Source organism: Leuresthes tenuis, unplaced genomic scaffold (genome assembly GCF_036924035.1).
Source record: "Leuresthes tenuis unplaced genomic scaffold, fLeuTen1.0.hap1 SCAF_22, whole genome shotgun sequence".
Taxonomy (NCBI): domain Eukaryota; kingdom Metazoa; phylum Chordata; class Actinopteri; order Atheriniformes; family Atherinopsidae; genus Leuresthes; species Leuresthes tenuis.
In genome coordinates, this window is record NW_027325376.1 from 27,876,600 (window position 1) to 27,995,861 (window position 119,262).

The 119,262-nt window shown below is 42.0% G+C and overlaps 1 protein-coding gene and 1 long non-coding RNA gene across 2 annotated transcripts; one reads left to right on the top strand and one right to left on the bottom strand.

Annotated features, from left to right (window-relative positions):
* Positions 1-36,194: 36,194 nt before the first annotated feature.
* On the bottom strand, positions 36,195-110,870 carry LOC140282386 (serine protease HTRA3-like). Its single transcript, XM_072376966.1, has 10 exons — positions 110,204-110,870; positions 69,998-70,097; positions 62,685-62,817; positions 57,300-57,389; positions 46,817-47,011; positions 46,621-46,653; positions 45,504-45,618; positions 45,360-45,417; positions 36,969-37,064; positions 36,195-36,863 (listed from the first exon to the last, which is right to left on the bottom strand). The coding sequence occupies exons 1-10, from the start codon at positions 110,622-110,624 to the stop codon at positions 36,695-36,697; spliced, it is 1,410 nt and encodes a 469-aa protein (XP_072233067.1). The 5' UTR covers positions 110,625-110,870; the 3' UTR covers positions 36,195-36,694.
* On the top strand, positions 75,071-108,335 carry LOC140282388 (uncharacterized). Its single transcript, XR_011909846.1, has 3 exons — positions 75,071-75,228; positions 76,362-76,404; positions 108,326-108,335. It is a non-coding gene; the product is annotated as an uncharacterized lncRNA (long non-coding RNA).
* Positions 110,871-119,262: the final 8,392 nt, after the last annotated feature.

The following is a 119,262-nucleotide window of genomic DNA, read 5'->3' on the forward strand; positions in this document are numbered from 1 at the left end:
ACATGTTCAAAAGCGGGAGAAGAGCTGTTCGACTGCAAGTAGGTGTGAATGTCAGATCATAATTTGCAAACAGCTGATGAGAAAGGGTGAGAATGCCCGACTATACACCATTAAATGCGGGAGCAGAGGTGTTCGTCTGTGAGTAGGTGTGAATGTCCGACCATAATTGTTGAAAAATGTGTTCGAAAAGGTGAGAATGCCGGACCATACATCATCAAAAGCGGGACAGGTGGTGTTCGGCTGCAAGAAGGTGTGAATGTCAGATCATAATTTGTAAAAAGCGAGTAAGAAAAGGTAAGAATGCCCAACCATAAATTATCAAAAGCGGCAGCAGAGATGTTCGGCTGGTATTTATCAATGTCTAGAAAGATTTCAACAAAAAACAACGTTGTACTTTGCAGTAAAAGAAAGAGCAAATCTAAAGTTTCAGGAATCCGAGTATAAGCTTGCTTTCATGAGTTCTGCACGATTTCGGATTTTGCTATAAAATGAATTACTTCACTCAAACTAAGTTTGTCCTTCCATATTTATCAATGTCGAGATAGATTTAAACAAAAAAAAAACACGTTGTACTTTGCAATATAAGAAAGAGCAACACTGAAGGATCAGGAATCCGAGAATAAGCTTTTCATGAGTTCTGCATGTGTTGGGATTTTGTTTTAAAATGAATTCCTTCACTCAAACTGTGTTAAAACTGCTTTGTCCTTCATATGTACCCATTTCTACATATATTTCAAGCATAAACTTCCTCATATTACCCTGAATGAGAAAGAACCACACTTGTGATTAAGCCATACGCCCCTTTTGAGGAGTTCTGCATGATTTGGGATTTTATCTATAAAATGAATTCCTTCACTCAAACCAGGTTAAAACTGCTTTGTCCTTCATATTCATCAATGTCTAGATCGACTTCAACAAAGAACAACATTGGATTTTGCAGTAGAAGAAAGAGCAACACTGAAGGATCAGGAACCTGAGAATAAGCTTATTTTCATACGTTCTGCATGATTTGGGATTTTATCTATAAAATGAATACCTTCACTCAAACCAAGTGAAAACTGCTTTGTCCTTCATATTTATCAATGTCTAGATCGACTTCAACAAAGAACATTGTATTTTGTAGTAGAAGAAAGAGCAATACTGAAGGATCAGGAATCCGAGAATAAGCTTCTTTTTATACGTTCTGCATGATTTGGGATTTTCCTATAAAATGAATTCCTTCACTCAAACTATGTTAAAACGGCTTTTACCTTCATATTTATCAATGCCTAGATAGATTTAAACAAAAAAAACAACATTGTATTTTGCAGTAGAAGAAAGAGCAACACTGAAGGATCAGGAATCCGAGAATAAGCTTATTTTCATACGTTCTGCATGATTTGGGATTTTAGGTATAAAATGAATTCCTTCACTCAAACCAAGTGAAAAATGCTTTGTCCTTCATATTTATCAATGTCTAGATCGACTTCAACAAAGAACAACATTGGATTTTGCAGTAGAAGAAAGAGCAACACTGAAGGATCAGGAATCCGAGAATAATCTTATTTTCATACGTTCTGCATGATTTGGGATTTTGCTATAAAATGAATTCCTTCACTCAAACTATGTTAAAACTGCTTTTAACTTAATATTTATCAATGTCTAGATCGACTTCAACAAAGAACAACAATGGATTTTGCAGTAGAAGAAAGAGCAACACTGAAGGATCAGGAATCCGAGAATAAGCTTCTTTTCATACGTTCTGCATGATTTGGGATTTCAGTCTCTAAACAGAACAGCAAAGGGCTTCATCGAACATTTAAAAAAGATTCAGATTGTTAGAATATCCAGAATTTATAGGAATGGTGGTGATTACTCTTATTTTCTAGAATGGAAATAACTGCACCAAGTCTGTTTTATGAATTTAAGGGGCTAAAAACTTTTGTTCTCGTTTTTCTATGATTAACCGAATGTATGTGAGAGTCCAAACAGACAGAAGGGTTACGGCCGAGTGCTGGACCTTCCAAAAAAGATGAGACAGGCTGGACCCGTGCCATACTAGTTAAGACCTGCCTGTGGATAACAGGTTCTTTAAACTCTCACACACACAAATTCACACACATAAAATTGGGAATACTATAATAAGAGTAATGATTAATAATACACAGCTGGTTCCTCTTAACCCACAAAATCCTGGTAATCTGAATGGATGTCACGGCCTTTGTCCATCCATTTTCCCTGTCTTGTTTTAGTCACACCCTATGTTCTCATGTTAGCCGTTGTTTTCTTCACTGAGGTTGAGATGAACTCCCTCCTGTACAGAGAATTCCCCTTTGTAGTCAGACTTTTGCCTCAGAAAACAGTGGTGGGTAACTAATCTTTCCCTCCTTCTGAAGGTCGTGGTACAATGTGATAAGTGAATCCAAGAAGTCCTTCAGCTGCTGTGGGTGATGTAAGTAGTACCTGAAATGGACCTTCCCCCCTTGGGCTGGACCAGTTCTTTTTCTTTATCACTTTGATGATGATCCAGTCCCCAGGTTTTACTGTCTTCAGAGATTCCTTCACCGGTTCACCTGGAACAGACTAAACAGAAGAGATCTCTCTACTTGTTAATATGTGTATTCTGCTAAGGTTTCTTCTCTTTTTCTTTTTTTCTTCATTATGTCAGTTGATGACTGTGTTTTGACTGTGGGAGTACAAATGGTCTTCCATACCTTTTCTCAAATGGAGTTCATCTTGTGCTAGTTGGAGGATGCATTTTTAGGATGGTAAACAGTAAACCCAATATTTCCCATTTCTTCCATGATTTTTTTCAGTCTTGACTTAATTATTCCATTGTGTCTCTCCACGAAACCTGCTGATTGTGGATGATATGCACAGTGGTTTCTAAGGTCTATTTTAAGTTCTTTGCTATCAGTGAGATGACATTGTTTACAAAGTGTGTCAAATTATCACTGAAGATCTTTTCAGGAATTTCAAATCTAGAAATGATTTATTTTACCCGTGCTTTTGCTACTGAGAGTGCATCTGCTTGTGCACATGGAAATATTTCGGTCCATTTGGTAAAAACCTCTGTTGTCACTGAGCAGAATCGTTTCCCTTAACATTAATTTAGTTCAATGAAATCTATACAATAATGAAATAATGAAATCCAAACAAATCTGTTGAAAAAGATATACTGGCTTTGGGAATTATCTTCGTTTTGGTCTTAGATTGCCTTGTGGATTGTATTTTGCACATATTTGACCTGCTAGACAAAACTTTATTAATTTATTTATTCTAAAAAATTTTTTTCAATAATTAGTAAAACCATATGCTGTAAAAACCTTGTTCATTATTGCTTCCATCCCTCCTGTTGAGACATGACATGGTCCATGGCTCAATACTGCAGCATATTTATACAAATTCTTTGGCAGTATGGTTTTCCTTCCGGTCATTCATACGAGTCTATTGTAGATGACAATTGAATAATCTCTAATAATGCTAAAATATATGTAGTATATACATTTAGCTGTGGATGTCAACATACCTGTTTTTCCAATGCTGTGTTAACACATGTACAGTTGAGAAGGCATACTGACTGTCAGTGTAAACGTTAACAACCTTTTTGTTATTTATTTATCTTTTTTTTTTTTTCCCCTTGTCCTGTTCAGCATTATGGCAGCAGTAATCTGAATACCTTTGATGCCAAACACATTTGCTTTGCCAAGGGAAGTTTTATAAATGTAAAGCTCCCCTTAATACCCATTTATTTATTTCTGTTGACAATATATGACATGTAATAGAACTGAACCGGACCGGGGGACAAGGAAAGAAGAAGAGGAAAGAAGAGGAAACAGAACAAAAATAGAAACAAAAACCAGACAACCGGCTGTAAGAAGGTCTGAATGGCGGGTAAGAAAAGGTTCGAATGCCCGAACATACACCATCAAAAGAGGGAGCGGAGGTGTTCCGCTGTAAGAAGGTGTGAATGTCCAACCATAGTTGGTAAAAAGCGGGTAAGAAAAGGTTAAAATACCCGACTGTACACAATCAAAAGAGGGAGCGGAGGTTTTCGGCTGCAAGAAGGTCTGAATGTCCAACCATAATTTGTAAAAACCGGGGAAGAAAAGGATCGAAAGCCAGACTATGTATGATCAAAAGAGGGAGCGGAGGTTTTCGGCTTCAAGAAGGTCTGAATGTCAAACCATAATTTGTAAAAACCGGGGAAGAAAAGGCTCGAAAGCCTGACTATACACCATCAAAAGCGGGAGCGGAGGTGTTCAGCTGCAAGAAGGTCTGAATGTCCATTAATAATTGCTAGAAAACATGAAAGAAAATTTTCAAATATCAAACCGCACATGATCAATAGCGGGAGAGGATGTGTTCAGCTGCAAGAAGGTGTGAATGTCCACCCATAATTACTGAAAAATGGGTAAGAAAAGGTGCGAATGCCCAACCATACATCATCAAAAGAGGGAGCGGAGGTGTTCTGCTGTAAGACGGTGTGAATGTCCGACCATAGTTGGTAAAAAGCGGGTAAGAAAAGGTTAAAATACCCGACTGTACACAATCAATAGCGGGAGCGGAGTTGTTCGGCTACAAGAAGGTGTGAAAGTCCGACCATGGTTTGTAAAAACCGGGTAAGAAAAGGTTCGAAAGCCAGAATATATACCATCAAAAGCGGAAGCGGAGGTGTTCGGCTGCAAGAAGGTGTGAACGTCCGATCAAAGTTAGTAAAAAGCAGTTAAGAAAAGGTTCGAATATCCAACCAAGCATAATCAAAAGCGGGAGCAGAGCTGTTCGACTGCAAGCAGGTGTGAATGTCAGATCATAATTTGCAAAAAGCTGATGAGAAAGGGTGAGAATGCCCGACTATACACCATCAAATGCGGGAGCGGAAGTGTTCGGCTGTGAGTAGGTGTGAATGTCCGACCATAATTGCTGAAAAATGTGTTAGAAAAGACTAGAATGCCGGACCATACATCATCAAAAGCGGGAGAAGTGGTGTTCGGCTGCAAGTAGGTGTGAATGTCCAGCCATAATTACTCACAAATGGGTAAGAAAAGGTAGTATTGCCAGACCATACATGATCAAAACAGGGAGTGCAGGTGGTTCAGCTGCAAGGTGTGAATTTCTGACTAAAGTTTGTAAAAAGCGGGTAAGACAAGGTGCGAATGCCCGACAATGTATGATCAAAACAGGGAGCGGAGGTTTTCAGCTACAAGAAGGTGTGAAAGTCCGACCATGGTTTGTAAAAAGCGGGTAAGAAAAGGTTCGAATGCCCGAATATATACCATCAAAAGCGGAAGCGGAGGTGTACGGCTGCAAGAAGGTGTGAACGTCCGACCATAGTTTGTAAAAGGCGGGTAAGAAAAGTTTCGAATGCCCGAACATACACCATCAAAAGAGGGAGCGGAGGTGTTCCGCTGTAAGAAGGTGTGAATGTCCAACCATAGTTGGTAAAAAGCGGGTAAGAAAAGGTTAAAATACCCGACTGTACACAATCAAAAGAGGGAGCGGAGGTTTTCGGCTGCAAGAAGGTCTGAATGTCCAACCATAATTTGTAAAAACCGGGGAAGAAAAGGATCGAAAGCCAGACTATACACCATCAAAAGCGGCAGCGGAGATGTTCGGCTGTAAGAAGGTCTGAATGGCGGGTAAGAAAAGGTTCGAATGCCCGAACATACACCATCAAAAGAGGGAGCGGAGGTGTTCCGCTGTAAGAAGGTGTGAATGTCCAACCATAGTTGGTAAAAAGCGGTTAAGAAAAGGTTAAAATACCCGACTGTACACAATCAAAAGAGGGAGCGGAGGTTTTCGGCTGCAAGAAGGTCTGAATGTCCAACCATAATTTGTAAAAACCGGGGAAGAAAAGGCTCGAAAGCCAGACTATACACCATCAAAAGCGGCAGCGGAGATGTTCGGCTGTAAGAAGGTCTGAATGTCCACCCATAATTACTGAAAAACAGGTAAGAAAAGGTAAGAATGCCCAACCATACATCATCAAAAGCAGGAGTGGATGTGTTCGGCTACAAGAAGGTGTGAATGTCCGACTATAGTTTGTAAAAAGCGGGTAAGGAAAGGTTTGAATGCCCGAACATACACCATCAAAAAAGGGAGCGGAGTAGCTCCGCTGTAAGACGGTCTGAATGTCAATCAATAATTGCTGGAAAACATGAAAGAAAATTTTCGAATATCAAACCGCACACGATCAGGTGTTTGACTGCAAGTAGGTGTGAATGTCAAATTATAATTTGTAAAAAGCGGGTAAGAAAAGGTAAGAGTGCCCAACCATAAATTATCAAAAGCGGCAGCAGAGATGTTCAGCTGGTATTCATCAATGTCTAGATAGATTTCAACAAAAAACAACGTTGTACTTTGCAGTAAAAGAAAGAGCAAATCTAAAGTTTCAGGAATCCAAGTATAAGCTTGCTTTCATGAGTTCACTCAAACTATGTTAAAACTGCTTTTAACTTCATATTTATCAATGTCTAGATCGACTTCAACAAAGAACAACATTGGATTTTGCAGTAGAACAAAGAGCAACACTGAAGGATCAGGAATCCGAGCATAAGCTTATTTTCATATGTTCTGCATGATTTGGGATTTTAATATAAAATGAATTCCTTCACTCAAACCAAGTTAAAACTGCTTTGTCCTTCATATTTATCAATGTCTAGATCGACTTCAAAAAAGAACATTGTATTTTGCAGTAGAAGAAAGAGCAACACTGAAGGATCAGGAATCCGAGAATAAGCTGATTTTCATACGTTCTGCATGATTTTGGATTTTGCTATAAAATGAATTCCTTCACTCAAACCACAAATTAATTGAATTCCAATTGGCTTGAATTGTACTATATTATTTAAGTGCCTTGAGATGACAATTGTTGTAATTTGGCGCTATATAAATAAAACTGAATTGAATTGAATGAATCCAGTCCTGCTGGAACTGTGCGCAGAGCTGCGGCCGGCGTTGGAGCGCAACACAGGGAGGAGCCATGCGCTGCTTGTGCCACAAGTGATGTGCACGCTGGGGTTTAAGCAACCGGGGCATTCCAGAGGGAGCTGGCCAACCGATTGGGACTGTGCCAGTCGACCCTGAGCGGAGTCATGCCAGCTGAGTGAGACGGAATTACCAGCATCTCAGGAGGTATATCAAATTCCCACAATGCAGTTGAACAGGCCAACATTGAAGCGCAATTTGAAGCGAGAGCCGGTTTTCCTAACGTAATCGGAGCTATCGACTGCACATATAGTGCTATAAAAGCCCATCACATGATGAATTTGTATATCAACAGGAAACATTTTCATTCCATCAATGCACAGATCGTATGTGATGCGCAAATGCTTTGTGGGGGTGGCCTGGTTCAACGCACGATTCATACATTCAGTAACAGAATTATTGGGAACAGACTACAAACTGGCACTGTGCGTGATGGGTGGCTTCTTGGTGAGTAACTTTATTCGTGTAATTGTCCTAATATTATTCCCCGTGACGTGCATTGAGCATGTGCCCCCCCCCCACAATTTCTATCCCGTCTTCACAGCATCATATTTGGTGGATAAAGTTAGTAACTTGCTGTTTTTTTGCTGGTTAAACAACATCTTAAGATCTTTCTAACAAGCCCCTGATCGTCTCTGTGTGCAAATGTTAATAACCCCGTACGTAAAGTGTGAAATGTCTTAATCAGCCTCACCTTTTCCCCGGCGCACTTCTGCTCTGGTTACTGTATGAACATGTTTGTTGTGAGTTATACAAATATAGGTATTTACCTTTAATCAGAGTCACCCACACTCCCACACCCAAACCCCTGACAGAGCAGTGTCACCCATAGTTGTGCCGACTCTCTGTTCAACACCCCCCCCCCCCCCCCCCCCACCCCCCCCCACCCCCCCCCCCCCCGCCTGCGTACGCCATGTTTCAGTAGGAAATCCACGCAAGTCTTTGTACATGAGGCCCCTGGTCAGTTACCGGACTTTGAGTCCTGTAGTGGTTCTGCTGCTGATGCAGTTAATTTAACCTGTGGACGAATGTTAGCAGGAAAAAGCAACATATCATCTTTACAATGCTCTACATTCAGGAATTGCCTTTTAATAGGTCCAATTCCCATGTTCATTGGTCTTTCATATGATCGCAAAAATAATCAGAAACAATTCATTGAGAATTCACTCGGGGTCATTCAAAGTTCTTTGAACTTTAAACGTTATCTGTATCATCGTCTACATCATCCACGTGTAGCTTGTTGTCATCATCCTCTACCTGTTGATACATTATGCGGGTAAGGGTGGTTTCAATCAGTCTTTGGGACAGTCCTCTCAAGCATGTGATACAACATCAAGCACAGGTGACTATTATGGCTGTTACAATAGACAGAGACCAAACCATTCTCCATTATGTCAGTGAAGGGGTCGTTGATCCCGGAGTTTTCTATCAGCTCTGCAGAGAGTGATGCGAGTCCCTCTTGATGATGCTGCCATCTGTGGAAGTATTGTTAGGAATAAAGGAACAGGAAAAAGTTCCATACATTTCAATTGTTCAGCAATGCCTTGCAGATGTAATTTATCCAGTAAACATTTTTATTTATTGTTGCCCACCTGAAAAGAAAAGATTCAAAGTCTGAAGTTACTTGATTTCTAGCTTTAAATTCATCTGGGACTCAGAACCCCAATGCTATCCAGGTACACTCTGTTGTCAAATGAACCTCCAGACACAGTTGAACGCTTGAGACGTTGCAGCTTCTCACCCAAGGCCTTAAAGTCCCCCACAGGGAACAGATAGAAAGGCATCAGTAGTTGGGCTATTGCGCAGCTGCCCTCCAGTTAGGTGGAAGGACGGACCTCAGTTTCATCTCCCCACACAACCACCAGAGTTCTGCTCTCATGGAAGTCTGGTTCCGAAACCAAGATGCTGAGTAGTTACCTGTGTCCTGAGTGATATTGATGGATTCTTGACAATTATCTGACATGAGTGTACCCACATTCTTACCTGTACCCCTGAGGATGAAACATATAATTACCCTTATAAGCCAACGCTGAGGGCGGTACATCTCTTTTCTTAACTGCTGGGAACAACAAAGAGAGAGTTTTACATTGCTTTGTGTTAGGTACAAAAGATTAATTATACAACTGTAATGCACATTGGAAACCAGTTGGGTCAGATTGATTGCTTAATTTCTAGATTTATATTCTGGCTTTAGCACATTCAATACAATTAGATTGGTTATTTTGTCATGTTGTATACATTCCAGCCATTTATTCCGATCACTATAACCTGTTATGGACTACTATTCGTTATAACAAAATTCCAACTGATACACCGGCGATTCTTCAGAAATCTTGTATTAACATACATTTCACATATGTAATTTTCAGAATACAAATGGGCTTTTTGGTTGTCTTTACATAAAATAATTGAGCATAAGTCAATGTCAATGTCAGTATTCCTGCAACAAAAAATAGGTTGACAAGTTGTCTGTTGGACCTGAGGGACCTCCTATCTCTGTGGTCAGTCTGAGTCAAGGGTCTGAGGGTGATTCATTGTAATGCATTATCTTTTAGTTTTTTATTAATCTGTGCTTAATCCCATAGAATTAGGAATACGATATAAGATAAGAATACGATAATAAGAATAATGATTAACAATACACAGCTGGTTCCTTTTAACCCACAAAATCCTGGTATTCTAAATGGATGTCACGGCTGCTGTCTGTCTGTCTTATTTTAGCCACATCCTATGTTCTCGTTTAGCCGTTGTTTTCTTCACTGAGGTTAAGACGAACCCCCTCCTGCTGAGAGAATTCCCCTTTGTAGTCAGACTCATGCCTCAGAGAACGGTGGTGGGTAACTAATCTTTCCCTACTTCCGCAGGTCGTGGCCTTACTAGTTTACAGTGTGATAAGTGAATCCAGGATATATTATTTTAGCTGCTGTGGGTGCTGTAAACAGTACCTGCTGTGAACCTTCCCACCTTGGGCTGGACCAGTTCTCTTTCTTTATCACTTTGATGAGGAGCCAGTCTCCGGGTATTAGAGATTCCTCCACAGAGTCACCTGGAACAGACTAGATAGAAGAGGTCTCTCTACTTGTTAACATTTTAACCATGGATCCATGTATTCTCTTTCTTAATCATGTCCAGTGAATAGTTCTGTGGTAGTAAAAATTGTTTATATAATACATTATCTCAAATTAAGTTAATCCTGTGCTCGTTAGAGTAATATGCATGTTTAGGACTACTAGTGGTAAACAGTAAACCCAATTCTTCCCAGTTTCTTCAGTCTTGACCTAATTATTCCATTGTGTCTCTCCACCCATCCTGTTGACTGTGGATGATATGCACAGTGGTCTCTAAGGTCTATTCTTAAGTTCTTTGCCATCAGGAAGATAATATTGTTTACAAAGTGCGTCTCATTATCACTGTAGATTTTTTCAGGAATTCCAAATCTAGGAAATATTTAATTCACCAGTGTTTAGAGTGCATCTGCCTGTGCATATGGAAATACTTCAACTCATTTGGTAAAACATCACTTATCACCGGGGAGACCCCTTTATTTAATCAAATGAAATCCATACAAACGTGTTGAAAAGGGTCCGGCCCCGGGAACTGTCCTTGCCCCGGTCCTAGGCCATATGTATGGATCATATTTTGCACATATTTGACATGTTGGACAAAAATGATTTATTCTCATATTATGATTATATCATTAATAAAACCATACACTGCAAAAACCTTGTTCATTGTTTCTACCATCCCTCCTGTAGAGACATGACGTGCTCCATGGCTCAATACTGCAGCATATTTAAACAAACTCTTGGCAGTATAAGTTCAACAGTTCATAGTAAATGGCACCTTTATTCTTCCAGATCTGTCCTTGTAAGTGTACATTTGGTTTTGAATGCGTGGTCCAATTTAATGGACTAGTATATGCATCCAGTTTCTCAGAATACTCTAGTCCTGGCTCCACCTTCTCCCAATCTGAGGCTTCTTCACATGCAGTCACAAACACCCCTAAACGCCTCCAGTGGTCCTCTGTGGGTTTGGAGAGTGACACATGAGGTGCATTACATGATCTTAAAAACTTTCTCATGCTGTGGGAGAGTGAGCAGCTGACTGCACAACAACCCTCTTTATTCCAGTATAGGTGTTCTAACTTTAACATGGTCTGTTAAGGTTTTTTTAAACATTTCATTTGTTTAAAAAAATTAAATATGTTGAGTATATTTGTAAGACATAGTGCAGTGTAATTCATGTGGTGACCTGAAGGTGAGCTCTCCTGAGACGTGTTCTTTTGCCTTCTTAAGGAGAGGAATGTCACAGCCACAGCTGTGACACCTGGTTCGTAACTCACCTGTGTTTCATCTTCCCTTGATTGCCCCGTTAGTTTAAATACCTGGTCTTCTCCGCCTTTCTTTGCTCGTGTGTTAATGTATTTGTTATGCCTGTTTGGTTCACGACCTGGATCCTGACCCTTGATGTTTTGTGGATTATTTTCAGTTCTTGGATTACCTTGGTTTTTTGTTCCGGTTCTGCAGGCCGACTTCCCTGCTCACCAGGCCAGGTTTTTCCTCTGTGTGAGATTTTCTGTTAACTAATAAACTTTTGTTTGAACTAAGAGTTCTTGTCCTCCTGACTCTGTGACCGCACCGGGGCCCGCACTTCATTACGGTGTGACAGAACACACGAGCCAAATGGACCCCGCGGATCCAGAGTCGGTTCACCAGGCGCTGACAGCCCAGGGCTCTTTATTGGGACAGCATGCCCAGGACCTCAAGGACATTATGGAGGCGTTGGGGTCCTTGACTTCTAGCGTCGCCTCCCTCTCTCAGAGACTGGAACTGTGTGCTGCTTATCCGCCACCTGTCGCGGTTCTGCCATCAACGCCCCCTCTTCCTGAGCCCCATCTCCCGACGCCGGAGCGTTATGGTGGGGACGTGGGAGCCTGTGGACGTTTCCTCCTCCAGTGCGCTCTGGTGTTTGAGTTGCAGCCTCGGATGTACCGGGAGGACCGCGCCAAGGTGGCGTATATCACCAGCCTCCTCTCCGGACGGGCTGCACAGTGGGCGCTGGCTACGTGGGAGGGCAACCCCCAGCTCTGCTCCTCCTACCGGCGGTTCGTGGCGGAGATGAGAGGGGTCTTCGACCATCCTGTTCGTGGTAAAGAGGCGGGCAACCGACTGCTCTCACTGCGCCAAGGCTCCAGGTCAGTAGCCGACCACGCGATTGAGTTCTCCACACTGGCGACGGAGAGCGGCTGGGATAAGGCTGCGTTGATGGGAATATTTCTTCGCTCCCTGAATGACAATTTGAGGGATGAGCTGGCGGCTCGGGATGAGTCGGAATCCTTGGCCGATTTAATAGACCTTGCGAGGCGGTTGGACAACCGCGTGCGAGAGAGACGCCGGGAGCGTGACCGGAGCTGCATCGCTTCCGCCTGTACCCCGTTGTTTGGCCCTGCCTCTGGCCAACAGGTGGAGGTGTCCACTCCAGCAGGTGCTCACACTCCTGTTGTCCTGCCCCCTCCTGAACCCATGCAGCTTGGACGGGCCAGATTGACTCCGACGGAGCGTCAACGGAGACTTCAGGCGAGGCTTTGTTTTTATTGCGGCGAACCCGGCCACGTTCGAGAGAACTGCCCCAATCTGCCAAAAGCCTAGGCTCACCTGAGGAGGGGGGGACCCAGGTGAGCCAAGATTCAAGTTGTTTGCCTTCCACACGTATTCAGTTGTCTGCCGTTTTTTTTTGTGACTCTAAGGAGGTGGCTATGAATCCGTTTGTGGATTCTGGGGCAGATGAGAATTTTATTTCCGCAGATTTTGTTAAACTACATAATATTCCTGTTGTGTCACTTACAGCACCTCGTAAGGTAAATGCTCTAGACGGTAGGTTGTTGTCGGTAATTACTCACCAGACTGTACCTTTATCTCTACTTATCTCTGGTAACCACCATGAGCTTATCAGTTTTTTTGTTATGCCTGCTCCTCATACTCCTGTGGTTTTAGGTCTCCCCTGGCTTAGGCTGCACAATCCCAACATTGACTGGACACAGAGCACAATCATTAGCTGGAGTGTAGCATGCCACAATAATTGTCTTAGATCTGCTGTTCCAGCCTTGAGTCCTCCTGCCATAGTTCCTTCCGTCTCTCCTGGTCTTTCTGGGGTTCCTCCTTGTTATCATAACTTGGCTGAGGTATTTAGCAAACATCAAGCTCTCTCTCTCCCACCACACCGTCCCTATGACTGCCACATAGACTTACTGCCTGGGTCTCCTCTCCCCTCCAGCCGCCTTTACAACCTCTCCCGTCCCGAGAGAGAGACCATGGAGAGGTACATACAGGAGTCATTGGCAGCAGGTATCATTCGCCCCTCTTCCTCCCCTGTAGGTGCTGGGGTTTTTTTTGTGTCTAAGAAAGACAAGACCTTGCGCCCCTGCATTGACTATCGTGGTCTGAACGCTATCACTGTCAAAAATAAATATCCCCTGCCACTATTGGATTCAGCTTTTCACTCCCTTCATCAAGCCACTGTCTTCTCCAAACTAGATCTTCGGAATGGATACCATCTTGTCCGTATTCGTGAGGGGGATGAGTGGAAAACGGCGTTCAACACACCTCTTGGCCATTTTGAGTACTTGGTCATGCCTTTTGGGTTAACTAATGCACCGGCAGTTTTTCAATCCTTAGTTAATGATGTACTCCGTGACATGCTCAACCGTTTTGTTTTTGTTTATCTGGACGACATTTTAGTTTTTTCTAGCACACTGGAGGAACATAGCAAGCACGTCAGATTAGTTCTCCAAAGATTGCTTGAGAACAGATTATTTGTCAAGGCTGAGAAATGCGAGTTTCATGTCCAGTCAGTCTCTTTTTTGGGCTTTTTCATTGAAAGAGGTCAGATTCGCTCTGATCCAGCCAAGGTAAGGGCGGTGGTTGAGTGGCCAGCACCTGAGAACCGCAAGCAACTTCAGCGTTTCCTTGGTTTTGCTAATTTTTACCGGCGCTTTATTAGGAATTTTAGTAAGGTGGCTGCACCACTCACCCAACTTACCTCCACCTCCAGCCCTTTTACCTGGACCTCTGAAGCTGCCCAGGCATTCTCAAGACTTAAAGAGCTGTTTTCCTCTGCGCCTGTTCTCATCCACCCTGATGCCTCTAAGCAGTTTGTAGTGGAGGTGGATGCCTCTGACAGTGGTGTGGGAGCCGTGCTTTCGCAGGTCTCACAACAGAAGTTGCATCCGTGTGCGTATTTTTCTCGCCGGCTGTCTCCGGCTGAGCGCAACTATGACGTGGGTAACCGGGAGCTTTTAGCAGTCGTTCTGGCATTAGAGGAGTGGAGACACTGGCTGGAGGGAGCAGAAATTCCATTTGTGGTTTGGACGGACCATAAGAACTTGGCCTACCTTCAGCAAGCCAAACGTCTCAATTCTCGACAGGCCAGATGGGCACTTTTTTTAGGCAGATTTAATTTTACACTCTCTTATAGACCTGGTTCCCGTAATTTAAAGCCTGATGCCCTTTCCCGTCAGACAGAGAGACAACCATTGACTGATCCTTCTGAGCCTGTGCTCCCTCCAAGCTGTTTTGTGGGAGCGGTCCATTGGGAGGTTGAGCAGCAGGTTAAGAGGGCCCTTTCCCGTTGTCCCCGTCCAGAGATCGGACCACCTAACTCTTTGTTCGTTCCCGAGAACGTTAGGTCTCAGGTGCTGCAGTGGGGGCACTCCTCCAGATTGGCCTGCCATCCTGGGGCTGCACGCACACTTGAGCTCATTCGACAGCGGTTCTGGTGGCCCACGCTGGTCCGTGACACCAATCAGTTTGTGGCAGCGTGCTCTGTCTGTGCCCGAGGGAAGGCCTCGCACCAACGGCCCGCTGGCTTGCTGAACCCTCTCCCCATTCCCTCAAGGCCGTTGTCTCACATCGCGGTGGATTTTGTCTCTGGTCTGCCTCCTTCTGCAGGTAACTCTGTCATCCTTACTATTGTCGATCGTTTTTCTAAGGCTGTGCATTTTGTACCACTGTCGAAGCTCCCTTCTGCTCTGGAGACTGCTGAGCTCTTGGTTCATCATGTTTTTCGTCTCCATGGTATCCCCATGGACATCGTTTCTGATCGGGGACCCCAGTTTGCTTCCCAGGTTTGGCGAGCGTTCTGTGGCGCATTGGGGGCGAGGGTTAGTCTATCGTCTGGGTACCATCCTCAGTCGAACGGCCAGACAGAACGGGCCAACCAGGACCTGGAGGCCGCTTTAAGATGTGTGTGTGCACGTAACCCATCCTCCTGGAGTGTTCAGCTACCGTGGGTGGAGTACGCTCATAACAGTCTCTCCACATCTGCTACTGGTATGTCGCCATTCATGGTAATGTATGGTTTTCAACCCCCTTTGTTCCCTTCCCAGGAGGATGATGTGTCCGTCCCTTCTGTTCAGGAACACTTGCGACGATTTCGCAGAGTGTGGCTGGAGGCTCGGGCTGCGTTAGTTAGGTCCGCTGCCCGGAACCGACTGTTGGCGGACCGTCGGCGTTCGCCCGCTCCTAATTATCAGCCTGGGCAGATGGTGTGGTTATCCACCAGGGACCTGCCTTTGCAGGTAGATTCCCGTAAGCTGGCCCCTCGTTTCATTGGTCCTTTTCCAGTGGTCAGAATCATTAATCCCTCGGCTGTGCGCCTTAAGCTCCCAGACTCCCTTAAGGTACACCCCACGTTTCATGTGTCCCTCTTAAAGCCAGTCACCTCTTGTGCACTTGGTCCTCCAGCTGAACCTCCTCCTCCCCCCCTGGTCGTGGATGGCCATCCTGCTTTCTCAGTTGATCGGATTCTGGATGTCAGACGTCGTGGCAGGGGTTTCCAGTATTTGGTTGACTGGGAGGGTTATGGGCCGGAGGAGCGTTCTTGGGTTCCACGTCGGTTTATTCTGGACCATGCCCTCATCACCGACTTCTACAGAACCCACCCTAACAAGCCTGGTGGGCCGCCTAAAGGCGGTCGTCGGAGGAGGGGTACTGTCACAGCCACAGCTGTGACACCTGGTTCGTAACTCACCTGTGTTCCATCTTCCCTTGATTGCCCCGTTAGTTTAAATACCTGGTCTTCTCCGCCTTTCTTTGCTCGTGTGTTAATGTATTTGTTATGCCTGTTTGGTTCACGACCTGGATCCTGACCCTTGATGTTTTGTGGATTATTTTCAGTTCTTGGATTACCTTGGTTTTTTGTTCCGGTTCTGCAGGCCGACTTCCCTGCTCACCAGGCCAGGTTTTTCCTCTGTGTGAGATTTTCTGTTAACTAATAAACTTTTGTTTGAACTAAGAGTTCTTGTCCTCCTGACTCTGTGACCGCACCGGGGCCCGCACTTCATTACGGTGTGACAAGGAAGCGTGATAGAGCTGGGGCCTGTAGACACAAAATCCAAACTATACCTGTATGAAGGTGGTCTCACGTCATGTTGAATCATTGTTTGAGCGGACTTCATTCGAACTACAGTTAACCCTTTTTCTTCTGGAACTATTCTTAGCTTCGATAAATGGAGGAAATCTCTTCCCAGTAAGTTACACTGACACAAAGTGGACAAGACAACTTGACAATCAGCACTCACTCCAGTCCGTGTATCTGTTACTGTCAAGAGTTTTGATAAATGCTCAGGATGGCTCTTACCATTTGCTGATTTGACCCAAATAATTTCTTTGGATTCCTCAACTCCAGGAATGTCATCAGGATGGATTACAGTTCGTGTTGCACATGTGTCGCATAGAAAAGTTACCTCTGTCCCGGAAACATTCAATGTAATGTCAGGTTTGATGTCATACTGTAAGATAAGTTCAATTCCCTCCAAGTTTAACACTTTTTCTGGCTTTTCTGCTTCTATCCTGGTTACAGCTCCTGTTTTTTTTCCTTATCTAGTCATAACTGACTCCCAAACTCTTCCTCTGTCTTACTCTTGCTCCTGCAGTCCCTCGCACAATAACCCCTCCTTCCACACAGCCGACATGTATCTCCTCCTGCTCTGTCTCTCCTTCTACGTCCTCTGTCTCTGCTCCTGTTTTGATCTGTGTTTTCGCTTTCCCTCATCACCTAAATAGTTGCTTCTCTCCCTTCCAACAAAAAGTTTAGTCCTTTCTTGCTTTTCTTTTTGTTGTTAAAGTGCTCCTCTGCATGCCCTCTTTATTCCATTGCTGTGCAAACACATTAAGATTACTGTTTATTGTCATGTTACAAGTTAAACAAAATTACTCTGCCTTTGACCCATCCAGTTTGGCACCTGTTGAACACACATGCACAACCTTTCTGTTTAATTTAATTAATATTTATCTGCAGACTTAGAAACTGCTAATAGTATTAATATATTACTCTATATATTACGCTGATTTATTGCTGCTGTCTTTAAATTTCTCTTAAATATATATATCCTAATACTCACTTTAACCCGTTCTGTAAGGCATTTTACAGACTTTGCTGCTGATAAGATATGAGATAAATGCTTTAATCTCTGATGAATATGATGTCAGTTCCTAAGTTCCTAAGTTCAGGGAAGTTTAGGGAAGTTAGTCAATCAGAAGTAATGAAGCATTACAATAGCATTACATAGCATTACTTAACTTAACATTAATATGTTAAATTCTCCATTTCCGGCTTATGTTTCTCATAAACTTGTGATATTGTTGCAGAAGAGCTAATCTCAAATTTAGAAAATGTTTCTGTTTGGCTTGAAAACCATCTGCACCTGAAAGGTTTGACTGTCTGGTCTCAGACCTGCTTCAGGTGGAAATTATTTCATTTTTAATGCCTTGAACTTTGTCATTAAAGAATATTGCAAACTCATTACACTTAGATGTAGAAATAAGTTCTAAATGCAGTGAAACTGGAGGGTTTGTTAATCTGTTTACTGTAGCAAACAGAACATGAGTTGTTACTGCAGTTTTTTTATGATTTCAGAAAAATAACTCTCCCCTGTTCTATGCAAAGTCCAGTTGAACACACATAGCTTTTCTCTGTAAATCTCATCATGAACCTGGAGCTTTGACTTGCACCATTTCCGTTCATTTCTCTGGCACTCTCTTTTCTGTGCCCTGACCGACTCTTCTCTTCTCCATGGCGCCTTTTGCCCACTTTTTTAACCATTCTAACCTTGGCAGGGGCAATGGTATCCAAACCATTTAAAAGACTTGATGTGTAAGAGCTCAACAGATCATCATCATTAGAACACAGAGTATTTTCAAAGCTGATCATTTGCATAAACTCTGTACCTGTTCTGTCATTTATCAGTGAATACCCAACTGCTGGTTTGGGTTTAACAAAGAGGTCAAAGAGAACACAAAAATGATCAGATACAGCAACATCAAATGACTTCCATATTTAAAATAACAACACCCATTGAAATGAGCACATCTGGAGTGTGCTCTCTGCTGTGGGGGGGCTCAGTCACACGCTGAGTTAGACCAAACATTTCAAGGAAAGCAGTGAGTTCTTTAGCTTGCTTATTATGGGCTACATCTATGTGCACCTTCAAGTCCCCTGTTATGACTAAACAGTCAACAGCAGTGCACACAATTTAAAGAAATTCAATAAAATCATCAATAAAATCATTCTGCGTTGATACAAAGTATTTAAGATCGTTTTATCTCCATTTTAAATGACACATGCTCGAATTAAGGAAAAAACTCAATGTTTTATCTTGTGAGTGGGTATATGGCACAAAGACCCCCCATTTTTGGTCTTGTTGTTTCATCTCTCAGTTAAACACATAAAATCAAGACTGTGAGAGGAAAGTATCAAAAGCATTGTTAGACAGGAAAAAGTCAGAAAGCTGTTAGTATACAACTTTTTCTAGGACTTTGCCTAAGAATGGCAGGTTTGATATGGAAATGATAAAAATCTCAGCTTGTAAAACATCTTTTGCTCAGACAGTTTTTCCTGTGAAAGGAGTAAAGATTTGAAACGCTCTGTTTGTTTGTCTGAGATCTGCTGAACTTTAACTTATTAAGAAAGCTGTTAAATCTTAATACACAAACTTGTACTAATGTCTAGCTTTAAACCTTGTGTTTTTAACTAGATTTACTTTGTACATTACTTTTGTCTTCCTTCTCTAGGATTGGGCAATGTTACCATGTTCCCTCAAAACCAAATTTCTTTTCTCATCTGTCTAAGTATTTAATATTATCGGGGTCTTTTTGAAACATGATTTCAGCACTCCCACTTAACTCCCGGTTAGCTTTAACACAGGTATTTCCCATACTGTCCTCTTGCAGCTAATCAATTTTCAGTGGAGTTATTCGGAGTACTATTGAATGAGACACTACTTCTGTCGTTATGTCACCAGCAACAACCAGATTCAAATGTTCACTTCAACTCCATTAGTCAGTAATACATTACTTCTGTCGTCACCATCAGCAACATCACACACCAGCAGCAGCTGTTTCACCCTCATACATACATCACACCAGCAGCTGTTTCACTCTCATACATACACAGCAAATAAAACAACACTGAAACAAACAATTTAACAAACAAACAATTTAACAAACAAACAAACAATTCAACAACCAGGCCCTTTACCATCAGCAACATCCCACACCAGCAGCTGTTTCACTCTCATACATACACAGCAAATAAAACAACACTGAAACAAACAATTTAACAAACAAACAAAGATGGATTTAATTCTTGCGATCTCCCATCGCAAACTCTCTTAAGAAAGATTCTGTTTCTAACGCGCGGCGCAGAGTTATTTATTCCTGTAGTCTTCTCACACAGACTATGGACCTTCACCTTTCCTGACTGCTTCTATTATGTTTTCCTGGGTTAATCCAACACACAGTTACCAGTTAAAAGGCTACTACCTGATAGTCTTCACACAGACTATGAACCTTCACCTTTCCTGACTGCTTCATTTTTTAATTAATCCAACACAATCTCTACACAGTTCCCAGTTAAAGGCTTTCCTGATACTAAGTTTCACTCGAAATAGTAACTTTTTCTTATTGGAAAATAGCAACGCCCCTATTTAGTTAAAGGCCTGTTGTTTCTAACAATTGTTAGTTAAATTATCACAATTTATCCCCAATAATCACACTATTTCTCGCCAACAATAGTAACACAAAGGGTTCCTTACCATAAATCCACTGGTAAGTTCAACAACGAAGAATCCAGCGAGTTCAAAAATAGATTCTGTCACCTTTCCTCCAGCCAGTGGAAGCCGGCCTCTATCAGAAACTCTGCTGAGAGGACTTCAGTTAGGAGTCCTGGACTCCCCCGTGCACGGTTTCAGCTCCGATCCTGGAAAGTGGAAAGGATTTTAGGATCCGGCTCGAAGGACCATTATGTCAGAAAAATTCTCTCAAAATTAAGCTCAGAGTCGCTGGATACGATTAACACAAAACATTTATTTCTTGCAAGAAAGAGACAAGTCCGCACAATCTGTCAGGAAGCTGGCTCAGAGTTGTCTGACGAACAAAATGGTGCTATTGCTATTTATATTGTTTATGCTTGCTGGCCACACAATGTTATGGGAAAGGGACATTCAATATTATGGGAAAAGGCATTACTAGCCATTTAATGTTATGGGAAGACGTGTTCAGACAGTCAAAATACTTTTGCTTGCAACATAGTATTATGAGAACCAAAAGACAGGAGGAGGCCTCCCCCCAACAAAGAAACTCTTATTCTTGCAGCTTTTCTCATAGTATAACTATATCATTTTTCTAACAAGGGGCTTATCCTTCTATGAGCTTCCTATTCCCCATCTCCTTCATTGGGTTTCAGCTGCTTGAGGAATTCATTTGGCTGTTTGTCACAGGGGGCCATCTCCCTGATGTATTCCTGGATGTTTGTTGGATATTTGTTGTTTCACTCTGGATTTCAGCTCTTTTTAAAAAAAATGTTTTTATAATATTTTTGTTGAGACAATATGACATACAAGAGAGACACTCTCACACAGAAGAAAATAATGTCCACTTAACGACAAGAATCACAACCAAAACAAACATAATAGTGTCCAAACAGCAAAATCGAAGATTTGTGTATCTCAACAGAGCAAACCAAAAGGCAACAGGACGTGTTTCCTGACTTTGTGTTTCCACTTTTTTTTTAAATAATTTTTTAGGAAATAACACATCAAAAGAAAATGACAAGAAGAAAAAGGAAAATAAATAATTGAAATAAAATATAAGAGATAGACGGATACGATAAAATGGGGAGAGACATTTAAAGTAATCGAAAGTATTTTTGACATAGTGTTAAAATAGTTCTGCCAAAAGTTAAGCAATAAATGACAGGAGTAAAACATATGTGTTAGATTGCAAGATGACGCATGACATCAGTCACAGCTGTCAGTGACAGTGGGATAGATTTGTGAGAACTGGGCTTTGGAAAAGTGAATCCTGAACAGTACCTTAAATTGTATGAGTGTGAGGTGAGCACAGGTTGAGCTTGTGTATATTTTGTTAAGAGCAACGTCCCACCAGTTGTCCTCCAGATTCAGCCCTAGTTCACATTCCCAATTAACCTTGATTTTGATGGCTGGTGAACTGTCATAGGACAGGAGTTTGTCATAAACCTTAGAGATAAATGGCTTCTGGAGGGAATTAAGATTGAGAAACTCATCCTATAGTTGCATTGGTGGTAAAGAGGGAAAAGCTGGAAACAGAGTTCTAACACAGTGTCTAATTTGAAGGTATCGAAAGAAATGCAACGGTGGAAGCTGAAATTTATTTGATAGTTCTGCAAAGCTACAAAAAGTCCCGTCCTTATACAAGTCTTTAAACATTGTCAAGCCTTTGTTATGCCATATTGAAAATGTGGAGTCTGATATTGCAGGCTGAAATAGATGATTACTAAGTAGAGGGGCTAAGGTAGATGCAGAATTAAATTTAAAATGTCTTCTAAACTGGTACCAGATTTTGAGAGTGGAACATACCACTAGGTTTTTTGTAAAGCCAGAGGGGTTGGTTGGAATAGAAGAGGTAAGTAAAGCTAATAAGGAGGATGAGACGCATGACTATGCCTCTAATTTGCACCATGGGGGGTCTGCTGATTTGAGCCAAAATGAAATGTTGTGGATGTGTGCCACCCAGTAATACCGTTGGAAATTTGGGAGTCATAGTCCACTATTGAATTTACATCTTTGAAGTACAGAGTAACGGATTCTGGGTGCCTTTCCGCACCATATAAAACGGTTTAGCAGGAATAGAAGGAGACAATTGAAAAAGAACAGAAATTAGGGCAAGATATAGGTTTCTCCATCTTTGAAGGTCAGACTTAATTTTAGACTGTAAGGGGGTAAAACTGGCAGAGAAGAGGTTAGTTAGCTCTCTAGTTACATTGATCCCCAAGTACTTAAAGCCAGAGGGGCTCAATTTGAAGGGGATATCAGACTGATTAAGTTGCAATGCTAAAATGTTGATAGGAAAACATTTGCTCTTAGAAACATTCACCGTATAGCCCGAGAAGGAGCCGAATCGTTGCAAGAAAGATATAATTGCTTATATAGAAAGAGTTGGATCTGAGACATACAAAAGTAAATCATCAGCATACAGTGATAATTTAAACTCCATTTTTAAGTGTGATATGCCAGCAAAAATGGGAGAGGATCTTAGATAGACCTATCTAAGAAGAAAACAATGTGACAAGGAGATTGACAAGGGCTCAATTGCTAACGCAAACAGTAGGGGGGACAAGGGCCATCCCTGCCGGGTGCCACAGGACAGAGTGAAAAATCCAGACTGAATACCGTTGGTGGGGATGTATTGGAGGTTTATCCATGAAATAAATACCTTTCCCAGCCCGAATCTACCCAGTACTGTGAGCAAATAATCCCATTCAACTCTGTCGAACGCTTTTTCGGCGTCAACAAAGATTACCACTTCGGGAGTTGTTGCAGACAATTTCGAGTAGACAACATTTAGGAGGGTATGGATGTTATAGAATAGCTGGCGCTCTTTAATGAATCCAGTTTGTTCATCAGAGATTATAGCTGGGAGAATTTTTTCCAAACGACAGGCAAGAGCTTTGGCAAGGATTTTAGCATCCATATTTATTAGAGAGAGAGGTCTATAAGAGCTGCAGAGCTTTGGATCTTTGTCTTTCTTTAGTAGCAGACTTATGGAAGCTTATCTTAAAGTGGGAGGTAGAGAGCCATGGCTCAGAGGTTCACTGTATACAGAGTGTAATAGCGGGGCCAGATTGGCCTGGAATATTTTTTAAAATTCAACTGGAAAGCCATCGGGGCTGGGGGCTTTATTATTTTTGCATGCTTATTGCGAGCATGATTTCCTCTACAGTTAGTAGTGAATCCAGTTGTTTAGCAACTTCTGGGTTTATGACAGGGAAATCAAGACTATCTAGAAAATAAGTCATATCAGTTGTATCAGATGGAGATTCACACTCATATAGAGAAGAATAAAATGAGGAAAAGACCGCATTAATAGCGGAAGGGTTAGTATGCAATCTGCCTGATGAGTCTTGTATCTGAGGGATGAAGCGTGAGGCAGAGATATACGCAATTGGTGAGCCAGGAGCCGGCTTGTCTTATCGCCGTGCTCGTAATATGAAGAGCGTGAACGTAAAAGAAGGCGCTCAGCATCAGCAGTAGTAATGAGATCGAATTCGGTCTGGAGCTCAACACGACGTTCGAGTAGATTGGAAGAGGTGAAGGTAGCTAATTATTCATACAATTTATTCATATCAATAGAGTGCTCGTGTTTTAGCTTTACGGATTTTATTCAAATGTGCTGAATAAGAAATTATTTGACCTCTCAGGTGCGCTTTTAGTGATTCCCACAACAGTAAGCAATAAATTGGGTCTGTCTCATTCTGATTAATAGGAATAAACTCATCTATTGAGGCTGAAATTAAGTCCATACATTTATTGTCTGACAAAAGCAAAGTATTAAACCTCCATAATGCTGAATACCGCGGTTGCGGGAAAACTGAATATCCAATGAGAGAGGGGCGTGATCGGAGGGATCGAATAACAATGGGGTGGTAATTCACTGCTGTTACTTTGGAAATGAGTTTAGAATCCACAAAATAGTAATCAATTTGAGAAAAAGATTTGTGCATCTGTGAAAATAAAGAATATTCCTTTATCAAGGGGTTAGAGAACCTCCAGGGAACCTCCTCTATGCAGCCATTTTTACACATGAAATCAGAAAGTGACCTTGATATTAATGATGGAGTCAAGGTTTTTGGATTTGAGCAGTTTAAGGTGGGATCTGTAACACAATTCATGTCTCCTCCAAATATAAGGAAGTTGTTGTGTAAAGAGGGGAGATGTTCAAACAGAATATTCAAAAAGTGTGGGATGTCAAAATTTGGGGGCATAAATATTAACCAGCAATACAGGAACATTAGACAGAGTGCCTGATAGGATTACATATCTGCCATTTTTATCTGATATAACTTTGGAAGATGAAAACTGAACAGATTTACCTATTAAAATGGCAACCCCCCTGGCTTTTGAGTTAAAATTTGAGTGAAACACCTCAGAAACCCACGGATATTTCAATCTCAACTGATCTGTATTACACATATGGGTTTTCTGCAGAAACACTACGTCGGCATTAAGTCGTTTCAAGTGAGCAATACTCTCGATCTCTTAATGGGGCTACCCATGCCCTTAATATTCCAGCTTCCAAACCTCACTGATGAGCCAACGAATGGGGCCCCTGAGTTACGGGTATTAGTGGCCATTTATAGCCTATTCATGTAAAAAGCAATAATGACCATAATGAGCTACCCCCAAAAGAAGGAACTATGGAGAACCCAGTGCTAACTCCACAAGGAGTTGAATTCCTGTCAGGATCGGTGGAAGGTAGGACCCAGATGCAGTTCTTTCAATTAAAAAAAACAAACAAACAAAAAAACAACACAGGGAGCAAAAGGCAATAACATAGGACGCAGCTGGGCCGGATTATCAAAAACACTAAGCTATGAGAAAAAAACTAAACAAGACTATAACTATGAATAACAAGACTGTGAGAAACAAAGTAAGACAAAAACAAGACTATGAAAGCGTGACAAGACTATGAATAAATAACTATGAAAAGGACTATGGCTATGAGGCAGGAAACCAGACTTAACTTCGGTGACTGAGGCATGAAGGGTTAGTGAGGATTCTGCAATGAGTGAAACGGAAACCAGGAGACTAAATGCTGTGGAGGGAGTGATTAGTGATGACGTGCAGTTTATGACAATGAAGCAGGTGACACGAGTGAAACTAGGTGGCAGGGGAAAAACATGGAAAGAACATAACCTGAAAACATGAGAAACTGAAAACAAGACTATTAAAACATAAACTGTGACAGAGCCCCCCCCCCCCCCGGATGGCTCCCACACATCCAACGAGGGTGGGAGTGAGGGGCTCTGAAGGGACTTCCCCGGAAGTCTGGCCATCCGCCAGACGGGACCCGGCCGCCCCTTCAGGACAGCGAGGCGAGGCGGGGTCCGCCGTGAGCCAACCCGGGTCCCCACCGGCGAAGAGTGGTGGTGAGTCCGCCCAGGTTCCCACTGGCGACGGCGTTAGCTCACCTGAGCTTCCATGGGTGTGGGCGAGGACAACGATGAGCCCATCCGACCCACCCCCGGCGTGCCACTCAGTGTAACCACCCCCCAAGACCTAATGTGTGTGTGTTTGATAAGTAGTAATGTCTAAGGTGTAATTAAAACAGGGGCGGGGAACTGCAGAGTGCAGCCAAGGGGACCACCTACGTGGCCCCATCCACTACACCCCACAGAACACACACGCCCCCAAAACCCTTCATGTGTGCTGTGTACAGGAGCCAGAAGGGAGAGGGGTATGGGGATATACACCATACAGCTACTCTCCCCCGGAGAGGGCAGCCAGGGACTGGCTGCAATAGGCATCCCCGCTACCTGGGAGCCAAAACAGGGCAGGAGGGCCTGATGTCCACCAGGCTCGGGGCCTGCAGCGACCATATACCGGGAGCTACTGTACCCCCAGAAGGTACCCATCCCGCCCCACCCCACTCAACCCAACCCCACCCCGGAGGACCTCTAAAAAAAACAAACAAACAACAACAAAAAACAAACAAACAAACCACCCGGTCACACCAGTCGCAGCCGCCCAGGCCTGAGACCCACCATCACCCAGGCCTCCCCAGGCCCCCCCCAACAGAGGAAAAGCACCCCCCCCCGCATGCCCCAACACCCTGAAAAAAACCACCTTGGAGGTCCCAGAGCAACAAGCCCGGCACCAGGACCTGCACCAACCCACCCATACTGTGGCATTTCCAGGGCAACCCAGCCCCCCCGGGCGCAAGGCAGCGCCCAGCCACCAGGGCCCAGGCCCAGCACCACCACCCACGCCAGAGCGGCCCGGCCACCCGGCATAGAGCCAGCAGCCACCACCCCAAGGCCCCTAAGGGACCCCGCCCCACACCGCAAGACAGCCCCACCCGCAATCCCCCAAAACTGCCCTCCAAGCACGACACACAGTCCCCCCCAGCAATGACCAACCCGGTCCCCACGACCCGAGAGACCACCAGACGCACGAAGCCACACAGCCCCCCCCCCAGCACACACCCAACCGCCCAGAGCGACGGGACAGCAGCCCACCACCACCACTATGTGATAAAGCTAATCAGAGGGGACCAGAGAGAATGTAATTCAGCCAATTGATGTTTTGAGGAGGCAGACATTGTTTCCATGCTAATATAATCTAAAAGAACATTTCTAAACTGGTTAATACACAGATTGTTCTTCGCTTTCCAGTTCATGAGAATAGTTTTCTTTGCTATACATAACACTGTGAGAATCATGTGTGCTGAGTTAATTTCCATGTTGATGTTGTCTAAGTCACCCAGTATGCACAGTGTGGGGCATGCAGGGATGCTACACTTTAGCCATGTTGATAGGTCCTCACAGACTTCAAGCCAGAACTTCTGGACAGGTGCACAAAAGCGTGTGCATAATCATCAGGTGTGTTATCTGTGCAATGTGAGCAGATGTTTGAGTGTGTTAGACCCATCCTGAACATCCTTTTCCCTGTATAGTGTGTTCTATGAAGGATTTTGTATTGTATGAGCTGTAAATTAGGATTTTGAGTCATTCTGAAGGTGTTCAAACATATTTGAACACCTGAAGGTGAAGTTTCCATTTCACCTACAGTATCCTTCAGAGCATTCACGTCGGACTGGATGTTGGTAATACTGCCAGATAGATCATATTTTACTGCTAGAAGCTCCGTTTTGATGGATGAGAGATTCACGCTTGGAGCCGCCTGCCGCCCAGACTTGAAAATTGCCGCCATCTCACTATGGAGCGAGGCTAGTAGCTCCTCTTTGAAGGCAGCGGGGACCGTAAGTCCAGCGGGGACGCCGGTAACGCCTGGAGGGGAAAAGTCACCATGTGGCGAGGATGCAGCAGGCGGAGCGGGCTGCTGTGGCAGTGTTGAGGAAGAGCTTCTATATTTTGGTTTAGGAGGCATTTTAGTTGGCAAAAAGTCGTAATTAAAGTCATGGATAGAAGTTACACTGAACCAGTACAAGTAAAAGTGCGTTTGGAAGGGGTTTTCATGAAATGTTGCAAGAGCTCCAAAAGTCACATCCTACTCCATAGATCGCTAAACCAGAAACCCTGGATTTTATCTCTTACACTCAGTTGTGAAGAGCTTTCTTGTCTTGATATCAAGGTATTTTTTTTTTCTTTTTCAATTAACATTCTTTGCATAACCTTGAATATCTTCTGCATCATTGTTCAACACTTCAAAGAGAATTTCACTAAACAAATAATTGGAAATTCACTTGGGGTCATGCAAGGCACTTCCTTGCACTTTAAACATCATCTGCATCCTTGTCTCCATGATCCTGGTGTAGCTTGTTGTCATCACTCTCTACCTGTTGATGCATTAAAAGGGTAAGGGTGGTCTCAATCAGTCTTTGGAAGAGTCTCTCAATCATGGGATACAACAACAACAACCACAGGTGACTAGTGTGGCTGTGACAACAGACAGAGATAATAGTATTAAAGCAACTCGTCCACTCCACCGGCCAAATACTTCTCCATTATGTCAGTGAAGGGGTCGTTGATCCCAGAGTTCTCTACCAGCTCTGCAGAGAGTGATGCGAGTCCCTCTAGGGCTTTGATGATGCTGCCATCTGGGGAAGTATTGTTAGGAATAAAGGTGCAACGAAAAGTTCCAAACATTTGACACACTCCTCCTTTATCTGCCAGCAACATATCCAAAGCCATTCTATTTTGCCATGCCATAAGGGAAGTTGGACCTAATTGTTCAGCAATGCCTTCAACAGCATCTCTAGTGTAGTTCACAAAGCGCTGTTGGTTATGATAGATGTAATTTATCCAATCAACATTGTTATTTATTGTTGCCCACCTGAAAAGAAAATATTCAAAACCTGAAGCTACTTGAGTTCAAGCTTTAAACTCATCTGGGACTCCTCTCGTAACCCCTATGCGATCCAGGTATACTCTTGTTGTCAAAAGAGCCTCCAGGCACAGTTGAATGCTTGAGATGTCGCAGCTTCTCTTGAGAGAGCTTCTCACCCAAGGCCTTAAAGTCCCCCACAGGGAACAGATGGAAAGGCATCAGTAGTTGGGTCCCTGCACAGCTGCCCTCCAGTTAGGCAGAAAGACAGGCCTCAGTTTCATCTCCCCACACAACCACCAGAGGTCTGCTCTCATGGAAGTCTGGTTCAGAAACCAAGATGCTGAGTAGTTACCTGCGTCCTGAGTGATATTGATGGATTCTTGACAATAATCTGACATGAGTGTACCCACATTCTTACCTATACCCCTACGTATGAAACATATATAATTACCCTTATAATCCAACGCTGAGGGCGGTACTTCTCTTTTCTTAACTGCTGTGAACAACAAAGAGAGAGTTTTACATTGCTTTGTGTTAGGTACAAAAGATTCATTATACAATTGTAATGCACATTGGAAACCAGTATCAGAGTGATTGCTTAATTTAAATGGTGCGGTTTCTAAATGTGGTCTGGCTTTAGCACACGCGATACAATTAGATACAATTAGGTGATTAAAAGTGGATTGCAACCGTTCAGAAATTCTACACAGAGAGTTCCAGGCATTACGGGAGTCGTTGGAGTTCAGCCAGCAACAGGTGCAGACGCTGGCTGCAGAAAACGCAGCCCTCAGAGGATCGGTGAAAACACTCACCGAGGGAATGAGCCGGATCTCTGACGAGAACAAGAGGATGAAAGAATCAATTATTGATCTCCAGGCTCGTAGTATGAGGGACAATCTGGTGTTTTCTGGAATCCCGGAGCAGGCAGACGAGGATCCTGAACTCGCAGTAAAAAACTTCATTCAAAATGAGCTGAAACTTCCAGGAGATGTAGTGAAAAACATTACTTTTCACCGAGTCCACCGCCTGGGAGGGAAGAGACCTGATGCCCGCCGACCGAGACCGATTGTGGCCAAGTTCGAGCATTTCCAACAGAAGGTCCAGGTGAGGGGCCGCGGCAGGGAGCTGAGGGGAACGGACTTCAGCGTCAACGACCAGTTTCCCAAAGAAATCCTGGAAAGATGCAGGGTTCTGTTCCCCATCCGGAGAAAGTTCATGGAAGGAGGCTCCCGAGCTGTCATCGCGGTGGATAAGTTATTCATCAACGGGCAGCTGTACCGCGACCAGGAAACCACTCCTTGGCTCTTCTAAACCCCAGGTGATCTGTATTCGTTAACTTGTATAAATCATATCACCATAGATGGTACATAAGTAACTCTGAAATAATCTATCCAATTCACAGTTATCTATCAAGGCAAAATATATAGCTCACTGCCTGTCTCACCAGCATAGGATATATGCAGCTCATATTTGTTTATTTGGGTATGTTTTTTTGTTTTTGTTTTTCCTTTTTCTATCTCACACTTCCACTCTTTTGCACTGTTTTTCTATTCTGTCTTTCTTCCCCAACCCGCTGCATTTCCACCTTAATAAGTAATGTTAACAAGCACGGCGCACATAGAGTTTTGAGCAGAGCACATAATCAAGTTCCACACAGCATCGACAGCGCAAGTACATATTGTAGCAATCTCATACTGACAACTGAAACACCAACAATGGCATGTTCATAGAAGCATATATGCACACACACGCACGGGATGCTTTTAGCAAGCATCCAGCACTCACTGCGTTAGTCTGAGCATGTCCACACTGAGGTTTATCTCATGGAATGTGCATGGAGCTGGGTCCAGGGAGAAGAGATTAAAAATCTCCAATAAATTGAAGGATTTACAGGCGGACATTGTTTTATTACAGGAGATTCATTTATCAAAGACTGTAGCTGATGTTCTCACCACAGCACAGTTTCCTCATGTGTACTCAGCCTGTTACAACTCCAGACCAAGAGGTGTAGCCATTCTGATAAATAGAAGAGTAAATTTCACCGTAAACAACACAGTTATAGATCCAGAAGGTAGATTTCTAATAGTTAATTTATCTGTTCAAAATATGAATTTATGCATTGCAAATATATATGGTCCAAATGTGGATGACCCCTCATTTTTTCACTCCTTTTTCACTTCACTCTCTGATCACTCAGATAACACACTCATCATAGGAGGGGACTTTAACATGGTATTAGACTCAGGACTAGACAGACTCAGTACTTCAGGAAGTCAGCGGAACTGGCAGTCCACGAATATTGTTAAACAGTATATGAAAGATTTTGGTCTTTGTGATGCTTGGCGCTCCCACCACCCCACTCTTAGAGAATACACCTTCTTCTCACCGGTACACCACTCATACTCAAGAATAGATTATTTGTTAGTTAGCAGTTCCTTGTTGAGGGATATTTCAGACACCAAAATCCACCCCATCACTATCAGTGATCACGCTCCAGTTTCTATCACACTGAAGAATAACAGAGTTACTCCACCAGCTAGGAATTGGAGATTTAATACATCATTACTAAAAGACCCTGATTTTATTAATTATTTCAAAAGGGAATGGTCTGTATATTTAGAAAATAATGACCTTCCAGGAATGTCAGCTTGTACTCTTTGGGAAGCCGGAAAAGCAGTTATGAGAGGCAAAATAATCTCTTTTTCATCAAATAAGAAAAAGAGGGAAAGTTCAAGGATATCAGATTTAGAACTCAGGATTAAATCATTAGAAATTGTCTACAGTACCTCCAAAGAGGAACACACACTGAATGAATTAAGAAAAGCTAAACTTGAATTAAACAAAATTATTGATAAACAAACACAGTTTCTCATACAAAGACTTCGCTTGGAGAACTTTGAGCACGGCAATAAATCTGGAAGGTTCCTAGCTAACCAACTAAAGAGAAACAAAGAGAAAACAACAATCACTTCTGTTAAAGACTCAAAAGGAAATGTCACCCATGACCCCGATGTAATCAACAATGCTTTTAGGGACTTCTATAAAACCTTATATTCATCACAAAATGATCCATCAGATAGTAACATAGATCAGTTTCTTAGTAATATCAACCTTCCAAAATAACAAACCGAACAGGCAATGGCTCTGGATTCACCTCTTTCAATAGGAGAACTCCATGAAGCCCTTCAACATATGCCTAGTAACAAAGCCCCGGGACCAGATGGTTTTCCAGCAGAGTTCTACAAAGAATTTTGGACTGTTTTGGCACCTGCATTTCACAAAATGGTATTACAAGTTAAGCAGAATGGCAGATTATCCCCACACATGAACTCTGCTAACATTATCTTGCTACAGAAACCAGGAAAAGACCCCATACTTCCATCCAGCTACCGCCCAATATCTCTAATAAATGCAGACCTCAAAATAATTTGTAAAGCCCTCGCCAATAGAATAGAAAAAATAACTCCACTTATAATACATCCTGACCAGACAGGTTTCATAAAGGGTAGACACTCATCCACTAACACTCGCAGGCTAATTAATCTCATAGACTATTCTAACATCAACAACCTGGAAACCACAATAGTCTCTCTAGATGCAGAAAAAGCATTTGATCGAGTGAACTGGAAATTTTTATTCGCAGCATTAAACAAATTTGGGTTTGGGTCACACTTCATCAACTGGATAAGGATATTATATAGCTCCCCAAATGCGTGTGTCAGGACAAATGATCAAACCTCTCCAAACTTCAGTCTGCAGAGAGGTACAAGACAGGGTTGCCCACTTTCTCCCTCACTTTTTGCTATTTTCATCGAACCTTTAGCAGCTGCTATCAGACAAGAAAGAAATATTAAAGGCATCCAACCCCAAAATATTGAGCATAAAATAAGTCTTTATGCTGATGATGTTTTACTTTTCCTTCAGAACTCTCAAACGTCTCTCACTCACACAATCACACTCATAAATAAATTCTCAGCACTTTCTGACTACTCTATCAATTGGTCTAAGACCACAGTTCTGCCCATTAACTGCAGAGTCCAGAATATACCTGTAATCACTTTACAGTCAGGAAATATCAGATATTTAGGCATAAACATTTCCTCCAGGCTCTCAGAGCTAACAAAGCTAAATTATGTGCAATTATTAAAGACAGTAGAGGACGATCTCTCTCGTTGGAAGTCCTTACCTATATCACTTATGGGGAGAGTTACAACCATTAAAATGATGATACTACCAAAAGTTAATTATTTGTTCTCAATGATCCCCATAAAACCATCTGCTACTTGGTTTAAGTCACTAGATTCTTGCATCTCCAAATTTCTGTGGAAAAACAAACCACCACGTATTAGTTTAAAAACCCTACAGAAGACCAAGGACTGTGGTGGATTAGATTTACCTAATTTTCAGTACTATTCCTTAGCCAATAGGTTACAGTATATATCAAAATGGTTTAAACCTAGCCCAATAGATGAACCATGGATAAATGTAGAACAAGCATTGTGTGATAATCTGGAAATCTCTGACCTGCCACTTATTAGTCAAAACGTAAAAAATCACAAATGTTTCAAAAGCATTAACATCAGCACCTCTCTGACAGCCTGGTGGGAATTTCTTAAAATAACAAAGTCTTCAACTGTCCCATGTAAGCTTACACCCATCTGGAACAATCCTGACATACTGCAAAACAAAAAAATGCTAAACTTTACTCTGTGGAAGATCAAAGGAATCAAACATCTGGAACATATAATCCAAAATGGACATTTTATTTCATTTGATGAGCTCATATCACAACATGAGATAGGCAGCAATAAATTCCTAGAATATCAACAACTTAAGTCTATAATAACAAAGAAATATATCCTCCACCAACCAGACTTACAACACCCGATTAGGGTAGCAGAATTTCTAAGCATCTGCACCCCAAAACTACTATCAAAAATATATAAATTATTGTCTAAAATAGATGACAAAATGTCTCTTCCATCCTCAAAATGGGAGGCAGATTTATCCATCAGTTCTAGTCATAGCTTCTGGCCACAAATATGTTTAAACACCTTCAGAATGACTCAGAATTCTAATTTACAGCTCATACAATACAAAATCCTTCATAGAACACACTATACAGGACAAAGGATGTTCAGGATGGGTCTAACACACTCAAACATCTGCTCACATTGCACAGATAACACACCTGATGATTATGCACACGCTTTGTGGTTCTGTGCGCCTGTCCAGAAGTTCTGGCTTGAAGTCTGTGCGGACGTATCAACATGGCTAAAGTGTAGCATCCCTGCATGCCCCACACTGTGCATACTGGGTGACTTAGACAACATCAACATGGAAATTAACTCAGCACACATGGTTCTCACAGTGTTATGTATCGCAAAGAAAACTATTCTCATGAACTGGAAAGCGAAGAACAATCTGTGTATTAACCAGTTTAGAAATTTTCTTTTAGATTATATTAGCATGGAAACAATGTCTGCCTCCTCAAAACATCAATTGGCTGAATTTAATTCTCTCTGGTTCCCGCTGATTAGCTTTATCACATAGTGGTGGTGGTGGGTTGCTGTCCCGTCGCTCTGGGCGGTTGGGTGTGTGCTGGGGGGGGCTGTGTGGCTTCGGGCGTCTGGTGGTCTCTCAGGTCGTGGGGACCGGGTTGGTCATTGCTGGGGGGGACTGTGTGTCGGGCTTGGAGGGCAGTTTTGGGGGCTTGCGGGTGGGACTGTCTTGCGGTGTGGGGCGGGGTCCCTTAGAGGCCTTGGGGTGGTGGCTGCTAGCTCTATGCCGGGTGGCTGGGCCGCTCCGGCATGGGTGGTGGTGCTGGGCCTGGGCCCTGGTGGCTGGGCGCTGCCTTGCGCCCGGGGGGGGGGGGCCCTGCCTGTGCCTGGGGGAGCTGGGTTGTCCTGCACGCGCCACAGTATGGGTGGGTTGGTGCAGGTCCTGGTGCCGGGCTTGTTGCTCTGGGACCTCCAAGGTGTTTTTTTTCAGGGTGTTGGGGCGTGCGGTGGGGGGGTGGGTGGGGGGGCCTGGGTGATGGTCTGGGTGATGGTGGGTCTCAGGCCCGGGCTGCTGCGACTGGTGTGACCGGGTGGTTTGTTTGTTTGTTTTTTGTTGTTGTTTGTTTGTTGTTTGTAGAGGTCCTCCAGGGTGGGGTGGGGTGGGGCGGGATTGGTACCTTCTGGGGGTACAGTAGCTCCCGCAATATGGTCGCTGCAGGCCCCGAGCCTGGTGGACATCAGCCCCTCCTGCCCTGTGTTGGCTCCCAGGTAGCGGGGATGCCTATTGCAGCCAGTCCCTGGCTGCCTTCTCCGGGGGAGAGTAGCTCCCCCCGGTGTATATCCCCATACCCCTCTCCCTTCTGGCTCCTGTACACAGCACACACTCACACATGAAGGGTTTTGGGGGCGTGTGTGTTCGGTGGGGTGTAGTGGATGGGGCCACGTAGGTGGTCCCCTTTGGTTGCACTCTGCAGTTCCCCGCCCCTGTTTTAATTACACCTTAGACATTACTACTTATCAAACACACACTCACACACACACATTAGGTCTTGGGGGGTGGTTACACTGAGTGGCATCTGGTGGGCGGGGCTCTTTGGGTATGTAGGCTGCCCAGAGGGCCGCGCTCCCAGTCCTACAAGTTTGGCTGCCCCTCAACTTTAATCGCTCACTATTAAAAAATATTGAAGAGCCAGAAGGGTGAGGGGAGGGGTCTTCTTCCCACACCCCTGCTTCCTGGTTGCTGCTCGGGGCGGGAGGGGCCAAGAGGATTAATTAATTGTTCTGCTGGTTCGGGGTCTGTGGTGGCTGGGGGGCTGCTGGCCCCCTGGTGTGCCCGCTGCACTACACCCCAGCAGAGTTGAGGGAGGGAGGACGTGTGGATGTATGGGACGTGAAAGTGTGTGTGGTAATGATTGGGCCTGGATCTGGGACTTGCTGTCGCCTGGCCTGGCCTGCCTGTGCTTCTCCCGATGGGGGGGCGGCATTGCCTCTCCCCGCTGCTCGCGACTTCACCCACCTGTGGGCACGTCTTGGCTCCCAGGGCCAGGGGCGCTGTGGCACTTGGCCCTCCTGGGTATTGGGTGGGGCCTCTGCCGGGGGGTTTGGGGGCGCTCGGGCTCCCGGGGCCCAGGTCCAGTGCACGGCCCATGTCTGGGCGGCTGGGACCTGGCGGGGTCGGTGGGCTGTTGCCCCTGGCTCTCTGAGGGCCTCTGCCCTATGCTTATGGGGGCTCTGTCCGGGGGCTTCCTCTGCAGTCTTCTGGGTGGATGCGTGGTTGTCCCTGCGGTGGGCTTCCTGGGTTCTGTGCTCCGTGGGGGCTGCTGGTGGCCTGGGTCTTGTGGCCCTCTCTGCCTGCTTCTGATTGCTGGGGGGGGGGGGGGGGGGGGGGGGGGGGGGGGGGGCTGTGGATTGTGGCCCTGTACACTTATACACTCATAACTAACCACGGTTACTATGTAGGTCCTGTGCCATGGGTGTTGCATGTTCTCACACACACACACACACACATTTATTAGCCCAGTAGCATGCTCGCTAAGCAGTTGATGTATTATCATGTCGTCTCAGGTCATCTATATCCACAGCTGTGTTGTATGCGATTGCCGCTTCTTGTGCTTGTTTTTGTTTGTTTGTGTGTTTGTTTTTTCTCTGCTTGTCTGCTTTGAGGTGCTCCTGGTGGCGCTAAGGCTGGATTCCCCTCAGAGGCCATGGATTGTTGTCTGTTTTGTTTTTTACAGGTGTAGCAGCTGGTTGTCTGGTTTTTGTTTCTATTTTTGTTCTGTTTCCTCTTCTTTCCTCTTCTTCTTTCCTTGTCCCCCGGTCCGGTTCAGTTCTATTACATGTTATATATTGTAAACAAAAATAAATAAATGGGCATCAAGGGGAGCTTTACATTTATAAAAAAAAAAGAAATGTGATTGGGAGCACGTGTTTTGATGTTTTTCTGCCCATATTCCATCATCTCTTGTCTTTCATGTTTTTTTATATCAAATGCATCTGTTCTTCACTCCAATTAACTCCTATTTTCTACATGAACCAAATGTGCTGCTTACCAGCTATTTTTTAGGTGTCTGTACAATAAATGTGTCTGCTTTTTTAAATAACTCCACATTTAATAGAAAAATTCAAGTATTTAAGTGGTTTAGGTTTATGCAGTTCTACAAAGTGAAGTGTACATTTGCTCATCTTTTTCAGTACTTCTGGTTTGAAAAATTGGGCGGCACAGCAGTAAATCCTTGACATCCTTGCACCATGTATCATATGCTCTTTTTTAAATTGTTACAACCAAATCAACAGTGGGTTACTTAAGTATTAGAAGTTGTGTGCACTTTAGACTTTGTGTCAGCTGACATGTTCTATAAGAAAAGCATGGTATTATTTTACTGCGTGAAACTTGTGCTTCCAATGTCTACTGCATTATAATGTCTGGTTCAATGTTAAATAGCAGGTCATCATTGTCCCTTCTAATCTCCAGCAGCAGGGCTGTCTCTTCCTGAAGTGCTCCCTGCAGGTCTGCTGTATTCATCAGAGGTCTGCCATTCAGTTTCACAATAATGTCACCATCTTTGATGCCACCTCTGAAGACAGAGATAAACAACATGAGACTTGGCACAGGTCGCACATTCATTTCAATTAAAAAATTAGCAACAAACTGTGAAACTGTGTCTGAAGAATAAACCTACTTCTGTGCAGGAGAGTGAGGAACAACCTCATGGACATATATCCCACTGGTAACATTGGAGAAGTCAGGGTTCTGTTGTTTTAGCTCTTCAATTAACCTGGAACATACACACAATCATTCAGATTGTTACTGTAACTCTAAAGTTGTCATTACTGCATAACATTTAACCGTCATCCACAATGCAGACCAAAAGCAGTAATGCACTTCCACCAAATGCAAAAGCATTGCAGTTATAAATGGGGGATGCAAAATGCAAAATAGCTATTGTTGGTAGGTAAACAACATTAATGACTTTCGCTAAAATCTAACATGTCACTTGCATAGCGTTCCCTTTTTTCAAGACTGGTTCTAGTTTTCTTGATTAATTACAGCAATCTTTGACTCTCTTCTCTTTACTTTTTAAGTTTATAAAGAAAAAGACTCCTTTTGAATCGTTTGTTACACGGTGTAACCAGGCGTAACTAAGTACAGTCACATGTCTGATGACGTCACATGCATACCTTTTATTCAGATTCAGTTTAGTTCCAAAACATTTGACAGAGCTGCAGTTTCAAAAGAATGAGGGACACAGATTGGCACAAATCGATAATATTTGCACATATTTAGTGTACTTTTATCCATTATTTACACTCTTAAGGTCTGAGCATCTAAGGGTATGCAGGACCCCGATAAAACTATAGCTTTTTTTATTCATTCTAGATAAAAAGAAATCACATGATATAAAGGCTTTCCCATGCAAAAAATCTAATGAAAACTTGCAGACCTCTCAAAGAAGTGTAAACTGTCATACAGGTCTTGTGCATGGTTGTGGCAAAATGGCATAACAAACTTATTAAAGTACCCTCACCACTGAATTTTTATGACAATGAAAGAAAATTGGAATACATATATGAGAGCCCAATACCTAAACCTAAAGAGCATCTTGTCTCCATTTCGTGAATACAACAGGAAGTCAATCATTTATACTAAATATCCAATTTTTGCTATTTAAAGGTCTATTTAAACAAACTCATCTTGTAAATTAGACAATTTTAAGAGGAAAAATTTACCTAGTATGTATGATGTGCCCATATAGCTTCCTAAGGAAACAATAGACAATGACAAAAAGGAAGGTCAGAAAAGGCTGACTTGTTGATTTAATTCAAACCTGTGCTTTAAAGCAGACCGCAAGAAAGCTGGAAAGAAAATGCCGTTCAACTAATTTAGAAGAATTTAAATTCGAACTAGAACTGCTTTGATTATTTTATCATTGGTAGAAGAGAATAAGAACAATCCCAGGTTTCTTCCAGCCTCACTCTAACGTGGCCAACTAATGCTTAAGACCTTGATATGCTTGATCTTCAGTATTGAGAATATTTTGATGACAAATATTGATTATTTGATATGCAACAGGAGGTAATTGTTTAAGAGTTAAAAATGCTCAAAAGCTCATGCAACTTGGCACACGTGAGAGAGACCCGGTGGCTTCTTTTGTATATTTAAAAATATTTTAATGTAAAATTTTGATGTGTGTGTGTGTTTTCCATTTTTTAGTTTTGTACTTTCACAAATTTAACCTTGGGATTTAGATCAACACGTGATTTAGACAACCTTATATTATTATCTTTTTCGGGCTGGTTAAACAGACTCATTTTAGGAATGAAGTTACTGATTCGTCAAAGGGGTTGCATAGTGGTGTGGTGGTTGGCACTTATACCTCACAGCAAGAGGTTTCCTGGTTTGAATTGCGGCTGGGGGGTTGCATGTTCTGCCCATAAACTGACCCTAGGAGTGAGGGTGAGTGTGCATTGATTTTTTGTCTCTTGTGGCTTTGTAATGGACTCAATGGCGCACCCTGCCTCTCACCCGAATCGGACTGCAAAGAATACTAAATAGTCTGCCTTAAGGTGTCTGACTTTGGGAAAAAAAAGTAAAAACTACTGCATTGTAGTTCTGACAAAAATTTAGGTTATTCTTTTGATGGCTAATAGTTCCATTCCATCCATCTGAATTCAGTGAGCCTCCTCTGACACTGTTTGGAGTACACCAGAGAGGCTCGCCTCACACAGCCATTTTGAACTGGATGCTCAGTATGGCGTGTTTTTCTTGATATTTATAGATGTTGTTCTTTAACAATATGACACATTTTACTCTTCGATTACAGTTGATCTCATCCAGTTCAAACTTAGTCAAAAAAATGAGTTTTTGCCAAATAGTATTTGCCTTGGTGATATGGTGAACGCTGACATTTCGCCATGAAACAGGAAATCATAGCTGAGGTGTTAAAGTTGCTCCAAAACTAATGAAACTTGGCACACAATTGAACAGTTATGCAAAGGTCAGGGTGGGACTTTACAAAATGTTCATACAGTGTTCCGTGAAGGCTATCATTTTGCCATTATCAGTTTATCAGAACAACAAATCAGATTAAATTTGTGTAATTCACATATACATTGCTCAATTTTGCTCAATTTCATAAACATTCCAGCCTCAAGACACTCTGAGGCCAATATTTGCTTGCAGTTTAAGCGCTACCCAGTGGTAATGAGAAGTCTGTTCAATATTATAAACATATAATGACATGTAGACATTCTGTAATCCCCCATAGTGGATTCAGGAAATGATGTAACTCCTTTGCACAGTGGTTTGGCTTAGGAGACTCACATGTGCTGATATAAAGATGGAGGGGGGCCTCCTGAAATGTTTTCGAAGAAAGAAACCCTCCGACAGCACACGTTACATCAGGCTTAAAATCATAATTTAATACAGGTTCTTTTAGCGCTGACCCTAAGTTGTAAGCTGCTTTTGGCAACAGAGGACAAGCACAGTCTTTCCACTTGTCTCAGTTTTAATCAGCAAATTTAAAACTTAAAAAGAAAACACAAACTTTTGTGAAAGAAGGATTGGGCTGTGAAAAAGCCTTGCAATAGTTACATGTACAGATATAATTCAAACTAGACATAACTTAAACAAAACAATAACAATGTAGTTTTCCTTCTGAAAGAGATCTTCAATGATTTATTAACATTGGGCCTCATGCAAGAACATTTTTGTATTCTTATTCAAAAGTGTGGTAATAATAAGAAATAGATGAAAAATAGTATCGTTGTAGAAAAATAATTTGATACCCATGTGATCAGATATGTATGTTTTTTCATACATCAGAAACATCATTCAGTTAATGTGAAGACTAAAACTGACTAATAACCAGGGATCTAATTCCCAATGTCTCTGTTGACGAATAAGTCAACACTGACGCATGCTATACATTGGGCCTCATGCAAGAACATTTTCGTATTCTTATTCTAAATTTCTCTCACTTTTTTCGCATGAAGGTCTCATACAAACACGTCAGAGTCAACAAACATTCTTTACTTCAAAAGTGTGTTAAGGACCTGTGTAAATGATGAATGCCACTCGTGCGTATTTAAGTGCAAGTGCACGAGGATAGTAAATTTTCATATTCCACGCCCAAAATAATACCATATAAGGCTACGCTTCCTCTCTCCTGTACCAGGAAGTGTTGAGTGTTGAGTCAAGAGAATGGCATCAAGGCGCAAAAAGAACAACTTTACAGGCTCTGACATTGAAGTTCTGCTTTCAGAGATCCAAAAAGGAAACTCTGTCATTTTTAGCAGTGTCAGCAGTGGAATTACGGGACCTACTACAGTGAAGAAATGGGAAGCAATTACGAGTGCTGTTAATTCCGGGTCACCTGTAGTTCAAAATGTCACCGAAATAAAGAAGAAATAGTTTGATATGAAAATGGCTGAAAGGTTCCTGTGGCCAAAAATCCAAGGGTAGTGAGGACCTGGACTTGTGGTGGAATTGGGTTTGATCGGCGTGTTTCTCTCTAGAGTTGTGGCTCTAGCATAGTCTTGGCAATCTAAAGTGCAATGTCAGCCATTCGTCTGTCTCCGCAAGGATATCTACACAGTCTCAGAACACACGCTCTCTTCCAAGAGCCTGATGCGCTAAGGCATCCAAAAGTAGCAAGTCAGCCTCTGGTTACACTTCCCATTGACCTTGGTATATACAGAGTCAAATTAACCTTCAATTAGTGCATAATTTAAATCCAACAGAATAATGTCAGCATAATTATGGGGTATAATGTATATATTTATCTATGATTGCTTCAAAGTAATTAAATATACAATCCATTAGACAAGAAAACTTGATTCAAATAACAGCGGACTATTTTATGTGACTCCTACGACAGGTCTGGATCACGTGTAACTTCTGGTCGTACCTGAAAGAAAACGCATTCATGGGTACCACTGACGTCACATCGACGAGACCGCCGCCATATTTGTGTCTAATTTGACAGTTCTCCTCAGTTTCGCTATGGCGGTACACACCTCACACTTGAACGAGACGGAGAGACAACGACTGGTTGCGACCCATATTTATTACCCTCAACAATATTTTTTGTCCACTACCCTCTGCAAAACGCCTGCCCCAACTCACATTCAGGGATATTTATGTATTGATCCACAATACCTCCCCCTACAGCCGAGACAGCCTGAAGGCTTTTAAGAGCACGGATGCCTACCAGTATGCTGTTGCTGGATGAGTGAAGGAATCACGGATATTCAATTCAATTCAATCTTATTTATATAGCGCCAAACTACAACAATTGTCATCTCAAGGCACTTAAATAATATAGTCCAATTCAAGCCAATTGGAATTCAATTAATTGTGATCATAATCCAATTCATTCATATAGAGCCAATTCAAAAAAATAATATCCTAGCTAAGGAAACCAACAGATTGCACCGAAATATGGCATCTGGACACAGCACATACAAATAATTCAATAACAGTTTTTAAACGTGTGGTTTTGGTAGTAGTTTACCGTTACGTTACCGTGATTGCAGCCAACCACTTATTCTACCGGTCTATGTCCTTTGGGATGGAATAAAACTGCATTTCGGGGTTTCTTTGTCAACTGCTATCACAGCCAACAGCACAACATATTCCTGGCATATTTCAAATAATGTCAATTTTCGGTCTCTCGCTGATTTTCCTCCTACTCTACTTGTTCTGGTAACGTGACAACACTGTAACCTGTGACCTGAATGCTACGGGAGGACACAAATATGGCGGCGTGAAAATGTAGTTTGTCATGTGGTCCTGATGGACACGAAAAACTTGGTGAATGCGACAAGTTCTCTTAAATCACTCGTACGCACAATTTAAGAACAAAACTGTTCGTATGAGTGCATCTTGAATGAGACCCATTGATTATATTGAATCAATGGGCTGTAGGCTACAATGCTGAAAGTAGAAGCACTTTCTCAAAGTGTTCACAGACCTACTCACTGCCTTAATCATACCCTTGACCTTGTGCTGACTTATGGCATTGAGAGTGAACAGTTAACAGTGTTCCCTCATAACCCTGTCTTGTCTGACCATTTTTTAATAACTTTTGAATTTACATTACTTGACTATACGGCTTCTGAGAAGAATTTTACATATAGAAGGTGTCTATCAGAGAATGCTGTAACCAGATTTAAAGAGTTGATTTCATCATCCTTTTCTTCACTGCCATGTGCAGATATGACAGAGGACGGCTACCTAAATCTTACTCCAGTAGAACTTGACTCTCTTGTTGACAGCACTATAGCTTCAATGCGTACAACACTGGACAATGTTGCCCCTCTGAAAAGGAAGGTAATCAGAAGAGGTTGGCTCCTTGGTATAATTCACAGCTGCGTGCGTTAAAGCATTCCTCTAATTTAGAAGAGTCTCAATTAGTCTGGAAAGATAGTTTAATAACGTATAAGAAAGCACTTCGTAAAGCTAGAACTGCTTATTATTCATTATTGATAGAAGAGAATAAGAATAATCCCAGGTTTCTTTTCAGCACTGTTACCAGGCTGACAAAGAGTCTGAGCTCTGTTGAGCCATGTATTCCTTTAACTCTCAGCAGTGATGATTTCATGAGATTCTTTATCAATAAAATTGTTTCTATCAGAGAGAAGATTAATGGAATCCTTCCCACTATTAGCACTGATGTATCATCAAGTAGAGCAGCTTTAGAAGTATCTTTCAAACCTGATTTGTATTTAGACAGCTTCTGCCCAGTTGATCTTTCTGAGCTAAACACAGCAATAGTCTCTTCTAAACCATCAACTTGTATTTTAGACCCAATACCAACCAGACTGTTCAAGGAGGTTTTCCCCTTAATTGACACTTCCATATTGGATTTGATCAATCGGCCTTTGTTGACAGGATATGTACCTCAGACTTTTAAGGTTGCTGTAATTAAACCTTTACTTAAAAAACCTACTCTTGATTCAGAAGTGTTGGCTAATTATCGACCTATATTCCAATCTCCCTTTTTTGTCTAAAGTTCTTGAAAAAATAGTTGCAGTTCAACTTTGTGATCATTTACATAGAAATAATCAGTTTGAAGAGTTTCAGTCAGGATTCAGAGTGCATCATAGCACAGAAACAGCACTGGTGAAAGTTACCACTGATCTCCTCTTAGCCTCTGATAGCGGACTTGTTTCTGTGCTTGTCCTGTTGGATCTCAGTGCTGCATTTGATACGATCGATCACAGCATTCTGTTACAGAGACTTGAACATGTTATTGGGATTAAAATGAACTGCATTAGGCTGGTTTAAGTCATATTTATCTGATAGATTCCAGTTTGTTCTTGTAAACGAAGAATCTTCCTCACACGTTGGAGTAAGTCATGGAGTTCCTCAGGGTTCTGTGCTTGGACCGATTCTTTTTACTTTATACATGCTTCCATTAGGTAACATTATCAGACAGCATGGCATAAATTTCCATTGTTATGCTGATGATACTCAGCTGTACTTATCTATGAAACCAGATGAAACCAATAGGTTGGTCAGACTACAAGCATGTCTTAAAGACATAAAGACCTGGATGACTCAGAACTGTCTGCTTTTAAATTCAAACAAAACTGAAGTTGTTCTCTTTGGACCTGAGCGCTTCAGGGAGAAATTGTCTAGTTATATAGTTAATCTAGATGGTATTTCCATGGCTTCTAGTTCTACAGTGAGGAACCTTGGAGTTATTTTTGACCAGAATTTATCATTTGACGCACATATAAAACTGGTTTCTAGGACTGCCTTCTTTCACCTTCGTAATATTGCTAAAATCAGGAACATCCTGTCTCAGGGTGATGCAGAGAAACTAGTTCATGCATTTGTTACTTCAAGATTGGACTACTGTAATTCCTTATTATTGGGCTGTCCCACATATTCTCTGAAAAGTCTCCAGCTGATCCAAAATGCTGCAGCCAGAGTTCTGATGAGAACTAACAGGAGAGATCATGTTTCTCCAGTTTTAGCTTCTCTTCAGTGGCTCCCTGTTAAATTCAGAATAGAATTTAAGATTCTTCTTCTCACATATAAAGCTCTTAATGACCGAGCTCCATCATATCTTAAAGATCTCATTGTAAGATATTTTCCTAACAGAGCACTTCGCTCCCAAACTGCAGGTTTACTTGTTGTTCCCAGAGTTTCGAAAAGTAAGATGTGAGGTAGAGCCTTCAGTTATCAGGCCCCTCTCTTGTGGAATAAGCTGCCAGTAAATGTCTGGGAAGCAGACACCCTTTCCACTTTTAAGATTAGGCTTAAAACTTTCCTTTTTGATAAAGCGTATAGTTAGGGATGGCTCAGATAATCCTGAAACATCCCATAGTTAAGCGGCTTAGACTGCTGGGGGACCTCATCTGTCACACCTTTCCTCACTTTGCTCTCTTTTTCCCCCCGTTAAATTTCTCAATTGATTTTATGTACATGTGACATTATTGTGGTTATTAACTTGTTTTTCCCTGTTCCAACAGATATCCTTTGAATGGCGTTATGGTGTTTTTCTGTCTTCTCAAACCCTAGCTGGTCGAGGCGGATGACCACCCTTCCTGAGTCTGGTTCTGCCAGAGGTTTCTTCCTGTTAAAAGGGAGTCGTTCCTTTCCACAGTTGCCACAGGCACGCTCAGGACGGGAGATTGGACTGAAGACAAGTTTCGGTGCAATCTGTTGGTTTCCTTAGCTAGGAGATTATTTTTTCAATTGGCTCTATATGAATTAATTGGATTATGATTACAATGAATTGAATTCCAATTGGCTTGAATTGGACTATATTACTTAAGTGCCTTGAGATAACAATTGTTGTAATCTGGCGCTATATAAATAAAATTGAATTGAATTGAATAGAAGGCTATTATTTTCAGCTTTTCAATAAACGTTGATGCAAACAGAAGAAGACCTAAAACATCAAATTAGTTTTGACTGTTGTTACTTTAACTTTACTCTAACTTGCACTGTAAAAATGATTGCTTAAAGTGTTGCAAGTTACATAAAATGCCATCACTGTGTTCAACTTTCCTTTTGACATTTTTCAAAGAACAGACTGATTCACATCAATTATACTTACGTTGGTGTGATAGTCAACATCCTTATTCCAATGAAACGCCTCTTTATTGACCTCAGATCTTAAAGAAACACCAGATACAATTAGAGCAGGATACTCAGCAATGACTCTTTAATCATAGGTGGGTAATGTCATTGTCAGACTCACCTTTACTGTGCTTGTCAAGTGAATCATTGAGAAAGCGGGTGATCCTGTCTGAGGGAATGGCAAATGAGATTCCTGCAGCAACTTTCAGGGTGTTGATTCCGATCACTTCCCCGTCCTAAAAACAGCAGGGTAACATAAAAAAACTACCATTTACGTTTAGACTGACCCAATACCAGTGTCCACATTCACAGACTTTGAGTCAGATTTTCACTATGACCTTAAGGACTGAGATTGTGTTAGACTGTATAATGCAAGGCCGTAAGTTTGGTCTTAGCTTTGGTTGGGACACTTCCCAGCAACATGTTATGGTGTCACACCATAACGCCTTGTTTTGTGCAGGCACTTCTCCTCAGGTGTCGCTTGTCTAAGAACTGATTCAGGAGTGGCTCAGCTCTTGATTGCCATTGGCTCTCCATTGATTACCTGGATGAGTTGCACCTTGGAGCCCTCCTTTAAAAGAAGCTCACTGAGCTCACTTAGTGGGCTGCTCTCCTCACTCATACATCTCTCTGCTCTGCCATGACTCGTTGACAGTGAAACTGGATGCTTCTAGGTCAGGTATGTGGTGGGAGGTATGTGGACTTGGTAATCTGGGGTACCCTATACATTCTTGCCCATAGGTTATTCTAGGTCTAGCACACTAGTTATAGTGGTTGGCGCCACCCTCTGTATCTGTTTTGATACTAAGTTTTTAGATAAGCTGTGACGACAGGGGCTTGTTCTTTCATGTGCTGACCCTTCAGCCAATCAAATGGCAGCATATCTAACCTTGTTGCAATGCAGGTTACGCTGAATATTGCGACAAGACGGCACGTCCGAAAAATAGTTCTTTACAAATGCTTAATAGTATGAATGAGTTTGTGGAAAATATTATATTTAATGCATTATGTAAAAAAAGTTATATTAGAATATTATCAAAAATATTGGTAGGGACAACTTTGTCTTTCCCAAACTTTGGTTATGACTTGTCCCTATGCAAACTTACGCCCTTGGTATAATGTAAGTCCATGGGACTCTCTCAAAGTCGTTTTAAGCCCACTTTCCACAAGTATGCATTTCTGCAGACACTCCCTGAGTTCAATATGCAGTGTACAAAAAAAAGAAACTAAAAGCTTACCAAATTGACAAGAGGACCTCCCGAATTTCCATACTGTCAATTTTAATACAGACAAAAACAGAGCTGTTATTTGTTATGACATTTTTACTGCGTTTAAAAATGATAAAATAAAGGCCGAATGAAAGCAAAAAAATTTAAAAATGTATTAAGATACTTTTCACATTAGAACATGTTTTTTGTTCTGATTAATTCTTACATTGATAATGGCATCTGTCTGAATGTAATCCATGTCTGAGTCACTGAGGCCCAGCTCTTTGCCATCTCTCTGAGCAGTGCTGATGATGCCAGTAGTGACAGTGTTCTGAAGAGCAAAGGGGCTGCCAATCGCAACCACAAACTCCCCAGGCCTCAAGTCTGCACTGTGGCCCAGAGACAATACAGGCAACTTGGCCTAGGGGAAGCAAAGAACACACATAGTGGGCCAGGTAAGTATATTAATATACTGTAGTATACATGGACAGGGCACCATCACAAGGAAACACAATAATTTACATTTGCACCAGTGTCCAATTGATCAACCTGCTTTAAACTGTAGAACCTGTTTCACTGACTCCAGTATGATTAGTAATCTAAACTGCAAAGTCACTTTAACAGTACACTTTGTCCTGCTGGATGTTGATTAGCTTGCTCAGGAAGACAGTGGGCCTCATTCAAGAACCACTCTTAAGAACAGTTTTGTTCTTAAATTGTGCGTATGAGGGATTTACCAATTTTTTTACATATTGTGAGTTTTCTTTCAGGTACGAACAGAATTTACGAGTGATCCAGACCTGTCGTAGGAGTCACATGTTTTCTCAACTAATGGATTTTTATATTTAATTACCTTGAAGCAATCATAGATAAATATATACATTATACCCCATAATTATGCTGACATTATTCTGTTGGACTTAAATTATGCACTAATTGAAGGTTAATTTGAATCTGTATATAACAAGGTCAATGGGAAGTGTAACCAGAGGCTGACTTGCTGCTTTTGGATGCCTTAGCACGTCAGGCTCTTGGAAGAGAGTGTGTGTGTTCATAGACCATGTAGATATCCTTGCGGAGACAGACGAATGGCTGACATCTCAATTTAGATCACCAAGGACTAAGCTGCTGAAAATATGCAGCTTGCTAGAGCCACAACTCTAGAGAGAAACACGCCGATCAAACCCAATTCTACCACACGTGCAGGTCCTCAATACCCTTGGACTTTTGGCCACAGGAAACTTTCAGAGGGGGATTGGAGACAGATCGGGTGTGTCTCAGTCCTCAGAGTTGTGCGCTCCCCTTGGTCATCAAAACTCACATCAGTTTATCACCCATGGTGCATCAAATTCCAATACACCGTTGTCCAACAAGTACAAATTATGAGGGACTTTCATGTCATGGCTTGACTGCCAAACATAATTGGAGCAATAGACTGCACACATACACATCATTCAAAGCAGCCATTCCATTGTGGACTGCATTGAGCTGAAGGCCAGGTGGATGTGTCTGGATACAGCGGGGGGTAAACTTCTTTATAGCCCAGAAAAGGCATCCCAGATTATTTTGGCATGCTGCGTTTTGCACAATATTGCCATAAAAGAGGGTCTCCTACTACCTGAACCAGCCCAGGCAGATAATATGTCAGAAAACCCCCTCATGGACCGCCCCATCAAAGTGCCATCATGATGAGGCAACAACTGATTGCCCGGCTTTAGTTGCAGTGAGAGGTGTACTACAACTGCACAACAATTTCCCATCCATCATCTACCGCTTATCTGAGGGTCGGGTCACGGGGGCAGCAGCTTGAGCAGAGAAACCCAGACGTCCCTGTCCCCGGCCACTTCCTCCAGCTCTTCCGGGGGGACCCCGAGGCGTTCCCAGGCCAGCCGAGAGACATAGTCTCTCCAACGTGTCCTGGGTCTTCCCCGGGGTCTCCCAGTGGGACGTGCCCGGAACACCTCACCAGGGAGGCGTCCAGGGGGCATCCTAACCAGATGCCCGAGCCACCTCATCTGACTCCTCTCAATGCGGAGGAGCAGCGGTTCTACTCGGAGCCCCTACCGGATGACTGAGCTTCTCACCCTATCTCTAAAGGAGAGCCGAGACACCCTGCGGAGGAAACCCATTTCGGCCGCTTGTATTCGCGATCTTGTTCTTTCGGTCACTACCCACAACTCGTGACCATAGGTGAGGATGGGAACATAGATTGACCAGTAAATAGAGAGCTCCTTCTTCACAACGACGGGTCGGTGCAGAGGCTGCAACACTGCAGACGCCGCACCGATCCGCCCGTCAATCTCACGTTCCATTTGTCCCTCACTGTGAACAAGACCCCGAGATACTTTAACTCCTCCACTTGGGGAAGGACCTTGGCAATTGCCCATACTGGGACAAATCAAGTGCTACTACTACAGTCATCGAGCGCCTGGCCGTGGCAAGACTTTTTTTTTTTTTTTTTTTTTAAAGCCATTTTCATATCAAACCATTTCTTCTTTATTTCGGTGACATTATTAACAGCACTCGTAATTGCTTCCGATTTCTTCGCTTTAGTAGGTCCCATAATTCCACTGCTGACACTGCTAAAAATGACAGTTTCCTTTTTGGATCTCTGAAAGCAGAATTTCAATCTCAGCGCCCGTAAAGTTTTTCTTCTTGCGCCTTGATGCCATTCTCATGACTCAACACTGGCACAGCAGATATGAAGCGTAGCCTTATATGGTATTATTTTGGGTGTGGAGTATGAAAATTTACAATCCACATGCACTTAAATACGTACGGGTGGCATTCATCATTTATACAGGTCCTTAACACACTTTTGAAGTAAAGAATGTTTGTTGACTCTGACGTGTTTGTATGAGACCTTCATGCGAAAAAAGTGAGAGAAATTTAGAATAAGAATACGAAAATGTTCTTGCATGAGGCCCAATGTATAGCATGCGAGACACATTGGGAATTAGATCCCTGGTTATTAGTCAGTTTTAGTCTTCACATTAACTGAATGATGTTTCTGATGTATGAAAAAACATACATATCTGATCACATGGGTATCAAATTATTTTTCTAAAACGATACTATTTTTCATCTATTTCTTATTATTACCACACTTTTGCAATAATTATCTTTCCTTATCCCTTAGGTTTGATTGCACAACTTTTTGAACCATGACTTATCAATTTATTTACTGATTGTTCTACCTACTTATGATTCTTTTTGTGATCAATCTATCCTTCTAAAAAAAAAATTTATACCGATTGCAGTGTTATTTTTGTTTATCTTGTGAACTGCTGGACAACTGATTTTTCCCTACAGGAATTAAAAAAGTAGGTCTTATCTTATTTAGATCAAGATATCCAACCATAAATATAGCCATGGCTCTACACAGTACAGTGCAGTACAACCTCAACCTGCAACATTTTGGAGATGATTACATTTTATTTAAACCTTCATAATGCCCGACAGTTGGGCTTACACAGAAATTAAAAGTGCCAAAATATGAACCAGGTGCTGAAAAGTTGTCCTTTTACATCTGTGTGGCTGTAAAATTCCAAAAATATCTGAGGTCTAGGTGATTTTACTGCATTTTGAGAAGTTCCAAAAACCCAGTGTATCACACAGAAAAGAGTATTTATATAAAAAAAAGCAAAAAAAAAAGCAATTGGATTCCAGTAACCAGGACAAATGGTTAATCTAAATGGCCTAAAATATCACTTTACAGCTAGGATATATATACAATGAATAAACAAAGAGGCAGGTTGTACATATACAAATTTATCACAAAAGTATGAACAAAGAAGAAGGGAGGATATAGGATAAATAAAGTTAGTGGAAAAATGCTTGATAGATGTGTGAGCGAAGCAATGAGGTGAAACCAATCTGTTTCTGCTCATTCCTGCTCTTTCAATTGGAGTTTGAATAGAGTTTTTCTCAGTCCTCCTGTCTTGGTCTCCAGAGCTAACAGTTTTTGTGCATGAATATTAAACTTCAGTTTGAGTATCTGACCCAGCAGCTCTTTTGTTTTTGTCTGGAAGTTCCTTAAAGTGCAATACTACAGACAGTGTCTAGTTGCTGGGAAAACGTCCATAGATTCATTCATTTACTATACCCACTTAATCCACTTCAGATTAAGATTACACTCACACTCACTCCCGGGGTCAATTTAGAATCACCAGTTAACAGAAAATGCAAATTTTTGGACAGTGGGAGGAAGAAAGAACCCACACTTGCATGGGGAAAAGATGCAAACTCCACACAGTAAAGGCCCCAGCCGGGAACTTTTTGGTTTGAGGTGAAAATACTAAGCCTCACACCATTGTGTAAAAATAATCATCTTGAATTATATATTTTTTCAACACAGATGACTGCTGCATGAGAAGTGATAGAATGTCTACATTTTACAGTCTCTTACTAATATTAATGTCCTTGTCAACCGTCATGCTGCTTCTTCCTTGTTCTGTCACTCACTGAACAGACTGAACAGCACTCACTTCATCAAATTAGCTGCATCTAAATATGGAGTTTATCCATATTCATATTATGATCATAATGCACTGATATGAGATATCCCTCTCAGTGGTTGAAGGGGAGAAGTCAGCCGAATATTAACAACGTGTGAGAAACACTGGGTATCTTTAGCTACATTCGCTCCCTCTAATTGGTGCACTGATAGTCCTTTTGAAAATAATTCACATTTAAATAAATATTTGTTCTCCAATGAGCTTTCAAATATCACACTCCAGCAATACATTTTTATCTAGATATAATTACTTCCAACTCCAAAATGAACAATATCATGAAGACCAAAAGGTGAATTTGAGGTTTCAAGACTGGAGTTCACAAGTCAATAGTTGAAGCCACAGCAACTTTGTTAACTTTTATTTACGTTCTATACACTGAACACACTTTCAGAGAACTACTTGAAATACACAGCTGTCGAGTTTCCCTGCTTTCCAGTAAAAATAACATTAATGTGCTCATTTTCAAAAGAAAATTTGTTAGAAACACCTAATATGCAATGCCAATGGCAAATTTTGTTTATGTATCAGAGTTCCTGTTATGAGGGAGCTCTACATTGTCATGCATTCTCCCGTCCTTGCTTAGAACAAGTGTGTGATCAGATTTCCTTAGCCAGGTTTCTTTTTTTTTTTTTTTTTTTTTCTAATGAATAGTGTCACAGTTTAGTCATCCAATCATCAGTTAACTCCACTCACCTGTGCACACAGCTGCCTCTCATCACATGCAATCAGCCCAGCATATAGTCACCAGCTCCACACTCTATCCTTTGCCAGATTGTCTTTGCCATGCATGTCTTTCCAGCGTTCTCCTGCCAGCTTTACCAGTACCGACCTCGCCTGTCCCTGATTCCCTGCTTCGTCTGCCTCCTGGTAATTCGACCCAGCCTTCTGTCCCTGACCAAGAACTTTGCCTCTCCTCTCCTGACTCCTATTTGCCGGTTTCTAAACCGTTTGTCTGTCTGCCAGAGTCTCAGTAAAGCCTTGAACTTTTTACCACTGTCTTCTGACTCCTTTGTACTAAAATTGGGTCCATACACCACCCGTTACAGTACAATCTGGCCAGACATGGACCCAGCAGGACCACCCTCACCACAGGATCGGTTTGAGAGGATTGAGAATGCGCTCATGCAGCAACAGCAGAGAATGGAGGAGGCTGATGCATACGCCAGACAAGCTGCAGAGGCCAACACCAATACCTTTGCAGCCCTCTCCGCCCACTTGCAACAGCTGATGTCCACTCGCCCTTCTGCAGTTCCAGTCCCCACACCGGAAACTCCTGCTCCAGCTCTGCCACAGCCCAGAATGATCTCCGAGCCCAGAGTGGGAACCCCTGAGCGATATGATGGAAACCCTGAACTCTGCGGTTCATTCCTGACCTCCTGCTCCTTATTCTTCGGCCTGCAGCCATACACGTTCGCCACTGAGGAGGTCAGGGTGGCATACGTAGTTAGCAACCTGACCGGCAGAGCCCTCCTCTGGGGAACAGCAGAGTGGGAGAGGCGGACTTCCGCTTGTGCATCATTCCAGGCCTTCTCTGAAGAACTACGCAAGGTGTTCGGGTTGGGTGCTTCCGGACCTGATGCCGCCCGTGATCTGCTCTCCCTGCGCTAAGGGAACCAGTCAGTGGCTGACTTCTCCATCGACTTCCGGACCAGGGCCCGTCGAAGCGACTGGAACCCTGCGGCTCTGCGCGATGCTTTTCTGCATGGTTTGGCAGACTACATCAAAGATGAACTGGTTTCCTATCCTCTACCTTCCACACTGGACAGTCTCATTGAACTTACTGTTCGGCTGGACCTCCTCATACAGGCCCGGAGAAGGGAGAGGAGACAGAACACTCCTGGTCGTCTCGACCCAGCCCGCTGGCCAGGTTACTCATCTGCTTCCGGTTCCTCTTTACCCATTATGGATAATGGTGTAGAGTCTAAGCCCATGCAGGTGGGCCGCACCAAGCTTACATGCGAAGAGCGAGAGCACAGCCGTAAGGGGAATCTGTGTATGTACTGTGGACAAACTGGACATTTTATCTCCCGCTGCCCGTTAAAAGACAGGGCTTCACCAGTGAGTGAGGAAGTCCTGGTGAGTCACACAGCAGCAAACTCTTCCTCCTCAAGCTTACGCCCTCTGTTCCAAGTCAAGCTCCTCCTTCCTGGTGGTGCACACACCCTGCCCACTTTTATAGACTCTGGTGCAGATGCCAACATTATGGCCGAGAGCTTAGCCATACAACTCGGACTTAAGAAGATTCCACTTGACACCTCAATTCCTGCCAAAGCCCTTGATGGCCATCTTCTGGAGACTGTCACTCACCAGACTTCTCCTGTCCACATGCTACTTTCCGGTAACCACCATGAGACCATCCAGTTTCACCTCCTGTCATCTTCCAACATTCCACTGATCTTAGGCTACGTCGACACAGCCCCCACATCGACTGGGCCACAGGGGGCATCCTCGGTTGGAAGAACTCCTGCCACCAGGTCTGCCTTAAAGAGGCCTCTGTACCCCAGCAGACAACGCATCCCAGTTCCTGCCTTGACTTGTCCAGAGTTCCTGCCGAGTACCATGACTTCTGGGAGGTGTTCAGTAAAACTAAGGCGACTTCATTGCCCCCTCATCGGCCTTATGACTGTTCCATTGACCTGATGCCTGGCACTTCACCTCCCAAGGGGCGTCTGTACTCCCTGTCTGGTCCTGAACGGGAGTTCATGGAGTCTTACATCAATGACTCCCTGGCTGCCGGTATTATCCGACCCTCGTCGTCTCCTGCTGGGGCAGGATTTTTCTTTGTCGAGAAGAAGGACAAGACCCTGCGCCCCTGCATTGATTACAGGGGACTTAATGACATCACTATAAAGAACCGGTACCCTCTTCCCCTCATCTCCTCAGCCTTTGAGTTACTTCAAGGAGCCATGATCTTCACCAAGCTCGACCTCCGTAATGCCTACCACCTTGTCCGCATCCGAGAGGGGCATGAATGGAAGACTGCTTTTAACACGCCCACCGGACATTATGAATATTTGGTGATGCCATTTGGCCTCACCAATGCCCCGGCAGTTTTCCAGGCCTTGGTCAACGACCTCCTCAGAGACATGATCGACAAATATGTTTTCGTCTATTTGGACGACATCCTCATTTTTTCTAAGTCCCGCGAAGAACATATCCACCATGTCCTCCAACAATTGCTGGAGAACTCCCTTTTCGTGAAGGCCGAAAAGTGTGAGTTTCACTGTGTCATTCCTGGGTCACATTGTGACTCAAGGTCACCTGGAGATGGATCCTGCCAAAGTAAATGGTAAATGGACTTGTACTTGTATAGCGCTTTTCTAGTCTAGCTGACCACTCAAAGCGCTTCACTACATGCCGCATTCACCCCACTCATACACATTCATACAGCACGTCTTAAGATACATAACTACGTGCTTTCTAAGCATTGACATTCATACCCCCAATGATACACTGGGGGAGCAATGTGGGGTTCAGTGTCTTGCCCAAGGACGCTTCAACATGTATCCTGGGGAAGCCAGAGTCGAACCACCGACCTTCCGATTGGTGGGCGACTGCTCTTCCTGCTGAGCTACAGCCGCAGTGGACGCAGTTAGGTGCTGGCCAGTCCCTGAAACCTGTAAGAAGCTGCAGCAGTTCCTGGGCTTTGCCAATTTTTACAGGCGCTTAATCCGGAACTATAGCTCCATCGCTGCCCCTCTCACAGCCCTGACATCCTCCAAGACTTCCTTCCGATGGTCCCATTCTGCAGATACAGCCTTTCAGACCCTGAGGGACCGCTTCAGTTCTGCACCCATCCTCCAAGTTCCTGATGCCGAACGGCAGTTCATCGTAGAGGTGGATGCATCTGACATGGGTGTAGGGGCTGTGCTGTCCCAGCGAGCAGCCAGTGACCAGAAGATCCACCCATGTGCCTTTTTCTCTCGGCATTATGACATTGGTAACCGGGAACTCCTTGCTGTTAAACTGGCCCTGGAGGAGTGGCGGCACTGGCTGGAGGGAACCAAGCAGCCCTTCCTGGTGTGGACGGACCACAAGAACCTGGAGTACATTCGAACCACAAAGAGACTCAATTCTCGACAGGCACGATGGGCCCTCTTCTTCACTAGGTTCAATTTCACCCTCTCCTACAGACCCGGCTCCCGCAACGTCAAACCTGACGCTCTGTCACGTCAGTTCCAGAGGGAGGATGATGGCACAAGTGCTCCTGACACCATCCTTCCGTCCCCGTGTGTTGTGGCATCCCTGACTTGGGAAATTGAGGAGAAAGTAAGAGCTGCCACAGAGGGTCAGCCTGGTCCTAGTGCCTGCCCTACTGGATGTTTATTCGTGCCTGCAGCTCTGAGGTCGGATGTACTCCAGTGGGCCCATGGTTCTAAGTTGACCTGCCATCCTGGGATCCAGAGAACCCGGGAGGTCCTTCTACAACGTTTCTGGTGGGCCACGTTACAGGAGGACACCCGGGAGTATGTCAAAGCCTGCCAGATCTGCAATCGGAATAAAACATCGCGTCAAGCACCATCCGGCCTCCTGCAGCCTCTCCCAGTGCCACATCGCCCCTGGTCCCACATTTCAGTGGACTTCGTGACAGGCCTGCCACCATCGAATGAGAAGACGGCTATTCTTACCATTGTGGACCGCTTCTCTAAGATGGCACACTTTGTGTCCTTGCCTAAGCTCCCGTCAGCTAAAGAGATAGCCCAGCTGCTCCTCAACCACGTCTTCCGGATTCATGGGATTCCTGTTGATGTGGTCTCGGACAGAGGGCCCCAGTTTTCATCAGTGTTCTGGCGGGAGTTCTGCAGCCTCTTGGGAGCCACCCCCACCCCCCACCCCCCCGTCTCATTGAAGGGGGACTCACATATGAAGTGCACCGCATCATTCGCTCTTGCCGACGTGGAAGGGGCTGCCAGTACCTCGTCGACTGGGAGGGCTACGGTCCGGAGGAAAGATCCTGGGTTCCTGCTCAACACATTTTGGACCGGGGTCTCATCCAAGTCTTTCACCAGCAACATCCGGACCAGCCCTCCCCCAGCAACATCGGCAGGGGCCCTCGCCATAGGACGCCTGCTGCTGGCCCTTCCACTGCCCCGGACCAGTGGGAGGACTCCCTGTCGGAGGAGGAGGCAGTGGACCCACCGGCGAACTCGCCTTCCTCACAACCTGAGGATGGGGAGTTCTCGGGTTCTCCCGAGTTTTATCTTTCTCTTTAACCTTTTAAAGTGTGCACTGAGAAAAGAAGTAAAGAAATGTTTCTTTGCATTTTTTCATTTCATTGGAGCAACAATGATCAGAATCAATGCTTTTTTTTTCCCACAAATGGTTGGGGTGACACTTTATGGTAAAAGTATAACATTTTGAAAAAGCGATTACACATACTTTCTTATAGCATTACATACCTAAACATCTCTAGAATTTTATTCAATTCCACAAATCTTGTATATGCCACTCTTTAAGAGAGGCAAGGTGATAACAACTGAATGGGTTGAACCTCAGGACAACAACAAATACCTTTGGGTCCCACAGGCAAATGGCACCCAAAATGTTTCAAGGAAGTCAGCCATGACCAAGTACCTACAAAAAGCGAGGCAAGTCCTGAAGGGTCAGCTGAAAGGGAAGAAGTCCAAGCAATCAGCACATATGCCCTGCCAGTCATCATATACAGTCAGCTGGTATAATAATCTGGCATAAAGAGGGGTTAGAAGCCACTGACATCAAGACAAGAAAGCTCATCACAATGAAAGGATGATTTCACAAGTCCAGTATCCTGAGACTGTACATTAAGCGCAAGGAGGGAGGCTGTGGCCAAGTGAACGTCAGAGCCACTATCCAGGAATAAAACAAAAAAGTTCCAGGGTCCCAAGACCCTGTGGGACTTCCGAATCCAGACTGATAAACAGGTGATGGCTAACCAGCTGGACATTGTGATGGTTGACAAACTGCAGAAGAAGGCAGTATTGAGTACTCGGGGTTGTGACCAGCAAACTGGGAGAATGGCTCCAGCACATCCCAGGAACAACATCAGCAATCTCTGTCCAGAATAGTGCAGTTCTCGCAATACCTCAATAACTGCATTGAATCCTCAAGCTGCCATGCCTCTTGTATTCACACAATTTGACAGAGCCAATGCTCCGAGCGGCTGCACAAAACATTTATGTATTTACTGAAATAATTACAGAGCCATTGACTCACCTGTGGGGTAATTTTTATTGTGGCAATGTCTGATTTTTTGTCGATGTCTTTGATGCTGGCTTCATATACATCACCATTATGCATCTGGACCTTCAAGAGAGAACAGATTAAGTACATTTCAAGAGCACTTTGAATTGAAAATATTCCCAGGCAAAAGGCATAGTCAGTCATATTCACATGTCAACTGTCAGTAATACCTATGGTAAAACATATGGTTGGGCAATATAGCCGGACATTTTATCTCAGCATCTTTACACTCATAGATATGATATTTTCAAGATACAATATATACACTAAGTGTCATCTGTAAATATTTACCAGTATAACACCCATAACAGTTCAATAAAAAAGAAGAATTTATATTCTGTTGTAACTAAACCAGTGTCAGAAGTTAATTTCGATTGAATTTATTAAATTAGTTATACCAAATATAACTGAATTGTAAATGAGTAAATAAATGATCAATTAAAAGCTTGAACCTCAAGAAAGAGTAAAATGTAAAATAACAATATGTTATTTAAACCTGTTCAGTAACAGCTGAAAAGTAGGATAAGACATTTCAGGACGAAGCTGGAAAACAAGCTCTAGTGAGACTGTGTGGGATATGAGGCAAGGGATGAAAAAGATGATACTGGGAAGGGGGATCTGACTGATGGAATTTTGGACAGAGCCAATGAACTCATGTTTTTGAAGTTCAGTTCAGAATGCTTAGCGTTCTCCTCCTGTGCTTTCAGCAACACACCCTCCCTGTACCCATAGCTTCCCTGTCACACTGCACCTCATGGATCTTTCTTTTTTAAGTATATAATGTATTAAGCACTGATAATACACATACATGGAGCAAGGAAAAGATCCCCAGAACAATGGAACAATGTTCACATATTTTCTTATACACAATACACACAACACTCCTCCCCATGCATACTACATTACATCTACAAACACAAGAAACATACGCCCAGAGAAGCAAAGAAAGCATACACCTGAAAGCATACACTGTTTACTATGGTCTACATGAACAAACATGACTTGAAAATAGACTGCTTAGTCACACTAAGAAGTATATCAACACTGGATTCCAGATGAAAAATAACTTATCCCTGGACCCCGTGTGTATATATTCAGTTTTTTCTAATCGTATCGAATTGAATTACATCACATCGCTCAGTCAAAAAGATACTTTTGGTGGATGTTTAGATTTCTAACGTTATGATATTCTTTTGCATGCAAGCAAGGTTGTAAAAGCAATTATGTTTTTATGTATTTTCCCAATTGTAGAGTATCTCCTGTCTGTGATGCCAACTATGACCATTGCAAAATTGGGCTGGTGATTAACATTGAACACCTCTGACAATAGGTAGACAAGGACGTTATTCTGTCCACTGGTCGTGCATGACTCTGCACTGAGTAACAGATAGCGAAACACTTGGTTTGGCGTTGAAAAGGTGAAAGGATGACAAACACGTGGAAGTAAGTTGAAGCTTGTTTGTCTTTGTCGCACAGACATTCTTTCTTGTGAAAAAACAAAGCTTCTCCGGAGCTCAATGGCGATGGATACACCAGATTTAAAACACATTTACATGTATAACAACAACCAAGATGGCCGGTCTCAGCTGTGACCTTGACCATGTGACTCTGATAACCAACAGAAAGCTTTAAATTTTTTACCAGTCTTGCTTTACAATAGTGATTGCAATGTAAAACTTTGAATTATATTATGTTCAGTTTTGTACAGGAAATAGTCATTCACTCTTTCTGGAGTGTTGTTCCAGATATCCTCTTCTAAGTCTTCCCCCAACCCATTTACCCATTCTGCCCTGATCTTTGCAAGGGTTATATTTTTAAAAGAGGCTATACAATAATTTATTCTTGAAATTAGTCTTTTTGAGTTGCAAGGAATTTCTAACAAGGCAAGGCAAGTTTATTTGTAGAGCACAATTTGTACACAAGGCAATTGAAAGTGCTTTACAGCTACATAAAAGCAGAAGAAGACAAATAAAATCATTCCATAAATATAAAAAATAATCATTAATTAAATTAAAAGGGAATAGAGCAGATAAAATATATTCAGTTGTCATATGCACAGCTGAATAAACTGTTTTCAGCCTGGATTTAAACATTGTCAGAGTTGAGGCCTCTCTCACATCTTCTGGAAGACTGTTCCAGATTTTAGCATAAAGCTGAAACGCAGCCTCACCTTGTTTAGTCCTGACACCAGCAGGGTTCAGAGTCCCAGTTGGTTCATATGGCTCTGACATGCAGAGATGTACTTTGGCGCTAGACCATGAAAAGACTTGTACACAAACAGAGCTGTTTTAAAGTCTATTCTCTGAGTGACAGGACGCCAGTGCAGAGACCTGAGCACTGGACTAATATAGTCGTATATCCTGGTTCTAGTCAGGACTCGAGCAGCAGCATTCTGGATGTACTGCAGCTGTCTTACAATCCGTTTAGAGAGCCCAGTGAGCAGGCCGTTACAGAAGTCTAACCTGCTGGACACAAACGCATGGATTAGTCTTTCTAAGTCTGGTTTAGACGCTATTCCTTTGATTCTGGCAATGTTTTTTAGATGGTAAAAAGCTGCTGATATTATTGATTTAATGTGGCTGTTAAAGTTCAGGTCTGAGTCCAATATTACCCCTGGATTTCTAACTTCATTATTAGGTTTTAGAGAGAGAGTCTCAAGGTCACTGATAACACTTTCTCTTTGTTTCTGTGGGCTACAGACAATGATTTCAGTTTTGTCTGAGTTTAGCTGGAGAAAATAGTTTTGCATCCACACACTGATCTGTTCGATGCAGTGACACAATGTATCTACAGGCCCGTGTTCTCCTGCTGTCAATGACACATAGATCTGAGTGTCATCTGCATAGTTGTGGTAGGACACATTATAGCTGCGTATTAGCTGGCCTAATGGGAGCATGTACAGATTTAACAATAGGGGTCCCAGGATGGACCCCTGGGGAACCCCACAGGTCATAGTTATTTGGTTTGAGACACAGTTACCAATTACAACAAAATACTTCCTGTCCTTGGGATAGGATTTGAACCAGTTTAAAGCACTACCAGAGATTCCCACCCAGTCTTCTAATCTCTGTTATAAGATCACATGGTCAACTGTGTCACAGGCAGCACTCAGGTCCACCAGAACTAAGACTGAGACTTTGCCTGCGTCTATGTTCAGGTGGATATCGTTTGTCACCTTGATCAGAGCTGTCTCAGTGCTGTGGTGGGGCCTAAAGCCTGATTGGAAAGTATCAAAAGCATTGTTAGACAGGAGAAAGTCAGAAAGCTGTTGGTAAACAACTTTTTGTAGGACTTTGCCTAAGAACGGCAGGTTTGATATGGGCTGGTAGTTGTTCAGTACTGTGGCATCAAGACGGCTCTTCTTTAGAAGAGGCTTAATTACAGCAGTTTTTAAGTCCTTTGGAAATGTTCCAGTCTGGAGTGAGATGTTGACTAGATGAGCGAGTTGTGGTAACAAACTGCTCAGCACAGACTTTAGAAATCTAGTGGGCAACTCATCAAGGCAGCATGTCGATGAACTCAGACTGCAGATGATCTCTTTGACTGTTTTGTCAGTGACAGGTGTGAAAAGTGTCAGCTCTAGGTGTCTAGCTGGCTGCAGAGTAGTTATTTTTGTTGTGGAAATTATTGCATTTTTAATGCCTTGAACTTTGTCATTCAAGAATATTGCAAACTCATTACACTTAGATGTAGAAATGAGTTCTAAAGGCAGTGAAACTGGAGGGTTTGTTAATCTGTTTACTGTAGCAAACAGGACGAGAGAGTTATTACTGCAGTTTTTGATGATTTCAGAAAAATAACTCTCCCTTGTTCTGTGCAAAGTCTAGTTGAACACACATAGCTTTTCTTTGTAACCTCATAATGAACCTGGAGCTTTGACTCGCACCATTTCCGTTCGGCTCTCCGGCACTCCCTTTCTGTGCCCTGACAGACTCTTCTTTTCTCCATAGCGCCCTTTGCCTACTTTTAACCATGGACGGTTGCCAGGGGAACGGTACTTGTGCCAAGTGTAAAGTTGGGTGGAGGGGGGATTATGGTGTGGGGTTGTTCTTCAGGAGCTGGGCTTGGCCCCTTAGTTCCAGTGAAAGGAACTCTGAATGCTTCAGATACCAAGAGATTTTGGACCATTTCATGCTCCCAACTTTGTGGAAACAGTTTGGGGATGGCCCCTTCCTGCTCCAACATGACTGTGCACTGGTGCACAACGGAAGGTCCATAAAGACATGGGTGAGCCAGTTTGGTGTGGAAGAACTTGACTGGCCTGCAGAGTCCTGACCTCAACCTGATAGAACACCTTTGGGATGAATTGGAGCAGAGACTGTGAGCCAGACCTTCTGTCCAACATCAGTGTCCAACCTCACAAATGAACTTTTGGAAGAATGGTCAAAAACACACTTCTAAACCTTGTGGAAAGTGTACCCAGAAGAGTTGAAGCTGTTCTAGTTGCAAAGGGTGGGCCGACGTCATACTAAACACTATGGATTAAGAATGGGATGTCACTTAAGTTCATATGCGTGTAAAGGCAGATGAGCAAATACTTTTGGCAATATGATGTTTGTACTAAATTCAGTTCATATGCTGAATATCATTGCAACACAGACATTTAAAACCGTTTAAGATTCAGACTTGAGCTCTTTTAGTGTTGGAACTCAACTTTTAGCTTAAGTCTCTCTACAAAGCCAGCTTCATAATGGATCTTGTTAATAAAACTGTTGTCAGTGAAGCTAAAATATCCAAATATTTTTAATTTGATTTAATTCCATCATTTTAAAAAGGGTATTAACAAAGTTTTTCAAGAGAGAGCTTGACACTACTTGACAAAACAAGTTCTTTCTGCAAAAAACCCCACAAAAACGTACATATCTCTTTGTCAGCTTTGGGTGGCATTTAATCTACCCTTAAATAGGGTAAGGTAGTTAGTCCAATAACCTGAAGGTTGGTGGTTCAACCCCCACTCTCACCGCTCAAAATGATTGGTGAACTGACAGCTGGAGGTGTGGCAGTTCACCTCCTTGTCATGGCTGAGGTGCCTTTGAGCAAGGCACCGTACCCCCATGACCCCAGGGCGCTGTGAATGGCTGCCCACCGCTCCAGTGTATGGCATCGGTCTCTATGAGTGTGTGCATGTGCATGTTTGTGTCAACAGGTGCCAACCTGAAGGGGTTAAAAGCGGAGGACAAATTTCGTGTGTATACATGACAATAAATCTGATCTTAATCTTAAAATACCACTCAAACACTGCACTGCAGATAAGCCAGAAAACATGGAATAGCATGCCATGGGCCCTTTAATGTCATTCAGACAAGAAAGCACTGGTTACCGTTTTCTTAATTTATTTTCATTTCAACATTTGTGTACCTTTAAGTATTGTTGACCTGACACAGATGTGGTGCTGGCGACTACGTGGGCGTTGGTGACAATCAGTCCACTGTCTGTCATTACAAACCCAGAGCCACTGGACAGAGGGATGTTGCGACCAAAGAGAGGATGTCTATGGAGTGAATAAAATGTCAGCAAATTCTCAGAGTACAGTGCAAACTTCTTCAGCCACCTCCCTTTTATATATTGTCAAGAAAAGGCAAGTAGGTTCAGTGACTTATTGAAACGCGTGCAAACATAAATACAATACAAATACAGTATATAATATAAAAACAGTTAGCTTGAATGTCAGTATTTGATATTACCATGTTTATTCTTCAACACAGCCTGAATCCTCGTAGGCAAACCTTTTAGTTAGTTCTGGTTCAGGCTACTTTTTTAATTGGCAGTGTATGAATTAGACTAATTTGGATTTTGATTAATTAAATTTGACTGGATTATGATTGTACTACACTGAACTGGATTCCAATTTGCTTGAATTGAACTGTGTCTTTGAAGTTCCTTCCTCAAAGCGCTTCTAACACTGCATGCCACATTCACCCATTCACACACATTCATACAGCAAGTCTACACATAACGTCTTTCTAACCATTCATGCATAAACACATTCATACACCGATGGATACATCGGTAGGCAATGTGGGGTTCAGTGTCTTGCCCTAGGACGCTTCGACATGTAGCCCGGGGAAGCTGGAGTTAAACCAACGACCTTCCGATTGATGGGCGACTGCTCTTCCTCCTGAGCTACAGCCGCCCCAAAAATGACATTTGTTGTCATTTGTCGATTTATAGAACTGAAGCAGTCTTCAGGAATAGTTCTCCAGACTTCATGAAGGACATTCCAAAACTCTTCTTTGGATGTTGGCTGCCTTTTGCTTTTTCCCTGTTTAGCTCTCTCACTGCTTCAATAATGTTGAGGTCCGGGCTCTGGGGAGGATTCATCCCTCCATAAGACCTGTTGCCACTGATTTTCAGTCCACTTCTTGTGTCATTTGGCACAGCTCAGCCTTTTCTCCCTGTTTCCCTTCCTTAAGAATGGCTTCTTGACAGCCACCCTTCCATGGAGACCATTTCTGATGAGGCTTGGGCCAACAGTAGATGGATCAGCTGAAGGTCCAGATGCATCTCTCAGGTCCTGTGTCAGGTCTTTGCTGGATTTTTTTCCTCTTTCTTAAAGTGGACATGGCGTGATTATTTAAGCATTTAATTCTTAATCTGCAGCTATTCTGGATGATATGGATGCATCATAACTCAAAGTAGTTTGTAATATTTTCAGAACAAGGGAGAGCTCTGTCTAGGGGGAATCTGTTTGCTGAGAATGAGATGATCTGGGGGACTCCGATTGGTCGAATTCTTGGAGGCTTGCTGAGGGGAGAGGATGTTGGTGATTCATTGATCATACTTCTCAGGGTTACATCTGTCAGGAAGCTACAACACACATACAGAGAGATTATAACAAACATGGTACACTTTTGAGCATAACATCATCTCAAATTAAGCTGCGCACGTTTGAGCCAGAATCAGATCAAGAACATGAAAGTGAGCAGTGCAATTAGACACTGTAACAAACTGATTTTTCACACATTGTACCCATGATGGGAGAAAATGCATCTAATGTGAACACAACCCAGACATTTGAAATTGTTTTCTCTTCTGTCTGTCTGCAAAGCCAGCATCATACTAGGTCTTGTTAATAAAACTGTAATCCCTGAAGTGTAGAAAATAGATCCAAACATTGAACACCTGGCCAGGTGCTGATGCTGGCCAGGGAATGCTTTCCCCCTCTACCACAAACAAATTTTCTTGAAAATATCTCCAAAACAGTCAGTTGTTCCTTGTGGCCCAAAAACGTCCAATGTAAAAATGGATAACAAGAACTCTCTAGCTGTGGTGAACAGCCTCAGGAATTTCACCGTACCAGGAAATTCTAACTTGAATCCTAACTTAAATCCTAACGTGATGTGTGAGTGAAAAGGATGTAGAGAAAAGTCTAGAGAACTCAAGACTACTGGATAAAACAAGTTCTTTCGGCATAAAATATCAATGAGGACGCTGCTCCTGTCCATTACGGTAAAGAGGGAACTGGTTCATCTTTCTTCCAACCCTCGACCATTCAGAAGGAGCTTGGAGTAGAGCTGCTGCTGCGACACATCAAAAGGACTCAGTTGAGGAGATTCTGGTTAGGATGACTCCTGGTCCCTTTGGAGATTTTTCAGGCATGTCCAACTCGGTAGAAGCTCAGGGGCAGACCCAGAACTTGCTGAATGGATTATATATCCCTTATGGCCTGGGAACACCTTTGGATCCCCCAGGAGGAGCTGGGTCCTCTTGAACCTGTTGCCTCCACAACCTGACCCCTTATAAGCAGTAGATAATGGATATACCTTTTTTAAGCTTCGGGTGACATTCCAGATGATAATACATCACTGTTTTAACGCTGCAGATAAGCCAGAAAACATGGAAAAGCATGCCATGGGCACTTTAAGGACATCACTTTCAGATCCTGTTCATCTGCTGTAGATAGTTTTTGTTAGGCCTGACACTTCTTCCTTTGTCCTCCACTTGTCCAGTTTCCTCAAATATTTTAAGGACACACTGCACACCATGCTGAGATATGCCAAGTTTTAAGCTAATAGCTCTCTAGGAATCACCTTGTTGGTACATTTTTCAAACTGTTATCTTTGGTGTTTTTCATAGATGCAACTAAAGAAATGGAAACAAATGATGTGTCTTTGTGACAGGCTGCTGGTAACAAAGTATCTAAAGATTTAAAATTGGTTCTTTGGCTCTTTCTAAGTTGTCTGTTATGTGTAGACAAAACGCTGGCTCATTGTTTGAGTTAGATACCATTTTGATGCTTGACTCCCAAGTCAGTGTTAATGCCTGGATAACTATTGTTCAACACTACTTGGAAAGAGTCCAGGAAATTTAGTGCTCTCTAGAAGTAGATGATAATGTATGAGGGTGGTTCACCACTTTTGCACAATATTGTATGTATGGATTACATTAAGCATAACCAAATACAACCAAAGGAGCTCATGTTTACTGGTATGGTTTTTCTAAAGTTTTCACAAATTGACATTTATTATTTATCTAAATTCATGTAACTATAGCTTGTTTTTCTCGTTGTCGTTGTTGTTTTGTTTTATTCAAATGGGGATGGTGTCTATTTATTTACATTGTTGTAAATGTGGCAGTGACAGCCAAGAAGCTTTGCCTACCTCTAGCTCTGGACAAATGTCACAGTCCTGGTGAAAACAGAGTATAAGACTGGCAATTCAAAAATACTGAAATCATTTATAGGCATGCAGAGCAACAAAAAAAAAAAGAATATTAATGTTAATAAAACCATCATCTAGGACACCCCTTTACTATCTTGACAAGCACTATTTCAAAGAAGCAGCATAGTCTGAATAACATTAATTTGAACTGTCTTCAGGATTTAATAGCAAAATGAAGAACTGAAGAAAACAAATGAAACTGTCCACAGTCAGGGTGTTTTAGTTTTTCATTCATAAAACTACAAAGAAACTTTTTATCGCCACAAAAAGTGGTGTTTCTTTACAATGATGAAAGACAATCCTGAGTTGGTGACTGTCCACTTGCTAGAAAGTGGATTAGAATGACTTGTCAATTACTAAAAACACAAACGTTTTACATAGCTGATCAGTAAGTGAAGTTGATTACAGAAACAAATCTGTTTATCATGTAAGATCAAATAGTAAAGGGAGGTCTCATTACAGCCACCACGGAAATGCCTCAAACCTTTTTTTTCTCCTCCTGTCCAGCCCTGCATTATGGCAGCAGAACTGACCCTTCGCTAAGCCTTCTTGGTGGTGTTGTTTTCTTCTCTCCTTACTTTTACGGGTTTTGTTTTGTTGTTGAGTGGCACTAAAGTAACACATCTGTCGCAGACGGTTGCATCGCATCAGTCCCTGTAAAGGTCCCTGACTCATGTGCGAATGCAAAATGAAACAGTTCCTCTGGGGAAGGGCGGGTCTTAGAACTGCGTTCTTTGAACTCTCTGTCTGAATGCAGCAAATGTAAGCGCCAGGCACCACGTGTTGACACTTCCAATAAAAAAACAGCACATACAAGAACAACAATGTTATTGTACAGCAGGGTAACTTGATATATATTTTATAAATTTAAATCAAATGTTATGTTAGCTTTCACTGTCGTTCTGTTTGCCAAATTCTTGCATTTGTTTACAGTGTGCCAGGATATTGCTCACATATAGTGGAGCTGATATATTCACTTGACCTCATTAAGGCACAGAAAAGCCCAGCACTATCTTTCAGTTTGTCATAACAGAGGCACAAACCAAGGGGTAGCAAGGTTAAAGACGTTCCGATCTTGTCTATTGTCATCGCGAAAGCCTGGGGTGAGCGCAAGCGGAGACCCGTAGATTGCTGCTACAGAGGAAGCAGGTATGATTCATATTTCAAATATAATGATATGGTCTCTTACAACAACAGGGGTGTTGTTCACACAAACAAATAAAACTACTAAACGATAATGAACAATGAGGTCGTTGTTGCATATGGTCGCTATTGTGTAAAAAAGTAAATGGTTCATTTACTTTTTGTGAAGGCGTCCCTTCACAAAATGCTAAAATATATCAGTATGTCAGAACTTGTCTCTATCTGTTAGTATTTATTTTGCTTAAATATTACACAGTGGCTCAAGGTTTAACAGAGACGTCTTTGTTGGCGTTACCACACAAAGCTATGGTTAGCTAATGTTAGCTAGCACTTTACCTTTGAACAAATGTAGGTGCTCTTATTGATTTTGGAGGGATTCCGCTGTTCGTGTGATCTTCCACACTGCTTTATCCACTCCAGGCATCTTTCTTGTTGCGTCTTGGGCTGGGGAAGGCAAAGAATTCTACACCACCCTCCAAACTTCTTGGATATCGACTGTCGGACTTGCAAGTCTCATATGCACACCGCTTTGGCATATTGCTTTCTACCGAAAGCTTGACTGGCCTCTTGTGCGTAGTTACAGTTGCTAAAGTAGGATTGGACAGAAACCGTTTGTTGGAGGGGCTTAGCGAAGGGTCAATTGTAATCTAAATACCGTGTTATGCCAAACACATTTGCTTTGCTTTAAAGTGTAAAGCTCCCCTTGATTTCCAAGTACTGCTTATTTTTGTTACAATACTTTACATGTAATTAGGGATGCACCGAATAGAAAATTTGTGGCTGAAGCTGAAGCCGAATAAAAAAATCAAACGCTTGGCTAATACCGAATAATACCGAATGTGGTTGTTTTTATTTTTTATTTTTTTTAATATTGCATAAATAAAATACATTTTTAGACATGATTTTCAAAGAAAGGAAATGTTTATTTAATATTCTGACATTTGAATATTAGTTCAAGTAGTTTCACATTTATATTAGCCCTATATAACGGAGTTAAAAAATATCTACTCTGTAGGCCTTTAAACAAAACCTGCATTAGAAGTGCATTCCCAAAAAAACTAAAGTGCATAAAAGTGGATAAACCCACATCAAATGAATTATTATCCTTTTGGCACAAGTCTATTTAGTCACAGTAGGCTAATAATGTAAACTGAAGGCTCAGGTAAATCCCAATAAGTGTGTGCTTGCAGAGGAACCCCCTAGATACTTTGGTTAAACACTTGCAAACTGCAATTCTTTTCTCGCTCTCCAACCAGAGCATGTGAACGGAGCGGAGCTGGGAACAGGGGGTTGCAAAATATAGTCGGAGCGTGGAGTGAGTTTTTATCAAATGGAAGGAGCGATTGCTCCATGCCGCTCCAGTTCCACTCCGATACCGCTCACATGAGTCTATTCTTACCGCTCAGCTTCATTCACATGCTCTCTCTCTGACACTTTAAAATATCTCTGTTTACCGCATCACTGCACGTTCTTTGCTTGTGTCATTAAAACGCGCAGCTAACAGTCTATTCGGCCTTGCTATAAAGTTAAAATATGTTATGTTTGTGCATTTCTGAGACGCTTTTATCCAAAGCGACTTACAAGTTACCGAATTTTCGGTGCATCCCTACATGTAATAGTGCTGAACCTGACAATGGGTCAGGGAAAGAGGGAGAGCAAATAAAAAGAGACCCAAACGAGACAAAGATAGAAAGAAATTATTGGAGAGGACAAAACCAGACAACTACATCTGTAGAAACCAAACAGAAAACATCCCACGGCCTCTGTGGGGAATCCAGACGGAGAGCCATCAGGAGCACCTGCAAGCAAAAAAAAACAGCAACAACACCAGCAGCAAGTACATATAGCATAACTGTGGATACGTATGATTTGAAACCATAGAATGACACAACAACTGTATAATAAGCATGTGACTGTGTGTGTGTGTGTGTGTGTGTGTGTGTGTGTGTGTGTGTGTAGTCTTGATTGATAGGTAATATTATTATATTCGGTCAAATCATTCATTTCTAATCAACTGCTCATATGACAACAGACACGTGAGACGCTAATCTGAAAGGCTATCCAGTCATCAGTGACTGGTCGAACACTATCAGTGAAACGATTACAAAAATTTGGTCGGCGCTTCAAACTTAAACCAAGTCTGCTTGTTTACTTAAAAACACAGTGAGCAAGTCACAAAACCTGGAACTATTTTGGATACTGATTCTAAGTTTGACAATCCCATTAAAAGCATCACCAGAACTGCATTCTACTTTAGATTTGAAAAATATCTGGGTTTAGAAAATTTCTATCTCAAACAGACTTTGGTCCATGCATTCATGGTGAGCAGATTAGACTACTGTAACTCTTTCATTTGCAAGATTATCCAAACAATCAGTAGGGTGACTTCAACTCAATTCGAATGAGGCACAAAAGAGCTCTGACATTAAAATGGATATTTAAGCATATAATTCTAGTACTGAAGTCCTTACAGTGGCTACCTGTTCAGTACAGAAGCACCTTTAATTAACTTTTTTTGTCCATAAAACACTAAATAGTTTGCTCCCCCAGTATATCTCTGTCTTGCTCACTGCGTAAAATCTGATCGGGTCTCTCGGGGCATTTGGCGCAGGTCTTTCAGCTTTTCCCAAAATAAAATCCAATCACATTTACGTTAATTTCCTGGAGACGTAACGAAACCTAAGCACACCTACCTGGTAACCCCAGTTTTTAAAAAGAGTATACACACAATAATCAGATTTATATTATGAAGGCTTTGCTTTTATCACCAAAAGGGAAACTTGTCCCCACAACAACAGTGACTGTGTTAAGAGATATGTCCCTACAATTTGACTCAAACAAGGGCACAGAGATACACAAAGTTATTACCTGAGGAAGAGCTCAATGTGTACCACAGCAGGGGCGATTTTCTCCACCACATCAGCTATGAAGTTGAACTTGTAACGAGGACTGGCAGCATGTGAAGAACCTATACTGGCGAGAAGAATTGTGCTTTTTATTAGTGTCAGTCTGCAGTCTGATTTCTTAATAATTAATTGCATTAAAAGTTACAAAACACAGAGCGAAGGTGTGTTATGAGTAATCTAAGTGGGAAAATAATGAGACCTAGATTTTTCTATCAAGTCATGAATTCAAATAAGGCATGACACCTGTGATATAAGTTAAGCCAAATATCTGTTAAACATATTATCTTTTCTTAGTTAGATAAGAAACTCAGAGAATGTTCAACTATTGTTGGAAGTAATAAAAAACATCCTAAAATAAGAAAAGGTTGAGATAGTGTGGAATGGAAAATGATAAAGAAATAAAGATTTTTACATTTATATTGACTTTTCCTTTATTGCACAGAGTATGAATATATGTCATTTCATGTTTAATCTATTTATCTTCATTTATTATGTTAATATAAATCCATTTTTGCATTTCAGGCCTGACCCTAAAAAAGCTCTTATCATTTAATGTTGTCATTTCTTTGACACTTAAAATGTTTTGTCATTGAAGATACCAATTGATGAAGCATTACAGGTGCTATTTTTTTTTCCTTTTTCCAGCAATTTCATCTTAAACAACAAGAAGGGGTTGTCACCATTACATCTTTCATTTTTTTTTTTTTTTTTTTTTTTTTTTTTAAATCAATTACATTTTTCATTGAAAAGTTCTCCAACATACTCTATTGTGAACAGGTCAAGACTACATATAGATCAGTCCGGTGCTGTTCCCTCTTCTTCCTCAGCCATGCCTTAGTAATTTGTACAGAATGCAGGTTTTACATTGTCTTGTTAAAGGACTCTGCATCCATTTCTTAAAAAAGCATTGGGAATTCTGATTGGTCTGATCACCATTTCCACTGTGTAATGGTCCATCCCAGATTCCTCTGAGTCAATACCACCTCTGGACAAGGTTGATTCTTCATCAGGTTTCTTCTTTACTTTGAGCTCACGTAAGAATATATAATAAATTGAAAAAATTATTTTGTTGTTGTTTTATTTAATTGGCAGTTTTCCCATCTCTTCCTTACTATTTCTGATTTGGGGTTGTGCATCAGCTCCGTTTTTGTAGATATAACCCATCTAATATTTTCATTTAATATTATTTACATTTTATTTGGACAGGATGGTCACACTGAGCTACATAATCTCTTCTTATAGGAAGTCCTGAGGGGTGTTCCAAGAACTTAGCTAGAGAAAGCCAGGCTTTATTGGGAAAGCCTCACTTAGACTAACACTATCTCCCAATTAATTCAATTCAATTCAATTTTATTTATATAGCGCCAGATTACAACAATTGTCATCTCAAGGCACTTAAGTAATATAGTCCAATTCAAGCCAATTGGAATTCAATTCATTGTAATCATAATCCAATTAATTCATATAGAGCCAATTAAAAAAAATTAATATCCTAGCTAAGGAAACCAACAGATTGCACCGAAACTTGTCTTCAGTCCAATCTCCCGTCCTGAGCGTGCCTGTGGCGACTGTGGAAAGGAACGACTCCCTTTTAACAGGAAGAAACCTCTGGCAGAACCAGACTCAAGAAGGGTGGCCATCCGCCTCGACCAGCTGGGGTTTGAGAAGACAGAAAAGAGGGAAAAGAGGGGGGAAAAACACCATAACGCCATTCAAAGGATATCTGTTGGAACAGGGAAACATACGTTAATAACCACAATAATGTCACATGTACATAAAATCAATTGTGAAATTAAACAGGGGAAAAAAAGAGAGCAAAGTGAGGAAAGGTGTGACAGATGAGGTCCCCCAGCAGTCTAAGCCTATAGCAGCTTAACTATGGGATAATTCAGGATTACCTGAGCCATCCCTAACTATAAGCTTTATCAGAAAGGAAAGTTTTAAGCCTAATCTTAAAAGTGGAAAGGGTGTCTGATTCCCGGACATTTACTGGCAGCTTATTCCACAAGAGAGGGGCCTGATAACTGAAGGCTCTACCTCCCATTCTACTTTTAGAAACTCTGGGAACAACAAGTAAACCTGCAGTTTGGGAGCTAAGTGCTCTGTTAGGAAAATACCTTACAATTAGATCTTTAAGATATGATGGAGCTCGGTCATTAAGAGCTTTATATGTGAGAAGAAGAATCTTAATTCATTCTGAATTTAACAGGGAGCCAATGAAAAGAAGCTAAAACTGGAGAAACATGATCTCTCCTGTTAGTTCTCATCAGAACTCTGGCTGCAGCATTTTGGATCAGCTGGAGGCTTTTCAGAGAATATGTGGGACAGCCCAATAATAAGGAATTACAGTAGTCCAATCTTGAAGTAACAAATGCATGAACTAGTTTCTCTGCATCACCCTGACAGAATGTTCCTGATTTTTAGCAATATTACGAAGGTGAAAGAAGGCAGTCCTAGAAACCACTTTTATATGTGCGTCAAATGATAAATTCTGGTCAAAAATAACTCCAAGGTTCCTCACTGTAGAACTAGAAGCCAAGGAAATACCATCTAGAGTAACTATATAACTAGACAATTTCTCCCTGAAGCGCTCAGGTCAAAAGAGAACAACTTCAGTTTTGTCTGAATTTAAAAGCAGACAGTTCTGAGTCATCCAGGTCTTTAGGTCTTTAAGACAGGCTTGTAGTCTGACCAACCTATTGGTTTCATTTGGTTTCATAGATAAGTACAGCTGAGTATCATCAGCATAACAATGGAAATTTATGCCATGCTGTCTGATAATGTTACCTAATGGAAGCATGTATAAAGTAAAAAGAATTGGTCCAAGCACAGAACCCTGAGGAACTCCATGACTTACTCCAACGTGTGAGGAAGATTCTTCATTTACAAGAACAAACTGGAATCTGGAAACTGGAATCCTTTAATCCCAATAACATGTTCAAGTCTCTGTAACAGAATGCTGTGATCGATCGTATCAAATGCAGCACTGAGATCCAACAGGACAAGTACAGAAACAAGTTCGCTATCAGAGGCTAAGAGGAGATCAGTGGTAACTTTCACCAGTGCTGTTTCTGTGCTATGATGCACTCTGAATCCGGACTGAAACTCTTCAAACAGATTATTTCTATGTAAATTATCACAAAGTTGAACTGCAACTATTTTTTCAAGAACTTTAGACAAAAAAAGGGAGATTGGATATAGGTCGATAATTAGCCAACACTTCTGAATCAAGAGTAGGTTTTTTAAGTAAAGGTTTAATTACAGCAACCTTAAAAGTCTGAGGTACATATCCTATCAACAAAGACCGATTGATCAAATCCAAAATGGAAGTGTCAATTAAGGGGAAAACCTCCTTGAACAGTCTGGTTGGGATTGGGTCTAACATACAAGTTGATGGTTTAGAAGAGACTATTGCTGTTGTTAGCTCAGAAAGATCAACTGGACAGAAGCTGTCTAAATACAATTCAGGTTCCAAAGATACTTCTAAAGCTGCTCTACTTGATGATACATCAGTGATAATAATGGGAAGGATTCCATTAATCTTCTCTCTGATAGAAACAATTTTATTGATGAAGAAACTCATGAAATCATCACTGCTGGGAGTTAAAGGAATACATGTCTCAACAGAGCTCAGACTCTTTGTCAGCCTGGCAACAGTGCTGAAAAGAAACCTGGGATTATTCTTATTCTCTTCTATCAATAATGAATAATAAGCAGTTCTAGCTCAAGTTCTAAGCCTCAAGTCGTTCCACTAAGACATTTCAGCTGCAGCTGTAGCAGGTCCCGGCTTGGTCCCTACTGACAGATTTATAGATAACCCTCTGATAGGAGTTTTCTGGAAATATCAGGCAGAAATCAGCGAAGCAGGACAACTGTTGCTCATTCTCCATTCATCTAATTATCTTTATTCTCACATTCGTTTTTTACTTTTTCACTGCAATCATGAATTACTTCTGTTTTTTGTCTGCATTACAGCATTAGGATTAACCATTTTAGATAACATACACATTAAATGTCCACTTTTACATATTTCTACAAAATAGCCTTATCAAAATTAGTTTTACATCAAATAAACATTTTCCCTTTTAATCATGTCATCAGTCTATCGTCAACCATGCACTTCACCCTTACACACATCCTCTTTATCCTCTCCTTAAAAGAGTGTTCTCTTTATAACTGTACATAAAGTACGCAAAGTACAATAAGCGCTCACTTAATATAACAGAATGAATCTCTCTTGAAGTTAAACTATTTCACATTTACTCTATATGAACACAAACTAAAATAATAAACATAGCTGGCTCATAGCTTGCCGCTTTAACTGTGAACTCGAACTCTATCATTGTTTCCCATTTTAGCTGTGCGCTCTCCATCAAGAATACAGCCATAGCTGGTATTCAACTTCACATTAGCATTCGTTTCAACATTCCGAGCAATGTACCACACACACAACTAATTTACACACATACAAGAATAACCCACAAATGCCCAGGAGCCGAAAGAAACAAAAGAAAGTAACCGTTTGGCTACGGCATCGGACGCCATTTTCTCCAATGCAATCATCACGTACCGCGACACTTTACTTTATTTACACACTTAGCGATCTTTTAGCTTATGGACCACACATCACCAGGGATTCATATTAGCTTACAGCATCTTTAGTCACAGAAAAGATGAGTAACCAACCTGGAAATATCAGGCAGAAATCAGCGAAGCAGAACAACTGTTGCTCATTCTCCATTCATCGAATTATGAGCCTCGCTCGCGACGCATTTCAAAGAGCCCAGGTGACGCTGCTGGTAAGTGCTGCCAACTAGTGTCCATTTCATGCAACAGCATGTCATTGTGTGTTTCTCAGGATGACTTCTTATTCTGAATTGGACAGACTATAATAAAATAATACAATAGCAATAAACTAAAAAGGGACTCTCAGAGGAAATTAAACAATATCTCAACAAAAACACTTATTTTGTGGGTGTCACACAGCTAATCGAGGCTAATTCAAGCTAGGCTAACAAAGTCTGGCTATGTGCAAGTGCCCAAGGAAAGTAGGAAGCCCTGACGACTGGATGGCGGAAAAAAGGAGATGGCAGAAAAGGAGACCAAGACAAGAGCTGTCATTTTTTTCGGCAGCTGAACAAAGAATGCTGATGGAGTTGTATGAGGATTTTAAAAGTGTCATCACCAGAAAAGGTAATAAAGGTGTGATCAATAAAGTACAGTGGTCCTGAAGTGCAAATAACAACGGCAAAAGAGAAACGACAACAGCAAATAAAAAAACACAACAAATAAAAAAACACAACGATAAATAAAAAAACACAACGGCAAAAGAGAAAACACAACAGCAAATCAGAAATCACAACGGCAAAACAAAAAACACAACTTCAAAAGAGAAAACAAAACGGCAAATAAAAAAACACGTTCTCTTTTGCCGTTGTTTTTTGATTTGCCGTTGTGTTTTCTCTTTTGAAGTTGTGTTTTTTATTTGTCGTTGTTTTCTCTTTTGAAGTTGTGTTTTTTGATTTGTCGTTGTTTTCTCTTTTCCAGTTGTGTTTTCTGATTTGTCGTTGTTTTCTCTTTTGCAGTTGTTTTTTGTTTTGCTGTTGTGTTTTCTCTTTTGCCGTTGTTTTTTGATTTGCCGTTGTGTTTTCTCTTTTGCCGTTGTTTTTTGATTTGCCGTTGTGTTTTCTCTTTTGAAGTTGTGTTTTTTGATTTGTCGTTGTTTTCTCTTTTGCAGTTGTGTTTTTTGATTTGCCGTTGTGTTTTCTCTTTTGCCATTGTGTTTTGATTTGCCGTTGTGTTTTCTCTTTTGAAGTTGTGTTTTTTGATTTGTCGTTGTTTTCTCTTTTGCCGTTGTTTTTTGATTTGCCGTTGTGTTTTCTCTTTTGCCGTTGTTTTTTGATTTGCCGTTGTGTTTTCTCTTTTGCCATTGTGTTTTTTATTTTCCGTTGTGTTTTCCCTTTTGTCGTTGTGTTTCTTGATTTGCCGTTGTGATTTGCACTTCAGGGCCACCGTAATAAACCGAGGGAAACGGCCACAAACAATTGCAGACAGACTAAATTCATAAGTTATACAAGTTTCATACCATTGTCAATTGTTACATGTTTATTTCACTGTCCTCATGTATTTATGTTCCCCTCTTTGTGTTATAATTTTTTTACATAAAGCATGCTGAATTGTCTCTGTATGAGATGTACTGCACAAATATACTGGCTCTGATCAGTTTATTAATAACCCAATAATCAGCACGCATCATCATACTTTGTGACTATATTATCATGAGTGTGTGACCCACATAGTAACTCTTCACTGTTACATCTCAGCAGCAGCAATCTCAACAGCCAAAAGCGAACCTGGCAGCAGGTGAAAGTAACGTACAAGAACATGTTTCAGAGTGGTAAGTAGCCTTTGAAGAAATGTGTTTGTCCAAAAAATGTGTTGAGCTGTAAATATGTTGCACTGTTGCTACCAAAAAAAAACTGGTGGCGGTCCTCCACCCCAAAATCTCACACCAGCAGAGGAACTTGCTCAAACCAACAATCAAGGGCGGCTGCTGGTGTTAGGAAAAAAAGGGGGGGGACCTCCTCAGGATATGTTCCCAAAAGTGTGCGGGATCATTAAGTAGAAGGTATTGATCACTTTCCCTCAAAATGTCAGTCTCTCATAATGATGGTGTGCCTTTATCTGTCAGTGGTGGGAGACACCATCTGCCTGCTTTACCACAGAGGACATGCCTAACCCATGTGTGAGTAGTTGTATTCAATTTAATTTTCTTTTGATGGAAATACTCTGCATCTCATGCATCCCTGTGATCTCCTGCTTCAACAGCTGCAGTGTTTCTCTGTTTGCAGTTTGATGGCTCCAGCACATCTTGGGCATTCAATGATGAAACTGTGTCTGTAGACACAAAAGTGCCACAGGTAGGCTATTTGTTATTAAAACTATGAAACTGTTTGGATGTGTTTGCAGTCTAACTATTCTATAACAACAGGCCTAATTATCACCAATACTCTTTACTGCAGGTTGCAACAGGAACACAAACTCCAGCAGCAAAAAGTGAAGTAACTCTTCACATTACTGTCACTGCCTACTTCGTTGCTCACAGAAACATTTCCTCTATCACAGGATGTTGAACTCTGAACAAACGGAAACTTGTTGGGTATAGAAAGCACCAAACTAGATATGGAATACATGAAGCTGGAGAGGGATGTAAGTATAAACTCTGACAAAGGAGGTCATGGTGTGAACTGTATTTAATTCTGTTTTCTCTCCACAGCTTGAAAAACATGAATAATTAAACAATTCAACACAACTTGAACTTGAAATTTGTCATTATTGTACGGTTCATGCAAAGTGTTAGAAATTTGTTTCTACATTTATATTCACAGTGGGGTGCCTGAATTTCCCCCACTGAGGGATGAATAAAGTATTTTTCTATTTCTATTCTATGACCTAACGTTTGGAAAATGACAAATTATCTCTGTTCATTTAGCCTGCTACTGTGTCAATGTTGAATTATCAAAAGAAGTTCTAACTCAAAGGTCACAACAATAAGGATCAAAGGAAATATGTGTCCCAGTATTGGTCCCTCACTGCGTCAGGAGAAACTGAGTCCTTTCAGGCACTGGAACCTGCAGGGAATCAAGCAAGACAAAATGTACAAAATATGAAGTATGCTATTAATTTAAGATGGCTCTGTCATGCGTCAGCCATGGTGCCTGAGAACTTTAAGCAATGAATCTGGATTTAATTTGGCCAAAGGTAATTTCTATCCGTGCCCTTGTTTTAGCATGTTTGAATGCCCTCTCCGCCCTTGTTCCTGGATCAGGATATGGCGTGAGGAGGTACGGCCAGCATGCATAGCCTCTGTCCCCAAGCAGGACAGCACTGAACTCTGCTGCAGAATAAGAGAAATTTTGGTGGATGCATGGAGGATAGGAGTCAGTGATGAGGTACTTGGTTTCACAGGGCATTAATGTAATATTGCTCAGCATTACTCTAAGGCAGTGTTTCTCAATTCCGGTCCTCATGACCCACTGCCCTGCACGTTTTCAATGTTTCCCTCCACCACCACACCTGATTCAAATGAATGGCTCCTTATCAGGCCACTGCAGAGCTTGATGATGAGCTGATCATTTGAATCAGGTGTGGTGGAGGAGGGAAACATTGAAAACATGCAGGGCAGTGGGTCATGAGGACCGGAATTGAGAAACACTGCTCTAAGGGGTTGATGTGGTGTTTTTCCAAATGAGAAATCCAGTTCAGTCTAAGGACAATTATCCCCAATACATACCTGTACATTTAGGCTATGGAAAAATTTTCAGTTTACGTAGTCAGCCTCCACAGGTCCAGCAGGGGCCTGGATGCATACATGGGTACAGTCTAGTGCACCAATAACATTGGGGAAGCCTGACGGAGATGATGAACTTAATGCAAATACGTCAGCCAGTGGGTTATTTTACATTATCGGCTGTTGTAAATGTGAAGCAGTAGCCTGAAAGGGTCTGTCCCCCATGTTTCTGAGTCTGGTCCTGGGTGGGTGTAGGTCGGGTGTTTGTGAAATGTGGGACAGAGATGTAATAAGGTATCAATTAGTTTAAATGAATATCATGTTCTTTTTCATTTAATTTCATGTTCACTACTTGTATAGTTGCGTTTCTTTAGTTGCACTGACTGATTGATTTATTGATTTTTTGAGACAGTGAAAGTGGTGATATGATAACCAAAAATTTTTTTGTTTTGTTTTTTTATACAAGACATGAGTTGCGAGAATTCTACCAGGTGGAACTTTCTTTCGGGAGTCATTTAAGGACATTCTTTGAGACACAGCTTGAACGTGTCATGACTAGTTTTTTCATGTTTTAGGTTCCTGTTAAGTCACTAGTTTTGTCATGTTTTCCCTCAGTCACTCCTGATCATCAGTTCACTCACTTCACCTGTGCTTTCCCCCTCAGCTGCACTCCATCACTAATCACCTCCCTTCAGTATTTAGTTTCCAGGTTCCCCCATGCACTTTGCGAGATCCACACTGTCACTAGTTCTGCGGCATAAGTTACCATGGTTACTCAGCGAGCATTCAAATAAGCCACGTTGGTGGAACGGAACTCTTATGGGGATAAGCCAAGCTTTCCCTTAATCCAGCTTTGTGGAACATCCCTCTGTTGTGGTTAATACAATGAATAAAAACATGATTTGTTTACCTTTATGCTGTGTAGGGATTTTCTGTAAATGTTTTGTTATTATTTCCTATTAATAAATAGAGGAAGTGAAAAGACAAAGGAAATGTGAGGAGAGAGCGCACGGTAATGACATGTAGGAATCATCTGGATGTCTGGGAACAGAAATCTGGAGTCTGCACTTATCTGACATGTTCCATAACAATTCAGCCATCAGGTCACTTCATGTTTTATTTCTGATATCATCTAATAATAGTTTCTATCAGATCTTTAAGCTAAATCTGACATAAAAAAGGTAGCCAGAGTAAACACAAAATAAAAAATAGCTTTAATTACAACATATGCAGAGGTGAGCTGTCAGTGTGGGGAGAGCAGGACCTCTGCTCAAACCAGATGTTGTCTAGACAACGACGAAGATGTAGTAGCATTCTCAGACAGCAGGTGCCAAATAGAGATTGGGTTTGGGCCACATACACAGAGAATGGAATCGAAAGATATAAGAAGATATCACAAACTAAGCCCATTGGGAATTTCCGTGTATGCTGCCATGTACATGTTCCAATCAATAAATTCTCCATAAGAGGCTGCAAAGGTGAGACTGATTACTCTTTTCTCCACAACATTCTAGACCATCAGAATTTATTCTATTCTAAAAATAATTTTTCAAAAGTCCTTAGTGGTGATCTCTCTCATAAGAGATCATGTTAGCATTAATGAATCAACTCCCTCTGACTATTTAAAGGTTCACGTTCCTCGAACCACAGGCAGAGGAGGAGGAGTGGCAGCTATCTTCAGATCAGGGTAGAGAGTAATATAGGATACCTTCGATCAAACTCATTTTGACAGGTGACCTCTGACCTCTTATCGATCAATCAAATTAATATGACAGGTGACCTTTGTTTGACATCAGTTTGCTGACATCTGGGGATATGACTTTTGACCTCTTATCGATCGATCAAGCTATTTTGACGTGTGACCTTTGTTTGACATAGATTAGCCATCTGTTGAAGAGGTCTTTGACATCTAAGGAAGGGGGTGTTTATGGCTAGGGTTAAGAATGATTACAGCTAAAGTCAGGAGGTTGTGAGAAATATATTAGTTGAATGTTTAAATAAGAGAAAGGGTTAGGGTTAATAGAAAAGGTTAAGTTGTAGTTCAACATTTTAACAGCTTCAAAGACCGGTCCCTGTAAGGTAAAGATGGGAAAATAATTAGATGTGTGGGGGGTCGCAAGAATGCAGCACTGCTAGGATTTGGGTGTGGGTGGGGGGTAACAGACATCTGGTTCTCTCTGACTGATCAACTCATACCATGAGACTCAACTGCCTGCATGCTGTGGCACTGGGCAGTAGGAACAAATGGCCAGGGGTTCAATAAGAATGCAAAGTACAGTCTGATCAACTCATACCATGAGACTCAACTGCCTGCATGCTGTGGCACTGGGCAGTAGGAACAAATGGCCAGGGGTTCAATAAGAATGCAAACTACAGTGTGGTAAACAGTATGTGTCGTTGTCTTAGTTCGCAAGTAAACAAATTAACATATATGATGTTCACTAGAATGCATCATGCTGTGTGGGAAAGAGACAGCATTTTAAGTCTCTTATGAGCACGGCTCAGGGTGCCGGAAAGTCCTCCTTTTGCCAGGTGTTACTAGCACTACAAGGATTTGGGTGGGGTGGGGGTGGTAACAGACATCTGGCTCTCTCTGGCTGCACCATACTGTGACACTGAACGGAGGATGGGGTGTTTATAGCAAATAGAGGTAGGTTTAAATTACACAAAAAGGTTTCCCTCTTAGTTTGCACACATGGTGTATATGGTATCAAGGGTTAATCTACAGAGAATTCACTAATAGACCAGGTTGCCCATAAAGTTTACATCTGGTTCTCTCTGACCGATCAACTCATACCATGAGACTCAACTGCATGCATGCTGTGACACTGGGCAGTAGGAACAAATGGCCAGGGGTTCATAAAAATGCAAAGTACAGTGTGGTAAACAGTCGTTGTCTTAGTTCGCAAGTAAACAAATGAACATATATGATGTTCACTAGAATGCATCATGCTGTGTGGGAAACATCCTATGTCTTACTTCACAAGTAAACAGAATCAATCTGTTACTAACCGTAGGGTGGATGTAGACCAGGTGTGAAGAGCAAATGGGTTGAAATTAGCACTTCAAGAAATTTTTAAAACACTCCCGTATTTCTATGGAGGGGGATGTAAGACTATATAAAATGGTTCAGGCATTTACGTTGGGGGCTCAACCGAGGCAGGACAGGAATCATGGACTCAGGTACGCAAAAGTCTCCTTAAAACTTTAGATCTCTTAGGTCAGTACTAAAAAAAATTAAAATAAAAAAAACCAACAACAAACAACTTTTTTAGGACGGAAAACAAGAGCTGACATCCATACACAGCCAACCGGCGGTTCTTTGGCACTCTTAGGAGTATTCAACGGTGAGTAAAAAAGATCTGATGATAAACATATGAATGCGTGTATAATTATATTACCACACCATGACAGAGTGCTAATTTCCAGAGTTGGATGCGGAGGATTTGGATGACTTCATATTGACGCAAGCCGATTATGGTAATGTTTCTTTAACTTTAATAACCTTTAACAAGTGAAATGTTTCAATGAAATAACATCAGATGTAACTGTTTACAGATTTACTAAACAGTGTGGAGCAAGGGCTTCCCCGAAAGAAGAACCCAGCCGTGTTTGAGGGTGATTTGACTTTCATCGCACCGAGCGGGGGAAACGGACTTTCCCTGAATAAATCCCGGCTACGACGAAGACTGCTCCCGGTTCAGCACAATCAGTATTTAACGGAGTGTCCGAGTGCTATTACAGAGGACGGACAGCAGGAAACATCGGTGTTACACACACCACCAAGCATACGTTTCTCCCCTCGAATAATACCGCGGCCCGAGTCGCCTGTGAGGGGCCTCAATACCGATACGGTTGAGGGCGAGGGGGCACGGGCTGTCGGTTTACTAGGCTGCATATCGGCACAGCTAATAGAGGCGCCGGGCATTGTTCGCGGGGAGGAAGGACCCCTCACTAAACACCAAATTTCACATAGTGTATACTTAAGCAAGGTTTTTTATTTATTTATCTATTTTTATGCTATTAAACTGTGTTTCAATTTGACAGAATCTGATGTTATAGTTCCTGTGAGGTCCGTGGTAAAGAATCGACGGTGCAATAGAGTGCGCAACAGACTGTCGCTTGTCCAAGGGCTAATGAAAGGTACAGCCTATTCCCCTTCATTTTTTTCTCTTTTCTAATTTATCATTATTATTATTATTATTAATTTTGTAATTATTATTATTATTAACATTTTGTTATTATTATTATTTATTTATTTTAAAAAAATTCACAATCACTGAACCAGGTATATTCAAAATACTTTTATGGTTATTTCCTTCATCCACAGAGGCCGATCTGTCGATAGAACGGATAAGTCCTCCAATTCGACCCGACCCTCGTCTGTGGAGGAAAAGAAACGCTACCATCCGACGTGAAAAATCAAGAGCTTGGGCATTCATGAGAAGTAGCGAGATTCTTATACAGAAAATTAACCGTGACTTGAAGGTGATTTTGAAGTAAAGTAAATATGTGTATATATATAAGTAGATATCTTAACCCCTCTTAGCCATTCTCAATTCTGTGTAAAGATGGATAATCAAGCAGGCAGAGCTGTGCCGGCTGTAATATCCGAGGCTGTGGGAAATTTGGAAAACATACCCATACCGGTTCATGTGTGGGATTACTTTACACCCCTGGAGTATGCGCTCCTTAATGTCGATTATCAGTCATCTCCTATGAATATTGAAGAAGATGAAAATGATGAAATTGATGTGTTACACGAATTAGAATCATCAGTCCTGAATTTAAACGGACCTCCGCCACCCGCCCTTTGTTTGCAAAATGAGTCATCGAATATCATCTCATCAAATCCAGCTCCTTGTGTCACATCACTAGAGACAGCCTCAGCGATTAGTGCTTCTCAAACTTCAGCATCAGACACTGTCTTACCAAATCTTACTTCTTTACCTTCTCTAGCTGCAGCAGAACAAACTCGGCAGCATGGTACCGCGTCCGTGCCCTGATAGAATGCCCAACATCGCTGAGTTCACTTCAGCTGTTATGAGCAATCTTATTGAAGTGGCAGAAACAGCGCGATCACACGCCAGATGTAATGATGTCGTCCAGCTAGAATTAGTAGGTGAGAGTATTTCTCAACACATTACCGTTTCTGTCACAAACGAGTCTGATGTAATCCTGAAAGCCTTTCTGGACTTTTTAGACGAGTTAACTCAATCGAACGCAGAGATTGCCTCTGATACTAACATGGAGTTAGTCCTCCAGGTAGTAAGAAACCCTACAGGGGGCGCCAAACGGAAGCCTTCAAAAACCTTAGAATGCAAATTAATCCATAAGAAAAAACGTCACTTGTACATTACAGATAACTGTGACAATCAGCTCTGTTTCGCCATCAGTCTCGCACACGTCTCCGGCTCTAAATTAACGATAGTCAGGCTTCGGCCCAGGCGAGAGAGTGGCAGCGTCAGGCAGGGCTGACTGATCAGACGCCAGTATCTTTCGGTGATGTTGGAAAATTCGAAAAAATCCTAAACAGAAAAATTGTGGTGTTTCACAGAACCAAGGGTGATCGAGCTCTGTGTAAATTTGAGACTGATTTCAGAGATCGATCAAGCCCTCTCTTTCTGTTATTACTCCAAAACCATTACTATGGAATAAAAAACCTCAAAGGATTTTTAGGGTCGAGGTACATTTGCGTGCACTGCTACACCAGTTACAATCAGCCACACTCACACTACTGTCCTGGTTACTGTCCTGTGTGTTGCGACTCGTCATGTACAAATCAAGAGCTCAGTCCTGTATTTTGTGGTGATTGCAACAGAAGCTGTCGTAACTCGTCGTGCTTCAACAGACAGAAAGAACCTTGTGAGAGACCCCGAGCCAGAATGCAAGTGAGTGATTGTGATCTGATTAAAAGGTGTCCGACGTGTAAGAGATTTTATCGCGTTGCGATGACTAAGGTAAAAACCCCCCACGTGTGTGAAGTTTTACAATCTGTGGTGAGAAACTGACCCTCGGTTCTACAGCAACTCTCGGTGGACATCAGTGCTACATTCAGCCTAGCAGCGCCGACGAACGGCTTGACGAAAAACTGATCTTTTATGATTTTGAATCCTTAGTCGGTCAGAACGATGTGCATGTCCCCTTTCTGGTCTGTGCAAAAACGCTGAAAGGTGTCGAGTGGTCTGCCTACGGATTGGATTGTGTCAGGAAATTCCTCCTCCATTTCAGGAGACCACGCTACCGTGGATACACGTTTATTGCTCACAACGGACGAGGTTATGATAGTTATCTAATCCTTAACGTCATGGTGCAACTAGGTATGAAGCCCTCTCTCATCACACAGGGGAGTAAAATTCTCTGTTTTACAGACTGTGATTATGGTTTGAGATTCATCGATAGTCTGTCATTCCTGGCTATGAAACTGAGTATGATGCCGAAAGCATTAGGTTTCAGTGATCATACCAAAGATTTCTTTCCCCACAGATTCTCTTCAGAACAGAATTTGAAATATGTGGGGCCTTTTCCTTCACCGAGTTACTACTCTGTAGAACTCATGAGCCCCAGTGAGCAGGGAGAGTTCTATAGATGGTACGATGGAGTTTGTAAAGGCACCTTTAACTTTCGTGAACAGAGCATGCTTTACTGCAAAAATTATGTAGACATACTGTTCAAGGGGTGTGTCAAAATCCGCGAGCAATTCTTTAACGAGACGCGCGTGAACACCCTGAAATGCATCACGATCGCGTCGGCCTGTATGAAGGTTTTTACCGCCAACTTTCTGCAGCCTAAAACCCTGGCCATACCTTCACCCGTTGATTACAGTCAGCAGAGTAAGACCTTCTCAAACGCATCCATCCAGTGGCTGGAGTGGTTAGCGTTTAGCAGAGGGATTGAGATTAGCCACGAGTTAAACACAGGGGAAAAGGGAATCGGTCCTTATCACGTAGATGGGTATGCGGAAATTGACGGTGTGAGGGTAGCTTTTGAGTTTTACGGCTGTTTCTTTCACGGCTGCCCCATCTGCTATCTGCCTCAGGACACATGTCCGCTGAGGAAGGAGCCGTTTGAAAAGTTCTATGCAGAGACCCATGAGAGAGAGAGAGAGCTTCAGTCAGTGTATGGTCTTCGTCTGCATATCATGTGGGAGCACGAGTGGACTGAGATGAAAAAGTCCCATCCGGAGGTGATTGAATTTCTCAAGAGCTTTAACGCCCCTGAACCTCTCTCTCCCAGACAAGCACTGTACGGTGGTCGGACCTGCGCACTCAGGTTGAGGTACAGTGCGGGGGTAGATGAAACTGTACACTACGCTGACTTTACATCTCTTTACCCCTATGTAAATTGCAGCTTTCCTTACCCCCTCGGCCATCCCAGAATCATCTGCAAAGATTTTGATGACCCTGACAGCTACTTTGGTTTCATAAGAGCTGTTGTTTATCCTCCGCGTGGGCTGTTTTTCCCAGTTTTACCTTACAAGTCATCTCACGGAAAACTTGTATTCACTCTCTGTCGCACCTGTGCTGAAATGAATAACCAGGCAGGTGCATGCAACCACAGCGATGAGGAGAGAGCACTAACAGGTGTGTGGGTGAGTGTGGAGTTTAGCAAGGCGTTAAAGCTTGGTTATCGTCTTGCTAAAATCACTGAGGTGTGGCACTTTGACCAGTAGCTCAATCTTTGTAGACTACATACACACATTTCTTAAGGGTAAACAAGAGGCTTCAGGATATCCCGCAGACGCACTTGATGAGGAGAGTAAGCTGAGGTACGTCAGAGATTACAAACTCCATCAAGGTATTCAGTTGGATACCAGCAAAATAGAGGTGAACCCTGCTAAAAGACAGGTGGCTAAACTGTGTCTGAACAGTTTCTGGGGGAAATTTGCGCAGAGGAATGACCTCCATCAGACCACCATCGTCACAGACGTTTCATGTTCTCAGGTAAATACAAGATAGCCTACTTCCACTTTCTAAACCCTGACATGTGCATGTTGCAGTGGACTTACAACAAACGGTGCATCGCTCCTCCCAACAAGGTAAACAATGTATTCATTGCAGCATTTACCACCGCATATGCACGTTTAAAACAGTACAGCTGTCTGGAAGTAATGCAGGACAAAATTCTCTACATAGACACAGACAGTCTGATCTATGTGGTGAAAAAAGGTGAGACTCCTCTGAAACTGGGAAACTATCTGGGTGATTTGACCGATGAGCTGGGGGGTGACACAATTCAGGAATTTGTTGCAGCAGGACCCAAGAGTTACGCCTACCAGACCAGAAATCAGAAAAAAGTATCGATGCGCGTTAAAGGCATCACTCAGACGCATGAATGCAGCGAGAAGGTCAACTTTGACAGCGTCAAAGAGTTAGTGGAGGGATACTTGGCTGACTCCAGAGAAACGGTGATCGAGACCCCTCAGCGTACCATCAGAAGAGATAAAAAGGGGTTTCTGTTAAAAAATGTGACATTCCCGAAAAAGTTCCGGGTGGTGTATGACAAGAGACGCCTTTTTCCTGACGGTACAACTCTGCCTTTCGGTTATTAAGGTATTAAGCTGGTTAAGAGGGGGAAAAAAATGCCGCAATTTTCTGATATGAAGGAGATTGATTTTGACCCCAGACTAAAGACTTTTTCATGTCTGATTGTGGGGCCCAGCGGATGTGGGAAATAATTTTTTGTTAAAAGTGTTTTAAAAAAGTGTAACCATGTGATGGATGATGTACCTGATAATATTGTTTGGATTTATACCTCTTTCCAACCATTGTACGCTGAACTCCAGCGGCTGAATAAAAACATCAAATTTGTGGAAGGATTGCCTCATTCTTTTGAAGATGAAAATCTGTTCCCTCCTGACTTGGTTATTCTGGACAATGTCATTTTTCAGGCTTCAGACCATCCTGAAGTGGTAAAAATTTTTGTGTCATGATGTTGACTCAAAATGTATTTCATCAAGGGAAATACAGTCGCACCATCAGCCTGAACAGTAACTACCTGGTGCTGTTTAAGAAACCCAGAGAAAGATTGCAGGTGAATATACTAGCCCGTCAAATCTTCCCCTCAGAGAAAGCTATTTTCCTGGAGAGCTTTGAGGACGCCACCAGAGAGCCGCACGGGTATTTAATCGTCGACCTGACCCACTCATGCCCAGAACAATGCAGACTGAGAATGGGTTTACTTCCTAGTCAGTGGCCAGTTGTCTATGTTCTGAAAGCATAGTAATTTATCATGTCAGCCCGTATAAAAAGGAATGCTCCGTTACTCAGAGCTCTGTACCATGCCACACCTCAGAAACGTAAGGACATTCTCGGCCATTGTTCACCCGACTTTCTTAAAGCTTTGTGTGAGATTGCTCTGAATATTTTAAAGGGTAACATTAAGCTATCCCCTCCCCAGTATCGGAGTTTGAAAAAGCAAAAGAAAGTTATCAGACTCCTGGCTGATAAGAGAACTGGTTTAAAACGTAAGCAGTTGGCTCTCAAAAGTCAAGAAGGTGGGTTTATTCTCCCCATCCTAACGGCTCTTGCACCCGTAATTGGGGATCTAGTGGCCGGAATCGTTAGAAGATAAGATGTCGCTCAGGACGGCACAAAAGATGTTTCTCATCTCACCTCATCAGTTCAAACACTTGAGTCAGTCAGAGACTTCTATCAGACAGACGGCGTAGGATGATTTGGATAATAAAATGAGAGCGATACTCGACGAGTCAGGAATGAGCTCTTATGAAAAAATTAAGAAATACGACGCCCTGCTGCAAAGATACCTCACCCTAATCAAGCAAGGTCAGATGGAGGAGCCGCGGATGACTGTGACTCTTCAGCGAAACAATCTTAATGATCCAATACCTGAATCAGATTCCCGTGAGACGGATCGTGTTCACGAGCCCGATCAGCTAGAATTGGATGCAACAGCGAGTGAGGTATTAAAAATCCTTCCAAAGCGCGATCGCAGAAATGGTGAATACATCTTGAGGAAATTATCTGAGAGAAATGGCTGGACCACCAGAGGAGAATTTGTTTATCAGGGGCAGGTTGTGAGAGGATCACATTTGGTTGATTTACTTAAAAACCTTCTGCTCCCTTTTAAAAGAAAAGCCCAAGCTATGCAACCAGCAGGCTGGACAAGTTTTCTCAATGTCCTGAATGAACTGAACATACATTTATCCTCTGTGAATAATCCGCAAGCCCGTGAACAATATCGTCGTCTCAAAACAGAGCCGAGCGGAATGGAGAAAATACCATCTGTAAAACCGAAGAAGAAGATAACCCTCTCCCCACATTTTTTAAGATCTGGACATGGTGAGCGAGACGAGGGTGCAGATTAACATAGTCTGCATAAAAAGATAAAACCTCCGCGCTGGGTTACCTTTTCACCATACATTTCTGTAAGAAATTAATAAAATGATACCGTCATTTGTTCTCAATAGAATTTTTTATTGATTCCAATTTTCAGAGTCTACAGAGTCATCACTTTCATGCATTCACAATTTATAGCACTCTTTGAACATCTGTAAAGAACAGGCTCCATGATGAAATGAGGTAGCACTGTGCTTTCTGATGCATCTCAGATATTTTTTCACAAAGTTAGATACCATCACATCATTTTTAAGAACATCATCACTGTAGGAGGATAATACTTGTTGCAGAGACATTCCGCACGCCCGGTGGCAGAGGTAATAAACGCACTGCTGACCGCACACGGTGGACAAGGTGTTCTGAAGTTGGCGATTATGGTACGTTATCTTCAGGGATCGGTCATTCAGAAATGATACAATGTCTGAGGGGTAGTGAGAAAAATCTGGCCGTAGCCCGTAAGAGTCGAAAAAGGTGGCTTGACCGTTCTCCTCCAGAGTCAGAGCTAGCCAGTGCTCCCCAGGCATGTGAGAAGGATGTGTGTTCACAATAAAGTAAGCCGGCTTTGTAAACGTTTGTGTGAGCAAGGGGAGTTGGTCACTAGCCCACACGCCACAAAATAGGTCTCCCAGTAGATGGTGCAACAGGCTCTCCAGTTGGTGGTTATTCATGCTTACTCTTTTAATAATAGTCCACCAGCACCTGTCTTCTTGAGTTGATCTCCAAAATGGAATCGTAACATGCGTAGACAATGAGGGTTGTGGTGTGAGGTAGCGGAACTCTAAACCTCGCCTCCAGTCTTAAATTCCCATTAGAAACAGGTGACAAGGCGTCGCTATCCTCACCAGGATTGAGATTAAAGATAAACAGCGAGTAACCGTTCTTAAATTCTTCACGTGTGATACTCAGAGGGAGATCTTTTAAATGACGACCTGTCGCTGTAAACAAATTGTAAAATTCCCGGACTGAAATGCCTTGGTTGAACTGAGGCTGGAACGCCTTGGTGGGAACTTGTTTACCATCCTGACAAAGAGCTAGATACTCTATATCCATATGTTTAAAGTTGAAGGGTGACAAGTCACTTCTTCCCGTGAATGCCTCGTGGTACACCATACCTAAAACAATATATTTAGGCATCGCTCCCAAAAAGAGATTCTCCTGATTACATATCCTCGAATTTTCAGGGATGGAGTATGTTTTTACATTCATTCGTGACAGTGGGTAGAGAGCGTTTCCTCTCATTAGGGCCGATGTGTGGCCTAAACGAACAGCGGGGGAGACGGAAACTTTTTTGATAAAAAGAGAGGCTCCTAATATCATTAATCGGTAAGTCGAGTCTCTGGTTCCCATGAGATAGAAAGCCTCGCTGGCTCTGGTTAGTTTAACTCTCATATCCACAGAGTTCAGCAGGAGCCTTTCGCAGAAAAAAATTTCCCCATGGAGGGGGCCCAATAGGTGTACTTCTCTGGAATTAGCTGTACAGAGAGCCCTCTGGTTTAGCCCTCCGTTTGGCCCATTATTGGTTACTATGGAGTCTATGGCGCCGGCTGTGTCTTTACAATAAAGACCAGCGCTGAACTGACTCTTTAACGTGTCTTCAGAAAAGTTTAGCAGAGTCTCGATCATAGCTCTAACATCGTAACATCGCATTGACTGAATAGTGTATTGAGAGGATAATTGATGAGACCCACAGGTGCGTCGTTCGCCAAGTTTGTGCCGTCTGCATTGGTGATCTTCACGCGTAGATGTAACAAGGTATCGTTGAGATCCAGATACTTTTCACCATCTCCCGGTATAAAAAACTCAATCGGACCATTCTCAGTAATAGCGGATAGAGGCATAATTTCCGTGTAGATCTTATCCTCGATAGAAAGCTGGGTCATAGGGACTGAAAATAAGTCCAGTTCTGCCAGGGTGCACTCAGGGGATTTGTGATGCAAAAGAGCCATGTTTCACTCTCTTTCTCTCTCTATTTATGATTCAGTGAAATATATCCCTGCTCCGTGCAGACTTCCTCCCTTTAGGCTTGATCCTTCCAACTGACTTCTTTCTTTTGAGCGGCCTCACTATTTGTGACCTCCTCACACATTCACCCGGCGGCCGCTTTCTTGGTCGTCGTGACAGAACCATAATACCCGATCCTTCTTGTCCTCCCGTCTCTGCAGGACCAGAGATCCTTCTCATGGTTTTGCCTATGACATCTGAGGCAATGTTTGTAGCTGCTGTTTTCAGATGAGGCTTAGCTATAGCAAAACCTTTTTTAACAAGGGGGGCTACGAAGCTAAATAATTTTGAAAATATAGAACCTATTCCGCGACCGTACATTACAGGTGCTCCATAAAAACCAGGCAGGGTACCTCCGACCTGGTTCTGGTAATAGTTTACGAAGCGGTGAGGATCATCCCTCATGTTTATCTGAACCATGTTGCTTTGTTTTGTTGTCCTCCTCCTGACACAGACACAGACACTGAGGTGACCTCTGACTGAACGTTTGCTTGATAGTGACTAATGAGTCTGTGATCAACCCGTTTTTATATATATATATTCCCTCTTACTCTCTCTGTGATATCAGAGTGAATGACCATCATTTCATTACGCGTTGTGATATCACGGGTCGGAAGTGTAGTCTCACAACGGTTTTCCCATAAGTAAAATTTACCGGAGTGTTTTGATCCGTTTTAATCTCTACGTGGATGTTTTCAATATGCCTCTTTGCTACAGGTAGATAGTTGACCGGGTTAAAAGTATGCATAATTATATCGCCAAACTTACCCTCTACTCTAACTGTTCGCAAGAGCGGGGCATAAGCATCGCCGACTATCTGAGGAGCAACCACATCGCTGTAACAGTAAAGCTGGTAGAAACCTGCTTTTAAATCCATCGGGTAAGGGGCACTCCTTTTATCAAATACGATCCATTTGCCAGGCTCCACACCTAGCATGTAGCTCAGTGGTGGATAAAAACGCAGGTGGTACTGGGCACCTGCCTGATACACGAGTCTATTTTCCACCGTGTTCACGACTAAATAAATATCAGAACCTATTTTTCTAAGGTGACCCTCAATCTCGGCTTTGAGCTGATTCAAATCTTTGAAATGTCCCCATCCTATATTCTGGCGGTAGAGGTTTTCCAGCCCCGCTTTCCTCCATTAAAAAAAAGCCTGGTCCCTGGGGGCGTTATGCCATGTGTACGGATAAGAAATCTCCGTCAAGGCAACCTGCCACGAACCTTCCAAATCGATATGCTGGGCTAAATCCACACGGAAACTGGAACTGGTATTATTCCTAAAGACGTTGAGACTAGCGTTGGAGGGCAGGGTGATATAAAACCCCTCATCCTCTACCGTTCGGTTCATGATGTAATGTAGCGGGCTAGGAGTAGCGATGGCCCCCTTTATACTTCGTGAAGGTCACTGGCTCTGACCCAGCTGTTGAATTTCTCAGGCCAGTTTTTGATGCCAGCCCTGACTCTGGCATCATCTTCACAAATGTTACGCGCAGTTAGAAGATGTTGAATGGAAGCAATGAATCGTTGATTATAAAGTCTCCGCATCAGAGTGTAGTAATGGTCATGAAAAAAGTCGTCCTCGAGGACATCCTTGCACTGATGTTGGCGTAAACTAGGGTGATCGACACTACACCCGTAGCATGATTCAATCATAAATTTTTTGATGGTCTATCTATTTTTGAGGCGTATCACTGCAGTTTTCACAACTTTGATAAAACCTGAGGGGACCCATCCATCAAATTCGTCCTCACCCTCTCCTCCCCCATCCTCAGTGTCTGCAGGGGACCCCTGGCCTGGTGGAAGCTGAGAGTCCTCCATTTCGTTAGATTTAGCTTCCTCCGTTGTTACGGCCACGGTGGATCCTATCGGGTAGAGCGTTAAGCAGCGGTCATCAGGCGCCGAATTTGAGAACTCGATCTCGAGAGAAGAGCAGGAGTTGGAGGAGAAGAAAGACTCAGACGAAGTCGCTGGTGAAGGAGGGTGATACGGCTCCAGGTAGTATCTGTCGCTGTCTGGTGATCCAAACTGTGGTGATGTAGATGTTGCAGAAGGGGTCCCTGTTTGCATCAATAGCGACGGAGAAGCATTCACCAGATCGCGGTCAGTGATCTCCTCGCACAATGTCTTCTGGACGCTAGTTCTCATCCTGTTCCTCGTGTTGATCGGTGTATGACCTGTGCTGGAGTGTGTCCTTATAAACCTGAAGGGGGTGTGGTTATTGAGGTTGAGGAGGAGGGTTCTCAGCGGAGGGAGGTCTACACAGCCAGGGTTTTCTTGACTGCTAGAATCTCACCCCAGTTCTGGCAACTGCGGAACAGCATGGAAACTCGATCCGCTATATCATTCATCTTCTCCACCCAGGCTGCATGAGGTATTGCTAACAGCGTCCTAAACACACCACAGTCAGAGTTATAACACTCAAGAACAAAAAGATCCCCCTCTTCATTCTCATTAGATTTCCGGTAGCTTGCACGGAAGAACCAACGGCCTGTAACGCCTGTTTTCGATTGCCACACAGCAGTGAAAACCATCCTTGTTTTGGCCAGCTCAGCATCATCCAGAGGATTCTTCAGTCTCGGACTCTCCAGTCTCGGCCGTTTGGCTGCTGACGTTGCTGGGATTTCTTCGGGTTCTTCTTTCACTGTTAACACCTCCTCAGCCGAGCCCTTGCCTCCTTCTATATGACGCGGTATCGCTAGTTTCAACACTCCCCAGTCGTTGGAAGTTAGCATACCCACAGTGGTCAGAGGTCCCGGCTTCTCACCACCCTCGTCAAGCTGATACAGACAGAGGTCACCTGTTTCATACATGAACACATAGCCCCATCTTCCCCGCAGTCCATAAGGCTCCAGTGACCATTCTTCCCGTAGAGACACGGGCGGCGGTTGCTGCGTTCTGCACAGAAACACCATCCTTTTCTTGGGAGCATTTGGTATCAAGGGCTGATCTTCAAATATCGTTACCAGAGTCTCACAAATGAGAGACCGCAGAGCACACATCCTCTCCGGTGCCTGCGTAGATTTCTCCTCTACACTCACTCTGCTTCTTGTCCTTGGCATCTTGAATCAGCTATCTTTCACCCCAAAGTCGTTCTCTACACACTGACTGTCTCAGGGTTTTTATCCTTTACTCGAAACCCCTCCCCTGTCCACCCATTGGCCCTCAAACCTGGGGTCGAACAATACCCACCCCACACATCTAATTATATTCCCATCTTTACCTTACAGGGACCGGTCTTTGAAGCTGTTAAAATGTTGAACTACAACTTAACCTTTTCTATTAAGCCTAACCCTTTCTCTTATTTAAACATTCAACTAATATATTTCTCACAACCTCCTGACTTTAGCTGTAATCATTCTTAACCCTAGCCATAAACACCCCCTTCCTTAGATGTCAAAGACCTCTTCAACAGATGGCTAATCTATGTCAAACAAAGGTCACACGTCAAAATAGCTTGATCGATCGATAAGAGGTCAAAAGTCATATCCCCAGATGTCAGCAAACGGATGTCAAACAAAGGTCACCTGTCATATTAATTTGATTGATCGATAAGAGGTCAGAGGTCACCTGTCAAAATGAGTTTGATCAAAGGTATCCTATATTACTCTCTCAGAGTTACTAATCAGTCCTAGCTCTTTTGAATCTCTGATTCTCAGTTTTTCCCACCCAAAGTGGAAATCACAAAAACCTCTTGTGTTTGTTGTTGTGTATCGTCCACCTGGCCCTTATTCTGAGTTTCTGTCTGAATTCTCAGAGTTTTTATCACAGTTAGTGCTGAGTACAGATAAAGTCATTGTGTGGTGGTTAGCACCGTCACCTCATAGCAAGAGGGTTCCAGGTTCGATCCCTGCCTGGGGTCTTTTTCTGTGGAGTCTGCATGTTCTCCCCGTGTATGCATGGGTTCTCTCCGGGTACTCCAGCTTCCTCCCACCGTCCAAAAACATGCATGTCAGGTTAATTGGTGACTCTAAATTGTCCGTAGGAGTGAGTGTGTGGTTGTTTGTCTCGCTTGTCTCTATGTGGCCCTGTGATGGACTGGTGACCTGTCCAGGGTGTACCTTGCCTTTCGCCCGATGACTGCTGGGATAGGCTCCAGCCCACCCGCTACCCGACTGATGGATTGACGGTATAGGAAATGGATGGATGGATGGATGGATGGATGTTGAAAATGACAGCCTAAATATTAACTTTAATTCTATATTAGACTCTATTGGATTTTCTCAAAGTGTTCACAGACCTACTCACTGCCTTAATCATACCCTTGACCTTGTGCTGACTTATGGCATTGAGAGTGAACAGTTAACAGTGTTCCCTCATAACCCTGTCTTGTCTGACCATTTTTGAAAAACTTTTGAATTTACATTACTTGACTACACGGTTTCTGAGAAGAATTTTACATATAGAAGGTGTCTATCAGAGAATGCTGTAACCAGTTTTAAAGAGTTCATTTCATCATCCTTTTCTTCACTGCCATGTGCAGATATGACAGAGGACGGCTACCTAAATTTTACTCCAGTAGAACTTGACTCTCTTGTTGACAGCACTATAGCTTCAATGCGTACAACACTGGACAATGTTGCCCCTCTGAAAAGGAAGGTAATCAGTCAGAAGAGGTTGCTCCTTGGTATAATTCACAGCTGCTTTAAAGCAGACTGCAAGAAAGAGTCTCAATTAGTCTGGAAAGATAGTTTAATAACGTATAAGAAAGCCCTTCGTAAAGCTAAAACTGCTTATTATTCATTATTGATAGAAGAGAATAAGAATAATCCCAGGTTTCTTTTCAGCACTGTTGCCAGGCTGACAAAGAGTCCGAGCTCTGTTGAGCCATGTATTCCTTTAACTCTCAGCAGTGATGATTTCATGAGATTCTTTATCAATAAAATTGTTTCTATCAGAGAGAAGATTAATGGAATCCTTCCCACTATTATCACTGATGTATCATCAAGTAGAGGAGCTTTAGAAGTATCTTTAAAACCTGATTTGTATTTAGACAGCTTCTGCCCAGTTGATCTCTCTGAGCTAACAACAGCAATAGTCTCTTCTAAACCATCAACTTGTATTTTAGACCCAATCCCAACCAGACTGTTCAAGGAGGTTTTCCCCTTAATTGACACTTCCATATTGGATTTGATCAATCTGTCTTTGTTGACAGGATATGTACCTCAGACATTTAAGGTTGCTTTAATTAAACCCTTACTTAAAAAACCTACTCTTGATTCAGAAGTGTTGGCTAATTATCGACCTATATCCAATCTCCCTTTTTTGTCTAAAGTTCTTGAAAAAATAGTTGCAGTTCAACTTTGTGATCATTTACACAGAAATAATCTGTATGAAGAGTTTCAGTCAGGATTCAGAGTGCATCATAGCACAGAAACAGCACTGGTGAAAGTTACCAATGATCTCCCCTTAACTTCTGATAGCGGACTTGTGTCTGTGCTTGTCCTGTTGGATCTCTGCATTTGATACGATCGATCACAGCATTCTGTTACAGAGACTTGAACATGTTATTGGGATTAAAGGAACTGCATTAGGCTGGTTTAAGTCATATTCATCTGATCGATTCCAGTTTGTCCATTGTCACCACCTGGCCGTGCAGTGTTGATTGATAGAAGCCAATTGAAATAATTTATTAACTTAACCAAATCTTTAAAATTAAAAGACAAAGATAAATTTAATTCAATTAGAAAAACTTTATTTGTCCCCGGGGCAATATTAAAGGCACACAGGGCAGTTGTACATAAGTAACATGGACAAGCTAAAGATAAATATTTACAAGTATATAAACAAGGCGATAATAAAATATTTTAGCTATTGACAAATTTAAAACTATCAAAATATTGACAGCTGTGCAAATCCCAGTCAATGGAGTGTTGGAGTGGAATGTTAAATGGGCAGGTAAAAGTAAAAAGGAAACATCAGTAAATCAATGGTGAAGGATGTGGATGGGAATGAAGATTGTTGTAGAGTGCAAAAGTAACAGAAAATAAATACAAAGAACCAAAAACAACATTCGAGATTCAGGCGCCTGAAGCGAGCAGGAAGCCTTCTCAGCGGCTCAGTGTGTTTGTGTATGTTACCTGTGTTTTTCACTTGATAGTTTGCGTTTAAATTTAATTTTAGAGTGCCTATAGTAGTTGTTAACTTAGTAAGAGCATATTTTCAGGATATTAGACGGTGCCTAAGTACAGCAGGTTTCACAACAGGTTGGTAGAGGTTAGAAATAGGCATTATGGCAGGATGTACGATTTCTCCATTAACATTTACAATGGCGATGGAGATAATTATTAGAGCTTCCAACCTTGGGTTGTAGGTGGAGAGAGACATCAGGATGGCATGTGCCTTACTCCAATTAGGGCCTACATGGACGATATGACGTAGGTGACTACAACAGTGTCATGTATGAAGAGAATACTTGAGAGACTTAATAAAAATCTAAAGTGGGCTGGTTTGAAAATCAAACCTCCTAAGTCTAGAAGTCTTGTAGAGGAGTTTAAATGTACTAAAGTTAGGACAGAGCTCCTGTTAGCTGGGAGAAAAGATATGGTAGTTAGTAAGGTGGTTCCAAACCCAACCAAGGGGAGGAAATAGAATCCAAGAATGCCTGCTCAGGAGGCAGAAGCAACTCTTAGACATACAGAGATTGTGGGTAATGTTCAAATAGGCCGGTGAGGCTTGGGGCTTGGCACAGGCAAACCGGTGTGGAGTAGAGGAGGTCCCAAGGAGAAGAGAAAGCTAGTTGTTGAGCAGGTTCGTAGACAGGAGAAAATGTTAAGGAGTATAAAGGCAGTGGCTCAGGCTAAGCAGGGACAGTGGTTGAACTTGGAAAGTGTAGAGAAGAAAAAGCTTAGTTGGAAAGAGCTGTGGAGTATGGAGGAAAGGAGTATTAGATTTTTGATAGGGGCAACATATGATGTATTACCAACTCCCCAGAACCTAAAACTCTGGGTAAATGGAGACCCGTTATGTTCATTATGTTCAGGTACTGCAACTCTAAGGCATATTTTGTCAGGCTGTAAGGTTAGTCTGTCACAAGGCTGGTATACGTGGCAACATAACCAAGTATTAAGAAGCTTAGCTGCAGGTTGAAGATAAACGAAGGCAGGTAAATTTAGGAGTTTTGATGCAATGTTTTGGTCACAGACTTCATCTGGCCATTGGTGAGTGCAATATTGAATTAACTGATTAAAATAAGAAAATATATGACTGGCAAAATACTCAGTAAAGCCCTGTGTGTGTGTGTGTGTATAATAGTGTTGTTTATGTATTCCGTGTAACACTTTGGATAAAAGTATCTAATAAATTCCATAACTGTCTGTAATCATACACAAATAATTCATAATTAATGATAATAATTAATAACTGTACAGCACTTTGGTTGGTTTGGTTGACTGTTTTTAAGATGTGCTCTACAACTACCAGCTACCAACTACGTCTACCAGGTTACCAGCTAATCACTCAGTCAGCCACACGCTGGGGATCAAGACTACAGAGGATTGAGAGGGTCCTGGAGCAGGAAAGGGCATTTTTTTAAAGTATTGACTACTGACAAGAAAACCAGACCACTTGTCCCCATCTGGCAGGACATAGAGGTCCTGGAGGCAATCAAGAAAGCTCTGAAACCCCTTCAAGACTTCATAAATGCTCTCTCAGGAGAGGAGTATGTCACCCTGTCATATGTCAGACCTGTGCTCCACCTGTTCAGCAGTCTCCTGGCACCTGATGAGGGAGATATTGAGCTGTGCGAGTCCATCGAGGCCTGCTTTGTGGATTATCTCAACAGCAAATATGCTGACCCATCCACCAGTGACCTGTTGGACATCGCCTCCCTACTGGATCCCTGCTTCAAGGCTAGGTACATCTCAGGTGAAAAACTTGATGCAGTAAAGCATAAAATCATCACAGAGGGGAAGTCTTTGCCTGGTGACCAGGCCAGCTGTTTGAGTATGTGACAGACTACATCAACTTTTGTATTGACACAGTGTTTCCTGTCAGAACAGTGTGATGCTTGCCAACAATAACCATGGATCACCAGTGAGCTGAAAGCTGTTCTAAACAGGAAGAGGAGGGCCTTCGTGAACAAGGACACGGATTAAATGAGAAACACCCAGAGAGAGCTCCATCACACCGTGAGGGTGGCGAAGGAGCTGTACAGGAGCAAGCTGGAGAAGAAGCTCCAGCTGAACAACATGCGGAAAGTTTGGAACAGCCTGAGGACCATCACAGGCTGTAACCACACCACCGGCTGTGCAGCGGGGGGCAACAAGTTTAACACCTTTTTCAACAAGTTCAACTCCACGCTAACCGGTGGTGAGGAGGCTGTCAGCTTTTAACCCCTGCAGAAAACTTCTGCAGATTTTTTACCAGTCTGTGGTTCCCAGCGCTCTCTTCTACGGTGTTTCTAATGCTATAAAGGGGTAACAGTGGGGACCCGGAAATTCAGCCACACACAGTAGTTCCAGAGAAGAGTTTTATTTTGAACAGAGGCTTGATTGATGGAAGGTAGGAAGATGCAGTGTGGCAGCCACTACTTGAGGGAGGTAGAGAGAGAATTATAAATCCACAATCCAGAGGCAGGGTCAAAGGGAAGGTAGGCAGATGTCAGGTACTTAACAAGAGGGCTAGGTGAGGGTCAGTGGTCCAAAGGCCGAGCGTGGGTCGATATCCAGAACGCCAAGAAAAGTCCGTTGAGGGCAAGGCAGGAAGAATAATCTGGGGATGTGAGCGTGGTCGGCGACAAAGTTGATCGTAGGTATAATCACTTGACAAAAGGCTGGTGATAATCTGGCAGGGAAGCAGAGGCTGGAGAGAGCTTAAGTAGAGCTAAGGTGAGAAAAGGTAAGCAATTAGGCAAAAACACAGGTGCACTGGATGAGGCTGATGAGAGAGTGCAGGTATGGCAAAACAGAGAGGAGAAACATGACAGATGCTGTCATGACAGCCTCCCCAACATCCACCTAAATGGGTCATTTAGACGTGGAGCAGCCAAAACTGGGGCCGAACAGAGCTAAGTTTTTATTGAAAGTTTTTATTGACATTAGGTGCATTCCCACTGTAGGAACCTTTTGCAGTTCCTATAACCTTTTCAGGAATAGGGAAGTTTTTTTGCGCATTCGGACATACAGGAATTCGGGACCACGGCCCTCAGTTCCTAAAATCATTATAACTCCTTCTCCGAGGCAGGGTCTTTTCTGGGTTCCACAGGAACACGTGACGTAGGTGTTTGGTGGTTGGTAGCTCCGCCCCTTGTCTGAAATGTTTTCTCATATGACACGGACACAACCGGCGCATGTTTAAAAAGTTAAATTTAGACATTGTCCAGTTTGTCTGCGGGACTCTGCTCTCCTCCTTTCCTCCATGAAACGAAGAAGTATCGCCCGCTGCTGGATTCTTCGTCTCCTGACTCTCGCTGTGTGCTCTTCCAGCCTCGATCTTAAACGCCTGATGTGATCATCCATGATTAATATCCCCGTCATGCAGACCATGAACACGGTGGTGTTGTTTTCTTTTCTCCTTACTTTTCGGGGTTTGCAGGTTTTGTTTTGTTGTTGTGTGTGGCGCTAAAGTAACATGTCTGTCGCAGAAGGTTGCGTCACATCAGTCCCTGTCAAGGTCCCTGACTCATGTGCGAATGCAAAATCTGTTCCCTGTTAAATAGTTTGATATTTTCCTAAGAGGGATGGCTCAGGTGACCAGCCAGCAGGGCCTCCCTAGTGTATGACCGGAGCAGCTTCGTACTGGTTGGCAGCAGTGAAGGCCAGCTCTTACATAGCAGTTCACCGACTGCTATGGAGAGTATTAGCAAGTACACAGTAGCAGTCATGGCACATTGAGGCCGCAGGAGATGGCAATCCTTGGTGAGGTTAACGCAGTCGTCCAATCTTGAAGTAACAAATGCATGGAGCAGTTTCTTTGCATCACTCTGAGACAGGATGTTCCTGATTTAGAAAATATTACGAAGGTGAAAAAAGGCAATCCTAGAAGCCTGTTTTATAAGTGAGTCCTATGATAAATGCTGGTCAAAAATAACTCCAAGGTTCCTCACTGTAGTACTGGAAGCCAAGGAAATACCATCTAGAGTAACTATATAACTAGACAGTTGTCCCTTCAGGTCCAAAGAGAACGACTTCAGTTTTGTCTGAATTTAGACAGCAGACAGTTCTGAGTCATCCAGGTCTTTATGTCTTTAAGACATGCTTGTAGTCTGACCAACCTATTGGTTTCATCTGGTTTCATACATAAGTACAGCTAAGTATCATCAGCATAACAATGGAAATTTATGCCATGCTGTCTAATAATATTACCAAATGGAAGCATGTAAAAAGTAAAAAGAGTTGGTCCAAGCACAGAACCCTGAGGAACTCCATGACTTACTCTGGTGTGTGAAGAAGATTCTTCATTTACAAAAACATGCCATAACTTTGTCTTTTAATCTTAAAGATCTGGTTAAGTTAATAAATTATTTCAATTGGCTTCTATCAATCTCCACTGTACGGCCAGGTGGTGACAATGGACAAACTGGAATCTATCAGATAAATATGACTTAAACCAGCCTAATGCAGTTCCTTTAACCCCAATAACATGTTCAAGTCTCTGTAACAGAATGCTGTGATCGATTGTATCAAATACAGCACTGAGATCCAACAGGACAAGCACAGAAACAAGTCTGCTATCAGAGGCTAAGAGGAGATCATTGGTAACTTTCACCAGTGCTGTTTCTGTGCTATGATGCACTCTGAATCCTGACTGAAACTCCTCAAACAGATTACTTCTACGTAAATTATCACAAAGTTGAGCTGCAACTATTTTCTCAAGAACTTTAGACAAAAAAGGGAGATTGGATATAGGTCGATAATTAGCCAACACTTCTGAATCAAGAGTAGGTTTTTTAAGTAAGGGTTTAATTACAGCAACCTTAAATGTCTGAGGTACATATCCTGTCAACAAAGACCGATTGATCAAATCCAATATGGAAGTGTCAATTAAGGGGAAAACCTCCTTGAACAGTCTGGTTGGGATTGGGTCTAACATACAAGTTGATGGTTGCTGTTGTTAGCTCAGAGAGATCAACTGAGCAGAAGCCGTCTAAATACAAATCAAGTTTTAAAGATACTTCTAAAGCTGCTGTACTTGATGATACATTAGTGATAATAGTGGGAAGGATTCCATCAATCTTCTCTCTGATAGAAACAATTTTACTGATAAAGAATCTCATGAAATCATCACTGCTGAGAGTTAAAGGAATACATGGCTCAACAGAGCTCGGAATCTTTGTCAGCCTGGCAACAGTGCTGAAAAGAAACCTGGGATTATTCTTATTCTCTTCTATCAGTGATGAATAATAAGCAGTTCTAGCTTTGTACGCTATTAAACTATCTTTCCAGACTAATTGAGACTCTTCTAAATTAGAGGAACGCCACTGTCTCTCCAGTTTTCTTGCGATCTGCTTTAAAGCAGCTGTGAATTATACCAAGGAGCCAACCTCTTCTGACTGATTACTGATTATTTTCTGAGTGGCTAAACTAAACTAGTCTTAGGTCTTGGACTGATTAGTAACCCTGATCTGAAGATAGCTGCCACTCCTCCTCCTCTGCCTGTGGTTTGAGGAACGTGAACATTTAAATAGTCAGAGGGAGTTGATTCATTAATGCTAACATGATCCTCCTGCTGCAGCCAGGTTTCTGTAAGACAAAATATATCAATATGATGATCACAGATCAAATCATTCACTAACAGAGACTTGGAAAGGAGAGATCTAATATTCAGCAAACCACATTTAATAGTTTGATGTTTTTATTCAGTAAATCTTTTTTCAGATTTCTGGATTTGCTCCTCTTGTGTTTATTGATTTATTTAATTTGGGTGGTGTGGGACAGACACAGTCATTATGGGGTTTGGGGGGGTAGCAGCAGGTGGGAAGTGTTTTAAGAAGATTTTTAATTAATCTAGCTATTATTAAAGTGGAGACAGTTGAGAAAAAACATGTTTACTGAGGTAAGTGTGTGGGAGGGTGTGGGGTTAGGGTTGACTGTATTGTGCTGATGGGTCAATTTGAATTACTGTGTAAAATATTTCTAAATCTATAACACCAGATTGAAGATAAAGGATAGAAAGAAGTCAGAAACAGCAGTTAAGAAAACTAAAACAACATAATTCATTTATCAGCTGCTCTAGATCTTTTAATATTTTAAATTACCTTCATCGGCAAAAAGATTAGCTGAAAGCACCTAATTGGTCTATTTAGTCATATTTAAGTTTACTACAATTAGTTAAGTACCTGTCACTGAACTAACTGTAATTTAAATTGTAATTTTTTGTTTAAATGTATGTTACCACGCTGTAAAAGCACAATATCAATTTAATAATGCAAATATGCTTTGTACAACTTTGTTTACAAAGAACTGTGCATAGAAGACATTATATGGATAACTTTAATGTCCATAAGTCTAATACTGACATGAAAAGTAGGTTATGTATTCAATCTGTCGAAGTATACCATCTGATACCAGGGACGGTTTGTCCATAAAGGCGATTGGGCCACTCACTAGGGGAAAAAACAGAAATTTTCATATTTTTCCACAGTGTTACGGTGGTTGTGACAGTTCTATACAGTTTCGGCTGCTTTGTATTTCCCTGTCCAATCAGCGTAAGGCCATGCTCCATTTTGGTCAGGTTGAAAATTGCCCCAACTGCTCCCATTGACTTGAATGTAAAATCAGTTACAATACAATCTCTATGGGTTCCAGGAGGGCTCACCCCAACCTGCTTTTGTCAAACGTACCATGAAGATAGCTAGCATAGCCACCACGCGCTAGTCCTTTTCAAGGTCAGCCTGACGAGTGTACGGAGTAACTGTTTCATTGAAAGAAATCCCTTTCAGTCGGTGTAGCAATGGCAATAAATTGGCAACCAAACAATCAGGACCTCCCAGACCAAATCTAAATCTAAAACAAATTTATACTAAGGGAGGGAAATCATATAACCCTACCCCTGCACACTGTTTCACCTTGATGGCAGCAAGGCACAGCTTGGACAACTACAGGAGTCACCGACATGCACCATCTGTCGGAAAAGGTCAAGAAACATGAGTCATCTAAGACCCACATGGACAGTTGTCTCAAGTTTTCTGATTTTGGCCAGGTCAACATCACAACACAGCTTGATGAGAGCTACAGGCTAGCAGTTTGTCATCACAACGATGAGGTCAGCAAGAACCTGCACATCCTAGCTTGCCTCATCGACTGTGTCAAGTTCTGCGGCATATTCAAGCTAGCTCTGCGAGGTAAAGATGAAAGCGAGGGCTCCAACAACCCTGGTGTTTTCCGTCGACTTCGCTGGCATCGCTGGATGAGGTGTTCCTAAAAACTGCCACTGTTTTTAAGGGCACGTCTAAAACAGTGCAAAATGAGCTCCTGGAAAGCATGCTAGCGGTCATCAGGGGACATATCACGGACGAGGTCAAATCCGCTGATTTCGTCGCCATCCAAGCAGATGAGACCACCGTCGTGTCAACACAAACGCACCTGGTGCTTGTGTTGAGGTACATTGACTCATGTGAGAAGAATAAGAATTCTTCTTATTCTTTTTCTTCTCAGGTGATGGTGGTGTATTAGTGTGAATTATATTGAGTGGTGTTCCAAATGTTTTATCCATTCATTAACATACAAAATATTAGAATTGCTTTTCAAAATAATGTAATCCAGTAAACCATCATCACCCACTGCCACATAAATAACAAAGATTAAGTAGAACTAGAAAATTTCTGGAAATTTTGATATGGGCATGCCCTACTGCCCATTTCTGCCCCCTTGCTGCTTTGCTTAGGAGGTTACAATATGTTGTGGTCCAAATCATCCCGAGTCTTTAAATGTATGAACGATGTGTGTACGATAAACTATGGCCGAGCAAAAGGCTTCCGAAATCAGCATGTGTATTCATTAGCATTCAAATTACGATAGAATTAACGTTGAAAATTCTCCAAAATTGCAAAAACCGGAACACCTAGCGTAACGAGGCTTAATGACCATTTAGTACGAAGCGACCCAAGTGTTTGAACGCACGAATGATGTCTCTACGATAAAGTTGGGCCAGGCAATAAGCGTCCAAATTTCTTCGCTTCCTGACTTCTACCGTTACCATGGTAACGCTTTTGATTGAGACAAGTAAGGCCCATCGAGGCACGATGGAGACGCACGTAATGACGTATGCATTACGTGGCTTGCGAGTTTCGGTTCGGGCCGAATTAACAGATAAATGTTTTTCGTTTTCGTGTTCAGAATCCTCATAGAAATGCATTGGGATGACTCGACAAAAAAAAAAAAATTTAATCACAGCTTCATGAGATTTGAATGTGTTGTAGTCCACAGTGGGGCGAGTCGTGGAATATATCAATGATGTCTCTACGACAACCTGTTGCCTAGCAACAGGCGCCCAAAGTCAAAATGACGGTTTTGAAAAATTCAAAGTTCAAAATCTCAAAAAGCGTAATAATTCGCATAATGAGGTTGTACGGGCCCTTATTACCCATCAGCCTGAGTCTTTGAAAGTTTGAACGATGTCTCTACGATAAAGTATAGCCGAGCGATAAGTACGCAAATTTTTGACCTTTTTTCCGGTTATCGGCACCTGGCGTTGCCACTGTAACACTTTTGAACAATAAAAGTAATGCCCATCGAGGCATCGTGGACACGCACGTATTGATGTATGCCATGCGTGGCTTCACATTGCGGTTCGAGCCGCATTAACGGACGAAAAAGCGTGAGGAATAATAATAAAAAAATGAAAAGGGAAACTTTTCTAGATACTAATAAATCGCCTTATTTTTTTATGTTTTTCGGCCGTGTTTTTTTTTTTTTGAGGAATTTTTTTTTATATATCAGAGCGGGGCCATAATATACACCTGCTGCTTGGCAGCGGGCTTTTTACGACTTTAGCTTGTTAGCAAAATGCTAGCTAAAGTAGCCGAATTTTACAAATGATTTTTTTCTCATTTTTTCGGACTTTTTTTTTTCCGATTTTTTTTGAGGGAGGTTTTAGGTAAATACCCCATAAAAGAAAGAAATTAACATGTAACGAAACATGTAATGTAAAAAAAATTATGAAACATTTGCCACTATAATGGAGAGATGTCAATGGATTAATAATCAAATGATACATAATGTGAAAATTTTTTTTTACAATTGATAAGTTGAATGTCGACAAATGTAAGTAGTGACTGGATGAATATTCATACAATGTTACTGAATATTCTGTTTTACTTTTATAAGACTTTATATTTTTATATATAAGACGGCAATGAGAGATCTACGGATTGACCAGGCAGAAGGGATGTGCAAAAAGCTTGTCAGCAGTTTCTCCCACAGCTGGAGGCATAAAAGGGAACTCACACGGGCTCAGAAGGAGCTGAAGCTTCCAGAGCAAGACGGAATGCCCAACAAGGTGGGGATCAAGGCAGGCAATGATCGCAAGAGTCCTGGAACGGCAGAGGGCTATTTCACAAGTTTTATCTTCCGACCGAAAATCAAGGAACCTCATTCCAACATGGCAGGACACTGACGTCCTGAAAGCCATCAACAAAGCACTTCAACCTCTGACTGATGCGCTGTCCAGTGAGAAGTATGTCTGTAACGGGTGGTGTATGGACCCAATTGCAGTACAAAGGAGTCAGAAGACAGTGGTAAAAAGTTCAAGGCTTTACTGAAACTCTGGCAGACAGACAAACGGTTTAGAAACCGGCAAACAGGAATCAGGAGAGGAGAGGCAAAGTTCTTGGTCAGGGACAGAAGGCTGGGTCGAATTACCAGGAGGCAGACGAAGCAGGGAATCAGGGACAGGCGAGGTCGGTACCGGTAAAGCTGGCAGGAGAACGCTGGAAAGACTTGCATGGCAAAGAACAATCTGGCAAAGGATAGAGTGTGGAGCTGGTGACTATATGCTGGGCTGATTGCATATGATGACAGGCAGCTGTGTGCACAGGTGAGTGGAGTTAACTGATGAGGTGTGTGTGACTGACAGGCTGAGTAGGGCAGAAGCAGGATCAATGGAAAACCACTGATGGTTGGATAACCAAACTGTGACAATGTCAGTATTTCTTTTGTGAAGCCAGTCCTCCATCTGTTCAGCTCCTCCATCCTCAACATAAGTGATGATGTTGCAGACCTGACAAACACCATCAAAACCAAAATCCTCACTTACCTGAAGGAAAAATACAAGGATCCAGTGACACAAGAACTGCTTGACATGGACTCTGCTCTTGATTCACGCTTCAAGCTGAAATATGTTATTGAGGACAGTACTGCATCAATCCAGGACAGAATTCTATCTGAGATGGCTGCCTTTGCAAACATGGTTAGTAGTAATTGTGAATAAATAGATACAAATGTTAAAATAAATCAAAGTTACTAAGTGGATGTGCTGAGAGAACATTGATATGCTGTAATCTGATTATGGCCTTTAAATGTTTTATTAGGCTAATTTTGTAATTTTATTTATGATCTACTTTTCAAGGAAAAGGGCCCAGTGGATCCAAGTGGATGGGGCTGCAGAGGATGCACCCAGTACAGCTGGGGAGCTTCTTCCAGGTCACTGGGGCAACCACACCGAGACCCTCTCCTCACCAGGAACAACAGGCTGTTGCCTCTGAGCTCCAGTCTTACCTACAGAGTGCCGGACTGGTGGAAGGAACATCAGAGACTCTACCCATGACTTTCAAAGCTGGCTCGAAAATACTTGAGCATTCATGCAACAAGTTCCCCGTCAGAGAGGGTCTTTAGCACTGGGGGAAATGTAGTGACGTGCCTTCGCTCATCTCTGAAGCCAGAAAATGTTGATAGGGTGGTGTTTCTTGCCAAAAAAGTGTAGGCCTAATGCTCTAGACCTAGGCCTTTTCTCTATAAGTTGTAATTGTTTCATTAAGTTGCACTTTGAGATTGCGTTCTGCAATAACATTTTCAGTTAGTACTTTAAAATTTCAAATTATTGGGTTTTTGTTTTTATTTTGCATTATCTATCATTTATTCTGATTAAAAATGTAATTTTTCACAAAAAATTGTTGGCACATTGTTTGTTTATAAATGGTGCAATAAAAATACATGTTTTTTCAGACATGATGAATGATCATGATTAATAATCGTGACTACAATATTGATCAAAATAATCGTGATTATGATTTTGGTCATAATTATGCAGCCCTACTGATTAGTATTTTCTAGAAAACTTGATCTAATGATGTTCAAAATGTGATTTAAAATGTATTTCAGATTGAATGCACGAAGTGCAAAAGGTGGTACCATCTGACCTCCGTTGCCATGTTGGATGAAGGTTGGGACAAGGAAAAAGAGGAGTCACATCGATATGGATCTGTGGCCTTTGTTGTTGATTGCACATACAAGGTGGCTACGTCATGTAGGTAACTTTTAATGTGTCTGTTGTGTGTGTAATGTAAAGCAAACACTTTAAATCACAGTATTCCATTGTGTGTGATTTAATTATTTAATTACTGTGCAGCCCAATTTATATGTCACTACTATTTTCAACAAATGGCAAAGACTGCTCGTAGTATTTTAACTCCTCACTACAGTGACAACAAAGCTTACTACAATTGTTCTCAATTTTCTGTTTTGGAAAGCATCAGTAGCTGAAGTGAAGTACAGATGCATGCTTGTGGCGGTAGTAATCATATCTTTGGCTAATCACTGCTTTACAATTAATGCTAAACTACTGGAAAGGTTGTATGTTTCATGCTTGAATAACAATTTACATGCTTGATCTGAATTAAAAGCAGCAATTTGTTAGATCAGTGAAGATCAGTGAAGAACAGTGGAGATCAGTGAAGAACAGAGGAGCTCAGTGAAGAACAGAGGAGCTCAGTGAAGAACAGTGGAGATCAGTGAAGATCAATTAAGAACAGTGAAGATCAGTGAAGAACAAAGGAGCTCAGTGAAGAACAGTGGAGATCAGTGAAGAACTGTGGAGATCAGTGAAGAACAGAGGAGCTCAGTGAAGAACAGTGTAGATCAGTGGAGATCAGTGAAGAACAGAGGAGCTCAGTAAAGAACAGTGGAGATCAGTGAAGATCAATTAAGAACAGTGAAGATCAGTGAAGAACAAAGGAGCTCAATGAAGAACAGTGGAGATCAGTGAAGAACAGAGGAGCTCAGTGAAGAACTGTGGAGATCAGTGAAGAACAGTGGAGCTCATTGAAGAACAGTGAAGAAGGGTGGTGATCAGTGAAGAACAGTGAAGAAGGGTGGTGATCAGTGGAGATCAGTGAAGATCAGTGAAGAACAGTGGAGATCAGTGAAGAACAGTGGCGATCAGTGAAGAACAGTGGAGCTCAGTGAAGAACAGTGGTGAACAGTGAAGAATAGTAGAGATCAGTGAAGATCAGTGGAGCTCAGTGAAGAACAGTGGAGCTCAGTGAAGAACAGTGGAGATCAGTGAAGAACAGTGAAGATCAGTGAAGAACAGTAAAGAACAATGAAGATCAGTGAAGAACAGTAACAACAAAATAAAAAATGTGAAATGTAAACAAATGATGCACACTGTTATTATTCTGTCTAAGAATATTAGAAAGGTCTTTAAAGAAAAGCAAGAAGCTTTGAAGTCTTCATAGTAAGTTCATGAATACATCAGAAGTGTGAGCAAAACAATAGAGCTATTACAAAATAAAAGCCTTACATATGAATAAATTATATACACTGATTACTTATGCCTTTTAAAAACTCTTGAAAGGGGTTTCCTTGAAAATAATTGTGGGAACTACACACTGAGTTCATGAACACATCAGAAGTGGTTTGGTGTCAACATGTCAAAAAAACAGTAAGTTATTAAAAAAAAAAAGAATGAAATGTGCACATGAGTACATATTCTACCTAAAAATACTTTTTTTCTGGAAACTAAATGGCTGTGAAAGCTTTATGAGTTAACAAACACATCAGCAGTGGTTTGGTGTTCATTGGATGAATCTTCAATGAGTTATTAGAAATTGGAGAAAAAAAAAGAAGTTGCACTTTTGCGACGGTCCCTAAGCGCTCTGGCTGCCTTAGGACACTAAAAAGTATTTTCAGCGCGGTTATTCTGATCTTTCACCAGACTTGCTTATTTTGGTGAGTTGATAAAGCCTGTGAAATGTTAGTCTTAGTTTTCTGTACAAATTAATACCATCTTGAGGGTGCGGTTTTCGTGACGCTATTACAGTTACAACGCCGGAAAATAGGCGAATGTCGAATATAAAACCAATTTCCCCGCGGAATATTTTGACACATTCAGCAGTCAGGATGAACATGCAGCAATGGCTGCCCTAACAAGTGTAGTGAACTGAAATCAGTTATTCAGCTCTCCTTTTAATTTGCCATATGTGTTCGAAAAAATAAAGGAAGGAAAGTGCTATAAGATAACAGTTCGTCTTACAGATCGGAAAAGCAAGAAAATTATGTCTTTTTTTCGCGTGTTGTTATCATGCCTTCTATGGTATTTTAAGGTGGAGAACATACAGTCACACGTAATGAGTGAATCGTACCTGTATCGGTGTCACACGGTCCCGCCAGTATCTGTGTGATGCCCGGGAACCCCTGGAGCATACCCTTTCTGCTGGTCGCCTTCAGCTGGCACACATTACCGTACGTCTTCCCGTCGCTGCCGCAAACTCTGTGGTTTAACTTGCACTGACAGAAGCCCTTGGAGAGTCGCTTTCCCGCCGGCTGCTTGCATTCCAGTCCGTCCCCGCAAGCCAGGTCGTCAGTGCGGCCGCATGGGTCTCCCTCTCCCTGGACGCAAACCAGGCAACAGTTGCAGCGGTCCGGCACGTAGCCACCCGGGCAGCTGGGGCTCGGACAGACACTTACATCACACCGTGTTGGACACTTCATTTTCGGCTCTGTGTTGACATATTCACTGACACAAATTAAGACGGCGCTGAACAATATAACCTGCATTTTCATTGGGGGTTTGGAACTAACAGAAACTACAGTAAATCGAGATTAGGCAGCTCTCATTTTCCCGCACTCTTAAAAGACGTTAGAGATGGAAATCCACATTCACAAGTACTGCAAAGTACATTTTACATTCCTTCCCAGACGGAGCAGCTTGCCACTTTTCTTGCAACCTGTTCTAAGTGTGCGCCTTGTCGCGAGTCTGTCCAGCTGGGGACAGACTATCCAACCTGAATGTGCTGCTTTCTAGGCCCAGAAAACGTCCACTCTGGCAGGATGAGCTCTTCCAGCATTTGGCCGCTCGCTGTGTCTCGGGAAGATTGAACCGTGGGTGGAGCATCTTCGCTCCTGGAGGCGTGGGATCGGAGCTCAGTCACATTTTGGCAGCATCACCAGTGCCGTGTGTGACGCTGTAAAACTTCCAAGATTCACCTTCATCGTCTGGCTTCTAACAATTTATTTTTGCACAGTTTTGTTCTTATCACAATGATCAAACATGCTTTAGGAAGGCGGTGTCCAGACCACTTAAAAAAATGTAGAGATTCTTAACAGATACATGTTCCTATGGAAGCAATTACGTCTAAATGTTGCATTATGATTAAGATCAAGGTAGCATTAATGTAGAAATAATATAGGACTTTACGGATAGGAATGTGCTGCCTGGCGTCATCACCTGTAGCCAAATGTCCATCTGCCTATAGCAGTGTTCTTGTAGGACTTGTTGGTTCAATGATTCATGGCCAGAGCAAAGGGAGGGAATGGACTCAAATGCACAACTTACAGAAGGTTGAAAAGAGGCAGATGAAGAAAATGGCAGCTTTAATTTAGATGGACATAAGGCACTGTCAAAGAAGGAAAAGCAAAGTACTAAACTGAAAACTATCAAGAAACAAAACTCAAGAAAAACATGGGATGGCTAGAAGCTGTGGTGATAATCTGGCATTATTTTTTTTCTCCTGGTGGCGCTTGATGGGCTCCGTATTACAAAGAACATAGGACAACCTGGTGAGAATATATAGAAGGATATGATTTAAAAGAAGGAGGAGGTAGAGCAACTAGTAACTGAATACCAGGTGTGATTCACCGGAGGGTTGATTTTATGATGTCCATCCTTCACCTTTTTTGACCTCTTACGTGCTCATTCCTCAGATTTAGACCTGTGGCCTGCCTACAAACTACTCCTTTGTGTGTCTAGAACCAGTCAAAAAGCAAAAGGTGTTTATCTTGTACTTGCTTATTTTAAAATCGCTATCTAAAGACTTGACAAGATTTTTTTTCATTATTAGCTGTTACTGTTCAGGTATAAAATTCATAAAAGTAGAAGGACCTTGGGACAGTAGAACACCTACAGAGCCTAAATTCTTCAATCCATCCACAAACATAGCGTATGGTAAAAGAATCAGGTTCACTGAAGACCTTACATCACATCTCATTTGGTGCACAAAGAGCACCACTGACTGCCAGATTCTAAATCTACTTTCCATGAAGAATCAAGCTGTTGGTCATCATTCAACTGTGACTGCATTTATTAAGTTGATGCCAATTGCTTTTTTTTTCTATTTGACAACACATTTGTCATACTTGTGTTCTTTACTAAAGTAGAGATTTATCATTGTTATTATTATTAAAGGCGCTGTATAGGTGGCAATCGGTATTTTTTAAGCTCAGAGATAGTACTTGTATATTCTCATGAAGTGTAGAAAGTAGTTTTGAATTTGTTTTGTTCAAGAAATTCCAGAAATTTACCAGTGAATAATGATATATTCTTTTGTAGAAAAAGAATGTGAACACAAATCAAACCACTACTGAGCACATGCAGGGCAGTATGCCCTGTGCACATGCATGGACTTTTCAGATCATGTATGCAGAACACTGTGTGTTTTACAGGCCTTTTTTGGCAGGCAGAACTGGCATATCTGCACCTCACAAGCCCCAGCTGGAGCTGAACAGCTGCAGAGGCTGCTGTGTGGGTGAGATGCTGCCTTCTTTTAATGTGTGGATTTTGTGCGTCTCCCAGCAGATTCAGGAACACCCTCATCTTGTTCTGCTTACCAAGCACCCAGGTAGGCTTGATTTCATTCCATATCACAAAAGAGATTGAATGAGGACACATCGATGATGTTGTAGAAGATGACCAGGGACCAGTGGGCAGTCATCCTCCCGCAGCTGTATGTTCCAATCGCCTTGTCCAAACTTTTCACGCTTCTTTTGTTGCACTTGTCATCCAGGATCATGGCTGGCTTCCTGTCTTCACAACGAGTAAAGTCAGCCGTTGTGTAGAATGTACTCAGGAGGACCCCATTCCTATTCTTCTTTGGGATAATGCCGTTAAGACATGTTCATCATGTGTCAAAAAATGTTTCAGCTTGAGTTGTGCATGGATACTGTGATGGAAAATGTATTGGTCTTCCTTTAAGAATATGCTGGGTATTGTTTTTCTCTCTTACAAACAGTGGGTGTTTTTCTATAAGTTAAGTTTCCTGGTTGCATTGGTTGCTTGCGCAGCTGAAATGGCTAAATCAGCAATAATCTTATCTGTCTCAAGCAGATTCCCCACCTTTGTGTAACACTCCACCCTTGTATGTATAAGTACGATATAAATTCATACTTCTTCAGAGTTTTCAGCCAAAGGCTATGACTCCCCTTCATGAAGCATAATAAACTTAGAAACTTGATGCAGATTCACTGTGCTTTGTGAACAGAAATTTTCACCACTATACGTGGAAAGGTGATGCTACATCTGCAGGAGAAAGTTTTTGTTCTAAGATCAATCAGCAACACATATAAACTTAACTGTGTGTGTGTGTGTGTATTTGCAGTGTAACTAAGGGTGCCTTCACACAAGAATAGTCTGAGGGACTCTGTTTGATTGGGTGGGGAATGCCAGAAAATTTCACACCTTCATTTGGATTGGTTTACTTTTCAATTCAATTCAATTCAATTTTATTTATATAGCGCCAGATTACAACAATTGTCATCTCAAGGCACTTAAGTAATATAGTCCAATTCAAGCCAATTGGAATTCAATTCATTGTAATCATAATCCAATTAATTCATATAGAGCCAATTCAAAAAATAATATCCTAGCTAAGGAAACCAACAGATTGCACCGAAACTTGTCTTCAGTCCAATCTCCCGTCCTGAGCGTGCCTGTGGCGACTGTGGAAAGGAACGACTCCCTTTTAACAGGAAGAAACCTCTGGCAGAACCAGACTCAGGAAGGGTGGCCATCCGCCTCGACCAGCTGGGGTTTGAGAAGACAGAAAAGAGGCAAAAGAGGGGGGAAAAACACCATAACACCATTCCAAGGATACCTGTTGGAACAGGGAAACACAAGTTAATAACCACATGTACATAAAAGCATTTGAGAAATTAAACAGGGGGAAAAGAGAGCAAAGTGAGGAAAGGTGTGACAGACGAGGTCCCCCAGCAGTCTAAGCCTATAGCAGCTTAACTATGGGATGTTTCAGGATCACCTGAGCCATCCATAACTATAAGCTTTATCAGAAAGGAAAGTTTTAAGCCTAATCTTAAAAGTGGAAAGGGTGTCTGCTTCCCGGACATTTACTGGCAGCTTATTCCACAAGAGAGGGGCCTGATAACTGAAGGCTCTACCTCCCATTCTACTTTTAGAAACTCTGGGAACAACAAGTAAACCTGCAGTTTGGGAGCAAAGTGCTCTGTTAGGAAAATATCTTACAATGAGATCTTTAAGATATGATGATAGTTCTCATCAGAACTCTGGCTGCAGCATTTTGGATCAGCTGGAGGCTTTTCAGAGAATATGTGGAAACGGGTCAATAATAAGGAATTATAGTAGTCCAATCTTGAAGTAACAAATGCATGGACTAGTTTCTCTGCATCACCCTGAGACAGGATGTTTCTGATTTTAGCAATATTACGAAAGTGAAAGAACGCAGTCCTAGAAACCAGTTTTATATGTGCGTCAAATGATACACAGTTACTTTTACACAGTACTTTTGAAAGTGGACCAAACCGCCTGGACAACGCGACGCACTTACAACAGCTGCTCATTTGTGGCGCTACCTGGCTCATTAATTGACCAGGACCATTTGCAAAGAAATGCAGTGCAACACACAATATCTGCTGGGATGTGAGCGCATGACTACGGTTGGTAATGTTGCAAATGTAAGGATGGATTAGGTTGTCTATGTAAATGATGGACGTTGACGTCAAATGGTAAAGCTCAAAAAGATAATTGTCTGGAAATGCTAAAACATCTATGCGCTGTCTGATAACCATCTCCCGACGAATATTTAATTCTCTGTGCAGTAATGCTGCACCTTCATCCACGGGATCGTTGTCAAAAGGACATGCCTTGTTCGTGAAAAAAGTCGCCTCCTACTGTGCCTAATGGACTTCTAGAACTAGAAGAATAAGGCTACGCCAAATCTCGGCTGCTGACGTACTGGCCCCAAACCAGCCCTGGAACCGATTTGGTGGAAAAGGGGCAATACAGAGACTGAACAGCCCCTATCAAGGGGTCCGACACTCCATACTCCTGGAGCAATAAATAGTCTTTCTAACTATAAATTTGTACTAACTAAATAATCAAGATTTATTTTCTATTTGATTTTTTTACATTGTTGTTTCCTACTGTTTCAGCTTGTTCCATTTCTAGACAACACAAACTAAATTATTAAGGCATTATCCATGCTAATTGGAAATTTTATGGAATAGAGACAAACATTTTACAGCTACTGCTTTGCCTAGCAATTGTCGTCAGTGCAATCTATTCATAAACTTCCAGGTTCACTCACTGAACACCTGATAATACAGTCTGTGCAGCAACAATATTACTTTTGAACAATCCCAAAATTACATCTACTGTGTAAAACTACAGTAAAACAGAGAGCCTGTAGCAAAAATTTTGAGAATCATAATTAACAAACTGTTCCACTAATAATCCTATTTCACATTGTTATTAGTGGTTTTAATAAATGTTGAGGACCTTAGAGAGGTAAGGTAATATCTTAGCAATAGACATACCTACACAGTAGGTTGTGTTAGCTTCAACATTTTCATTCCTCTTCTTGTTTTACTTTTGCCACGGAGATATCTTGAATATGGGAGCATCTCCTTATGACAAAAGATGGCCAATTTGGATGTGAGTGGGGTTGGATGGTTGTCACCCATTACCCACCTGCCATCATTTTTCGAATCGTCCCTCCCAATTTAGAGGCTTCTTAGTTGCCAAATCCTCGTCACAGTCCACCATGTCAGCCAGTCATATGTTTGCACCTGAGCTTTGTTTCTTGGTACTTCTGAATTTAGTTATTTGTATTTCCTGCCTTTGTTGCACCTTTTGTTAGTTTTTAATAAAGCGTCTCACCTCCTGTTAGTCCTGCATCCTCCATCATGGACAGTGACGTCTTGACAAACGTCAATGCTAGTCTTCAGAGACATCTGTTTAAGATCATCAAAATATGGTGATTTAATACTAAAAAAAAAAAAAAAAAAGTTATCTGCAGGTCTTTGTGAAAAGTCAGCAGTGTGGCCGCAGCTCTTTGTTTTTGCAATCAATCTTTTAAGTTCAGATGGTTTACAGTCCAGTCTCACAAGAAAAAGAGAAATAGGAATGTTCGTCCATAAGTTCAAAACGTAGAAGTATCCCAATTTAGGGTTAAAAATGAATTGTGAGATCTCAATATCTTGTGTAGGGCAACATCCATGTGACATTACTGTGGCAGTGATGCATGGATATTCAAATGTGTCCACATTAATCATGCATTTATTAACATATAAAAGTAATCAGAATTTAACATTTTACTAGTTAAATTAAATTAAAAAAGAGAGAAATTATGAGTGAATAAAATAGAAAACAGACTGCTTAAAACATGGTGTTAGCTGGGATTCTGTGGTCTGTTGGTTCTGTTGTAGGAGAAGCAGCAGCCTAACACAATCTCCCACCTCTTCTTTTTGTTATTGAGCAAATCAACATTGTTCCACTGTCTGTTGTTTTGTTGCAAGTTTATCAGGAATGTAATCATGCAGCGACACATGACAGTTGAAAAATCACTTGCAGGTATATATGTGGACATTTTACCTATATGTCTCTACATAAGTTGTATCTCCATATAGACAAAGGGAAGTTATGTGGCTATGACTGGTTCTGCTAAAATATCAGATTAGGGTTTAATTATGGTATTCCTGGTTGGAAGGAATTACTCTGTCCGAAACAGATTTATTTGAATTTTCCACATGGGAGGTACAGCAACAGTACAGCAACAGTTTTTTCTATAAGATATTTGTTGGTCCTGTTTACAAATGCTCTTGAGAAATTAATGAATTAATTTATTTGTTAATAATTTGTTCATAAGTAGTTCAGCAGTTTCATGTGATTGCTGCTGGGGTTTTTTCCCCTCATTCTGAAAAATTATGTTATGCATGCTTTGCCGCAGGACAGCCTTTATTTTCTATCCCCTTATAGGGGCAGTTCAAGACTGCATACAGTGTGCTATACACACTTACACCTAAACGTTTGGTAATGTTGTGAGGACTCATGCTCCCTGAGTGATGGGCATGAGGAACTCATGGTAGTTTGAACCATTATCAATTTCATTGTGGAATTTTGACAGCAAGATTGAAGAGTTATACATTCTATAAATTCAGAAACTCAAACAGTCAGGGGGTGAATATAATAAATTATATAGTCGATATTATTTAGGTTGTTGTCACAATTTGTTTAGAGTATAATAATCTGATTCCCCTGCTTCCAGTCTTGATGCTAAACTTAGTTGATAAGCTGCAACTAAAGTCTTTTATGTTCTCTGCTCTCAAAAAAGTGATTTTGAGTTTTCAGAATCTGCAGCTTTAAGTGGAAAAGGTTTTTGGAGGTCACTGAATATCATGTTGTAGCTAGATTAATAACGTTGCAATTAGCTAGGATCCAATCCTGGTCAAAAGGCGACTCAGGCCTGTGTGATTTTTGATGAAAGTTTAGTTAGTTTATTATGGTTTTACTATCCCAGTCTTTTATGTTTTTGGAAACCACAACAATGTATAATATAGTATGTACATTCCACATCCAAAGGAGCTTACAGTATCTCTGCCATCGCGTTACATAGTGACGGTCTGTGAGGAAAGAAAAACAAACTCTGGGTTTATGTTTTATATGCTGTTTATGTGCCTGTTTTATGTGTTTGTTGAGTTGTTGTTTGACGTCATCAGCTTAGTGTGATGGAATCTGAGTTCATTTGAAGTATCATTATTATTACTATTGTTTTGAAAAAGAGCTATACAGATTAAACTGATTGCTATCATTACTATCAAAGCTGTCAGAAACTATGGCGAGAACTACAAAAGCAACACCCCAAAAGACCCTCTCTACAAAATGATCTCACTTGGTAAAAATGTTTTTGCCTCCTTTTGGGCTGCCTCACACATGAATAGAAGCACACTGATCCCTCCCACCCGACACACAAAATCATTACAGATGTGAAGTTGTTTTTAGTTCCTGCCCTTCTTTACAGGCTGTGGTCAGAGAGGGGAAACTGGCTGTGGATGGCCTGTGTCCGTGAATAAAGGACAGTCTAGGTTTGTTTGAACAGACAAGAGAGGTGAGACAGATGTATCTCACTGAGCTGTGGGAATGTTTTGAAGCAGTTGTCCCTTTTGGAGACACAGGACTCTTTGTTAAGCAGAATATGTGGTATTTCTGAAGGCACTGGGGGATTGCACACAGCTCTTTGTAATATCTTTTCGTGTCAGTCTCTCTTGCACGTCTGGCACTTTTACATTAGCATTTTACATCCCACGTCGGCCTAAATTCAAACTTAAACTCTTGAACTTGTCTCGCTGTTGCTCTGTCTACAATTACTAAATTCCCCGTCATTCCATATTACTTTAATATAGTTTAGAATTACTAAAATAAAGATGTGGATGGAATGTGATTGCTACGAAATGGCATGTTGTTCTGCAGAGTGTATCTTTTAGGCTTCATTTGAGATTTTTAAGGAAAAAAAATTTTAGTTTCTGTACAATATCAAAGCATCTAATTTATCAAAAAGAATGTCATCAGGGAGGATACAAACTAAATGCAGATTAGATGGCACAACTCAATCTCAATAAACTGGACATCATCTGAACTGGTTCTCTAACTCAAAAGCTGATAATGTGGATTATAGATGAATACCCCAGCTTTCTCATTAATCTCATTAACTGCAGATTGCTGATTAATCACTTTTTAAGACATATTTGATTGTAAAACAATTTCTGCCAGTCCACCCAGTCAATAGCACTCTGAAAAAGGGGGAACTGTGACCTGGTGACAGCATTAGGGTAGATACAAAGGAGGTTTAATTTTGTTGCTTCCTGTTGCATCTACTGCTGACATCTGGGTGCCAGATAACATAGACCACCTTCAGAGGTCTTACACACTTCAGTGTATGGAATGGTAGGAGTTCCACAAAAATGGATACATCTGTAAAAGAATGATAAATTAAAATAATTAATGGATAAATGTAAAGATGAATAAATGAAAGAATAAATAAATGAGGAAATGACAAAATATTGAAATTAATTTCAAAGCATTGTGATTTCGTTTTTCATTTATTTAAGCCAATATTTCTCTTTAATTAAAAAAGTATATTTATTTATTTTGTGTAGATTGTTTTGTTTACTTTTA

What these genes read in the sequence shown, in the direction of transcription:
- LOC140282386 (XM_072376966.1), bottom strand. Translation starts at nt 110,624, where the DNA reads ATGAAAATGCAGGTTATATTGTTCAGCGCCGTCTTAATTTGTGTCAGT. An exon ending in CAGGTCAACAATACTTAAAG is followed by an intron (nt 57,390 to 62,684) that starts GTACACAAATGT and finishes TCTCTCTTGAAG; the next exon opens with GTCCAGATGCATAATGGTGA. An exon ending in ATGTTGACTATCACACCAAC is followed by an intron (nt 37,065 to 45,359) that starts GTAAGTATAATT and finishes TGTATGTTCCAG; the next exon opens with GTTAATTGAAGAGCTAAAAC.